The sequence below is a fragment of the Microchirus variegatus genome (genome assembly GCF_963457635.1).
Source record: "Microchirus variegatus genome assembly, chromosome: 10".
NCBI lineage: Eukaryota > Metazoa > Chordata > Actinopteri > Pleuronectiformes > Soleidae > Microchirus > Microchirus variegatus.
In genome coordinates, this window is record NC_139811.1 from 13,408,117 (window position 1) to 13,552,295 (window position 144,179).

At 39.9% G+C, this 144,179-nt stretch overlaps 9 protein-coding genes across 10 annotated transcripts; 3 read left to right on the forward strand and 6 right to left on the reverse strand.

Annotated features, from left to right (window-relative positions):
* Positions 1-29,956: 29,956 nt before the first annotated feature.
* On the reverse strand, positions 29,957-37,962 carry LOC310933222 (jupiter microtubule associated homolog 1-like). The gene is made up of 5 exons (XM_083896656.1): positions 37,792-37,962; positions 35,270-35,412; positions 32,628-32,776; positions 31,850-31,880; positions 29,957-30,501 (listed from the first exon to the last, which is right to left on the reverse strand). The coding sequence occupies exons 1-5, from the start codon at positions 37,845-37,847 to the stop codon at positions 30,353-30,355; spliced, it is 528 nt and encodes a 175-aa protein (XP_083752782.1). The 5' UTR covers positions 37,848-37,962; the 3' UTR covers positions 29,957-30,352.
* Positions 37,963-39,104: 1,142 nt separating this feature from the next.
* Positions 39,105-44,844, reverse strand: LOC310932691 (small ubiquitin-related modifier 2-like). The gene is made up of 4 exons (XM_083896027.1): positions 44,761-44,844; positions 43,218-43,349; positions 41,150-41,221; positions 39,105-39,781 (listed from the first exon to the last, which is right to left on the reverse strand). The coding sequence occupies exons 1-4, from the start codon at positions 44,779-44,781 to the stop codon at positions 39,719-39,721; spliced, it is 288 nt and encodes a 95-aa protein (XP_083752153.1). The 5' UTR covers positions 44,782-44,844; the 3' UTR covers positions 39,105-39,718.
* Positions 44,845-45,653: 809 nt separating this feature from the next.
* nup85 (nucleoporin 85) lies at positions 45,654-50,812 on the forward strand (the record flags this gene model as incomplete). Its single annotated transcript, XM_083897036.1, has 19 exons — positions 45,654-45,746; positions 46,085-46,175; positions 46,303-46,459; positions 46,562-46,632; positions 46,724-46,767; positions 46,924-46,993; positions 47,103-47,224; positions 47,325-47,459; positions 47,557-47,679; positions 47,928-48,059; positions 48,160-48,266; positions 48,411-48,494; positions 48,588-48,653; positions 48,744-48,895; positions 48,987-49,104; positions 49,571-49,671; positions 50,108-50,259; positions 50,473-50,574; positions 50,714-50,812. Exons 1-19 carry the CDS (start codon positions 45,714-45,716, stop codon positions 50,810-50,812), a joined length of 1,959 nt encoding a protein of 652 aa, XP_083753162.1. The 5' UTR covers positions 45,654-45,713.
* A 1,374-nt stretch (positions 50,813-52,186) lies between these two features.
* gga3b (golgi associated, gamma adaptin ear containing, ARF binding protein 3b) lies at positions 52,187-58,730 on the reverse strand (the record flags this gene model as incomplete). Its single annotated transcript, XM_083897082.1, has 17 exons — positions 58,676-58,730; positions 57,512-57,596; positions 57,351-57,426; positions 57,123-57,221; positions 56,911-57,034; positions 56,719-56,822; positions 56,414-56,494; positions 56,145-56,282; positions 55,562-55,643; positions 55,343-55,468; positions 54,978-55,226; positions 54,241-54,323; positions 53,998-54,137; positions 53,629-53,900; positions 53,357-53,526; positions 52,822-52,932; positions 52,187-52,297 (listed from the first exon to the last, which is right to left on the reverse strand). Exons 1-17 carry the CDS (start codon positions 58,713-58,715, stop codon positions 52,187-52,189), a joined length of 2,091 nt encoding a protein of 696 aa, XP_083753208.1. The 5' UTR covers positions 58,716-58,730.
* Positions 58,731-58,933: 203 nt separating this feature from the next.
* mrps7 (mitochondrial ribosomal protein S7) lies at positions 58,934-61,036 on the forward strand. Its single transcript, XM_083895938.1, has 5 exons — positions 58,934-58,999; positions 59,663-59,854; positions 59,955-60,018; positions 60,102-60,269; positions 60,367-61,036. Exons 1-5 carry the CDS (start codon positions 58,959-58,961, stop codon positions 60,586-60,588), a joined length of 687 nt encoding a protein of 228 aa, XP_083752064.1. The 5' UTR covers positions 58,934-58,958; the 3' UTR covers positions 60,589-61,036.
* Positions 61,037-62,276: 1,240 nt separating this feature from the next.
* Positions 62,277-64,011, reverse strand: mif4gdb (MIF4G domain containing b; the record flags this gene model as incomplete). 2 transcript variants are annotated; one of them, XM_083896273.1, is made up of 5 exons in its annotated part: positions 62,277-62,504; positions 62,990-63,082; positions 63,242-63,397; positions 63,617-63,726; positions 63,933-64,011. In XM_083896273.1, 5 exons carry the CDS (start codon positions 64,009-64,011, stop codon positions 62,277-62,279), a joined length of 666 nt encoding a protein of 221 aa, XP_083752399.1. The 2 variants fall into 2 exon arrangements, with proteins under 2 accessions (XP_083752399.1, XP_083752400.1); XM_083896274.1 differs by lacking the exon at positions 63,242-63,397.
* A 1,593-nt stretch (positions 64,012-65,604) lies between these two features.
* On the forward strand, positions 65,605-68,855 carry slc25a19 (solute carrier family 25 member 19; the record flags this gene model as incomplete). The annotated part of the gene is made up of 7 exons (XM_083895801.1): positions 65,605-65,689; positions 66,744-66,904; positions 67,350-67,505; positions 67,597-67,767; positions 68,163-68,343; positions 68,420-68,550; positions 68,640-68,855. The coding sequence occupies exons 2-7, from the start codon at positions 66,773-66,775 to the stop codon at positions 68,853-68,855; spliced, it is 987 nt and encodes a 328-aa protein (XP_083751927.1). The 5' UTR covers positions 65,605-65,689; positions 66,744-66,772.
* A 1,959-nt stretch (positions 68,856-70,814) lies between these two features.
* On the reverse strand, positions 70,815-113,074 carry LOC310932643 (cytoplasmic phosphatidylinositol transfer protein 1-like; the record flags this gene model as incomplete). Its single annotated transcript, XM_083895973.1, has 8 exons — positions 70,815-71,125; positions 71,686-71,749; positions 72,311-72,466; positions 74,352-74,447; positions 76,063-76,134; positions 81,463-81,565; positions 85,564-85,712; positions 113,027-113,074. 8 exons carry the CDS (start codon positions 113,072-113,074, stop codon positions 70,815-70,817), a joined length of 999 nt encoding a protein of 332 aa, XP_083752099.1.
* Positions 113,075-132,449: 19,375 nt separating this feature from the next.
* On the reverse strand, positions 132,450-143,961 carry cacng1b (calcium channel, voltage-dependent, gamma subunit 1b; the record flags this gene model as incomplete). The annotated part of the gene is made up of 4 exons (XM_083896887.1): positions 132,450-132,682; positions 134,055-134,192; positions 136,219-136,293; positions 143,721-143,961. 4 exons carry the CDS (start codon positions 143,959-143,961, stop codon positions 132,450-132,452), a joined length of 687 nt encoding a protein of 228 aa, XP_083753013.1.
* Positions 143,962-144,179: the final 218 nt, after the last annotated feature.

Genomic DNA, 144,179 nt, shown 5'->3' on the forward strand with positions numbered 1-144,179 from the left:
AGATTGAGCCATGGTAGGTCAGTGGTAGGGTGAGTTGTCTTTTAACTGGAAGGTTGCGGGTTCCATTCCTGGCTCTGCTAGTCTCTGTGTGTCTTTGAGCAAGACACTTAACACCACTTCTGTTTTTTGTCCGATACCAATATCACAAACTCGAGTATCTCCCAATATCAATATTAGTCAATTTATGAACTATGAAGCTGAAAAAAGTGTGTGCATAGTGCAACATGCAACATTTATGATGTTTGTATAGTATCAGATTTTACATTTTTATCTGTCTGATATCTGATCCAGTGATTTTGACCAGTATTGATTCCCATCCCTAATTTAAGACACAATTTCAAAACCTGTTTCATATTCTGTTACCTCTAACTTAACTTATCTCATATAATCTGCTATAACTATGTGGTTGCCATCCACCAGCAGGCTTAATTTAACGACCACTGAGGATGGATGATAATCAAACAATAATCATGATGTGAAACACAACAGAACCTGACTAATTCCTTAATCCCCTTCTTCCTCTGTGTCTCTGCTCACCTGTCTATTATTGTGTGTTTTTATAACCCCCATTACAAACACAGGCTTTTCTTTTTTTTCCTCTCTCTTTTTTTTTTTTAACAGCTCTGCCTGTGAAAGAGTCAGGAATGCATGGACTGGTGCAAAGAGGAGTGAAAGAAAGACAGAACGCCTTAATGGCCGAGCAGACATTTATCAAGATTGTTTATACAGCCTGCATGAGGCCATTACCTGTTGCATTGTAGATTTGTAAGGACCACACTCAACACACACGTACAATGACAGACACATGTGAACACACACACACACACACACACACACACACACACACACACACACACACACACACACACACACGGGGGTCATTTCTCAAACCTCGCACCCGCTCACCCTCTCTATCCCATTCACCTCCACTGTGTCTGTGTGTTCACAAGGTCTGCCACATAGCACGCAATCTGATTAACGGGGAGTGGACGCAGGTTTTAAAACCACCCAACATTATCACAGTTCACTAACTGACCACGTAGCACAAATAGAAAAATAATTCACAGATATATATAGATATATATATATATATTCTACTGGTCATTTATTCATAAACTGCTGATTGTCAGTTGCATTTAGATCAGAGCTTTATTGTCCCTCATTTGGTTTTTCAGATGGCCATACAAAATACATTTACAACACAATTTCGAGTACTGTCACTGAAGTGCAGTAAGAAGAACAGTGCAAATGGATGGCATTGACTGCAAAGGACACTCCAAAATCACACAGATGTTAACCACTGAAAGGTTATTTAAGGCGGTCACGCTCTAAAAGAACTAGAATCCAATCAGGACGCAGGTTGGTTTCCATCCTCTTCATTAATTTGAAATAACATTTTCTTACATTTTTGCTGTAAATCATTGTTGTTTTTTAATGTAGTAAAAAAAAAAAAGATTTGGCATGGCCCAATAAAAACCCTGATGGTCTCGTTTGTTTACTGTGCCATTACCTTTTACGATCATAATGACATGTTAAAGCACAAAGGTTGCCTATATCAGATTAAATATCTGACTCCCTTATTTCGAAAATGACTAACTATGTACATGTGTTGTTTGTGAAGTGTATATTTACACAGTAAAGATTTTAAACATCAGCCATTAAACGTAATAGATGTTTACAAAAGCAGAAACGTTACCAAAGACGCGTGGGAGTCGGTGTTCAATCCTGCTGCTGGATTTAAACCATGCACCTTCAGGTAGGTGCTTCCTTTTAGCTGCGGGTGTGACTACACACTTACACTCCGTGACCTGCGCTGGGAGTGGGGAGGGTCCTGTTTGAGAAAGGCCCATATAATTGAGGAAAGACATTGACCGTGACCCTGAACTGCACTCCTCCCCAATGAATAGCCCTTGTTCTGCTGCCAAAGGGCACCTTTCCCTCGAAAAAACTCTTGACTTTCAACATGCAGCAATTCCTGATTCCATCATGACACCAGATTGCCAAACACTCAGTCACCTCTCTGTGCTCTTCACTGTGCAAACATCCTCTCACATTTAAGTGGTTCAACAAGACACAAATAATAGAACAATACTCAAGAGCCAGCCTTCCTCTACAGAGTAAAGCGTCTTCAATCATTCATTCATTCATCTTCTACCGCTTTATCCTCCACATGAGGGTCCCCCCCCCATAGTCCAAAAACATGCAGATTTTGGGGATTAGGCAAATTGGACATTGACCGGAGGTGTAAGAGTGAGTGTGGATGGTTGTTTGTCTCTATGTGGCCCTGTGATGGACTGGTGACGAGGAATGTGCGTTAATTTAGTGTTCATTTTCAACACTAAAATTAACCAGGGTGAAAGAAAAATGGTGAATAATATTTGTGGGGGGGGGGGGGGACGTGGGCATATATCAACAGTGTTGTAATGTACAAATACTTTGTTACTGTACTTAAGTAAAAAATAAAAAATCACATACTTTAGTTACTTGTACTTAAATAAAAAAAAAAAAAAAAACGTACATAAATAATGAAAATCCCTGGAATTCCATCAGGTCTTGTGAATAAAAGAAACAACATTGTGCGTGTACATGGCATTAGTAGGCTGTGTGCAGTGTAATGTAACGAAGTACAAATACTTTGTTACTGTACTTAAGTACAAATAAACATGCAGCTGTACTTTAATTTATTTGTATTTCGAGCAACTTGTACTTTTACTCCACTACATTGCCTCTATCTTTGTTACTCGCTACTACCAAATCAAATCAGAGGAAAAAGAGCTGATCATTGTCTGAGAGCTTTTCTAGACACATATAAACTAGCAGAGCCAGGAATTGAACCCACAACCTTCCAGCTGAAAGACAATTCACACTGTGCTACCATGGATAAATCCTTACTCCTTACTGTTTTATTACAAGTACAGTACATGTCATATACTTTAAGACTTTTACTTAAGTAATATTATATATATAAAAAAAGTGACTTTAACTTCTACCAAAGTCATTTTCTGCTAAGATAATTGTACGTTTACTCAAGTATCCCTTACATACAAGACTTACATATCAATAACACATGGCAACAATATGCATAAGTTGTGGCCATGCATTTATAATTTATATAATATAGTTCAAATGTATGGGATCAATGACTCTTAATCAAAGTGACATAAGATCTTATTTCCTAAACGAGCATTTGGCTGTGAGGGACCGTCTACAAATTGTAGTAAAGGCAGATTATACACAAACAACCTTGGATTATACAGGTTTTTTCACCAGTGGGAATGTATAGGTCTAATTTACATAGCCCATAGCACTTTATGGGTTGAAAGTACCTTGAGGAAATGTATACTTGCTATAAATGTACAAGTGAACTACAGAGTGACTCTATGATGAGCTTTATGAACGTGCATCCTCAGAATGTGAGAAAAATAGGGGGGAGAGATTAACTGAGGGTTTTAGTTTCTGCATGTTTGCATGTGAACAACTAAACAAACTCTGTCGGTACATCTCAACGCTGAGATAACGTACCATAAACAATGCATGTGCTTTCTTGTACGTACCTGCTTGAATGATAATGTGCGTGAACATTCATAAATGCTCCCATGTATCAAAAGTGAAAGTGAAGTTAGAGTTCAGTCTTCACATAACGCTGATTCAACTCCAAGGTAATTTACAGTGCTATAAAGACTGGTCGCCTTAAATAATTTTTTTGTTGATTCAGAGGCTCCATGCATTTTCTCTCCGAGCAGATATGAATCACTGGCACTTTAACTGATTGGAACTTGCAATAAAAATATTCATTCGTGTCACGACAGGACACGGCCGTTCCTGCCAAATAGTGGTTGCCGTCTCTCGCGTTGGCTCGGCCTAGAAGAGGCAAACAATCCTCCTTAAAGGTTAGTGGTAAAATCCTTATAATCAAGTTATAAATTAATTACATGGTGTTGAAATGAACTCGAATTTAAGCTCCGAGTACTGTAATCAGGACACAATTTGAAATGGTGATATATAAACGTGATGGTCCCTGTTAATATATCTCGCACATCGAGATGCAAGGGCGCATGTTCTACCACACGTTAGAACATCCCTGAGCCTGCTATTATCTTTTTACAGGCTCTCTCCTGGCCTCAGGCCTGCAGTACAGTACAGTCAGACTGTTGTAGCAGCAGCAGCAGCAGCAGCAGCAGCACAGAGCTGCATTCTTTGCTGCAGATGATAAACACAGAGCAGAGCGGACACTTCAGAAGAGGCTCCAAGGGGAGGATCATGTACAGTAGAAGAAAAGAAAAGACACAGACTGTTGAAGATAGATCTCACAATCAGGGGAACTCCATTGATAAGCTGATAATCAGTTGCTGGGTTTACGTTAAAAAAAAAAATACTGCACTTTTTCCCCTTTATAATAATAAACAAAAAACTAATAAGTTTGCATTATTAATGAGGGGAAAAAAGTAAAATACTTTTTAAAAAAAACTTTATTTATAAAGGCACATAATGTATGTCCTAGTCCCATATTGCTTAAAAACTTGGTAGTTTTGAATTTTGAGTTTGTTTTTTTTATAATAAAAAGATAATAACAAACTTTTATGTCAACAAATGCAAAACTTGCAAGAAATGAACAAAAAAAAAAAACAGTTATGAAATGTAACTTTTAAAAAGATAATACTTCTTCTTGGAGTTTGACACAATGTGAGCTTGAATTGGATTGGACATTTTTAAATACCAACAAGAATGGGTACAATATAGAATAAAATCCAAGTTTTAAATCTAGATTGTCGTCTTTTTTTAATGTAATTTATTCATCTCTAAACAAGCCTGTTCTGTTTAATTTCTTAATAAATGTAGCTCATGGACGATAGTATCATTTAGACTGGGGCTAACTGGTCTATCTGTCACTACCTGACCTGCCTGCCTGTTTATTATGATAACACTTAGTATTTTCTTTCAGGTGATTCAGACGTGATGTCGACAGTAATACGAAGCCTCCGCCGCCGCAGCACTGTTATTTGTTTTATTTTTTTTTGCAGTGTATGTTTTTGAGAATGCAGACAGGATGAGGTTGGAAGCATCGATTGCACAAGTTGTAAAATCTCTGCAACTGCAACTCTAACACCAATGGATTCATTTATTATAAAAAATATATATTTCTGGACATACCATTCCAGTTTGAAAGGTGATGCTGAGGAAATGGTAGCATTGGCTACATTGGTTGCAAACATTTGAATGGAAGTCTATGGGAAAATGAACCTTCTTCTCACTTGATTTATGATCTCAGTACATTTCCCAGAGGCGTCAATTGGTCTTCTTCAATAGAGCATGATGTCAATTTTGATAAATTACTTTTCCCATTTGACAGCTGGTCATGGAGAAGGTCAAATCACAAACCTCGAGACTTCACAACTTCTCACCTCAACCATGAAGATTACATCCATTTGTATGGAATTAGAATTTGTGTCAAGATTTTCAACATTTTTAAGAAGCAAACAACACTTTATGAATTCAGCAAAGCTCAAATTCAGTGTTTGCGCTCCCTGATTTGTTCTTTGCGCCATGGTTTTGTTTGCGGTTCTGACCATGGGGGGGCCTTAAGAAGCTGCCTGCTGATTGGCTACTGAGTTTTGGAGCGACAGCTCACTGGATCGGAAGCGGTCACAGGCTTGTGGGGAGTCGCTGTCCGTCTGGAACTCCACCGAAACAATTGTAAGCATTGATATCAATTATTTTGTCGGATGACGACGGGGAAAGCTTGCGGAACGAGTTCACTCAGGAGCCAATCAGCAGGCAGCTTCCTAAGGCCCGCCCATGGTCAGATCAGGAACGTAAGAGAGTCGGAGCAAACAAAATTCCGATCATTGCAAACAGAAAGTGCATTTTCAAAAAGTGTTGCTTGAAAAAATACATTTGTTATGTACACTCTATACAAATAACACAAAAAAGTGTTTTTTTGAAAACAAATTACAGTCTCAAGCTTTGACGTTGTAAAACCTGTAGCTCTGTGACACCCCTCTTCAAGATCATACCAAGCAGAGTGCAGGACAGTTATTAGTATTATTATTCACAGGCTTAGGAAGCCAAATTGAGGGTTAGACCATCCTCGGCATGCTCTTCTAGATGACAGGGCAAAATATGTCTGAACCGTTTATAGCTCGGCTTTCAAGTTGCCATGTAACAATAGCTTTAGGCTCCAAATCAAGGACTCACTGACTCTCCAATATAAACAGACTAAAAGCTGAAGCATAGAGTCAGGCATTTGTCACTCAGCCACAAGTAGTGGAGTTAAAGGTGTGTGTGTGTGTGTGCGTGTGGAGAATCGGACATAAAAGCACATACCAGTAGGAGTGCACTCAGGGAAATAATGACTCTGTCTGTGTGTGTGTTGAAGTAGGCTGTTATTCATGCACGTTACTCATTGATCCAGACAACTGGAGGGAGTGGTGTGCAAGGCAGGGATCGGCTCCGCGAGAGGCGAGGGGTTGTTTCATCAGTGAACACATGCAGGCTCACGCACAACTCCTTCCACAAGACCTTCCACATGCCTCAAATATCAAACTTCAGAGGAAATAATTAGTCAATGTGTGTGGAAAAAAAAGGACATTTGCGTACAAAACGTGTGCGCGCGCACACACACACACACACAATAACACGAAGGCTGCCCTTCCTCTCTCAAAGTCACCCCTCCACATCACTGATGCCTGTCTAAACACCCCTACGCATTACAGAGACACACACACACACACACCGTCCTCTACACACACGCATGCTTTGTTATTAGACTATTCCCTGAGTGTAGCCCTGACAAAGAATGTGACAGCTCCACACACGTCGCATGGCACAGGCAGAACGTGCACACACACACACACACACACACACACACTCAGGAGGAGGAGGTGGAGAAGCAGCATGACCCAACATGCACTTGGCTCTGACAGAAAACCGTCCTATGCGCCGTCGCACAAAGGCTCACAAAGAGGAAAAGGAGTCGGGAAGGCCCGGCATTCCGGAGGATAGGGTTGTGTACACTGGACTGAGCCTTAGCTTAGAGGTAGAGAGAGAGAAGAGAAGAGAAAGGGAGGAGGAGGAGGAGGCACAGGAGAAGATGGAAGTGGTGGGAGGTGTATTGGCACAAATCCCATCAATAAGACAAGCTCTCATTGTAAAAATAACAACGTCGTATGCATTAATGATGATTTGCCAAGTGAGAATGAGGGGAGCGAGTCAAATGGCTTTCCATTACCATAGTACATGTACATAGTACATAGTCTTCAATGTGGGCGGAGTCGACATAGCACGGCTGCATGAAACTGCCGCAACGTCGTTTTATACGCGACACAAACTAGCGACTAGCAAAGCTAGTTGTTTTCGGTGTATTGAATCATTAGAGTCAGATAATTAAACAGATTAGTTCAGTACTTCCTGCATGTCTGGGTCACAGAATCCAGAAACCACTGACTTAAATAAGCAGGAGAGGTTATGTATCAGCTAATGATCACCGGCTTTCGGCAGTGCTGTCACTAAATGTACCACACTGTGTTAAATATTTACATTTTAGAAATGTCCCTGCAAAAATGTTGCAGATTAACGCATGTTTTCAGGATTTTTAGGTCTTTTTATCCGATTTACAGTTTGGCATTATTCGCTTTTATTCCTTTATCGGACGTCGAGTGACGACACTATCTGGCCAATCGGTGGCCGGCAGTCTGTCATGGCAACGTCACATTTTAGTATCGGCTCAGCTCGCTTGGAACCTCGTCAGAGCAGGTGCTAAAAAAGTACCAAGTAGTGTTGTGTCGGTCATGAATGATTCGTTCGAAAGAACTGACTGGGATCACTTCATGAACTGATTCGTTCTTTTCTTAGTTCAGTTGAGCTCAGCAGCGATCGTGGCGGCCGGAAGTGGAACTGCCGCGTTCTGTGAATCACACTAGCAAGAAGAACTGTGTCTGCCGTGCTGCTGTGATTCGTTCGCGCTGTCAGTCACTGACTCAGTCATGATTCGCGAACGAACTGACACAAAGAGAATTGGAGAACTGTCGCTGAGGACATACATCTCGTTCACGCTGTCACTCACTCTATGACCCGCGGCGCTAACGTACTGCACTCAGGGAGGAGGTGAGTCACGTACCAGGGTACTGGGCTCCTGCTAAGCACTGAACGATTCGGTGAACGAATCTTTTGAGCGAATCATTTTAATGAACTGATTCTAGTGATTCAGTACACTCAAATGAACTACCGATCCCATCACTAGTACCAAGTACCAGGTACTATCACTAATGGAAAAGCAAAAAAAAAAAAAAAACAGTAGAGTCGAGCCATGCTGTGCTACAACAGTGTAGTGGAAAAGTACAATTATTTTGTCCATATTTTCTTACACTCCTAAGTGCTAGTAAGCAACATGGGGGAAAAAGGGGTGAAAGGTCAAGTGACACATGTATCTGTAAGGATGTGCGCAGTAGTGATGTCGTGTTAGTGTCACTTCTAACAAACAGGTTTTGTTTAAACATCAAGGCAGCAAACGTTTCTCAGCTCAAGTGTCGCTGAAGAGCACTGAATCCGTAACATCACAATTTTACTATCCAGAGAGTGTCTCACACTCTGGATATTACCATTACATCCACATCCCAGTATACAGTTTGACATTTGATCGGTGGATCCAACCAGCAGACACTGTCTACACTTGAGTGAGTTTTCTTGTTGTTGTTGTCATTATTCTGCCTCTGTTTGGCCTTTGTCAACAGAAATGATGAAACATAATTTGCATGCTGTGTCCTTCATCTATCAGACATGACTGTGGGTGCACTCGTGTATATACAGCAGCAGAGCAGGAGCGGGTGGGGGCAAGGTGCTGAATGACAGGGTATTGTTGAGCGGTGGGATTTACTCCTGAAATGTTTTTGTGGGCTCATTCTCCAACCAGTTTGCAGTTTCCGAGCAGTTTAGTCCAGCTAAGGCTGTAGTCCGACTAAGACAGGCAATTGGACAATTGCAGAGTCTGAGTATAGATGCAGAGGAGAAAATCAATTTATTATTATATGTAAGTCTGACTTTGCCTCCTCCCTCTATAAGCTAATAGCCTATAGAAAAAGTTTCCTTTTGACCTTTACGTCACAGAAAAACAAAAACCGAACGATGAGATGGAGGGAGAGATGGATCGGGCTTTGGTTCTGTATGTTTCGGATCGGCTGGGAAATGACCAGGTAGGAAATGTTGGTGCATGTGCAGAACGACTATGCACATGGACTATGAATCGCATTAACCAGGTACGATAGTCCGACTAAGACTAGCTCGATTTTAGTCTGACTAATGTGTTCACATGACAATAAGAAAACTGAATTATTGTCTTAGTCTGACTAAAATCGGACTTTTAACATGCAGGTAAACGCTGTCACTGGGCGACACAAGGTCTAAACACAGATTAATCAGCATCGTGTGAACTTATTTGACAATAGTTTGAATATAACTGACATTTGTTTATATCTAAAAGTTACACACTACAGTTTTAGCTAGCAGGCTTGTGTAGACCATATCCATGATTCAAGTCATTTTTCAGCGTATGTGGGGAGGGGTGAAGGAAGCGGACCATGAAGCGATCAGTCGAAACCGATTCACAAGGAAAATGTCTTGTGACGGGAACAAACAGAGGGTTAGTATATTGTCACAATTGCATTCTACGCTCTTTCAATGATCTCGAATCTGTGCGCACTGTGTCATGTGTTTACTTGTCAATCCAGCAGTGAACTCTTTTAACTTTCTTGCACACAAGACCATGCACTTTCTGCCTGAAGAGAGAAACATGAGCACAGCTCTCTCTCTGTCATGATGTCACTCACATGTGTGGCTAACAGTCAGAGATCATCCTCTGACTGATCTTTGTGGAGATCAAACCTGCAAGAAATGTTTAATAACCACACCCACAGATCCATGTGTGGGGCTGGTTGTAAAGGGGGGAATTCAAGAAGAAGAAGAAGAAACTTTCCTCAACTGTGGGAGTGTAGAAAAACCCATGAGCTATTCAGTGATAATGTTATTAAACATTGACTTCAGGTTATGCCTCACTGTTTTTAGCACTTTGTCACATGGGACACACTCATGCACCCACGCACCAATATTTAACTTGTTCTTATCATTCCACTGTTTTTTTGTTATTTGATAAACTCACACAACATTAAACACTTACCTGTATATGAAGATTTCTTCATGGTTTCCTTTCTTTGTGCTTCAATAATAATCACTTATATGTACTTTGAACTAAATTAAAAAAAACAACAACACTTCGCATCCGTATCTTTTCCAGGTGTTTTCTGTGAGTGCAGCTCCTCTCTGTGTTCCCTTCTTTGCCACTCCTCGACGACCCGCTTTACAAACACACCTGAGGGTTGAGATAAACTCGCTCCTTGTTTAACTTGTTAAACTTAACTCCTCGTTTCTTATTTCCCACCGCGGAGCACTTGGAGGAGCAGTGAGTCTCTGCTGGGAACGAGGACTACGATCACACCTGCGCTCCTGACGCACGCCCATGGAGTCCAGGAGGCAGGAGCGGGAGTGGTTTACTGCGGGGGGGGGTTCTACGCATTAAAGCTCGGAAGTGGGATAAAGGTGGTTTATCCGTAGATGATATCAGGGCTTGTAGTTTGAGGTGGGCTGTGTGAAGCAGATACATGACTTGGATGAGCTCAGTGACGCTGGAATTCAACAGGTCCGGGATATTGCGCAACACAGGAGGCGGGAATCTGAATGATAAGTGTCATTCATTGGTTATCAGACATTATAAGTGCATTCGTGTAGCACTATACATACACAGCAGGGCAACTCAAAGTGCTTTACAAGAGCAAAGAAATACATTAAATTGGGAAAAATCACAGAATAAAAGCAACATTTTTAATTATAAGAGATTATTATTATTAAGAAGTTATTCATTAATGCATTAAAATGAGTATTTGAAAATCAGAGGTGGAAATTGGAGAGGAATTTACTCAAGTTACTGTATTGAATACTTTTTTGTGTATTTTGTATTAAGAACAATTTAAAATCAGGATTTTGTATTTTACTTGAGTACGTATTGACTCAAGTATTTACTTAGTTACTTTATAAATCCTATCCGTTACTGAGTAAAAATAAAAATTCAGCACAATGAAGACCTACAGGGGGAAAATATACACCAGAACCAGACGAATGATGATGTGATAAGCACCAGCTAATAGTTTTGATTTCTGACCCCTTGTCATATTTATACTCCCCTCACACCCCACACAATGTAACTAAGTTACTTAAAGTACATTTTCAAATGAACTACTTCTACTTGAGTAAATTTTAAGATGTCTACTTTTACTTCTACTTGAGTAATATTTCATCGAAGTATTGGTACTTTAACTTGAGTACAATATTTTAGTACTTTTTCCACCTCTGTTGAAAATGTAAGAGAAAGCTTCAGTAAACAATAATGGTTTCAGGCCGGATTTAAATGAGCTGAGCAGAGTCAGACCTCAGGTGTTCTGGAGGTTTGTTCCACAGGTGAGGAGCAGAAGAACTGAAGGCTGCTTCACTTTGTTTGGTTCATTCTGGGGAAACACACAGTAAACCTGATCCTGATGGTCTTAGGGCTCTGGATGCTTCTAATAAGTCAAGGATGTATTTTGGTCCAATATTTTGAAATCTACCGAATGACTCACGGGAAGCCAGTGTAGTGATGTGAGGACAGGTGTGATGTGGTCCAGTTTCTTGGTATTAGTCTCGTATCATTTTAAAGAAATATCATCACCTATACTTACTGTATATTAACAGTCACCTTGTCAGGACCAGTAGTCCTCATGGAGACCAAAACGTGGTGGAACTGGTTAAATTTAGGCCTAGGATTTGAGTTGTGGTTATAGTTTAAGGTTTGGGTTAGGCATTAACTGGTAATGGGTTAGGGGTCTGCAACCTTTAGTATTAAAGGAGCCTTTTTTATTCTTTCTCCACCCAAATAAATTGAATCTTTCAATTGAAAAAACGAAGATTAAAATCATTTATAAAGTTTTATATATAGATATACTCTATATAAAAGAACTATACATTTAAGCATGTTGGCATTACAAACTCTTATTAAGGGGCTACACTGGCATGTGTCGGCCTACTTTTAAATAAAACACAGAACTATGAGAATTAGGTAAAATAAAAAAGAACCCCCTTTGAAATAAATGGATTTTATGTTATTCATGCTTGAGAAAACGTGCAGGCTAAAATTACGTGGATTCGAACTCTTACTGTGTACCTGTGTAACCTTCCTTTAAGTCCACATTTCAAACACAAGTTTGTCAGGTTTTAGTTGGTTTTCAATATCAACATTTGACATAGACATAGTCTGTGATGCATATTTTAGTGAAGAAAATATTTAACCACTTTCTTTCATTGCCTTGATCCCTAAAGAAAGAAGTGTTCACTTTGAGGGAAATAATGCAAGTAAAATAGAAATAAACCCTAGTGGAGGATTTTCAAAGCTACAGCGAGCCACTGTAGAGACGCTGAAGAGCCACAAGAGGCCCTGGAGAAGTTACAGACCCCTGATTTAAGCTGTCTGAATGAGTCACTGCAGTGGCCTAACAAGAATAGCTGAGTGGGTTGGGCCAAATGTTAAGTTAAGCCCACACATCATTTCAAAAATTCAGCTGTGACCACAGCCTTTTTCCCTTTTTTATTCACACATGTCAAAGTGTGGCAGCTTGTATACAGTACTTAAAATCACATCCTAGCACAAAAGTGCTACAGCTCTGAGCTGCAGAGACCTCTTGTGGCCACAGGCTGATCTCACCCTTTCCCTGAGTCTGTGCTCAACAGCTGAAGAACATGCAGATTTCTAATGTGCCTGGCATGTTTGAGTTGGGTAATTTCTGCCTCTGCTATAGAATGACGATCCTGTGATGATAGAAAACATTTCATGAATGTGATTTATCAGAGTTGTGTGTGTCTTTGAGTGTGTGTTTTAACTGAAAAAAAAGTGGTTCTGACATTTGTTTTCCAGCAAATGAGCTTGTCGATGTTTCAGGAAGTGCATCAGCTGTGTCTGCTGTGGGAGGATCTGCAAGATGTTTGACCCAGAAAAAAACAATCAGATAACACAAATATCAGTCAAAGGTACTATGAGCATGCACTGTCAACAGATGGGACCCAACCAGCATGGACTTTGAAGTCAGTGATTCTCTATATTATTTAGTCCCGTAAAGCAAAATGCTGTCATGCTTTCTGAACAGCTGCAACCCACAAGAGATGATTACAAGAAGAAAATCCTCAATGTCAGCGTGTAGCATAATAATAATAAGCTCATGTCAGGGGCTCGTTGTGCTGGGTGAGGAAGAATGTTGCTCTAATAAGCGATAATCTGGTGAATACATGGACTAGAGATGGGTAACTGCTGCTATCGTGAGAATATGAACAAAATAAAACATAAACTGCCACTCACAGGCCATGAGTAGATACTCAAAAGGATCAAAATAGAACCCTAATATGACAATTTCACTCATCAGATCATTTGAAAAAGGCATTTAAAGGCGCAGTATGTAACATTTAGGTGACAGAAATTGCATTAAAATAAGCCTTTTGTGTAAAGAAGGCCCTTGCTTTAAGGAGGCCGCCATCTTGCACTGCCATGTTCCTAGAAAATCAACCAGAGCTTGTATATATCGCATCTTGCAGCTTAGAAGCTTACGATGCAAAAGAATGGGAATGGCATCCTCTCCGGTATGTGAATGCTGGTATGCAACCCCAGTTTCAAGAGGAGTGAACACAGACGTCCTCAGTTTGCTGTCTCACCATAAGATGTCACCAATTCATAGAATTCAAAGACTATTAGTCAATTTAATGTGTGTGTTTGTAATGTTTCAGCTGTGTGATGCTTTAAATCACAACTTCAGTAGAAGTAACCCCCTAAAGGACCTGGATGGGCCTACTGTATATCTCAGCAGAGCTGGAGGCAGCATGCAGGGATGAAAGAGTATGTTATACAATCTTAAAGATGTCTTCTGTAATTGATTTTTTGTTTTTTAAACACTTTTTACTGAAACTCTTTGGAACTCTTTTTGCATGCAGGAATCCATGCCTGGGAAAAAACAAAAATCGGTTGTCAGTAGCCGTGTAAGGCACCTTTCAAACCACCAAACAATTTCCAATTTTAATCCATTTTTGTCCAAATCATTTCTTGGTTGCAAGCCACAAACACTCATACGTGTTAAAAGTCCAATTTTAGTCGGACTATGACAATAATTCTGTTCCCGAGCTAGTCTTAGTCGGACTAAACAAACCTGGATAATGTGATTCATAGTCTGATTACTCCTGCATGTGTGCGCTTAGTCAGACTGGAGTTAGACTTGCCGGAAATCATACGGCAGCGGCGTCTTTCTTCAGACAACACAGAAACCACAAGAGCCATGCTCCATCTAATTTGCCTCCATCTCACCATCTGTTTGTATTATATAGAACAACAGGAAACTGACTCACTATGCAGTAGCTTATATAGAGCGATACGGAGGCAGAGTCAAGTACACTGCAGATAAATGGATTTTCTCCTCCACATGTATCCTCACAATCTGCAAGTTGTCCGATTACTTGTCTTAGTCGGACTAAGGCCTTAGCTCGATACCATAGTACCAACATTCTGCGATACCATCTCCTACTGGTGTTAGTCAGATATGAGTTATTCACTGTCCCACACTTTTACACAACCACATCCTGTTACTGTAAAGAAGCTGTGTCTCCAGACCACTCGGCCTAAAGTTTGGTTTTGACCAGAAAGCATTTGTTTGAGTACAGGAGAGTACATGCGGCAAAGGTAACTCTTAAACCTCATGACTGAGACTGAGAAACCACTAATCAGATGTTTTCAGAGTCTGAAACCAGTCACCGTGACTCCAAACCTCCTTTTCACCCCAACACCTACTCTTCTAAAAGCACCATGAGATCGTCACGATTTCCACTGTTTACAGAAAACAGCGTCTGGTAAATTCTGCGAAAACTTTGAGAAGTGACTAATTTGTCCGTGTTTTGAGTTCATCGCCAGATACGATGTGATGTGAGTGGACTTTTGTTTTGTAAAAAGTGCTACTTTTGCTACTTTTTTCCTTTTACTAATAGTTTATCACATACGCTGTTTTACCTTTCAAGTCAATAAAGTACCTAACTATCTGGATCAGCCGCAGCTTTAACACATTATCAGTAAAAGTACAAATGTCAAAAACACATCCTCTGTCTAGTTTCAGTAAACATTCATTCCACTGCTCTTTGGTTGTGTACATTGGTTGCAGATTGTTATCTCACTGTGACATGCAGCGTTTCTGTGTTCTTGCGTACCTTATCATTTGCCATTTCCTGTCATAACTTGTATGGAAACACCTGATGTTTCCATACATGTGGAGTTTTTTTGTCATTACTGGGGGATGATATGGAGAATTTGCGAAGTAAAAAAAAAAAAAGAGCAGGTGTGTAATTGTGGTTTAGATTTGTAAGAGTGTTTTTTGTTTTTGGCTGTAAATGTGCTGAATGTCGTATTTTTCTTGCAATAGGGGGCTCTGTTTCCAATCTCACCTCAAAGCCCCGGTTTCATACCTTGTTTGACTGTTTTACCAGTTGTTAAGTGGTCTACACACACACAGCAACTAACACTCTCGTACCCACAAACACGTATAAGCGTAAAATACACGCTTCAACGTTTCGACGGATCTCTGCTGCTTTGACAAGGGAAAAAAAAAAAGAAGCTTGTGACCACAAAGAGACACAGCTCAAGTAAACATTTGTCATTACTGCACACTTTGCATTTGCTCTTTTTTTTCTCTCCCTCTCTGTTTGACATTTCAATGTTGACTCTCGGCTCTCTGCATTTGGAGGAAACTCGTTTGAACTGCAGACCTTGATTTACAGTGTTTGAAGGTGCAGTGTTTGCAGGAGAAACACAGGCACTGGGCTCAATGCTGGAAGTGGACGTGAATTATTGTCCTGTTTTTCAAAAGTGTCCGTCATCTTGTGTGGTTAATAGTGACTGTAACATGTTGGGGAGGGGGAAAGGGTTAAATTCAAATCCATTCACAACATTCATTTGTTAATATTTACATCAGTGTATCCACGTTACTTGCTCAGAACAACACATCTTATTGTTTTTAGGAATGTGCATAATTCTAATGCAGGTGTGCCGAAGTCTGGAGCTTCATTTGACTTGTAAGAGATTATCAGAATTATATAAAACTCTGGCTCTTACTGATTTTAAACATCATTTAAATAATAACTTTCTCCGTTTAGTAAACTGCTAGTGTGACTCTATTATCATCAGGACTTCTTTTGCTAAACTCCCTTTCATTAATTTCGATTTTACAGTGGAATCACATGCAGTTTATCTCAGAACTGATTTTCAACTCTTGGTTTGTTTGTTGTGTAATCAGTGAGGTTAGAACATTTTCACCGTTTGACATATTTAAGGTATTTTACTGGTGAAGTTGCATGTTGCAGCTTCCCTTTCTAAGCGTGTTGGAGAATCTATGTCGCCTTCAGTTTGCAGCGAAACTCACAGATGTTTATTTTTGTCCATGTTTTTGTGGGCCATTGTAAAAAGATGGTGGTGCAAAATAGCGACCTCTGTCGAGCCTTCAGATAAATATAAAAGGCTCATTCTGGGGCAACAACACCTATACAAATGTTTACTCACTGGATCTTTAAAACGAAAGTAAAATAGAGTCAAACATGGCAACACTTTCAAAAATATGTATTGTTTCATATTATGTACATGGAAAATTGGTTAATATCATCATTATAGTACTTTTCTAACATGGCATTCAAGTGAACGACACAATAAACCATGTGTAATGACTGCATAAACACTAAAAAAAACAAAGATTTATTTACTTTACAAATACATATTGTATTAAACTGTGGAGTCCAACTTTTTCTTTCAATACAATGAGCCAAACCAGTTATATACATATATAATATATAAATCGCGTCAAGCTCAACAGAGCAGATCATAGCGAGTCCGACACAGAATCAAAGTAAAACACTTCCGCCCCCCCTTTCAAAATAAAACACAATACGCAGGTCATATAGCCTATCACAACTTATTATACTAGGTATACCTCCTAAATCTGTGTATTTGCCCATTTAAAGGTGCATTATGTAATAAATCTAAAGCAACTGGTCGTAAAATCCTCCATATATGTCACAGAGACTCAGGAATAATGTTCATATAACAAACTGAACTCACCAACAACAACAGTAAAGCCAAAATATTTGCTTTAAAAAAAATAATTTGCAGACTGCAAATCATGTTTATGTTTTGAAATCATGTTTTGGCATGTGGCGCCACCAACCGCCGTCTACCAATCATTGCAGTCAGTAGAGTCTCAGCTGCCGAGAAAAAACGTCAGAAAACGAACCCTAAAAGACCTCGGTATTTTGAATTTGAATGTAGTAACCGTTTTTGGCCACATTCTTACATATGGCACCTTTAAGTTGCACCGCAATCAAATATATGTTTATAGTCTAAAATAATAGACAGCCATTGTCTACTGTTTTGTTATGATAGAAACAATCACAGGAGTATGTCATTTAATCAATTTACTTGACAACCACATGGTTTCTCCATCTCTTCACCCATGTCTGTCTCTGATGTGTGAATGGTAGGTGCCAGTGAGTTACCTTGTGCATCAGCCTGTATGCTACATGATGACTGCCCCCCTGAAGACCTCCCTTGGGCCACATGCAAGTGAACAAGTTGCATGTTGTAATGACTGCATAAACACTAAAAAAAAAGGAGATTTATTTTTTATTTATATATTATATACATATTGTATTAAACTGTGGAGTCCAACTTTTCCATTCACTACAAAGAGCCAAACCACTTATATACAGTTTCTAACCCCACACTTTTGCAGATGAAGCACTTTACTGACCTTTCACTGACTAACAGTCTGATTTCAACACATTCGACACAAAGGCGAGACACGGCAGCACCTCAGAGAACACGCTGATGTTGCAGCATTGCTTCACATGCATCACCTGTTCGTGAGTTCGTGGGTTTTCAGGGTTTCAGGCTTGGTTGTTTTGCAAAGCGTGTGACATCTTCAGCGCCTGAGTGTGCCTCGCATGTCCTCGTAAACATCGTTGGTGGTGACACGTCTCGGTTTCACCTTTCTGCGTATAGTCTTGGTCTGACAAAAAAGAAAAAAAAACATTGGTGTCAACAACATGTTAGATGTTTTTATATAATAGGTAATGTTGTTGTTTTTCAGTGGAGTTTTGTACCACTTCTTCTTGCTGAGGTTTTAATCTGATGTTTTTCTTTGGTCATAATTCATCTTTGCAGGATTTTCAACATTTTTAAAGTGACTTTTTTAATTTGATTTAATTTGTTTCAGGCATATTTGACAGCATCAACTAGGTCACCAGCCTTCCATGAATACTTCAATGTAGATGGGCTCCAGGTCCCATGACCTTCAAAGAATAAGCAATCTACAGGAAAAAGCCCAAATAAAATGACTTACAGACAGAAAAAACAAAGTTACTACATTAAAAAGCAGTCTTATACTTGCTTCACACACACTCAATCTGCAGGGTTGTCTATGTTCATGGACGGAAAAATGAAGCATCGAAATTAAGAATGAAAAGAACACCAAAGCTAATATGGAACATAGAGTGCACTTAGTTATGTTTAAGGGCCTTGAATCTGCACAGTGCACAATCAAATCTCAAGACTATCCAGGCATCCTGGAGCAAAACATACTGCTCAGTGTCCGAGGGCTCAGGCTCAGTCTCAGGCCTGGTTCAGCGCCCATGTCAACAGATTAGTCTGAGACGTGTCCAGCAGAAACAGCCTCTGCTGATAATGATGTTGATATTCTCGCAGCAATATCTGACATAAAACTGACACTTTCAGAGCGGTTTTAGTGTTTAGGCTGAATCTGGATAGATATTATATTTGTAAAATGATTTTAATAGCTGTAATAATTACTTCAAGGGAGGAAAAAAAAATGGATGATGCATCCGACATACAGCAGGTCTCAGAACATAATTCATGGTCTCCATCAATAGGACACTGACCCAAATCACACTGCAACTATACAAGATATACCCGAGAAAGTCTCAGAAAATAATTCTGAATGTGATGCTGATGTGCTAATCTGATTGAATATGTATAAAAAGCTCAGTGTGGAGGAGGCTCCATTCAAACCTGAGTCAGTCAAAGTACTTGGCAGATGCAGAGGATGCTGCTGCAATAAAACATTAAATAAAGGGTTTTTGTCTGGGTCGTTTACCAACAGTCTTATTGTTTATAATATTAAGTCGAATCAAAAGTCAGAAGCAAATCCTAATTATGGCATTAACATTGAATAAACAACGATAGATGGCTGGTTACGTTTCAAGATATTTCAGAGAACATTGTGGGTTCCACATCTGTACATCTGGCGTCAAAACAGCTTTAATCCACAGTGGCATTGAATAAACACTGAACTCAAAAACATAAAGTAAAGCAGGAGTCTCAAAGCCCCCAAATCAATTGCATGGGGCCCACCAATTAATATCAACTTATAATGAGTTTAGAGCTGAAACAATTAATCGATTAAGTGATTATTAATCAATTACTAAATTAATCGTCAACTATTTTGATCATCGATTTAATTGGTTTGAAGCTTTTTTCATGATTAAAACAAGATTTCTGATTGTTTTAGCTTCTTAAATGTGACATTTTTCTTAGTTTCTTTGCTCCACATAACAAATAAATAATTAAAACTCAATCATTTTGGTTTGTGGACAAAAAAAAACATTAGAGAACATCATCAATTATGGACCAAAGAGAAAATAATCGACGAAAATGATCATTAGTTGCAAGTTCGAGTTATTTCTGTATGTTTTTTATGGTTTTTTTTATATTACTATGTTACTGCAGTCAGTAGAATCTCAGCTGCCGAGCAACCATAGGCTGTCAGTTACGTCAGAAAACGAAACCTAAAAGACCTCGGTGTTTTGAATGTGAATGTAGTAACCGTTTTTGGCCACATTCTTACATATGGCACCTTTAACTATGTCATAAACACGTTTATACTGTCAACTTTTTTTCATTCCATGTCAAAACAATCATGTTTAATGTGAAATTATGTGAAATATCATCATAAATATTATTATATCCATGTCTTTTTCTCAAAAAGCTGGCCTTTTTTTTTACTTCACCGGCCCCTTACTGACCAAACTAGACACTCAGTGGCCCCCAGGTCATTTGAGTTTGAGACCCCTGTAGTAAAGATATTACCCCTAATGAGAGAAAAGCACTTCAGTCATTTTAAGATGAACAAGTGAACATTATTGCACTGTGGGGGTCCAGTGTTCAGTGTTACTGTTCTCTCAGTGTGCATCATGCACTAACCCTATTGGTAAAGGATGACTCATCTGACTCCTTTTTTTTACACATCTCTGTAGACTGGTGTTTGTTGCCCCACTGAACTCGTAAACATCCGTTCATCTCTGGCGATGAGAGGTTTATGTTCTGCATCTCTGCTCTAATATTCGTCTCTGTGTCAGTGTTGATGGGCTAATAAACATGTGGCGACATCCTGCATCGATTCTCTCGGTCGCCCAAGGAAAAAGCTAATGGACAATCATCGTGGTCATCAAATTGTGTCGAGTCTTTCCTTTTGTTCCAGTCTTGTGTGTATTATTTTATGTTGATTGAAAGTTTAAAAAATGCCTTGGATGGGGGAAAAAAGAGAGGCATATCATGTGTTGCACGACACTGTGTTCAACACGCCAAGGCTCCGTATTTGAATAAAATGATGTCTTCTGATCTCCTTTTATTATGTTTCAAAGATATCTTTGTTTTCTCGTCTCGATGTGTCATGTCACGTCGCCTTGCGTGTCGTTGACGCGCTTTGATGAACTCTCATGCAAGGCAAATTCTCCGAAGGGGGAAATAACAGAGCTTTCTTTCATTCATACCTTAGCGTTCACCTGCAGTAAACCTGCCTCTGCATTCTTCATATTCATTCATCATTTATTCAGGGTTTTCCCTTAATGTGTCTGCAGCTAATGGGCTGAGGTGTGTGTGTGTGTGTGTGTGTGTGTGAGAGGGAGTTATCCGATCTGTTTTGAGAACATTTTAGCAAAGCAGGAACAACATGTAGGCCTACTATCAAAAACAACAGGAAGGAACATCAGACATTCCATGAGGTCTTGTGAATCAAAGAAAAATCATGTAGCTGTACTTTGTTATTTATATTTCGAGCAACTTGTACTTTTACTCCACCACACTTCCTCTAACTATCTTTGTCACTCGTTACTAAAATCAGAAGAAGAAGCTTTTCTAATCTTGATGAACTGCTTTACAACACTTTTGACATTCACCCATTTAACACACTGCAACATGTCAAGTGTCTTGCTCAAGGACACATGGTAGAGCCAGGATTGAACCCACAACTGTCCAGTTGAAAGACAACTTGCCCTACCACTGAACCGCCAACTCCTCGCTTTTATTTATGCTTTTACTTCAAAAACTTAAGTACTTTTTATATTAGAAAATGACTTTTGATACTTAAGTACAGTAAATGTCATATACTTTAAGACTTTTATATAAGTAATATTATATATACATATATATATATATATATATATATATATATATATATATATATATATTATATAGTATATAAAATTGACTTTAACTTCTACCAAAGTTATTTTCTGGCAAGATATTTTATACAAAACTTTTTGAGGACAAGTACCTGGTTTTAGAGCTAGAGTTAGGCATTTAGTTGTGAATGTTAAGGTTAGGGTAAAGGGGTTTAGGGAATGTATTATGTCTACGAGTGTCCTCACAAAGAATGCAAAACCAGCATGTGCGTGTGTGTGTACAAGGGTACAAGCACTGTACCTTTCTCAGTGTGTACAGGTACATTTTTGTCACTATGGGGTGCAGAAATGTTTCTTTAGAGGTACAAACAAGCAGGTACACACTTTAAAGGTACAGTGCTGGAGCGACAAAGCATTTGTACCTTTTTAGGCACAGTCTTGTACTTTGATTTCTTAGTGTGTAGGGTAGAATTGGGTTAGGGTAATTATTTTTGTCCACACTGCGCGTGTGTGTGTGTGTGTGTGTGTGTGTGTGTGTGTGTGTGTGTGTGTGTGCGTGCGTGCGTGCGTGCGTGCGTGCGTGCGTGCGTGCGTGCGTGTGTACCTTGACGAACATCCATATGAGCGCGACCATGATGAAGCTGAGCAGCACAGCGACACAGATCCCAACAGACAACAGGATCAGGTTGTCATATTTTGTTTCACACTCCTGGTTTGCATTTTCTGCGACAAAGTTGTTGTTGAATACATTATTACTGATATACATTATTACTGATATACAGTATGTCACACGTTCTGGCATGAAGAACACATCAGTGTTTTTTACAAGTCATTATACTGAAACAGTTTCTTTGACAGGCTTTTTGTTTGATATGGTGCAGAATTCTGGTCAGTGGCATGAAAACAATGTAAATGTTGACATTATTTTATATTTCTTAGGTTGCAATGAACACCTTGAACTGCTTGAGGCCTTTTGAACAAGTCTGTTAAAATTTGTGGAACAATGACAAGTTGAAGGCTCACCTGTGACCACCAGGAGGACGGATCCTTTGCCTTTCGTCGTTATGCGTTTCCCAGTGTCTGAGTTAAACTTTTTGTAGACACACCAATAGGGCCCCGTGTCCTCGGATGTCAAGTTTTTGATAATAATGTCCACGTTGCACATTATTGATTTGAGCTGGAGTCTGCCACTGAATGCTGCAGCGATTACATTCCCTTCTGCTTTAAATTCTGTGTAAATAACTTGAACCTCCTCATTTAGACCCTTAGTCAGGGCCAGGTACTGTTCTGTTTCAGAGGTCGTGCACTGAATCGTGATGGAATCTCCAGCTTGTTTCCACACCACTCTGCTCCTGCCTGCACAAACAGCATAGAAATGAATCAAAAAAGCATAGCACTTACATCACTGTGAGTATTGTATTTTATTGTATTTTGTCTTACTTGGGTCTTGGGTCTTACTTGGGTCACCCAGAACTGTGCAGGAGAGGCAAAGGACGATTGTGAGCTGTAGCCTGACAGCAGACATGATGACAGTGATGGCTGCGAAGCAAAGTTTACATGAGTTCTGACTCCTCTGACGGAAATGTGTGTTTGTTTTCTCCACACATGACGCTCAGCAGCAAAACATGACCAATAAAGAGTTAGATGTGGTCGAGTAGATGACAGCCTAGGAAGGAAGACGAACTAGGTGTCTGTGACCAAAAAAAACCCAACAACTGTTCTGCGATTGAACCGCCCACAGGTTCAGACGCCCGCTTCAGAAAGCAGGTTTAGTGAAAACTCCAAGTTAGTTAACCCTGAGATGAGGGAAACTCTGGTTTTTCAATAAGCCAGTTCAGCCAGGAGTCAGTTACACTGGCAACATACTCTGTTAACCTAACCTGCTCGCATGGGTGGTTTTATTTAACTAACCCTGAGTTTCTCCTGCTCTTAAGTTAAAGCCAGCAGATTGAAGGCAGTGGCAGACATTATGGTCTGTCCTTTTCTTGAAGAGCCAGTTGATGTCGAGGTGCAGATACTCTACCTTAGCAAAAAGTAGTTTATTCAAGTGTACTACGAGAATACTTATGTTATACTAAAACTGAGTCGGTATACTTGAAGTTTACTTTTATATACTATATTTGACATACACTTAAGAATAGTATAGTTAAGTATACTTGGTTTAAACAAAAGTCTAAGACTAAGTACGTTAATACTAAGACTTACACTTATACTTTTATACTAAAGCTTACACTTGTACTTTAGTATACTTTTTTTTACTTCTTTCTGCCACAAAGTACCCATACTTAGTATATCTTGATCCAAGTAAAGAATAAGGTCAATTGCTTACATTTAATTCAGCAGAATACACATTTGCTTTGAGGTATTACCCCGTTATAAACTTTAGTGCTGCAGTTTTACAAAAAACAAGTAAAAAGCAGTGTTTTTGTTTCTATCGAGTTATTTATTTTTGGAACCAAAAATATTGCACTTTTCTTTGACCTTTTTTTCACACTTTAGTTCTCAACTTGGAGACACTATTTTGTTTACATTTTTTTACAAAGCAAGGGAACACTATTCCTTTACCATTTTGACAAAGGAGGATTCGATCTTGGAGAGACTATGGTTTCTCTTATGTTTAAATTTTGTTTTAGTAGTTCTCTTTGTACTATATATTATTGGGTGGTGAGAGCTTACACCACCATTTAAAAATATATATATATATATAATAATAAAAATAAAGGTCAGTGTTATCAGAGAGTTACTGTTTCACAGTGCTCCCTAGTGGTTAGAAGAACAATATGTACACAAGATGATGGGTTAAATACTTTTTTTTTCTTTTTTTTTTTATATAATACATTACAATTCTCCATAAGTGGAGAATTGTGTGTAAACTGATTTTACATTTTGTAAAACAGCATCTGATTGTTAATATTGTTAATAAATAATGTATACTGATAAACATTTACCAACATAATTGCTGTTGTATTATAGTGTGGTATAAACTGCTTTACAGTCAGAGGAGTCACATTATGGAACAATATTAATAATGATGAGAAAGACATGATGAGCTCACACTTATTTCCTACTCCATTCAGACACAGCGTAAAGTAGCTCTAATATTATTTTTTTTATACTTTTCTACGTTTAACATAAAATATATACTCTTCTAATGCTATGATGATTCTTTTACTTTGTCTGAATCATTCATTCATTCGCGTGTAGTGTTTAGATACAGGAAGTTATACTACATTACTGTTCAACAGGACACAAAGCAATCCATCTAACAATCAAATCTGCCATTACATGTAATCATTCATGAAACACCAAATAATATATAATAATATAATATAAAATATAACCTTTTATCCTACAATATTATTATTTCACCTACACACACACACAGCAGTGTAAATTATAGGCTTTAACTGTTTTTTTGTTTTTTTTTTACAAGAAATCACAACATTATCATTGCACATGCTTTATCTCTGATAATGTACAATATAATACAGTGTCTTGTGTTGAATTTTGAAATTAATATGGGCGTGGCTATTACAGGAAGACCAAAATGATTCTCGAAATTTTAAATATTGTGTTCAACGGAACGACTGAAATACATGACATAACCGTGACGTTAATGTGACTTCACGGTTAAGTCACGTATAAATATCAATATACGGCGATTTACTTAAAGCACGGGATCTAGGACACAGTAACTTCACAGTGTAAATTCACACATTCATTTGCTGTGCAACTAATGGCACGTCATTTGAACACTCAAACATTTTACTGGAACAACAGTATCCCATTATATTGGATGATATCAGATGGAGAACTGATGACAGATGTTAATGCATCACGTGTATCTATTAAATACAGAGATGATGATGATGACCGGAGTCATCTGAAGCGGATGTGACCTCAACAAACACCATCACGCTGCCACCGAAGAATTGTAAACTCTAGATCAATACAACGTCATTAAAGGTTTTCACAGTCTTTGGGGACAGGGTTAAAAAAAAAAAAAGAGCACATCCACCTCCTGACCATCTGTCCCAGTCCATCCATCCCACTTTCTTTCCCTTCCTCCAGTCTCATGCAGTTAACCAAGTGAGCCAGGACAGATGCTGCAGGGAGGGCATTTATAATGTGCTCTCTTCTGTTGCTCTGGAAACAGCCCTGTCCATTTGCCAAGCAGAGCTTCCTGTTTAGTGCTGCTAATGGGAGTGGGATGCGTCACATGTTTTAAGACTGCCTGATAATCAGGAGTCTTTGCTTACAGACAGGACAAAAAGAAAACAGAAATAGAATGGAAGATGTTATCATTTCGCCGTAAAACAGAACCACAACCATTTCCCTGCTGTTTTCTGCTCAGTGTTCTGTGTTCTTTATGATTCTCATTTAGGCCGCCTCGACAACTTGCTGAGTCAGTGGCGTATGACTGAATGGGGTTATTGATTGTTTGATTGATTGTTCGCGACGATGCCACTCAGCCACTGATGACTCATCTCCTTTCCCAAACTGGCTTCCGCACCCTCGCGTCCTCCTTCCTTTTTCAGAGCTCTCCCAGGAGGACACACATGGCCTCATCTGGAGAGCACATGCTTTAATCACCAAGTCAATACACTGAAGCCGCAACTGAGCAAGGATGCTTAAACATCCATCACAGACAACAGTTAAATGACTTGGCATATGGCTGTGGGGGTGGAAAATGCTAATCACCGGTCTTTCAACAAAGATTTGTTGAATGATGAAGAGGCGACAGACGACAGGGTTTGTTTCTAATGTGGCTTTAGTGATTAGCTGCCGGGCCGGGATAAAAGAGCAAACTGCAGTGTTGCATATTCCAACTGTCCCAGCAACTCTTTTTAACTCAAAATAAAAACTGGGCATCACTTTTGATTCATATCCCATGTGTTAATATGCTTTCAGAGGGAGAGATGGAAAAAATGATTAGGGACGGGACAATACAACTTTTTGTGCCCGGTTATAACCCGAGACACAAACTCGAGTGTCTATCGATACCAATATTAATCCGACACAGTCATTTTAGACCATTTATGAACGTACGAAGCTGATAACAACACATTTCAATCAATCAATCAATCAATCAATCAATCAATCAATCAATCAAATTGTATTTATATAGCCCACAATTTACAAATTTACAGAGTTTGTCTCACGGGACTTCACAGGGTTGGTAACATCCTCTGTCCTTAGACCCTCGACCAGGGTAAGGGAAAAACTACAAGGGAAAAAATTATATATATTTATAACAGGGAAAAAGAAATAGGTAGTAACCTTAGGGAGAACCACATGTGAGGGATCCACTCCCTGGACGGACAGACGTGAGTCATGAGTCATTCCAAAGACATAATTCTCCAACTGTGTAATAAAAAAAAATAAAAAAAATGAAGAGCCAAACATTACTCGGCTAAAATGCTTTTGCGGATTGTTATTTACAGTCTGTGCGTGATGAAGCATGCGATATATAGGATTTTTGGATAGTATTGGATATCCGATCCAGTCATTTTGACCAATATTGGACCGATACGATTCCCATCCCTAAAAACGATCACATATTTTTCGATAGAAGTTGCATTTGCAGCTGCGGTGCCAACGTTTGTTATGATTCAGCCTCTGTTTGGCCTTGGTGAAGTGACACAGCGTCACATTATGTGTATGCTGCATCCTTCATCTGAAAACCGGCTATTTTAAGCAACCGATATCAGACCTGAATAAGGAAGCATTTGTGTGTCCACAACAGAAACGCAGGGACAAGAGGAAGCGTTTATCTCATCAAACTGCGGAACCACTGCTTCTTTGTGTTTTTCAGTCATATTCCTAACCTGTGTGCAGCTGTTTTACTTAACTATAGCACAGTGTCGCTGCCGCCTCGGTCTGTTTTGACATAAAACGAATCACTTCCTGTGGGCAGTGCAGGAATGTCGGCAGGTGATATAAGATCTGAACTGGAGCAGATGGGGGAAAGCACTGGAGAGCAAGGTACTAATAAAGGCCCAGGACTTTCCCCTGTGGATACACCGGCAGAAAACAACCATTCATTGACTCGCTGCACTCCAGCATCCTGGCATTTCTCCAGGGCAGGAAGTTCTTTTCCTGATCTTGAGTGACCTTTGCATGCCTTTCACAGCAGACGAGGGCTGCAACGCACGACTGTGCCACTCTGCTCTTCACAGGCTGCTCAGGGCTGGCGCACAGGAGGCACAAAGAGGCCCAACTTCTGATTCTGAGACCGAGTGTGATGTGTTTAAGAGAAGCAAGTTACATACAATGAGAGAAAACGCTGTCATTTAGAGCTAAGCCGACAGCGATGACATGTCTTCTAGACACTATTAGATGAGAGGCCTACAAATAGCCTATTCATCCATTTTCTACCACGTTATCCTCCACATGAGGGTTGTGGCGGGGGCTGGACCAAATCCCAGCTGACATAGGTCAAAATGCAGGGTACAACCCGGAGAGGTCGCCCGTTCTTTGCAGGGCCAAATATATAGAGACAAAAAAACCATTCACACTCACCTACAGTCAGTTTAGATCAGTGAGAAAACAATGAGCGACACACTCTGGTCTATACAGTGTGTGTATGTGTGTGTGTGTGTGCGGTCTTGAATGTGGGCTAGCATTGCGATAGAGTCTTGTGCACTAGGTGTTTTCAGCTCTATACGGTGCGGGGTGGGTGGGTTAAATAATGGGTGTGAGGTGGGATAGGTGGGGGGTTATGGAAGGTAAGGTTGTGTGGAGGGGAGGCGGGTTGCTAGGGGTGGGTCTGTATAACCAATTATTAGTATTGAGGGAACCATTGAATATAATAAGACAGATGACATTCTGATAATAACTCCTAATAATAACTTGGATTTTGATGAAATACTATGAAACTTTGATATTGATGAATTCTGAAAAAAAAAATGTTGTTGTTGTTGTTATTGATGTGGTCCTGGTACCTAACTATGACGACCAACAGAAATTAATAAAATAAAATTCTATTTTAAAAAAATCAAAAAATATACAGTACCACCAGAGGAAGCTTGCTTACCACCGTTTAACCCTAGAACACCATTGCCGGGTGGTTTTCACCTGAGCAAATAAATGTATGTGATTTTCATTTTTATTCTTTTTGAAATTTTTTGTTCCCAAGTTCCTAATTTTCCAGTAATTTGGAGCATTTTTATATGGTCCCCTCATGATGGTTTTCTTTCATTTTGTTAGACACTGACAGTTTAAAATAACAGAACACTACTCAAATTTGTCATGTTTTGATATATTTTGATGACAAGTACTTTTTATGGGGTGTATTTATTATCTCCGGTAAAAATCACCCGGCGTTAGTGATGGTGTTTTGAATTTGAGCGATAGTGTTCTAAGAGCCATGGATTTACAGTGTCCAATTAACCTTTTCTCCAGGATTGTGGGAGGAAGCTGGAGGAAAAAACAAACACAAGATGAGAAGATGCCAACTCCACACATAAAAAGGTAAAAGAAAAAGGATCCAACCGGTGACCTTCTTACTGTGAGGCAACAAAGCTAGCCACTGCAAGACCGTTTGACCCCTACAAATGGTCATCAAAACACTGCAATTCATGTAAAATAAAACAACACAGCAGAGACAGCAGAGCTTTAAAATCCAGGAACTCTTAATAGAAATATGAACATTTGTTCTCAGTTGAGTAAGTTAGCCATGTACGTGTATAATAAGTAGTGTTAATGTATTCATTCATTAGGTTACACAGCGACTACTACATTTGAAAACTTACATTTGTTATTGTTCTGTTAAATCAGAAAAAAGGTCAAACCAAAAGGAACTGATAGGGGGTGAAATACTGGTGTTCTGCATCAGCTCTTGTATTTTTACATAACTGTGAACTCAAGAAAGCAGAGAAAGTGTTCAGACTAAGAAAAACATCTCCAAATAAAGCAAACCGTTGGAGAGCTATCAGAGGTAATATTTCATACATAACATCACATCTCGCATGAATCATGTTTTGCTTTGTGCCTCTGTCTTTTTTTTTTCTTTCTTTTTTTAATAAAGAAGGGGTTTAAACAACAAAATGCACTGCCGACACTAAATCAGAAACATGACGTCATGAAGAGATTGGGCAGTTTCTGTGATGACAGAATTGGCAGCGGCTCTTGGCAGATCTCCAGTCAAAGAGTCCGTCTCTGCTCTCAAAAACAACAGCGTTCAGGCTCCAACTCAGTGTAGATAAACAGTGTGTGGAGCCATTTATGCCCGGAGACACGGAGAAGCAGATTTCATTTTGACGCTTTCATATTTGCTGTACTTTGTACGCCGCGTTCTGATAATTTCAGCATGAATAACAGTGTAAATGCATAAAAGAGAGGAATCAGCCACAACAAATTCATATCAATCTTTATTGTATTTAGAAATCCACGCATCAAATCTTTTTTTCTTTTTTTTTTCCTTTACCATTTACAACAGGGGGGGTGGGGGGGAGAATAAGACACAAGCTAAATGTCATGCCTTTCCCAGCAGGCGCGATGCACTACAGGATGGGCTGAAATGGAAGGTGAGCGGGAATACATAAAGTGCTTTGTCAACATTTTCTTCTTTTAATAGAAAAAAGGACCAAAACAGAAGGTTTGAGGGTGGGTGGAGGGCGAGGACACGGAGGTGCAGGGAACGTGACAGCGAGAGAGTGCATGTAAAGAAGGTGACATCATCATGAGGAGGAAGAGAGTCGTGGGGGTGGGGGGGTATTTATTTTTAAAAAATAAAAAAAAATGGTTGAATGAAAAAAACAAAACAAAGAAGAAAACAAAACAAGTGGTCTCAACCCAGGATGAGGCTGGACTTGCCACCAGGTGGGTTTCTTCGGCCACCTGCAGTGACGTTGGCACCTCCCGACGGGGCAGAGGGCTCTGAGGGCTCTGGCGTCTCCTGCTGCTCCTGCTCCTCATGCTCCACATTGTCGGTAATCTCTATAAAGATGAAAACGGGGGGGGGGGGAAAAAACACATTTATCCAGACTCCAGAGCAAGTAACTGTGACTGCTATCTAAACTAAATGCAGATGACACACATTTTGAAATGCATTTTTGACAGTTACGCAGCATAAAACCATGTAATCTGGTAAAAACAAACTTTGACCACTAACATATAAACCACAGATGCAACTAGTCACTTAAATCAGGTTCATTCTCTCACACTTTTATTCATTATATAATCGAAACAACCATGTTTTTTTTAAAGTATAAGTAGCTAGACAAAACTTGAATTCTACTGGAGTACAAAAAAAAACAATAAAAATGGTGCTCTTGCACGATGGTTCATTAAAAATCAAGTATACTTAACTGTAGTCGAGGCTAGCTACCCCTTCAGCTCACTGTAATGTCATCCAGGTTTGTTTTACTTTGATTTAGATTTTAGAAATAAAGCGAAACACGTTTTTGTGATAAACCTAATTTAAAGGATGAAGTTAAGATACTGGCATGTGATATATAGTCACACAACCCAGTTTTCATGGCTAGAATTCACACAGTGAATCAGTGCTAAAACACTGGGCTCTTGCAAAGTGAAGAGGACTTTTTTTAAATTAAATGTCATCAATAAGAGCGGTGCAATGCTTTATTTTAGCACATATTTTAAAAATATTTGACAGGAAGGACACTCAACTAAATATTCCCTCAACACTAGAGGGAATAGAGGAGCTGCTGTGATGAGTGTATTAATTACAGATTTAATACGACTGGTGCCACAGATATTAGAACTACACGGCCTATTTGACAAGGTGGTTAAATAATCCATGTCTGAGCATGACAGCACACTCTCAACATGTATATTTCAAACAGAAACAAATGAATGACAGCAGTGCTTTAACAAAGAGGCTGAAGTGCTCAAATAATAACACAAAATCCAATCCAAAACAAGCGAGCGTTAACGTCTGAACATTGATGACTGGTCAAACCCCTCCATTAGCCGAGGAGCCAGTCTCTTCCTGACAAACATGCACCTGGAGGTTAATAAAAAAAAGCTTTTCATACTAAGTGAGATCCTGCCATCAAAGAACAGCTGCCAGACTACAGACCATCATGACAGGGAAAAATACCACATCAAATAGGTCATATGATTTTTGTTTTTTTACATGGCACGGGATAGAACTAGACTCAGCACAGTATGATCTTTAAGAGTAAGCAGGGAATTACCTGTTCAGTTACAGTGTACCATGAAGTTATTCACTGAGTAATCGAAGTCATGCACTGCTGGTTAGACATGGAGCGAGTGAGACAGAAAGTCTTTTATGAGCAGCTGCAAAACTTGAAGTACTTACCATCATTTACTTGCTCTTGGCCATTCTCAACCTAGAATGAAAACATGATAAAAAAGAATGTCAGATCCATTCGGCGAAGAAAACGGAGTGACACGTTCACCTGTTTATACAAGACATACAATATAGCCCTTTTTGTGCTCTTTATCTGAATCTAACTGCTCCTACTTTGTTACAACACAGTGCTTTGACAGGCAGACTCCGTGCAACGTTTGAAATCTCCCGTTGCTGACAGACATAACAGATCTGCTGAATTTTCTTGGCCTGAGGGGAAGAGAGTTATTCATACCCTCAAAGCCATATCAGAAAACAACGTGCAGAAAGATAATTTCTTTCTTTTTTTTTTTTTGACAAAACACTATCCAGAACTTCACGAATCCCATAAAAGCTTCTTAGGACAGACAGCCAACGCCCGATGAACGTTCCTGATCCTTGAGTTGCGATACAGTTATGACACAGTTCTGGAAGGTGAGCCACGTCTTTGTTTGACTAATATCCCGTTTCACTCTTTGTTAAAAGAAACATTGAATTTCTCGAATACATATTCAGCCCCAAGGACTAGGTCATTCCCAGAACAAAAGGTAAACCTCTACTACGTGAGTGGAGAATATTTAACGAATAACATACAGGAAAGGTTTCACATGCAGAGGTAAAAGTTTCCATTGTACTGTACAGAATTATTCTTCATCTATTAACATGTGCTTTTCAGACTTAAACTAGGTTGTGGCTTTGTTACAACAATGAATGGAAACAATGGCTGTCAGAATAAAAAGGGAGTCACCTCTCTTCTCTGGTTCCACAGCAAGGCTGCCCCAGAGTTGTGGATGGTGGTGAGTTCCGGCTGAGGGTTCTTGGGGAAGAGAAGGGGCTGCTGGCACCGTCTCAACGGGGCTGAAGGCTCCCCGCACAGAGTCCCTGCAGCTGTGCCAGCTGGAAGTTAAGAGACAGAAGCACAGAGCAAGAATCTTAATAAAAGACTAATAAAACATTTTTTTCTTTATTTATGAGCAGTAATACATCAGCTGTCAATGTGTAATGTTTACATTCTGGCCAAAAGTTAAAGTGAAGCTGGGAAGGAAGCTCAAGGGTCAAATGATAAAACATGAGTCAGGTTTTAAAGCAGCAGAGTCATACCACAGGGACACTGATCCAATTAGTCACAGAGGCACCCCAGGCCCTCAGTGCTAAACACAAGATTCATCTCCTCAGATTTGACCAAACATCAGCTTTAAACACAGAATTCTACCGAAATAACATGAGACAAAATCACAGAGAATCAACAGGAAATGTTCACAAATCCGCTCGGGTGTCTGCAACAGACCCAGAAACACAGTGGACTGCTTCCAGGCAGACAACCTCGATGCCAAAACTCACAAAACCCTGCAACGCCTGCAGTCTCCTTAGGCAGAAAGAGCATTAAAACCTTGAGTTTGGCTCATTGTAGCTCATAGAGCAGGCTGTGCTAACCAAAGCCACATAAGGTAACAACCCAGCTTCAGCCCAGAGGGCCAGAGCGGGGACAGACTGTCTTTGTCATGATGGGAACAACTGCTGCTGGAGGAGTGGCCATTGTTGTTAATACAGTGAAGAGAACTCAACGAGAGCGTATTCACTAGTACAGGCTCCATATTTCTGAATCTGATCGGTGAGCAACAAATAGCATTTGGAAGGAGATTAAACTAGATTGATATAGGCTAAAAGCAATGCATTATGTTACCCTCGCTCAAACACATAGCCTCCGACTTAATCTTATAGATCTCCTGGGTCCATTATATAAATGTATGATGTTACTGACCAGGCTGGGAAACAGGAACAACACCCATGTTGCTACTAGTAGTTTTGGATTCCTCTGTGATTATAGTGCTCATCATGTGGTCAGGAGCTAAAGGGAAATTCAACAAACCAACAGCTCTGGTATCAAAACCCTAAAATCCTTACCAACAACCTGCCAGAGACTCTGGCTGAACAACAATAAGCTTCAGTGTCAGCATAAAGAGAATATTGGCAAATTCCCTACCAAAAGTCAGCATTATGTGTTTAGAATTATTAGTTTAATAAATATATTTTTCTCTCTCACGCCTACTTTTTGTGTTTCATTTTACATCTGTTTACTCCGGTTGTTAGATTTAAGCCACCCGTGGAACAAGGAGGTTTTATTTGTTGAAGACAAAACGTGAAAAACAAAAGAGGGCCCTGGTTACTTGGACCATGCAGGTATGTGTCTGCAGGTTGTAAAATGTTTTATAGGAGAAACAGCCCCAATAAAAGTGCAGTTATCCAAACTAAAAAAGGTAAACTTAATGTTTTTTTATGACTGATCAGAAATGAATGAGCTACACAAGAAAGCATGAAAGCATGTCTACCTGCACTAAGAGTTCATACCAAAGCAAACACATAATACTGGTAAAACCTGCTAGTGCAATCAGCAGTGATAATTCAGGCAGAGGCAAACATCCTCATCCCTGGTATTTGTCAAAGTGGGACAAATGAACTTGGCCTAGACCTGGCTCAAACAATGCAAGCAGGAAATGGCTTCACTAACAGCAGCTGTTGGCTGCAGAGGTCAGTGGATGAAGTAATGATTTTGGGGTCAATTCGTCACTGTCCACACATCCAGGAAGTTTGACACAGAATGATAACAGCAAGAGTGTTTTTCTCTACAATGTAATAACTGTGAAAATGCAAGATTCCTCCTTACTCCACAACCATTACACATTACACACTTGATCAACTCTTTGAGTCCAAACCAAACACTAAAAATGCCCATCCTGTGTGAAATGTTTCTGTTGTTTTCTGACCATAAAGAAGTTTAAAACCACAATATTAGTAATTTTAGCCAGTGAGGCTGTGTGTGTGCTTGCTGTGACCTTGACATGTCCAAATAATTTACAGGTCTCTTATCCCCCACTGCTACATCTGCCTGCCTCTCCTCCTGGAACAAAGCCTCCCACAACTCTATAGAAAAGTACACATTTCACCAGATGACAACTTTTTTATCTGACCCATTTCTTCCAGTGAGAGCCGATGCTCATCCCCATTCAACAAAGCCTAGCATCAAATTACACTTATCCCTGTGCTCTAAGGCTTTTTGGCCTTTCCACTTGTGGGATGTGCTTTCTGACAACCTAAATGGAAAAATACTAAATACCAAACACTTCAGTTTGTCTCCTTCCCTAGCTCAAGTTCGAGAAAATTAATTCCATGTTGCTTTTTGCTTACTTAAGGTTTCTGGTAGCCTTGCCTACTTTTGCAAGTCTGAGCTTGCCCTCATACCCTCTCACTAGTGCCAAACTCAAACCACCACTAATGTTTGCCCTGTAAATCAAAACCTTGCTTTTTTTTTCCTTTTTCATTCATTTGGTCCTGATAATATCGCATGGAAAAGTCACTCAGCAAAGTCTGAGTGATGTTGGATTGAATTACTTGGTGGGTTGTTCCTCCGATGAGCATGAGGGTCCTCAGGTTCTCCAAAGATGCTAGAGGCCATCTTGTCTTTGCGCTGTGGGGTCGAGCCTTCGTCTGAGCCGAAGGAGATGCTTGAGTCCCCACCTGGCGGTCGTAGTACCCTATATGGAGCCATAAATGATACATTTCAATGTCAGTTGCCATCCCCCACGCTTTAGGCCAGGTCAAAAATATATGGCCTTCATGTCACAAGCCACATATAAGCTTCATAGTGCAATGAATAAAGAAAATCAATACAAAAAAACCCCAACATATCAGGATGCCTCCCTCCACTTGCAGCCTGACCCCACCCTTACCCTTTCAAACACGTAATTTACACACACAATAACACACAGCCTACTCTCTAAGCCCTGACTGGCCGCCTGTCAGACAAACAGTCACAATCTCTGCCCTGCAGCTGACTCTGGGCTCATAGAATCATAGATAGCTGGCGAGCTGCTGACTCCTCTCAGCACAAATTCCTTTGCAGTGACAAACGCGGGGTCTGTGTGAGTTCTTGGAGGAATAATTTGATGCCACTTTTACGTCAAAGTAACGCAATGGGAGACAAAAAGTCAATAAAAGTAACCCCCCCCCCCAAAAAAAGAGAATATTAGAGTTATGTAAAAGAGTTTGCATGAAGGTCAGTGCATGATAAACAATGCCCACTTGCCATCAGCATTCCTTCCACCATGAGCAGAACAAAGGGGAGACAATAATGAGTAGGGAAAGCCTTTTTAATTCTTGCTGTGCTGAAGGACAGTTGGGGGCAGATAAGAGAAACTGTGCAGAGCCTCTCTTGGACCCCTCCCTCTTTTTCCCCCAAGCAAACTCTCCTCTCTTTAGTGTCCCCGAAGCCACCAGCTGACACGAGAGCAGCTGTCCAGAGGGTCAGGCGGACATATGGAGTCCAAAAAAAACAAGTCTGCTCTGGAAGCAGACGTATAAAGAAAGCGACTACATTAGGAGACTCTGCAGCACGTGGACTGCTCCTAATTTTCTCAATCAATTCTTGCTGTCTCCGTCATACTTGTGATGTGACAGTTAATGCCTAAACCAGACTTAACCTCCCAGCCAGAGGGGATGAGCTCATGCTTTCCACATGGATTGCGACAAGGGGGGAAATGCTTTTAGCTGCCTGGCAGCAGACCCCACCCTAGTCTGAAAATGCAAGTAATATCAATGAAATGGCTGTAATGTTTAGAAGCGGTTAGGCAGCTTCGTGGCAATCGGAGCTAGGGCTGATAATTCTGAGCTCCAAGATGGCATGTCTGATAAGGCAGGGAAGGAAAGCTTTTGATGGCCTACAAAGATTTCAGCCTAATTCTGTTCAATTGCTGCTCTACGGATCCTTTTGGTCAGCCAGCAGCAGAAATGACTAGAAGCTCAAGCGAGGGGGGGGGATTTAAGGAGACGAAGCAAAGAGCTAAGGGAAGATTTATGGGCTTAGCTACCTCAAAGTCCCCACCCAAGCCCCTGCATCATTTGAGAGCAGCATGCCACCTCAAATCGCTTGATGACTGACCGACATTTGACATGCTCACTCAGCAGAGGTGGCGATCACTTGTATTCTCTATTAGTCTGATTCAGAAGCCATTAAATCATGACTCATATGTTTAGGGAGTCGGTTTCAAGGGGAACCTTCTATGCATTATTTTTCTCTGCAAAGGGGAGGAATGCATCCAGATGAGATGCATCACTAACTGGAAGGCTATGACTGCATGCTTGGAGGATGAGTGGTCTTTCTCAGGGTGTTTTTCCCTTCTTTATCGTTACAAATAAGCATTACCTTATGTGTTTAGCCTCAAATAAATCTAGTATAACGACATAAATTCCAAAAAGATGTATTTCCTAAGCTTCACTAAACTCCTATTCTTTCCAACACCAGTGAACTAAGTCAGAGATAATGACATTTGCAGACCCCAGTCTGGTCTGGGATTCTTCCTGTGACCAGGCACATTTTAGGAGTCTGCCTTATTAACCATTTCTTTGGCTGTACAGAAGTCACAGTTAGGAAGTGAGCAGTTATTTGCAACTACCATGTGCAGCACATTTAGAAATCACAGCAGGAGAGGAGCTACGACTCAAAGTAGAGCAAAGTTAGAGAGTAACAGTCAATACAGAGCTAATGTAAGCCAGTTTTAACCATTTTCCTTCCAAAAAAACAAACAAATAGGACAATCTTTTCACCTAATATTGGGATTTTTTTTTTCTTTGACAAACCAGCATGCCTAATTATTCCAGTCATCTCTGGCAGGTTAAACAAACTAACTTAGTGTAAACTAGAGGCTGTGGCGCATCAGTCACCCAATAAGATTAACTTAATTAGAAAGACTATGTGACAGTTTAGCTAAATCCAGAGAAATCCCCGTCCAGCGGGCTAACGTTATGTCGTAGGCTGCCATTAAAACGCAGAAAAGAGGCGTTTTGCTAGCTACAGAGGCTCGTCCACATCCCACTTCTTTTGTTCCTCCATTAAAGGCGTTCAGCTCCTTTTTTACCTTGAACTGCTTTTAGCGCCAGGTTCCATTCCTTTAAATGTGGTGGTCGTCGTCATCTCTAAGAAGTACGTCGATGTCTTGGCTGCGACAAAGAGTCAGTGAAAAAGTAAGAAAGTAAAAAAAGAAAAGAAATTCCTCCTCGGTTCCCGCAGAGCTGCGACGAGATGTCGACTCCACCCGTCACTGAAAAACATAACGACTACCAGATCCACCAGTTTTACTGTGCCAGCCCACGAGACCCAGCCCATCACCGCTTGTCCCACTCTGATTGGACAGGACGTCTCAAAGCTCTTCTCTGATTGGTCGGGACATTTCAGAACTCTCCTCTGATTGGACCGAACCTCGGCGACTGCCTCGACTGTTGGTGGCAGGTCTCGGTTTCACGTCAGGGCTCTCACTTTTTCACCGTATCACCAAGTTATGTTCATACTCTCAAAGTATGTTCTCGTTTCCGTGTTTATCCAACAAACTTCGACTTTAAACACCTGAACTTTATTTTCCATTTATTTGCATTTTCTAAAAATATCTTTTCATTCGAAAATTTCCCCTTGAAAATAACAATTTAATTAACTTTTTAAACTTAATTGACAACATCAACAACAGAAATCCATACAAAAAACAATATTTTCAACACGTTCTGGACCAGATGTATGAAAACAAAAAAAATTCTGACCAGTACTGACTAGTTTGTGTCAAGGACTACTGCAAATCAGACATTTTGATTTTCAAATTAAAAGTCCCATATTTGCGTACTGTCATCCTCATATTCCAATTAATTAATTAATTTATGTCTATTCCTTTTATGTACATCTTCCTTTATATTATGTTGATTTTCTCTATTGATTTTTTTTTTTTGCACAGTACTGTACAAACTGTGCAAAAAAAAAAAGCCTCACCATTAGATTTGTTGTTTTAGCAATGACCATTAAGTATGATTATTTCTCCATCATTGTATCGGGACACATCGAGCAAATATGAGAAACATGCATGCAGATTTGAAAAAACAAACAAAACGGCATCTACAGGTTAAAGTAACGAGTATTTAGTGAGACTTCCACTTGACCCAGGCTTTCTTAAAACTGGTGTGGATCATTAATTAATGTTATTTGTAAAATATGTGTTTGTCCTATGAGTTCATGTTGAGAATTATCTGCTGTGACAAAGGTTCGCGTTGCCACATCACAGGACTTAAAGTTAGAGTGAGAGCATAAGCTGCCGATTGAGCAATGAATTGCTCCGTGTATACTTCTACGAGTGTTTGTATTGGTTATTTCCATCACCAGAGAGCCAGACAAAACCAGTGAAAGGTTGGAAAAAAAAGACAATAGCTTTATTTTAACCGGCATCTTAATAGACAAGACATATGCTTATTTAACTGAAACATCTCTTCAGGCTTTCCAAAACTTGAAGCATGGCCTAGTCAAATGATCACCAAAACATTTCTCTACACACGCTACTATATAAAAATGTATAAAATCAAATATTTTTGTCTGAAGTGGACAGAAACAAATGACAAACCCAGCCCAATTCCCAAATGCAGTTATACTGTTCACTAAGTGATGGCCAGTCCTCAAATAGAGCAAATATGTTAGAAAGTGAGCCTAGCCCACCAACCTGTAAAGTCAGCTTACGTAATCATCCCTCTATTCACAGATCTATCTAGGACGGGGGAGTCATTAATATTAACCACAATAGAGTATGAACAAACAAAAACCTGAACTCAGGGTGATCTGGGTGTGGTTTATGTACAAGAACAAAAGTAACAGGAGCAAGAATGAACATACTATACAGCAGTTACGTGTGGCAGAGAGAGTGGAATTCTGTCAATCTGACAACAGGACAAGTTGCAAAGAAGCAGTCGCTGTTTATCACAGGCCGGGGAAGGGTGGTTGTTTTGAGGAGGAAAATGTGCGTCAGATGTGGTCGATTACATGAGGCCTCCCGTCTGTTGTTGGAATACATCGATTGTATCTTCGTCTTCCATTTCCAACTGGTAAAAGAAATAAAATAATAGGCAGGCAATGATGTTAACATTGTTTAGTGATTGATTGGTGTTTTATATTAAAGTAGAAAGATGACAGAAGGTGTAACAAAATGTTTGTCCAAAAGGGCGTCAGTGTCATGTATAATAGGTCCGAATTTTCAAACTAAATAACATTTAATAACATATTTTATACGGATACAAACTCAAGTTGTATCTTTTAGCAGCAAGTTCATAAGCCTCTTCCTATAGTGTAATATTCGTGACAGGATAGTAGATAGAAATTGAGTTTAATGTGCTCTGACAGTCATTTACATGCTTACATGATGCTCTACGCAAACTCAGCCAGCATTTCCTATTATGGCATTTTTCCACTATACAGTCCTAGCACGCCTCGCCTCGGCGTGGTTCGACTCTACACAGTTTGGTATGGTTTTCCATTACTATAGTACCCCGTCAACGTGGGCGGAGTACTCGTAGCACGGCCGCAAGAAACTGCCGTGACTTTGTTTTATACGCGACACACACAATCTAGTGACTTTGTGAAGCAGTTATTTTGGGTGTACTGAATCATTAGAATCTGGGTCTAAGTCATAAAAGGGACTGCGGCGGGGAGTCGTGACGAAACTATTTTTAAACATTGTTAAAACAATGTTTTGATAATGAGTAGCAGTGCATCCACCGTTCCAGAGGGGGGAGCTGCACTTCTGAGAGCGGGTGTGCTGAATATGTCACTTCCGGGTACTGGCCAATCACAAGACAGTTGGGAAGCCGGGGTGAGAGTTGAGTCTGAAATATCGTGGCTGGGAAACAGCGTCAGAAAAGAGGATTTCTATCGGCCTGTTTACAGCAACTAGGAGGTTTTTGACCATAAAAACAAGTGAATGTATGTAAGTAGACCTCCATAACTAACATATATGTGCGACAGGACCACTCTATGTGAGCTTTAACTGATCTACAGTTTGGCACTATTAGATTTAATTCCAGTGTCGTCTGTCGCGCTCATGACTCTTCTAGTGCCGACACTCACTTGGAAGTCATTGTAAGGAGGATTTCATTTATAGGCGGTGTGATCATATCAGTTAGTGTACAAGTGTCCAACACTTAAATATTTTTACACAAGGTAAAAAGGCACATACAAGTAAAATTAATTAACTCAAGCGTCGTCATTAAAAGAGCAAAGAAAATAAGGCATGACATTTGCATGCCTCAATGGTAAAGGATGGCACATACAAAATACAGTACAAAATAGTAAAATGTATGTTTTAGCAGGACATAGTGCCTTGTGAATAAACTATGGAAACACAGAATGCTAATGACTCACTTATTTACAATAGATTAACTCATTAACTCATTGTTTCAGTACATCCAACTTACCTGTGATGGTGTGTCCGTCTCATTTATCGGCTGGCCATCAAATCTGAACCTGATTTGCCTCATCGACAATCCCTGAAGGAGACAAAGACATTTAACATGTTTGTAGTAAAGCCTCATGTGTCTGCACAAACAAACCATCCCACCTTTTTATTAGGCGCTGGCCGATACTAACCATGTGACCTTAACCAGTGCTTTGACTATTTAAACTCCATGTCACACACAAGACCACAGAACCTTTTGTAGGAATCGCAGCTGTGTTCAGAATTTGAAACATTGTAAGTTCTTCTGTCTCTTGCAGTCAAATAGAAATACAAGGAACAATGAAAAACATCTGTTATTATTGTGCTAAAAAAAACATGAGCTGCATGACAAACATGTATCTTTTACTCTTCTGGCAGTCCAATGAAAACTGGGACTGGATTTTCAGTCTTACAGAGATTTGAAGACCCATTTTCATTCAATTACATACCGTACTTTCTCTTTAACTTTTGCAAATAGACATAGAATGTAGGTTATTACGTTGTTTAAGTAGCCAAGCGATCACAGTTCAAATTGAGGTTACAGTACATTTTCAGAATTCTGGCATGCATCCCAATGTCATCCTCATTAGAACAAGTGATAAAGAGAAAGTCAACATCCATGCATCCCATTAAAGCCAGCACCTTGGCTAAGGACGCCCTCAGAGGTCATTTAGATCATAAATGTTGAAGGATAATCGATTAACATAGGAGAACCCAGATGTTTAAGGAGATGGGAATGAGGTGAGATCTTGAAATGTGTTAGGCTGAGGTTAGATACAGTCTGTGCTGACCTTGGCTCATAGCCACTGAACAATAACTCTCTGAGGAAAATGACTGGAAAATTGTGACCATGATGCCTATGTTTTTTTTAGGGCTGCAACTAACGATTATTTTCACAATCAATTAACCTGTTGATTATGTTCTCAATTAGTCGAGTACTTTTTTGGTCCATAAAAAATGTCAGAAAATGTTGATCCGTGTTCCTCAAACCTTGAAATGACTATGTTCTCGAATGTCTTGTTTTGACCACGAACCAAAATGATCCAATTTTAATAATTTATTTGTTATATGGTGCAAAGAAGCCAGAAAATATTCAGTTTTAATCATTAAAACAACAATAAAACCGATTCATCCATAATCAAAATAATCTGCCTTTCTTTGGTTATGAATAACATTTCATATAGATCTTGACATCAGTGACACAATGTAATGTAAGCTTTAACATTAAATGAATACCTGCTGTTAACCGAAATGTTCATGGCAAGGAGAAACACATTTTGACCACGTGATTTATGTGGGAAGTGGATTGTCCATAATACATATTTGTTTGAACAAGGTTAGTTTTGCATTATTAAATAAGCTGTAAACTTAAAGCTTCAAATACTAGTCATTAATCATTGTACAGTCTGGCTTTGAACAATATCAAACTGCTACTTAAAAAGTACATCATGGATATCAATCATTATTTCCATATGATGGAGGTGCAGCGTAACACAGTTCTTGTATGCTTTACTCCAATTGAAAGACAAATATATGTCTAAATATTCTTTGATGACATTTAAGACTAAAATATCTCTTCTGTGCCAACAAATTACACAGAATTGAATAGAACTTTTACTGATAGACATGTTGACATGTCATGGCAGAAAAAGCTGGAGTTCAAGTAATAAAACTCTCAAACTCTTTTTAAAGAACACTGATTCACTTGCACACTCCCGGGTTGTGACATATATTTGCAGTACTTATATATTTTCTTGTGATATAAATATTGTGCATGTTGATAGCGCCATACTGCCTTAAAGACTATGTTATGTTATGTTAGACCTGTGTTTGACAAGTCGGAATGTTTTTCTGTGACAAAGATCTATGCAGCTTTCGTGCAACCTTTGGAAAAGCTTTCAGAGCCCTCTGCCTGAGAATGGCTGGCTTTAGTGGTTACCACACAGGAAACCACCAGAAATAAACCACCAACCGGAAACAAACATCATCCTGGATGTTCACAGCTGATGGCTGTTAATTGCCGGTTGCTGTGTCTTTCTTTTACCCACCTGTCTCTCGCAGTAGGCCTTCATGAGTTTGATGAGTGGCGTGTGTCTTTTGATCTTAAACTGCACTACAGACCCATCCTGACCTGCTACCTTCAGGTTTATGTGTTCATTGCTTTCTGTCTTGACTCCTTCCTGCGGGACAGAGGAAGAGAGAAAACCACATTAAACACAAATTAATTAGTTGATCTACTAGATAAAACAATTAGAACTGTTACAACTTTAGTGAAACAATGAACTGAAGGAATTTGGGTTACTAAAGTAAATGAAATACTTTGATTTGTCAGGTGCTGCCATTGTAATCAATAAGTTTGGGATCTTGTGTCTCATAATAATTAGATATTATTAACTCCACCAAAGAGGTTCTGTTTCTAGATAAATAACACTTTCACATTGTTGAGGTAGGCAGGACAGTCTGCAAAAGTATTTCACCGCCATTAGATTTGTGTATCGTCATTATAGAAATTCAGGAAACACGTGCAGTTAACAAGTTAATAACAACATTTTCAAAAAAATAAAAAACTGCTTCTAAGTGTCAACTATTAGTGTACAAGACCCTGGGTCCACATTACATACACATGTTTTATGAGTGATTGACTGCTTGCTAAAATATAAGACCAAGATTCAAGAAGTCACATCGCTCCAATCTAAACGCCAATGATGACAGAATTTGACAGACAAAAACATCACAGTATGCACAGCAGCTATTAGGTACATGTATCTCAAAACAATTTCAGTCTAATACAATAATCCTTCAGCAAATCAATCCAAATCAAATAGAACTTTCTGTTTGTCATAATACTGTAGCTCCTTTAACGTGTTGATTCAAACAGGGTGGATAAAATAATGGTAACACCAGTAAACACTCTACCTCAAATATACAGCATCTGGTTTATATGCAAGTCAACGCTGTTTACATGTCACGTGATATAAATGTGAAAAACAAAATCATTCGGCAAAAACCAGGATCACCACGTGGTTGTAGATAAACAGGTATTAAAAATACATGTACAAATACACACAAGATAATTGAGCAGACTTTACTCAAGCACATTTCCCCTTGTTTACACCCAGTTACAGGGTAACTCAGATCGGTACAAGCGACAGTCTGACATCAGCAGACACACAGATGCTCCAGAGAAGAAGAAAACAGACCTGTTGTCGAGGGTTTGTCTCACAGGTTTACCACTGCTGTCTGTCTGTCAGTCTGTCTGTCTGTCTGTCTGTACAAACTTCCTTCAACACGCGACGTTAACCACACACTCGCACACAGGCGTTGGTAAAGTGGGTAGTACGGTGAGGATGACACCAGCTGGCTGCTCTGTGATCTGACCGAGCAAAAAAATAAAAGCCTTCTGCGCGCCCGTAGATGCGCGTTCACAAACCTTCCGGTGTATCAAAGTAGGGATGGCTAGTAGTTGAATTTAAACTTACAACTTTAACAGTGCACAACAACAGACGTGGGAATGCCCGTGCTTAAACGCGCCCTTATGCCACAAAGCCACTCAAATAAAGTCGCATTTTCAAACAATGTAGAAAGACTCACCTTTGGTTTTTCATCAGCCATGGTCACTCTTTTGGCGCTTCTCTACGCTGCCACACAAAGAATACGAGTACGCGCACGTACTCGTGCCCGCTTGAAATTTTCGAACTCGGCGTGCGCGGTCACGCGCCATTGCGCGTCCACTGTACTGGGCGCTGAATGGCTGTCGGGAGTCACGAGTTCTAAAGCGCAGTCCCGCATGGGCGGGAGAGCGTGTATGCGCGTTAAAGAGGCACAGAGAAACACATGCACGCGCACAGCGGTGGTTTACTTTTGTTGTTCGGTTTTCAGGAACATTTATCTCATATTCTGCCTCCGATCACGCAGCTGACATCCCATTAATGCTTCATGGTTTAGTTACTACACTCATACGTTACATTACACGTACTAGAGAAGCAGTAAATCAACAAAATTGTTTGTTTCTTTTTTTTCCTGAAACACTGAACCACAGCGGCCATCTTGTTTTTCTGTCCAGTGATTCAAATGCACTAAACCTCATTTAAACAAATACTTTGGCACAGGAGAGTGGATTGTATTTGCACGGACATGATCCTAATCACAATACAGTTGACATATCTGTATGATATTTGCATTTTCAAAACATAAAACAATCCCTTTATTCTGGTGATGTATTGCTGTGCTTTTGTGTGTTATCCTGCCCAGAACGCTAGAACGATTGATTATCTGTGACAGTATACTTATCAATCACCAATATTTCAGTTCTACGTATGTCGGGGATGACGATACCATGAGGCAATGCCTTCGACGCGTGGACAGGCAGTAGGCAGGGCAGCCCTTTCTCTGACGTCATTACACATGCGCCGTGAGGACTTTCGGTTGTGAAAGACTGAGGCGCGCGAGTACCACCGTACCGCCACCAATTCATGGCATGAAGTGATTTTTACTGTAAAGTCTGACATTTTATATTTTAGTCCGCTAACAACGTTTTGTCCCTAATGGAGGAGGTGGACGTGGAGCCGGCGACCACTGTGAGTAACCGCTGTAGTCTAGTAGTCCTTTTTTTAATACAAGTGAATAGCAGTGCTGCTAATAGCTAACCATACAGCGACAACCTGTCAACTAGTCTTTAAGTTGGAGCAAAAACACGCATGACCTAACATATGTGAGGTTTCACAGCATTATAGGTTCATAACGTGCTACCAAACACGTGTACCACTGCACTGCAATGTAACATGCATACTAAGTTGGGAATGTGTCTATTCTTCAGATAGATGTGCATCAGAAACAATTTAGCCCAAACTAGAATGTATTTTTGTATTATTGTAATAACCTATGAAATAATCCCGTCTCTTTTCTTAAAATGCAGAATATTCCTGCAGCCAGTCATAGCAAGCATTTGGGATTTGCATGGGGTCCTGGTGACATCCTTGTGTATGAGACCCTGTACAAAACAAAAGGTCTGTACATCAGTATTCTCAAAGCTCATTTTATATGTTTTCACTGTCTCACCCTCTGTTTTTGTGCAATGTTATCATGTTACTCACGCTCTTGTTTCCCATGCTACTCTCTTCTCTGTGTCTTTAGGTGGTACAGGTTCTGGTTGCGCATTCATCCATGAGGTCAGGAAAGATGAGGACATATATTCCCCTGTTTTACGCAAACTCTTCAATGAATCACATCACATCTTTGTTGGGCTCCAGACGATTAGGGAGGACCTTCCCAGCAAAAACAAAAAGACTCAGTAAGTCGTCTCAGCTTTTGCATGTCATTTCCAGTGATTCAAACCCTGGTTGATTATTATTTTTTCTTAAAAATCCCTAATTAATCTCTGTCATACTTTTAGGTTCGTCAGCATCAGTAAAAATTACAGATCTGTGATACGCGCTTGTATGGAAGAACTTCAGCAAGTTGCAGGTGAACATTTTTGAAATACAATTTCAACATTGTAACTATCGGCGCAGTTTATCAGGAATAGAAATGATTGACCTTTTTGTCTTCTCTGCAGTTTCGACAAAAGATGCACAAGTGGCCATGCAGTATGGAAATCAGGTATGTTCTCCTGCTTAGCGTACATCTTTGCCGCACATTATTATATTATTATTACTTTTTAAAAGATGTATGAAAGGATAGGGTTCTACTAGAGAGGAATAATCTTTGACTCAAATCAGCTATTCAACTGTTTTTGTTTTTTTGGGGGGGGCACAGGTGTCCATTCTGTTGGCTGTAGAGCTCATCTGGAATCTGTGTGAAGTGCTTTTCATCGATGCTGCTCCTGGTTAGTTTGACTTTGCATCTGTAGTTTATAACTCTTTTGTCTTTTGTAATAATAATTATTATTATTATTAATAAGTAAGTTATTATTATAATGTCTCTTATTTTCACAGCGGGTTCCCTGTTGCTCCACCTTCTGGACTGGGTAAGGTTACATAAGGCTGATGTGGATGAGAAGGCCAGAGATGTGCTGCAAAGCGAGAGCCCTGCTGAGCACCGCGACTACTGGGATGTGGTAGGTCCTAGGACGAAATAGGCAGATGCTTTTCTCAGATTTTCTTTGGCGTAGAGTTCAGTGCGAAAACTCTTTTATAACAAGTTGTTGTGTCTTGCAGGTGGTGAGCTATGTGCTGCAGGGTAGGGTGGAAGAAGCCAGACAGATGCTGGTGAAGCAGGCCACATTGCATCCTGCTGCCAGAAACATGTACAAGCTGATGGACACTCTGCTCAGCAAGATGCCCTTCTACAATGTAAGATACATTTTCAGTGGCTTAGCTCACACTGGCTATAATATTACAACATGTGTAGTGGTGTTGACCTCTGAACTGTCTTTTCATAATTTCTCAGCCTGGTGGCAACCAGACACTAACGGAGTTTGATGTGAAGTGGAGACACTGGCACGAGGAGGTGGACCGCTGCTTACAGGACAGCTCCTTTGCCAGCAACAAACACCTGGAGCTCATCTGCAAGGTTACTGTGTTTCAGTATCAGTAAACCTCTTAATTAGAGGACTCTATTCTATTAGCTGGAGGTCCCATTCTCTAAGGATCTGCAATGCACTGTGCTCTTTAAAGTTATTACAGTTCTGTGAAGCTCTGTTTCCCAAACACTTATCTGTACATTAATTTGCTATTAACTAATTCATTGTTATTTCACACTCTGAAACTTGTATCAATCCATCACCACGCAAACCATTTTTCCATCTGTTTTAATCTTAGATCTTAGTGGGGGATGAAGACACTTTGCTCACACAAAAGGAATTGCTGAGCACTTGGTACCACTTCCTAGTTACTCGAATGCTGTTCTGCCACCCGACGGTCAAACCCACTGAGTTACATTACTATGCACAGGTAAACTGCACTAACTGCTGCTGTACTAGTGGATATTCAGACTCTGATACTGCATTCTGGTTATTTACTCTGTGCATGCGTGTGTGCATTTATGCTACAGTCATGCTTGACCATGTTTCTGGACTCACGGAGTGTTCCAGAGCCACTGGACAGCATTTTACTGGCTGCCTTTGAGTTTGACATTCATCAGGTCATCAAGGACTGCAGGTAAGAACGTTTAGTACATGTTAGTACACGTCAATAAATGTATGTTTACTTCTTCTTAGTTAAGTTAGTAATAGTGCACTATTATTATTATTGTTAAACTGATTTTACACTCCTTTTCCTTATTTCTCCTCTGTGTCCATCCAGCATTGCGCTCAACAACTGGTGGTTTGTAGCCCATTTGACAGATCTCCTGGATCACTGCAAACTCCTGCAGTCTCACAATCTACAGTGAGCCACTCGGGTTAACGCATTTGCACTTGAATTCAATAAATTTTATTTGGCCATTACCATAATAACCACATCTCTGTGGTGTGTTTGCAGTTTTGGCTCCAACTTGAGAGAGTTTCTCCTGTTAGAATATGCATCTGGCCTCTTCACCCATCACAGGTATGATGCCTTTAGTAATGATTATATGGAAGTAATTTGTAATTAACTGTATATCAATTTTATTTATGCGTTTTCCCTGTGTGTGCCAAGTCTTTGGCAGTTGGCTGTGGACTACTTTGACAACTGTCCAGAGTTTGGTCGCGTTTACCTGGAGCTACAGATCGAGCGAGTTCCTTTAGACACAGAGCGGAAAGCCCTCAAGGTGCTCAGGGTCTGTGAGCAGAGGCAAATGTCAGAGCAGGGTAACACTTCCTTCTCTCTCTCCCTGCTTGTGTTACACAGATGCAAACAAAGAAGTAAAAATAATATGTTAAATGTGTTGTCTTTACTCAGTGCGGAGTATCTGTAAGATCATGGCTATGCGGGCTCTGAGGAACAACAGACTGGGTTCTGCTCTGTCCTGGAGCATCAGGGCCAAAGATGCTGCGTTTGCCACTCTCATTTCAGAGAGGTCAGTTCCCTTTAACAACACATGTAGTATAGTGTTAAAGATGGTTTTCAACACCTCGGATAGTTGTGCTGTTCAAAGAACAGCAGCAGCGAAAGAAGTCACAAACGTGTAAAATTAACGATCGTTCCTGAAATCTGAGATTAAAAGGGTTTCAGTGTTAAACAGTCAATGCAATGTTAGTGATACTTAAGGAGATAAGTCAATAGAATTTCCTGCTTTATTGCTTCATACCACTATGTATTTATATCATTCATCATTTATTTATCGTATTTACTCACTCACACACAAACACACACACATTGGAGAGAACATTGGAGTGTGTTTAATAAATAATAATAAACCTATAACGAAGCCATGTTGTCAGCCTGCAGCCCACAAAGCTATCAGAATCATACAAACACAATAGCATCAGCTCACGTTTCAAATGGTTTCTAAGTGTGTACGTGTTCCACCCCCCACCCCACAGGTTCCTACAGGATTACTGTGCCAAAGGAACGTTCTCTGATCTGGACCTGATAGACAACTTGGGTCCGGCAATGCTGCTCAGTGACAGGCTGACTTTCCTTGGTATGGGCATGCATATTCAGTCGTGAACAGACTCACTCAGGCCGTCACATGAGACAGACACATGCATGATTGTGCACACAGATCTAAATAAAGCTTAATGCAACAGCATGTGACTGTTTAAGTGAAAAGTGTTAAAGAAAGTCTATATCCAAGTGCATTGATGAAAAGGATAAAGTCAACTGAACTTATGGGATGTAAATAGTTTCCCATATTTTATTTATTTATTATTATTTATTTTTAAAATGAAGTGATTAAACTACTATATTGCTGAAAATGTAAAAAAGACCTCACTTTGCGGTGATGTATGAAGCAATGTGAGAAGAGGAAGAAACAAAGCACTTAAGCAGAAGTAGATTTTCTGTAAACATCAGTGAGAACCATCCACACTCATGCCCTGATTACTGTTAGAAAAACGCTGCGCTCTTTTAATTCCCAGGAAAGTACAGAGAGTTCCACAAGTTATACGGAGAGAAGAGCTTCAGGGAGGCAGCAAAGCTGCTCCTCTCCCTCATGACGGCTAAGATCGCCCCCCGTAGCTTTTGGATGACTCTGCTGACTGACGCCCTGCCGCTGCTCGAGCAGAAAGAGGTCAGTCATCAAAGTGCTCAGTATCCTATTGATATGAAGTTTTTCTATTTTTGATAATGCAGATGTAAAACCAAGGTACATTCAAACATGAGTCCATATTATTAATATATTATGAGCACAGAATACATATCACGAATAGTCACAAAGTGCTCAGAAAACACAAGTTCTGCTAGTAAAGCTGTTGTGCTTTGTCTGTTTTTTTTTTTCCTCCAGGTGATCTTCTCCGCAGACCAAACCTATGAGCTGATGTTCTGTTTAGAGGAGCTGACCTCCTCACTGAACACCACAGCTTCCACTAGAGACAAGCCCATGCAGGTACACATCACAAACCCACCCCCATTCAAAGGAAAACTGATCGACACTGTACTGATGCTCTTGAACTGATATTGGCGGATTTTTCGCAATAGACATAAAACCCATTCCAGTTCTGATTGGATTGCGTTTGTCTTTTCAGGAGGAAGATCTAGAGCTGACTAAAGTGGAGCTTCTGAGACTCGCTCTGGCCAGAAACCTGGCTATGGCTATAGTCAAAGAGGGAACTGTGGAAACATGAATCAAAACAAAAACTTTTTTTTTGTATTGTGTATATAAAAGTCTAGTAATCAAAATGTGCTCTTTGATAATAAAACTTTTCATGATTTATATCCTTTTGGCCACATTTTTATGACAAGTAAATAACGCGTAGGATATCAGACATCCATTGAAAGAAGGATTTATTTTTCCATGCAGAGAACGAATGGCACATCATACAGTATGTACAGACCCGACACTCAAAATCTACACGTCACATGTTCACTTGTCATACAACAGACAGTAAATTACATCCTATTTACATTAAACACACGTCTGTATGATAAACTGAGGACTGCCAGAGAGGGGACCACAGGCTGATTAATGAAAACTAACTCTCAGGAGAGTTTGACTCCTTCCGACTGTTGCACAAAAATGGTCTGCCTGATGAGAATCCTCCATTTAATTCTACCCAATTTCAATTCACATTTCTAGGTCCTGTGATGCACTGACTAGTACAGACTAGTAGATAAAATTTTTTAATTTAAACAAATACTGCTCAAATAAAGGCTGTAGCCTGCTTTCACGTGGGTGGAAATCACTTTTCATTTTGTTAAATAATATCTATTATTTAAAATGAAACTATATACTGCTGTTGGCTGCCTTATTCTGCCTTTAAACATTGTTGGTCCACTTAGCACAGGGCTTCATTATTGTATATTTTTTTCACAGTTGATTTCACCAAAATGATCACATAACTACATTAACCAGTCCACTATCTTCCTGCAGAGATAATGTCTACTGACTACTTTATTTTCCAGTGTAACTCTGTAGATTGCACAAATCTACCATTTCAAGTATGTTACGTACAGGCTGGTTAATTGTGCAGACAGAGGAATAAATAAATAAAAGCACAAGTAATATCTCCTAAGCTCTGTAAACGTACTGTAGAGGCTCAGTTCTTTTAAAGTTCATGTTCGGCTGCAGTGCAACATTTCAGTCTGAGTCAGAGCTCCGATACGCGCAATATTTTCAGTACATTCGGTAAGATCCGTTAAAATAAGGATCTCATTTCTTCTTTGGTGTTCGACAGCTGGCACCTGTAATGTTGCATTACTGCCTTCTTCTCCATTAAGCTACAATACAAAAATCAACATGAATCTTAAAAACCTGTTAACACCACAGCTATCTCACTTTTTTTTTACTTTCTCAAATAATATCTGCCGAAAGCTCTTTAGCGATACAGATGCAAGTTGTAGTTGTTAACATCTCACTATTGGGATGGACAATGGCCTGAAGATGAAAAATTACTCAAAGGAATGTGAAGCTGAAAGCACTGTCCCCCCCCCTCCTCTCTCTGGGATGTGTGAGAATTCACCCCTTCATGGAGTGTGACCTGGACTGTCCCTGCACAATGCTATAGATGACCCCATGTGTCTGGTGGGGGGAACTGGTCCACCTCTCCTACCTCATTGCACGGGTGGTCTCCGAGCATGAAAGCCAGCTTGTAGCGCAGACGTACTTTCTCCTACGAAACACAAACACACAGTTCTGTAAATATTTATACCAACGTTTCAGACACAAACTAATGAACGCAGTGAGACAGTGTTTGGGTGAGGAGCTGCATGAGAATCTCTTGAGGTGGTGTCCAGCCTTATCATGCAGAAGGAACTACACATGACCAGTTTCTCCTACAATGCATGATTAAAAATAATGATTTTTCAGCTGTGCTAACATAATTGCACAAGGGTTTTCTAATCATCCAATAGCCTTCTACAAGATTAGCAAACACAGTGTACCATTAGAACACTGGAGAGATAGTTGCTGGAAATGGGCCTCTATTCACCTATGTACATATTCCTTTAAAAAGCATACATTTGCAGCTAGAATAGTCGTTTACCACATTAACAATGTATAGAGTGTATTTCTGATTCATTTAATGTTATATTCATTGAAAAAAATAGCTTTTCCTTCAAAAATAAGGACATTTCTAAGTGACCCCAAACTTTTGAACGGTAGTATGTTTAGTAGTAGTATTGTTTGGTTACCTACCTTTGCTGGATTAACCAGCAACATGATCTGGGTGATGGAGGCAGGAGGTAGGATGGGGTTGAAAGGTGCCAGTTCTGTTCCCGATGGAGGCTGCAGCTTCACCTTCATTGACTGACGCAGAACAAAAACAGAAAGAGAAGGCATTTTTTAATGCCTTTATTTGAGGAAAGGTTCACATCTCATCTTTGTATGCCCACAAACTGGTAGCCAAAAGAAGCACCACTGTCCTAAGGAGGCAACATGATGAATACCAAGTGCCTTCAAACACCACAGAGGATCAAGTCCGAATAGAAAAGTACCTCCACAGAAGCCTCTCAGTTTCCCAGTGTCAGAACACTCCCCTGTCTCATAAGGGCAAGTATTTTAAAACATCCTGAACTGCCCATATCACCACCAAAATCTGAAAAGGTCTTCCTTGAGCCAAAACCTATATTCACAGAAGATTTCATCCAAATCAGCCCTTTGCCTTTTGAGTAATGCTTCTCACAACACACGTTCATATTTGTTGCAAAGAATTGCGTGTACTTGACTGTACCTTGGGTACGGCAACTTGCAGTACCACATTGTGAACAGGGAGCGGCGCTGTGTTGAGCGTAGAGACCACCATGACAAGTACATCAGGCCTGCCAGGGGGACAGTCGGACGCAAAGTTAATCAGCACACGAACGCCACCCTTATCGTAGGCCGTCACAGGCAGCACTTTACCTGAAGACAGACGGGGAGCAGCCAATCAACAACAGGAATATCAAAGAATGAACACCCTCATACTGTTTAGTAGCAGTTATGTTCCCTTCCCTCTCTCCTTACTCGGTCTGATGGCTTCCAGGGGGACATGCACATTGCTCAGGGAGACGTCTATGGCTCTGGATGGACTGCCTTGGAGAGGGGGATGAGACGGAGACAGAGAGTGGAAGAGAGGGCTCCCCGGGGCTGAGCCCAGGCTCTGGACCTTTGTGTGGGACAGAGCAGGAGAGCCAGGTATTGTACAGTGGAAAGGGGAGCCCTGTCCAGGCATGTGGGGAGGAGCTGCTGCAGGAGTCACCCCAAAGCTGCTTCCTCTGGTTGTCATCTGATTTAAACTGAAAATGAATTTAATAGAGATTGTGATGAAACATCTTATGGTGACATGGTTTGCTTTCGTTTCAAATCAGAAATCCGTGGTTTGGACAGCTGTACCTCTTCGGATCAGAAAAGCCCATCATGGCCAGGTCTTGCAGGTTCTGGAGACTGTGTACGTTGGTGGCTGGTTCAGCGTGAGGTACCGCTGCACCTGAACAAGCTACACTGCCAAACAAATCCACACTTGATGCTGGAGCCTGCAGAGGACATGAGGGAAACATCAGCTCATCTCTGTTATCTACACATCGACAAGAAGTACAAATGGTTCGATTAGCTTTAAAGCTTTAAAAAATTTTTTACCTGCAAGGAAGTCCACTGATTGGACAGTTCATTCAATGTAGGTTTCGATTGGCTGCTCAGAGAGGAAGGGGGGTCATTTAATCCTGAAAGTAGCATAATATTGCGACAAGAGAATAATTTCTTTCAATAATGTGTACAGTTTTGCAGTGGCTCCGCGGTAGAGTGAATCATCTTTGCTGTGATTCCCGGCTCTGCTAGTCTACATGCCGATGTGTTGTTGGCGTGACGTGTGATCGATAAAATGTGCTGCACCAAGAAAGCTGTACTATATGGATGTGTGAGTAAATGGCAAAAACTGTAGTGTAAAGTTGCCGTGTGGTCATCAAGATTGATGAGCAGCATTCAGACATTTCAAGCCACAAACCACATCACAGAAACTGCAGCATCCGAACAACCATTCTACATTGTAGGAAATAAGATTGTTTTTGTTTACTGTTAGAAGAATAGAATGGCTGGATCGACATTTTACAAATCACCTAATAAGAACTTAATTGAACAGACAATCTTGACAATTAAATCTTTACAAAACTGGTAACAACAAATGCTTATTTTACAAAGTTATACTGTATACTGCTCTATTTCTTGGCCAATAAATGCTTGGAAGCTCCAACTCCAGATGAAACAAATCCATTTTTAGTGATGATAAAATGATCTTGAGAGAGATTGAGACAGAGCCGGGAACCAATTATAATTCCCAAAATGTCGAAACATTTCACGTCACAATGCGGATATACTACCTAGGGAGAGCAGCTCATCGTCAAGAAGCGAGAAAGCAGCGGAGGCCTTGTCGAGGGGGGGATGACTCGGGCTACTGCTCTGACTGCCGTGAAAGCCGGCCAGGCGTTTGGGAGGAGGAGGAAGGACGGGTATGGGAGAAATGGTGGTGTTGGTTGGGAAAGGATTTGAGGGTTGAGAGGGAGGGATGGTCGGTTGAGGAGGGCTCGGAGTGTCAAGGCCAGCGAGGTCTATCAAAGTATCTGTGGTCTCTGTGAAGGGATTAAGAAGATCACAGCAGTTGAAATAATCACACCAACAGCGCATCTGGAGGTTTTTTTTGTGGTCACTGCATAAACATGCGTCAGATTAACAAAATATTGCTCACCGCTTTCGCTGTGACAAGCTGTGGATCGAGGCTCTTCACTTTCACCGTTGATCGGCAGCCCCTCCACGATCTTCTTATAGGAGTTGATGACTCTGGAGAGTTCGTCGCTGGCCTGCAGGATGTCACCTGAGCAGTCAGACGCAGGGAGTTAGAGATCTCGCACGGTGACAAGATCAGTAAGGTCTTCATATGAACAAAAGATCACATGGGAAAACAAACCTAAACTGGTGTCATTGTCTTCTGTCTCAGTGGCCATCTTGAAAGCTGCGCGCCTCAGCTTGTCACACCGCTCGTACAGTTCCTAAGGAGAACAATAAGACTTTGTTCAGACACAATTATTGAACAACACAGACATGCAGTAACATATTCTCTTGTCTGATCCTATAGAAATAAGATCATTTGAGTTATATTTGAACTTCACTTTAGATAAAGTATAACAATGTGTGCAGAAGACAAAGAATGGTGACAAATGTAGTGTCTTTGCACTTTGTTTGCATTTGTCGACAAAAAAAAAAAAAAAGCAGGAACAGATGTCTTTACATATCAACCGAACATCATTATCATTATTATTATTATTATTATTATCATATGTTTTTGCAAACAACACTGAGAAGAAAAGAGATTAAAGATGACAACAAAGTGGGAAAAACACATACAACCACATGATTGTATGGGGTTTTTCCCCAACACATTTTACACACTGCACTTTAAACTGGAATCAAACTGTCCATGACCTGGGTGGATAATCTAACTGATTTGAGTTCACATTTTCATTTGTGTGTGCGAGTGCGCAGGCACACACCTTAATGATGTCTTTGTCTGAGTCAGTGGAGCTGTCTTTATTGTAGTGGGACAGCATTTCAGTCAACAGCTTGACATTGATGTTCACCTCCTCCAGTGTGAGCAGTCGTTTTGTAAGCTTCTGCACTCGGGCCTCATCCTGACACAGGTGACAGGACGCAATAGATGAAAACTGGTAAAGCCACGTGTGAAAATACACACAGTATATATTTCCTTACCAAAGTTCAACAGGACAAACAAAATCCAGTGAGCCACAACTTCCTGTCTTACCTCCTTCACCATGTTTTTGATTAGCCTGTTAGCTTCCTGCAGGTCCTCTGGATTTTTACTACGGAGGAGCTCAGCAAGCAGCTACATACACACAAACACACACATCTGTTTGCTTTACTTATTGCAGAAATGCATCCTTAGCTAATACATATAGAGTCCATGTCTCCTCTTGGGACTTAATTCTGCTTTAATCATGAAAGTACGACAAATAACCTTTACTTTTCATTAGCATATGTTGTTGATGACGGCCACAGCATCAGTGGTGATTCAGAAAAACAGATACAGTATGTTCTTTGATTCCTTACCTTTCCCATGTCCTCGTTGTCGAATACTGGATGCTTAGGTCGTGTTGGAGGGGAGGGAATCAGAGTCCTGTCCAACGGTAACTCTGGATCTTGTGTCACAAGGCCTGTGGAGAGGAGTGCAAGCTGGAATAATGAGATTCCTTTGAGGCTAATTTGTGCATTATGACTGATTGTTGAGTGTTTCATCTGCACCTTGTCTTTTGAGCGTCTGGTAGGCCTCGCCGATCTTGGTTTCACTTGGAAAAGCAATTGTCCAGCTGTACAGCATCTCTACAATCTTCATCTTCACCTTCTCAGGTGTACTGTCACCCATGTACTAGAAACAAGAGGTGGTGGGAAAACAGACTGGGCACTAAGTGATCATTCAGCATACATTTCATTAAACACATGTAAAGAGAGCTCACCTTTGGAGACACAACTTTAATCAGCTCATTCAAAAATCTGTATTTTCCCACTTCATTGTGAAACCTTCTCCCACAGTTCTTCATACACGCTTCCAATACCTGAACACAAAATAATATTTGTGAATAGTTCAGTAGCTGAGGAAAAACACCTTGTTGACAGATGTGCAGAAGAGCTTTACAATTGGTAAATATCAAATGAGGAGATGCCTCTGTGCAATAATTTCTTACCGTCAGAGCCTGAAGTGCTTCCCATTCTTGTGGTGAGTGGATTTTGTGGACGAGCAGCGTTACTGCTATCTGAGGGCTGCAAGACGAAATTCCCGGTTGAAAAGAATACACCTTTTCTCGGGCTGACTGACATTTTCACAAAAAGTTATATACAGACATACCCCTCCAGCTCCTTGTTGATCTGATCACAGAAGCCAATGATGTACTCCCAGTCTTCCTGTCTGTTGGCTGGATGGGTGGCTTTATCTGCAGCAGAACGGCATCGACATTAAATAAAATGTTGTGCTAAAGATTACAATGTAAAGACATTTGAATCTGGATTAGTCATCAAAGCGCATGTTACAAGAATACACAAAGGTTTCTGTACTCCAGGCCAAATTGCAGATCACTTGAAATGTTGTTAAGCATGGGGTTACAAGGATAAACTGATTAAATGAAGGACTAATTGACAGAAAATTCATCTAACTCAATTTCAAAATTGAATACATGTAAACGTTAGGCTCATTTCTATCAATAATAACTAGGCAGGTTGTAAAACATGAACGTGTGAGAATCTGATGCTTCAATCACAGAATAATTTGAATATCTTGACCGACTGTTGTTCAAACACATGTAGACACCACATTTCTCAGTGAGAAATCATTGTGGAAAATAGATAGACATACTTTGATTGCGAACACTGGGACATTTTTATTTTCAGTTTCAGCAGCACATAATTTGGTATCTCACAAACTAAAAAATATCACAATAAAGCAAAAGAAAGATATGTTCTTTCTTATAGTTAAATATACGTATGAAGACAAATAGCAAGGAAATGCATTAACAAAACATAACAAATACAAAACTAATTCAAAATGTGTACAGTAGGCTACCCGAGTAACTGCTCTCCATATGTTTCAATGAATATGTATCACAGTTAGTCTTGTGAGCACCATGACAATGCACGAATTGTTATCATCCTCCCTCTAAATACTGCTGTAATGGTGATTATTTTGTTGTCAATGCAGCTCGTTCATCATCACACAGATTAACCTATTATTTCCGGCATAAAATGTATCTTAACCTTTAGTGAGGGACAGCTGTTTGAGTTTCTGTTACTGCACAAAAATCACTGCTCCCTCACTGAATGTGAGTGAATGTGCCCCATACTGTGTTTATGTTCGAGCTCTCCACCCATTCTGCTCGCTACCACTGACAACCCACCACCACCCACCACCGGACAGCCTGTCCAAAGAGCCACACACCGCACCACCCTCCGCAGCAACATTATCTAGCCAATTCTACATATCATTTAATTCATGAAATGAATGAAATTAAACACTTACTGAGCCAAGATTCAAGCGACTCCCCTTCCTGGTACGCCATAGCACTGAAAACACATCGCGTGACGTCATCAACGTGAGCGCCAGAGACCAAAATTAAATATCAGAATTTTTCAACACAATAATACAGATTGTTTAAAATTAAAAATAATAATAATAATAATAAAAAAACATACTCTGATATGACATTGACAAATTGTAGACACCGTTACCCCCCACCTTTTTTAACCAGGCATCTGTAAAAGATACTAAGCCGGGGTCCTACTTGACACTCACATTGGTAAAGATGGCTGCCATGTCAGGACTACTTAAACCGTGGTTACCAAGGTTGGTAAATATATCTGTTACAACAATATAACTGTTTGAAATTACACTTTTAATGACGCGTTATGTCAATACAATTCCCCCAACTTTAAAAATTCTATGGATTTTCTATCTTTCTTCTGGATTATTCAGTTACACTTACATGTCTTCTGCCGCTGCAGTCCACCAGTTTGAAGGTTTAACGTGTTGTGCGTTCAGTGATGGTCTTCTGCAGACCTCGGTTGAAGCTTGTGGTTGTTTGAGTTATTATTGATGCCTTTCCAATCATCTCTGATCAATCTGGTCATTCTCCTCTGACCTCTGGCATCAACAAGGTATTTCCACTGAGTGAAATGCTGCTCAACGCTGGATTTTCCTCTGATAACTATCTGTTGTACAGAGATACGGTTGTGCATGAAAACGCCAGCCTGTCTGAACCAAGCCACAAAATCCCTTAAATCACATTTCTTCCCCATGATGTTGTTCGGTCAGAACTTCAGCATGTCTTCTTGACCATGCCTAAATGCATCGAGTCACTGCCATATCATTGGCTGATTGCATTGAACAGGTGTACCGAATAAAGAGTGTAAGCAACGGTATGAAACTCAAATAAATCAGTGAAGATAAACACTTTGTGACAACAAAGTCACTTGTTAATTGTCTGTATGGTGCGTACTTTGCCTGCAGGGTGTTCCTGGTAAGATGGAGCAGGTATAACCCTTACTATCTGGAGCCAGAGGTCAGGAAGGAGGCATACAGCAGACCAGAGGCGGAGCTGACTGCTGAGGAGAGAGAGAAGCAGCAGCTCAAAGTACTCAGACCCATCAAGGCAGCAACTAATAGTGTAACAAGCTCTGTTTTCAGTGACCCCATCATCAGGTAACACAACCATCTCAGTTCATTGCAGCAGGGGGGTCATTTGTTGCACGTGTTCAATCAAAATCTACTTATATTTTTTGGGGGGTCTTTTGCTTTTCAGTAAATTCATCAATATGATGATGAAACACGGGGACAAGATTCTGGCCAGAGAGATCATGACACAAGTAAAACAAATAAGAAAAATACAATGATACAAATTCTCCTCACTTTCTAACATTAGAGTCTAATATTTTTTTTCTTTTCTCAGACCCTGGAAAGCATAAAGAGGAAACAAGTGGAGAAATACCATAAAGCTCCTGAGGGGAAAAAAGAGGAGATTGAGTGTAACCCCTACACAATCTTTCATCAGGCTCTGGAGAATTGTAAGCCTGTGGTTGGGCTGGCAAGCATACAGAAAGGTGCCAAGTACTACCAGGTCAGTGATAGGTCTTAGAGGTTTGGTTTGAAATTAAAAAATAATCATGTTGAAACAAAGAATAAACATACAAAATCCAAATGTGTTCTCTTCCCAGGTGCCTGTCCCTCTCACGGAGAACAGACGTCGCTTCCTTGCTATGAAATGGATGATGACAGAGTGCAGAGAGAACAAACACAGACGCACGTTCATGTATGAAAAACTTACCCAAGAACTGTTGGCAGCGTACGTCAAGGAGGGTAATGTCATCAAGAAGAAACATGAGCTGCACAAGATGGCAGAATCCAACAGGGCTTACGCCCACTACCGCTGGTGGTAGAAAGACATTTCTTTGGACTAAAAACACTGTCAATTTCAAATTTCTCCTCCGATTGACAAACATTGGACAGACATTGTGCCGGTCATGGATGATTCACTGACCCACTGTCACACAGAGTTTGACTGTAAATAGTAAGAACCGAATAAATATTTCAGTGGAAGGACTGCAATGTACAAAGTTCTGTTGAAGTGAAATACACAGGCTGATTAGACATGGACCAATGTGTCAGCATTTGAAGAGTTGTGCTGTTGAAACACATGAAACAGAATTAGGAAAAACTTCTCGAGATTTATTACAACAAATGAATTTGGTTTAAATTTACAACCCAACAACAACAAATGGAAATGACGAATGTAAAAACATTGCAACACTGTAATAAAATATAGAAACCTGCTGTATATTGCGGTCAGTGCCCCGTCTTTAAGGGACTTTAATTGTCTTCAGCATTCAAACTTGGCATTTCCCGACACTCGGTCTAAATATAATGACGAATGCCAAAGTTTATATTAAACTTCAAACTGATGTTATGCTAGATTTGAGCATAATTTCTTTTAGGATTGTCTGGTTGGTTTGGGTGACCACTCTGAAAGTAAATTTTGTATTATACTTAAATATTCATTTTCAGAATTGGAACATTCGTCCTATGCCTGTGTCCAAGTTGCTATCAGATCTTAATTCTCATGAGGAGGTGGCGGCAGATTCAAAGTAAAACTTGTGTTTAGTTCGATCATGTCATAGTTGCTGGTGGAACCTGAATTCAAATGCATTTTTTTCTTCAAGCTGTATATTTATAGCCTGTGTATATGAGGGGATATGGGACACTTGCTGCTTCTTTAGCACCTTAGCTACAAATAGCTTTATGTTTCGACACAGGTGAACATCTGAACCAACTATAATGTAATTTCAAACCTATAGATTCTGTCACAGGCTTTAATGACTAATGAAACCTGCGATTTAAGAACTTACAACTATTTAAATTTAAGAACCCAAACTATTTACTTGTGTAAATACAAAATATAACAATTCTCTTGGTCTTTTATTGTTAAGTTAATTCGTAAGAAAGGCAATCCGATCCCTGAATTGAGACATGTTTCGTCTGAGGTTCACATACCTCGTGTCAAAGAAACAGTAACAGAAATCTTACAGGGAATCTTGGGCTGAAAACTCCTAAACTAGAATTCAAACCAATTCACTTATGTTCTACACTTAAAAAGGTATTAACTCAAATAAAATATTTCCTTTTCAATTAATTAAAACATTGTTCACAACTATAAAAAAGTTAACGCAAAGACCATATCAGCTTGCATCTGACTGGAATGTAATTTCCAGCTCCTTCAGATTTGGTAAAAAGAAGTTGAAGTTGAAATGTCAAAAGGAATGTCAGAAAAATAACAATACTTTCAGCTTTACGAGTGGCAATAAAAACTTAAGAACAAACCAAAGTGTACCTGAATGTGGCTAAACCTCGTTAACTGAACTATTGCACGTTCCACATTCACGGCACATCTCAGTAACATTATCAAATGCAGGGAAAAATCCAGCAAAATAAAGTCATCTTACAAGCACTCCAACTAATTACATGTTAGATGTCCCCGTCTGTCGGGAACTTGCTGGTTTTTCCACCTGGGAGTGGTTTCATAATGCAGCTGCAAAAAAAGCTGCTCTATGCCCTCGCCTTTACAACCGTTCTAGTCTGCGATTTCACTGTAGTAGTACTTGTGTGCAGTGCCGCTGAGCAGCCACCCCCCGGCCCTGAACTCCAGGATCTCCAGCAGCAGCAGACGAGTCATGGAGGTGAGGCCTTCCTGGAGCAGAAAGCCGTCCCGCAGCAGGAAGAAGAGCTCGTCCATCGGCTGGCTGTTCATCGTCTCCAGCTGTTCGCCGATGCGATGTAGCTGCAGCACTAGGCAGTCCACCTGCACAGAGGAAAATGGAGGGGTCACCTCAGCTAATTGTAATTTATTTATTTTTTTACAATTAGCTGAGCTACACACCGACTCTGCACAATGTTGCTTCTTTTAAATGTATTCTCTCGAGTGTTGGCCATATCCTCAAATAAGAGAAAGCACTCAGTTTATATATGCAGATCTCCACCAAAATGGAATTATTCGTTTCTTGGGCCATGACCTACACTCTCAGATAATTTCAGCAAAATCTATTGTTTACTTTTTGGGTTATGCTGCTCAAGAAATGTGGGAAGAAACAAAATGGGTAACAAAACCAAGTCAAAACAGTGCCATGGAATATAATTAAATTCAGGTGAACGAGAATTAGGCCACAAACATCATTAAATTAACATTTGTAACATCAGCTTTTCAGGGGAGAAGTAAACACATGCTATGTTTGTTACATCTCAAAGATACACACAAGGTAGTTCCATGTGTCTGAGGCAGTTCCTTACCTCTTCCTCATTCACTAAAGCATCAGGTTGGGCCAGCCTGATCAGACAGTCATACACAGGATTGACCAAGGCCATTATCGGCACGTTGTTCACCTAAATGTCAACACACACACACACAGAGCCTTTTCAGCAGCTGACTGTTAATAAATGTTAGAGAAGAGGACAAGCTTCATCAAGACAATTGCATAAGGTCCTTGCCTATAATGTTCCTTTATATTCAAGTGACAAATTAGTGTTGGCTCTAGCGCTTACTTTGAGGTAGTCGAAGATGTTACAGATGAACGTGACGAAGCACACCCACTCCTGCAGCGAGCGCTCCCTGGTCTCCTTACGGTCCTTAAACTCTTGCTGCAGTCGATTCAGCAAGTTTCTCCTGAACACGTTTCCATTGTTTTGCTTGGCCTCGGTCTGTGAGACGTGACCACGGTGGAGAGAAAGAGAGAGGCGGGTCAGATAACAGAAGATGAAGCATGGACGAAAAGACACCAACCGCTATAGAGAAGGTAAGAGGGAGGATTCAGAATTTAGTCTCAATCAGATGTTTAAGTCTTGTACTAGTTTCTTAAATCACTCCCCTTCATCACATCAGCTATGAACAACCATCCCACACGTGCCACCAGTACAGACCTGCACAATAGTGAAGCAGATGCGTCCGGCCTCTTTGCTGAACACCTGGTCCTTCAGAGATTGATCCACAATGATGGTGGAAACTTTCTCCAGGTTCACTGCACTTGGATCTAAAAGACACAGGAAATGTGAGGCAATCAAGAAAATCAAACAAACAGATAAGGAAAACATAATAGGTAGGCCATTTACATATGGCTCAGGGCAGGGGCATGCTAGACAGGAACATAAGAGGAACATAATTTATCTATAGCAATGTTTATGAATGACAGCTTTCTTGGATTATTAATTGCGGTGTACAGTGCGGTAAAATGCTGACCTTTCAAGGCTGTTTTCAGCAAAAACTGTGTGTCCAGGTCAAATGACTGGATCTTGTAGTCTTCAGTGGAGTTTTCCATTGTAGACGGTCGCACCTCAAAATACACCTGAAAGAAGTCCAGAGATCAGACAACAGTTTTTTAGTTTTGTTTTTAAGAAAAGACAAATATCTGACATGTTAATTTGCAGGTGAATTTTTCCAAACACAAATGGGTCTGCTTCAAGCCTGGGCAAAAAAACACAACCGCAACCACAACCACACACAAAAAATCCTGTGCTGTCATCAAACTAGCTGCTTCCTACGGCTCATTCACTGGGGGATAGGAGAGATTACACAGACAACACCAACAGATTCAACTCAGTGCACAAGAACAAAGCATGATTTTGTTCAGTGTGCAGAATCTTACAGAAAATCAAAATCAATATATTTTAGGACACAACCATATAATGAACACTTTAAGACAGAGACAAACTACTGCACAACTTAGTCATTATAAGACTATATGGGTTAATGTGTGCTGATTTGTTCTTTTGTTGTTGTAATTTTGTTTTTGTGTCTTTATTTGATTTGGTATATGCTACTGGTGGTGAACATGTGATTACTGAGCTAAGTAAATTACTAGCTTTGACACATTAAATTAAAAAGGATTTGAGCGTGTTATTTAACTGGGTTTGACAGACGTGTGTTGAATTGCACATAAAAATTGAAATATAATCTTTAAAAATTAAAACGCTATTTTATTTACTCTTTATTTAGTATTCACACATTTACTGTGGCTAACTATATGGAGCTATAAGGTTAGCTTAACCTCAGTTTGAATGAGTTTATACTATATTATTTTCACGAGATTAACGCAGCGGTGATATCAATTACAAACATTTACGCAACGTCGCTAACTTAGTCAACAAACAAATTGATGATTTCGCTAGCGTGCGTGGTTCACAGACAGCATACTGCAAGTTAGCATCAAGTTGTATTTCAAATCTCATAATTACGTGACAGAAGCAAGTTTTAACAAAAACAACAACAACATGTCGGACAAGTACGACACCTGAACAATTTCATTGCGTGGACAAAGTGCAGGAATTTTACCTGTTTATAGTCAATTTTTCACATTTACGCTGCTCTTTCTCTCCGGTGGACGTAGACGTCAACCGACACAACCCTCCAGAGATGAGTTGGCACAATTGAGATGGATCACTCCAAGAAGAAGACGGTGGCATGGACTCTGTCCCCGAAATAACGCCTAACAAGAAAGCTATATAAAACCGTGGCATTTATCTAAATGAATTAGCCTTTTGTATTTTTCATCCCCGAATGTATGTATTTAACTGTGTCTCTAGCTCGCAATATTATTTCATGTGTGCAGCAACCTCCGTCGGCAGTACTTCAAAGAGAACGTAATCGGCCAAAATAAATACACAAATGCCAGACAATACAAGTAAAACCATTGAGTATACATTGAGAGTAATATTAAGTAAATGTTCTGACGTCTTTTATCTTTCTCTAGATTCCAAATGTCGTTTTTGGTGAAATCAGGGGAGAACGAACTTTTGTCATGCTATGGTAGTGAAATATCTTGTCAAGAAACTTTTTCTTTGACAGGAGGAGACTAACCCGGAAGTGGTTATTACTCTGCATGGTGTGCTAATGTATACGAGTATAAAATAATGTCCTAATGAGAAATTAAGCATTTTGTGAGTACGGCTTTAGCTCCGCTGCTGTAATTCTTATTTATGACGGACTTTTATTTCAAGGTAACTGTTTGATCACATTAGACACGAAGTACATTTAGCTGCTCTGTTTGTTTTTAGCTTATGTCTCAAGGTCCTACTTCATGTCCTTTGCAATACACACAGTAGCTGCTTTGTATTTTACTCTTATTTCTCTTCATATTACACAATATCACACGGTGTCATGGCTATATGTAGTACAGATATGGGTGTTTTCAACTACAACATTAAGCCCATCGCAAAGATTCGTGTAGAATTTAACATTAACTCTGCTCTGAGTAGTTATACTTACATATGTCATTTGACAAACGAGTGTGCTTAAATCAGGTATTTGCATTTTCTCCTCCATCACATTTCTGTATTGTACTTCTCACTTGACAACTCTCCAATCTGCAGTACAATGCACTGTCAGTGATTATTTTGTCTTGAATGTAATACTATAACCCTCCAGTTTGGACCATTCTTTCTCGTGAGTACATTTTGACATTTTTGATGCCAATTCACCACCAACAATTATTTTCACAATCCATTAATCTGTCAGTAGGTTCCTCGATCAATCCATTAGTAGTTTGTTTTGTAGATCCTCAAAATAATAGAAAGAACTTGGTAATATTTGAAAAAAAAAAAAAAAACTCACTCAAACTGATCCTTTATCAAAATAGTTGTTGATTATACGATGAATTATCGCTGCACTGTATTGCCCATTTTTGTAATCATGTATCATGTGCACGTGTGATTTTTCATGTAATTTAATTTTGCCTTTAAAGAGCTATCCAGGTACAACAGATACAAATTAACTTACGCAGCTAATTGTGACTGATTTTTAAAGTATGTCTGCAGTTAATTCGTGAGCACTTACAATCAAATAAAATGGAATAAGAAAGGGTTTATTAATAATAAAATCCAAGGCTTTTGCTTGTATAAAAGTGCCATTGTGTTGCCTCTACAGCTGATCAATAATACTGGATAATAATCAAATAATATGTTGTGCAAGTAAACTTGAACATAATATGTTCAATTTTTTTGCATGCTGCACACTTTGTTGTTTCATAAATGGTGTATTTGTTTCTGCCTGCAGTGTTAGCAGAACGGTGAGCGTGTGGAGACATGGTGGGCTATGACCCCGGCCCTCAGTCTGCAGTTCACTCTGCAGAAGCTGCAGCTCTGTCTGGGTCAGCTGCTGGACTGGTAACCCGAGCCCTCATCAGCCCGTTTGACGTCCTGAAAATCAGATTTCAGGTAATGAGTCTGGCCGTGCGTGTTCTTTGTCAGGATTAACGTTCACTTATTTCATTTAAAGTAAAACACAGTGCGTCATCTCCTGTTACAAAACACTTATTATGATATCAGGTTATTGTTTTTCCTCTTAATAGATTATATACGATTATGAAACAGGTCTTTGACTTGTATTTAATTTCCTGATCATTGTGCTTCATCTTTCTAAAACAATACTAACAATAATGTTCAGACATGGAAATCAGTGGTTGATTGGTGGTGATGATGTTTGCTTTGTGTCAGTGTTTACGTTTATGCTGATTTAAAAGCATGGTTTTAAAACCCTGAAGTACTTTGAAGATGGAGACACACGCAGAGTAGTCCACTGTTTCTATAAGCTGTCTTTATAGAAGGAATCGTTTGTTCCACAAATGCAGAAAGGAATGTTTTTTTTTCTTGCCTTCACCAGCTGCAGATTGAGCGAGTGTCTTCACAAAGGCCGGAGGGGAAGTACTGGGGATTATTTCAAGCGTCTCGCTGCATTTATTCTGAGGAGGGGCTCTCTGCTTTCTGGAAGGGCCACATCCCGGCTCAAATGCTCTCCGTATGCTTCGGCGCTGTCCAGGTATAAAGGCCCATCGGCCCCAAGTTCATACAATCAATTCTTGTAATATAATTACCTTTATTTGCAAGATGTATGTATTTGTGCTTTGCAGTTTGCCAGTTTTGAATTTCTGACCGAGACGGTCCACAAGTCGACGCCGTATGACAGCCGAACGGCAGGAGTTCATTTCGTATGTGGCGGCTTGGCGGCGTGCTCCGCCACAGTGGTCTGCCAGCCTCTGGACACACTGCGCACTCGATTCGCAGCACAGGGAGAACCCAAGGTAGGACATACCACAGTTCATGTCCTGCAGCTGTCAGGATGTAATCCTTTATAGCAGTCAAGACCTTACAAATGCAAGTCATATTTGGAGTTGTTTTTGACTGTTATTGTTGAGTTGATATTCGTGGAAAAAAAAAACAGTTGAATGTCTTTAGTGTGAATGTTGTAGGGAAGGGAAGGAAAGGTGAGAATCAGTGACATCTAATGGTGAGATTGAAGATTGTAACAAACAAAGGACTCCACTCCTTTCCCCTCTGTTTAAGAAACATGCCAGAGAACAATGTTTTCAAAAGCAAGCAATTATGAGTCACAATCACAGTATGATTATGACTAACGTGCAGCTGTACTGCTGGGATGTATTCATGTTAAAGCCTGCGTAATGACCTGCCATCTCAGGTCTACAAGAACCTGCGACATGCCGTGTCTACAATGTGCCGCTCAGGGGGAGCACTGACTTTCTACCGCGGCCTGTTGCCAACGCTCATGGCCGTGTTTCCTTATGCGGGGCTGCAGTTCTTCTTCTACAACGTCTTTAAAGAGCTGTTGGCTCCACCACCCAATTCTGGAAAGTCTGGAGGTGAGTGAAATTCAAAACATCTTCTATCTGCACTCTAAAATATTGTGATTTATTTGTTTAATGTCCTGTCTTTCAGGGAGCATGAGAAGCCTGGTGTGTGGCAGTGGAGCTGGAGTAATCAGCAAAACACTCACTTATCCCTTTGACCTCTTAAAGAAGAGGCTGCAGGTGAGAGGCTTTGAAGCAGCCAGAGTTCACTTTGGACAGGTACGCTCCTTTTATATGTCACACACTTGTAAAGTACATATTTTGGGTCTTGTGTCTATTTTCTAATCATGATATTTTGCCGTGTGCAGGTGCGGAATTACCGAGGTTTGGTGGATTGCGCGGTTCAAATAGCCCAAGAGGAGGGCGTCCGAGGCTTCTTTAAAGGCCTCTCACCCAGCCTTGTGAAGGCTGCACTGTCAACGGGCTTCACCTTCTTTTGGTACGAGTTTTTCCTCAATGCCATACAAAACCATAGCGAGAGACCAAAAACAAACAATATTGTTAAAAATCCAGAGGAAAGATAATGGGGAAAAAAACACTTTAACTTGTTCTTTGCACTGAAAAACTAGCTGATTGGTCGCGGGTTTATTGTGTTTACATACAGTATAAACACAACCACATCATTCTTGTTCTTGTGTCGTCACTACATTTTGTGTGCACAACAATGCTTTTTTAAAATAAAAAAAATAAATGTATTTTATATTTTGTCTTGGGTTTTTGGGATTATGGTTTTTAACTAACTTTATCAACAGTCACTCATTAAATAAAGAGTATTCTATTTATGAGAGGCCAAATGCACTGTTGAGGAAGATCATTGTGTTTTTTAAATAAACAAATAAAAGTTCTTATGACTGAGTTCCATGTTTTCCACTGACGAGTGGTTACATAAATGTTTGTATTGATGGTGGAAATGGACCGAGCAAAGTGGTGTGTGCATCCTTGATTTTCATGGAGGAATTTAAATTTTCGCTGATTTATCACGCTACACCAGACAGGCAGCGGCTCATCAGCAGCAGCTGTGCTGTCTGGAGCGGGGAGGGTGGAGTGAAGAGGCTGTCCTCACGGTGGGTGAGACATTTTCACACGGTTAACCGCAGAACATGGTGTTTTACTGAAACGACAAAGTCCGTGTCCATTCACCAATACGCGAGCACATATTTATTTTAGCATGCTATTAGTAGCATGCTACTACTTAGCAGCTAACTAAGCTTGCGAGGGTATGATTAGCATTAGCGTAGGGCTAGCATAATACAAACACTGCGCAACCTCATTAGGCACAACGCAATTTTTACAATTTTTGATTAGCATTACCGTAGCTAGCTGTTTTGTCAGCCACGCACAGTGTTTGTATTATGTTAGCCTTTACATTCCTTATCATGCATTACCATACCATTGAGCACCGTGTGGTTAGAAAATGACACCCTCAACCAACTCAATGATTCCATTCCAAAGACAGCATACACAATAATGGATATGACAATATTTAATTAAATTCAATTTACTGAATACAAAAATGATTAAGAGTGTGACTAAAAGTAATACAGCTATAACGGTAAAAGCAGCAAAACAACCCACAATAACCAACCCGTCAAACCTCGTTTCAAACACAACATCAATCATGAGGCCGAGATTACAAAGAAAACATCCAGATATTTTTTTAAAGTAGCTTCTGCAGTCAAAATCATGCAATTTCACAAGCAGGTCACAGACACTTCGATTGACAGAACTCACCATCATAAATAAACACTTGAAGATAAAGACCTGAAGCTTAGTCCCATCCCATAAAATACACAAGCCATTTCATAGCAGCAGCATCACTGGATTTGGAGAACTGACATTTTTACGATTTCATAATGTATTCTAGATTTATATATACTATATGTACACACAATCACCTCACACTTGACTGTGAAATTCAGCAAAACTCAACTGATACAGTGGCCAAAGAGTCCCCACCACGTCAACAGAGAAACCACATATTCCAGTAAACAGAGTCAACAACTCCAATGCTTAAATATAAAGTGGAAAAACATGTACAGTGACTGAATATCAACACATTGTTAAGCTTGGATGGAAATAAAACGACGTTCTGTGGGATAAAACATTTTCAGGAATGTACACTACACTCAGTCTGACTGATTGGAATCCATGCCGTCTGATTCTGGTTGTTTTCTGAGGAGAGGAGATGAATGAGTGACCTCCAGCTGCTTCTGTTAGACTCTCAATGACACACTATACCATAAGACTTCACAGAACATTTTTTGTTTGTTTGCCTGTGTCTATCTGTAAAGTTAGCCTAAGAGCTTCTGGCTTTGCTGTAACACCGACGAGTCTGCTGAGGGGGCTGGAATCACCAGGGCACTGAGAAGTCTCCTTCACTTCAGCTGGCTGAGGGGGAATTGTGGGACGTGCTCAGCAGGCATCCTCCACTGATCCACAGTTTGAGAGCGTTAAGTTCACCAGGCGTCTGGGGCCTGCTGGTCTCATTCTGGCTGCGGGCTGGAGTTCCACGAGAAAAAGCTGGGCAGCTTGAAGAGTGAATCCCTGCGACCTGGATCAGGCAGGGTCAAGGTCTCTGGAGCGGACTTCTTTCTGGGACGCTCCTTTGGCACCGACAGGAACTCGGGGGGTTCGGTGGAGAGGGGCGTGGACGGGGCGCTGTTGGGGCCGCTGCGGGCGCTGGATGGAAGCGGGGTCTCGGAGATGGCGATGGCAGGAGGGAACGAGCCGATCTTCAGGTTTGTAGCTTCCTGTGTGGCACGTTCATACTCTCTTACTTCCTCCATTGTCATATCTGTTGGAATTGAGGCGTTACAGACAAAGCAATCAGAGATGGCCGACTTCACCCCATTCATGCAACAAGCCTCTAGCACCCTCTGTTGGTCAAAGTGGCAAGTGCAAGTGTGGAAGCACAGACAGACGGAGCCACCAAAAACAATACTTCACTCAAAGTGGGTCACCAAGTTCACTTGGCTCGTTTATGTGAACAAAAACAAAAGAAAAACATTTTATTGCTTCTGCACAATTATTGCTACTTTAAATCACTAGTAAAAATGTTCCACATGTTTTTAAAGACTGAATATGTGACCTATAAACACACACCCCCAGGATGTCCATATAAGGAGTTGTGTATTATTCCCACTGCAATTTATCTGTGCCGCAGGAGCACTAAGGGTTAAAAATATGGTCATTTGATCTTATCAATTAATCTAAATCTTCAGTACATTTACCTTAAAGATGCCATATGTAAGAATGTGGCCAAAAACGGTTACTACATTTAAATTCAAAATACCGAGGTCATTTGCATATCAAATGGTGAATGTAATCATGAGCACTGCCACCGCAGACACTTACCGATCCACTCGTCCACCCAGGCAAACGCCTGTCTGTGTCCCAACAGCAGGACATCTCGAATCACCTGACCAGGATTAGACAAGGACAAGACGTGTGAGAGATCTCTATCACAAAGACAGGAGAACGTTTCAAAGGGAAGAGAATGTGAATCAGATGCTGAGTCAACTCTGAAGGTTATAAAAATTGGAATCAAAGTTTTAAATGTTTCTGTTTATCCCTGGAGGAGCGTGAATAATGACTCACTTATGGTGTCACTGTATGAGTAATGGCCCCGCGTGTGTGTGTATGTACTTAGGATAAGAAGGGGACAGGGACAGTTAAGCATCAGGCAGAGACGCTGTCGGGGACTTGGGGAAAGGGATGTGGGGAAGCAGGAGCGATGATGTAAACACAAGCATAGGAGCAATCTGTGCAATGTGAACAGGGCAGATTGTGCAAGGTTGTGTTCGTTCATCGTCTCCAGAGCTTATATCTCATGCGTTTGATTATGATGCGAAAATTTCTATGGGCTAAAAAAAACCGTTTGCACCAACAAGGACAGGCTATTCAAAGCTTTAACAACAAAATACAAAAACGAGAAACGTCACATTTACGAGATTTTTTTTTTTTTTTTTAACTTCCTGACCTTGTGCACAAACTGCTCCACACGCGTTTGCAGGCCCCAGACCTCAAACTTGACTGTGACCAGTTTGTAGGAGCACATGATGGGGTCTTGTGTGTTGATCCATCCTTCCTGCAGGAGGCCACGGTTAGTCTTCTTCGATTTAAAATAGCGCAGGTCCTGAAGGGACATGAGATACCAGGTTAAGATGAGGGGCGATAAAAAGTCTCGACAAGGAAAAAATATTTTATTAGTTCTTTTAGGGTTTGCTCAAGCACCAATAGTCCACGTAAAGACCAATTCAATCATAAATGATTCAACCAATACCCAGTTGAAAGTTACCCTAACCATTACTAACAAATAAATGCCTAACCCTAACCCAGTTCTAACCCTACAACCAGGTCTTAACCACCAAAAAGGCCTGAAATGTCCTCAATCTATGGTTAATACATTTTTTTAAACACACACTTGCCTAAAAAATGGTGTCACCTGCTTTAACTATTCTGCAAATACTTTCTTTGACTCACACACGTATTTGTCCATTTACAATGATTATTTAATTGTAAAAACACAGTTGCAAAGAGTCTTGTGTGAATCTGGTGAGTTAACAGCTCACTGCTCCATGTTCTCCGATAACCGTTTAATGATCTCAGATCTGCCAGACAAAAACACATTTTTTACTTACGCTATATTTTTGTGTTTGTGTTCACAACGCATTATAAGTCAAGTCATCATTCTCATATTAAGTAAATCACAGGTGCCCCCTCCCTGCCAGGATCCTCATTTTATATACTGTTTGGTCCACAGATTGTGCTTATTTTCACAGTTAAAAGTATATTTCACAAGAGAAAGTAAAAACTAGCAACAGGAACTCCTCATGTATATTTATGATCCTTTTCAATGTAACAGTTTTCTGTATAGTTCTTTATTTTTGTTTTATCCAACAAATATTAAATGATGAGAATGTGCGTAGATAAAGGAGCTGGTTGTGGTCGCAGACATTCTTAGGTGTGTGGGTTAAAGCTTTATGTTAATACTTTTATATGGGATTTTTTTTTTTATGGTGCTCAAAATAAAATTACTTAAAATTGGATTCAAAGGTCTATTGGAATAAAAGGACTGGACTTGGATTACTGAATAGAAGTTCACATAAATACACAATTTTGACCGTACAGTTAATAGGTTAAAATACACATAAAAACCATATATTATGATTTCATATTTTAGAGATGTAAGCTACGACTTGACCAACTGGGAGACAGTAACTAGTTCTGTAATGAAGCAATGTGTGTTCTATTTTTATGATATGTAATGCAGTGCCTTTTCTCGTCGACACATATTGTCTACCTGTGTGTGTTTTATTGTAGTTTTGTGTTTCACGGCTGTCAAATCCTCCCAAATCTCATTCTTATTCATCCGCTTTCTTGTATTTCATTTATGAGGGAGGTGTGATTTCCACAGCAGCAGCAGCAGCGGTGGCTCATTCCTTTATGACACTGATCCCCTGTTGTGCAGTGAGCTGTAACTCAAAAGCCATTGGGTCTTTAAATCAAATGATATTTACATCGGCCACGTGACGCCCACTTTTAGCTGTGGACGGCTTCTCTGTGCTATTGTTAGCACAGAGTCGATAAAAACAGAAGACCATAAAGCTCACTGGGAGGCGCATGCATATGTGTGTGTGTGTGTGTGTGTGAGGGTGTCAATAATAAAACACCACTGCAGTGCTGTCATGACCTCTCTTGATTATTAATAGCTTGCTTTTTATGACCATCACATCCTGATAGACAGGCATGTGCACGCGCGCACACAAATGTCAACTCAAATCACCACCACTATTATCCTCCCCCACATATCAACACACATTTGCATCCCTTCCATCACTCAGAGGAGACACATGACCACCTGGTGGTCAGAAATGAGCTGGCACACATGTGGATAGATAAGGAAAAGAAAGATAACACACTATTCTACACATCTCCCTGTTTCCAGCCTCTTCTTCCTCTCCTTTCTATTTGTTTGTATTCACTTGTTCACTAATTCTCAAAGACTTGACCTGCCCCACCTCTGATTCCTTGTAGTGGCGCTCTGGGATCTCATCATAGCCGATGTCAACAAAACACACCTCCGTCTCCTCTTCTCTGGGCTCGCTGCTAAAGATCTGAGAGGAAGAAGAAAAAGGTTCATTATGTGAGGACTACAAACGAATCAATAACGCACTCTATATGGGTTGATGAACGCTGTCGGACGATGTGCAGTGATTTTCTTGGGAAGGAAGTGGTGAAGGTGTGGAAATGTTTAATGTTGAAAATCACAAATTGCTGCACACGAGAGCAAAAGGGTCAAAGAGTATACAGCAGTGTTCGATGATGTGATCGTTTCCGCCTGGTCTGAAAAGAAGAGCACTTCACCCTCAGACAATGCACTAAACTTCGAGGAGGACTGTGACTCACACAGTCAGTGACACACACACCATGTGGACAGTGATTCTTTCCTGTGTGACTCACACAGGAACAGCAGCAAAAACAATGGCGCCGAGATATCCGCTGCTTTTCAGATTCGACTGCTCCTGCGTCACACAAAGTTCATAAAGTCGTACTTCCAATGAACTTTTTTTGACACAGAGATGGCAGAAGGGAGACAGGGAGCAGTGAGAGGGACGGAAATGTTATTAAAAAGAGATTGAACACAGGAAGAGAGGAAGAAAGAATGGCTGCTCAAATGGTGACGATGAGGGAAAGTGGAAATTTGAGAGAGGGAGAAAACACAGCAAGCAAGTTCATCTAATTGTTACGATCATTTTTTTTGTTTGTTTTTTTTTTAATGTGAAAACATGACCATCTGTGAGTTGTTTGCAGCTCCCCTGTGCCACCACTGAGAGGAGCTGCGTACGCTTGTTTTCAGCCACAGAATGTGATGGAGGCAGTGTTGCATAACCTTCAGAGACCCTCGCTGCCTCCATGTGTTAAGTAGCAATGAAGGAGAGGTGGGGAGCAAGCAGTGTTCTTCTGACAATGATGGAACAAAGTCATTGTCAAACTGCCAAACTACCCTTTTTTTTTTAAAGTCTGGAAATTGTTTGTGGCCACATCCAAAACGTTAAATCACACCTCAATGCCTTCTGTCTCCATCTGAAAGCCACCACTACATCATGGCTGAACACATAATTAAGTGCTCCATTCAATGATGATCCCACACCAATTTCAACACATAGGTTAGGTCCAAAAATATTTTAAACCCTACCACTTTATTCTGTGCATTTTGAATGACATTTCACCTGGATTAACCTTACAGCCCACCCCAGCACACGGTCTTAAAAAACCTAACAGTAATGTCTGACGCTGCTGAAGGAGAAAGTCTGCAGTCATAACAACTACTTCCTTGCTTTTATTATTGATATTTTATAGTGTATGCATCTGTGCTGTGCCCTTTTCCTTTGGCAACAACGTTCAAACACTAACAATAACATCGAGTAACTGATCTGATTGAACTGATAAACGTTGGTGTGATGTCTGTGATTTTTTATCTGTTAATTGGGGTGTCGTCACAGTAATCGGGGTGAAGTGCTTGTGATTCCTGCTAACAATCGCTAATTGTCTTCCTATCCTTCAAGTCCTGATTTGGAGGCTTTGAAACAACACTGGTGTGAATTGAAAAGAAGGGGGGAGAAAAAAAAGGCGAGTTAAAGAAACAGACACACGTGTGTGCAACAAGGGACTGTGATAGGTGCCATCTTATGTGAAACACGCTGCAGAAAAGCAAACCACTTTACTCACATTATCATTGCTCCCTTTGTTGTCCTCGTATTTGGTTTCTATGTGGATGGAAAACTTGGGCAGGAAGGAGCACTGAGGGGGAATAAAAGACGAGACAGTAAGGAATCGATATCCATCCATTAGCTATACAGTTTATCCTGTGAGGGGTTTGAAGCCAATCACAGCCGACGCTGGGCAATATGCGGGGTACATCCTGGATAGGTTGTCAATCTATGCACAGTGTTAGACATAAAACAACCATTCACATTCTCATTCTCACATACGGGTGATTTAGAGTCGCCCATAAACCTAAGCAGTGTGTCTGCAGAGTGTGGGAGAAAACGGTGTCCTCAGGTTCAGGAGGTAGAAACTGATGAAGCCTCCTCTGCATGTGCTGTATGAATGTGTGTCAGTGCCAGTGCAAAATCATTCGAGAACATCGCCATTTCCAGGTTTGACAAACTCTGATTTTTTCCCATTTTTTAACATTTTATGGACCAAATGATTAATTTATTGACAGATTAATTGATTACGAAAATAATCGTTAATTGCAGCTCTACTCCTTTTAACAATATATTTAACGATATCTTTTGCCTTACTTATCCAAACAATGTCAAACTTGGCACTGCACATACTCGTACCCATAGCAAGACACTTGAAGTTTGAAATCACTCAGCTGGAAAACGTTCCTAGAATTTATAGATAGATTAGAACCTAAGGCCGGGTAATGTGGACCCAAAATCATATATCAGTATATTTTATCTAAATGGGCAGTCATCAAACAAAAAGCCTTTGATTCTTTTCTTTTTAGAAAGTAAATATTTGGCTAACGCTTTCTTTTACAGTCTCCTAATTAACAGGTATTTACCTGGTAAATTCATGGTAACACAAACATGTTACTGGGTAGTTACCAATGGTAAGAAAGTAAATACAATGAAACTATGGCCAACATACTGGACATTAACCTGGTAACTCGATCTTGATTTGCCATACATATAACAGGGAAATACTTACCTGCTTATTACCAGTGGTAATTTTCCAATAACACAATTTACCAGATGAATACCTAGTATTTCCGCTGTATTGACCCACTTATCACTAGTAGTTATTACCAATAATGCTTTATAATTTACTGGGAAATTGCCCATTATTTTGGCCATGATTTCATTTTTCTTAACTTTTTATTACAGGCTAATACCTAGTAAGACATTTTTGTTACCATATATTTACTGGTTAAATAGCTAGTTATTAGGGGACTGTAGCTACCTGCTTATAACCCAATAACCCACGATAATTCACTGTATAGTTACCAGGTAAATACCCAACATTTTGGCCATAGTTTAATTGTACTTTCCTCCTTATTATCCACATATTTACCCAATAACTTATTACCATTGGTAATAACCTAGTAACACTTTTGTGTTACCATGAATTTACCAGGTAAATACCTGGACTGTAAAATAAAGTGTTACCAATATTTGAACTCTATGCACACGCGACTCACAGAGCTGTAGAGCTCTAATCATCCATCCACCACCGATGGCATAAATGGTATCGTGCGATCCCGTATTGTGCATTTGAAAATATATTGATATCATTCAAAAACTGGCGAACGCAGCCTATTTACCACGTCTACATCATCTATACTCCTGAGGATACAATGACCTGCATGACTGAGAACCTTAACAGACATCATTTACCAGTTCAATAGGTTTGGCAGCGGCCGAATCATGCGGCCCGCAACATTTCTTTCAAACCATCCATGAGATGTGAGAGTAATTGAGTCTCCGTGTCTGTGCTTTATCAGCCAAACCAGATGAGCAATAATGATTTTTCTCTCACCCAGATTTACAACTGCATTGCACGTGCTTGCTTTCTTTACACATGTATCCAGGCACGCACTGTGGTCTGTACATCACCACTTAATGTAAGCAATAATGTTTTCTTTAGCTGTATAATAATAATAAAACCGCTGTGTTTAAAGGCTGATTAATGGCCACAGTAAAGAAGTGTGTGTGCTCGAGGAGGGGTAGAGCAGGACAAAGACAACACAGTGGGTCAATTGTGTCCTGCAGCACAGGAAAGACTGAGCGATGCTGGGAGCTCAAGGGTAATGCATATAGTGTTGCTGTAATTAGCGTGCACAATGCAGCAGTCACTGCTGGCCTTGGTCTTCGAGGAAGAAAATAACTGGGCGCGTTCGTGTGACACAGCAGAGATGAACCTTTACCTTAGAGGAGTTTATGTCGTTCACATAATCCTGATGGAGCGAGTGTAAGACATTATCAATGACTCTTTGTTCTCCATTGTTTTCTTCACCTCTGACCCTAGATCTACCACTATACTTTTATATTTCAGGTCATTGTCATGTGGTTCGTGCACCAACTTCTCAGTGTCTTGTAAAAACATTTTTAGACCTCTGATTTGCAGCAACAGCAGCCAATACATAATCAATCTGTACTACTACTTAAAGGTGCCATACGTAAGAATGTGGCCAAAAACGGTTACTACATTCAAATTCTAAATACCAAGGTTTAGGTTTCTTTTTCTGACGTAACTGGCAACCCATGGTTGCTCGGCAGCTGTGACTCTACTGACTGCAATGATTGGTAGACGGCGGTAGGTGGCGCCACATGCCAAAACATGATTTCAAAACATAAACATGATTTGCAGTCTGCAAAATGTTTTTATTTTGCAATGATTACCAGGGACATTCACGCAAGGGTAGTTTCTAGGGGTGGGGGTGAGGGGGGGGGGAAATAGATTCACATAAGAATTGCGATTCTAATCATCCACAATTCTGAATCGATTCATAAACTTCACTTTTTATGTTTCTATTTTGAAAAACCACAAAAACACCAGTTTGTGTTATTTGTGTACAGTTTATTCGTGTAACTTCTGGGAGAAAAAGGCAGCTAAGCTTTTATTTATGCAAGTGAGTTTTTATTTGCTTTGAATGAATAAATGTTCACTTTTGTCTTAAGTTTGCCTTTGTGTGATTATATCATTGGAATCAGTTTTTTTTTTAAATCACATTATCTTATACAAACTGTATTGTTTTTATGCCATAATTTGCCTTCACAAAATATGCATTGTATCAATTTTTTAACCGAGAATCGATTTTGAATCCAATCGTGAGAAAGATTCACATCCCCATTGGTTTCCATCATACTTTTTAATCCACATTTTTGTTTGTTTGTATATATATGAAAAAAATATGACAACATTTCTTATGTCTGAGGAAACTAGGGAAGTTGGTGTGATAATGAGTGCACTGGAAACAGATTCAACAAATAAAGGAAAGTGTGACATTTGGAAATCACATGACTTAAATGTCACAGTTTCTGCATTTTGCTGCACCAGCGGGGGAAATTGTGGGATCAGTGGACAGAAGGGTGTACGGGTGAACTGAAACCACAACATTCATCAACTTACTACAAGAAACATATGACTGCTATAATCCATGGGAAGCAGCAGCAAACGTTTTTTTATCCAGCTTCTTATCAGTCTGTGGTGACCTGGATCTTTGTGGCACCCGCTGGTTATATCAGTGAACTAACTTCATAAATGTGCATTTTTCCTTGACTGACGTTATGAATACCTGTAAAACATTTTATACAAACCTATAGGTACAGCCTCTGCTAACTGAAAGAAACAAGAGACAACAGCCGCGCTTGGCCGCTCTGCTGGGCTGTTCTTAGTTACAATGTTGCTATGGTTATGGTTACCATGTTCAGCCATTGAGGTTGAGCATCTTAATAGTTTACATGTAGTAATTTCATGAATTTTCAGAGAGAATTACTCACCAACATAAGTACAGTACATTATGAAAGGAGCAAAAATGTGTGCACAAAATCTTCATCAATTTTAACAATTCTAAAAATATTTCACTGAAACATAATTTCTCATAATCTCAAACTTTCATTCAATTCATTCAGACTATGACAACATGGTTTTCATGACTTCAGGGGACATTGCATTGACTTGCATTCATTTCCAACCCTTAACCATAATTACTACTGGCCTAATCCTGACCCTAACCTTAAAACATGTCTTCATCTTAAAATACAGTCATTTACCATAATGGGGACTTGAGACAAGAGGCGGATCATGGCGAACATGAAAGGAGGGAGTTTACGGAGTCGTGTGGTTCAAAAAGGAACCGGAGCGAATCAGTGAGAAACCACATTTCTCGAGTTTTCACAGTTTTTTGGTCAAAAACTGTGTTTTTAGTGAAATCAGCCTATATTCTAATGCCGATTACTAAAGAACGGAAAAAAACTTTTTTTTCCAGGTCAAAGAAGAAGGTATATTCTTTCTTGTGGTAGTTGTTTACAGTTTACAAAGTCATAGAAGACAATATTCTGTGGGTCTTGAAAGATGGGTCAAAATGCTCGGAAGTGGCTGGCAGCAAATGAGTTAATAGAAAATTCCCCATGCACATATTTGGCATTTAGAAAGTGTTGTCCCATCAACGATCAACTTCACCATGCTCATTTCCAGTTGTTGTATCAATGCGTGTGTGTGTGTGTGTACTCGTATTTGTTACCTATTTTTGACCTTTTCTAAAGATTTGAAATTGTGGTTAGGTAACGGTTAGGATCGGGCATTAACTGGTTATGGTCGAGGTGAGGGACGACACCTTGTTTTGGTTATCAAAATGAATGGAAGTCAATGATGATGCGTCCTAAGAAGAACATCTGTGGGTTTGTGTGCAACTACTCACCGTGTACTCTGATCATATTCCCGTATGAGGCCATCAGCGTGACAGACAAACGGGAGAAAAGAATAATAACAATCAGTTAGTTATGAAATGGAAGAATAACTTTAAGTCTTAGCAAAAGCACGTCAACATAAGCTCAACAAAACAGAGGCAATGTGAAACCAACACCTAACACTACCTCGATCAGCTGCAGACATCAGCAGCTGCCATATGTTAGTAATGAATTAGCGTTACAAAATAAGAGCAGTAAATATGTTGAAACTGCTATTATGAGGCAGTGATGCACAATGTAGAATAAAACAAAGGATCTTTCATTGTCAGATAAAAAAAAGAAAAAGAAATCTCATCCAGGACAGTGTTGTAAACACGTGTTCACATCATTCTTCATGTGTTAGTTAAACCTGCTCGTCCTGTCCTCATTACTTCCACTATCCCTCCTGATGTCTGTCTCCAAACCCTTCGATCCCCTTTCCCTCTTCTCACAGAGGAATGCGTTGGACAGAATATTGCTTCCAAATCCCTTTGCCCTCACAATGATCTCATATAATGGCTGCCAGCAGGTGAACACGGCCGTGTTTGTAAAGCAGAGAATGAATGTTCACGTGTGTGTGTATGTGTATGTGTATGAGGTGTGTGTTTGTGTGGACAAATCAGCACAAAACCATATCATTAACTTCTTTAATGCTACTATATTTTACATAAAAAATATTACCCGTTATGGTGTAAGGGTAATAGTTCCACGCCTTCTCTGTGACGTAGAAGATTTTAGGGACGACGGCTCTGGCCCAGCTGGGCAGCTTACTGAAACACAAAGAAAGAGCAGTAGATGGTTTAGTGAACCGACTAAAGATTAAAAATGGGGGGGGGGGCACACAGAAGAATGAGAAAGAAGTAACACGTTCTGACTTCTTGGCCTCGTCAAGCGGAATAAAAACAAAAAGATTCAGTTATGTGAGGCCTTAATGGAAGCAACATGAGGCAGCCATGATGGCTTCTGATGAAGTTCATTACACTGATTATACCCTGCAGTGAAATCTCACCAGAGCTTGCACCCTACGGCACAGAGAACAAGGTGAAAACGCAGAAAACGCAGAGAAGTTGCTATTTCTCAACAAAAGTGGTGCAGCTGCAGCCGTCGAGTCCAGCACCTTGTTGGGTGTCCAATTAAAAAAAAGGGGGGAAATAATTGCTTGGAGACGGCAAGTGGGGCAAAAAACCTGGTTCAGCTGAAGGACAATCTCCAAGCCACATGTGGAAGAAACCACAGGGTAACAATAGAACTGTAAGTGCTGATTGATAGTAGCTGCTGAGAGAAAAATTATGTGCAGACCATGTCATTATTTTCTCCTCAGGTCACTGTGGTCCAAAACACTGTGCAAAAAAAGCCACAAGAAAAAACACGATTTACTATTAAAGCAATCACTTCTTATTTTAACACCCACATAATTTCACCCCTCAAATCGTATCGTTTGCTGAAAAGTGGTAATGGATATTATATTATATTATATTATTTTATACCAGTAGGTAAAAGACTCCAAGCCACTGGGACATGAAACAGCTCCCCTTGGTCTGCCTCTAATGGAGTTTCCAGACACAGCAGACTGGTGACATGTCTTCACACTACCTTAACTACAAGCCGCACACACACACACACACACACACACACGACTGCAGCTTTAACACTGCAACAGGTGGTTTGTGGGTGGAGAGGAGCAGGCGTCCGACAGTGACTGCTCAAATTATCCATCACTTACACTGACCTCCTCTACCTCGGCCCACACACACAGCAGCACACAGACATGCAGGCTAATGTATACATACACACACACACACACACACACACACACACACACACACACACACACACACACACACACACACACACACACACACACACACACACACACACACACACACACACACACACACACACACACACACACACACACACACACACACACACACACACACACACACACACACACACACACACACACACACACACACACACACACACACACACACACACACACACACACACACACACACACACACACACTGCTGCAAGCTGCACTAAATCTTTGCCCATCACACTTCTCATTTCCCAAAGGTCCATACTTACTCGTCACTTCTGTCCACAAACCCTCACCCTCCTTGCCTCTCACTCCAGTCTCTGTGTGACTCCCTTTTCATTTCTGTCTCATTGCCTTACTTTTGCCTTGTGATGGACCGCCGACCTGTCCAGGGTGTTCCTCACCTTTCGCCCCCCCCCCCCCCATGTCAAGCTGGGATTGGCAGTAGCGACCCCGTGCGACCCTCATGTGGAGGATAAATGTTTTACTTTTGGGAACACGTTTTCTGAGGATAAAACGTGTAACTGAAATGGTAACGAAAATAATATGAGACGAGTGTTCAAGACAAAACCAGATTATGATGAAAGAGAAGGGTACTGTTCCTTGTTCAGCGACCTTGGGTTTTCATCATCATCATCATCATCATCATCATTATTATTATTTTTAATAATATTAGTAGAATTGTATTATATATTAGACATTGTCCTGGAGGAAGAAAATCAGCTAATTCAGCAAAGTTATTTTAAACTGGATGCTTCAGGTGCTAATCTATTTGGAACCTGCATAAATGCCCATATGGTCTAGTGCTTGAAAAGGACCCTGATGATGAGTTGGGAGAACACGTCTCTGCTTCTGCAGCTGACCCGGTGCTCTGATCTCTCCATGGAAATCAATAGTTTCAAATGACATTACTTTGACTGGAGTTGGCTGTATTGATAGAGGTTTATGCTCCTGCCAAGTGTTGGGTGTGGATTTATTAAAAATACTGGAGCGGATGATGACAGGCATACAGCTGGCCAAAAGCTAAATTAATTAGTGCAGTAGACGTAATGCACCAAGAAAAGCAAAGGATAAGTAGGAAAAAGAGAGGGTTTGTGCACTCAGTTTAGATTCTTTTTTATTGTCTTTTAGCACTGACTCCTTTGCCATGTTTAAACATTTAATGACTGAAAATCAATGAAGTGCTGAGCCAGGCTGTCACCTGGATCCACTAAATCAGACAAGTCCAAAATTGTTTTGGCCTCAATGCTGCACAGAAGAAAACGTTTGTTTGTGTGTAATGAGATAATGAGAAGCTCATAACATCGAACCAACAATGAACGTGAGGAAACCACACTTCAGACGGATTTAACTGCGATCTGCAATCACAGATTATCACATAGTCAATTTCACACTTTATCAAGTTTACCGACGCACAGGGCCAACAATGTATGAACTGGCTGCTACAGCAAGTGCTGGAAAACAGGCTTGAGACAGAGATGAAAAGGGACGCACAGCAACATTTACCCTTTGCTTATTCCTGAAAGAGAACAGGATTCATTACTGCAGCTTTTTATTATCGTTATAAAAATGCGAGCACAAAAGATGGTGATATGTACGCATCTTAAGACATCTAGTCAATGGGTAATCCCTAGTTGAAGGTCCCATATTATAGCCTATTCCTCCAAGTTAACCTAGTTCCCTTGTGTCCTAATGAACATGTCTGTGGCATACTTTGGTCAAGTAAAACGAAACTACAGGAAATTACATCTACTGTGAGCTAACAGCAGTTAGCATTTGGAAAAGTGATCATTTGCAGGCTCTAGCAGGCACATTGACGTCATATATAACATGTATCCACTGGACAGATAAATCCTCTGAGGCTGGAAGTTTGTGTAGAACTCTGTGCTGCACTGTGGAGCCAAGAATAGAACTTTTCACGGACTTCCGGTTTTTGGATACTGTTGCCCTCGCCAGCACTCTCGCGTGGACAAAGCGGACAACAATTCCAGGAATTAACGTTTTGTGACGTCGCAATGAGCGTGGAAGTCAACATCGCGTGTTTTATCTCCTGTACTTAGACTGAGGAGGACCATAAAAACATGAGCGAGTCATCTTTTTTCACACTTTGCTGACTGATAAGACCTCCAGAGTCCCAAATATAAGTATTTAAATGATTAAAAAGTTGATTTTGCATAATATGGGACCTTTGACATAATATACATATCAGTTTTTATCACTTAATTAACATATATATATATCATATCAAAATATGTTAAAAAAAACAACACAACAAATGTTTATTTATTCGACCAAAATGTTTACAACAATCATCAAATGCATAGATATTAAAATGTCATGATTTCATTCATCATCACCTTATTACTAAGCAAACCCCTATGAAATGTCAAGAGTGTCGAGGGAAATAACAGGTATTTCGAGTTAGCCTGTGTGATGTCTTTTGTTTTTCTTCATCTTATTGCATTTATTCATCTTCACAGTCAAGAGGACAAGAGGAAAGGACCTGGGCTTGTAACTGGAAAGTCGCTGATTCAATGCCTGTGAGCAAGGTCCCCAATCCCCCATTGTGTGTGTTCACTACTGGTGTGTACGGTAATAAGGATGGGTTGAAAGCAGAGGTCAAAGTCACTATCACTGGTGTGTACAAAAATAACTCAGTCTAATTCTCATCACCCATGAATCACGGCTACTCATTTGCCGTTTGCTGCCAAAGCTCAGAGGAACCAAACAAGACAAGGAAATAACAATTACCGCTTCCCAACTTCATCAAATCAAGAATTTTGTTATTTTTTGATTGAGAAACTCTTTCAGCATTATCGGCTGCAGCGTAATAAACAACAAACTCTGAGATTAAATGAAATAGAATGACAGATACAGTAGAATTTAGGTTACGGAATTGAATTGAATTGATGTTGGTATGGTACACGGCAAAAGAAAGACACTCACTTGTTGAGGTAGATTCGTTTCTCGGTGAGCTGGCCGGATCCGTGCTCGGGGTCATCATACGGCTCATTCAGCACCACCTCCACCCCCTCCCCACGTTCACTCTGCTCATGACTGTGTTTGCTGATCATGTACAGCTGGCCGATCTGGTACTGAAAGACAGACGGGAGACAGACATTGACGTTAAATAGATAGAGTTTTTATAAATCTACATTGCAATGGTGACAGTAGCTGTCGTAATTGTTTCGTATGATGGGTACAGCGCTGATGGAAAGAACATATTCATGCTTGAAGTCCAACGGTGGACTCGATGGTATAATTTTTATAGCTTGCTGTAAAAATAAACGCAAGAGGAATACCGGGATTACTGCTGTCCGCATACAGTATGGTTGTGACACCTAGGAACAGTCGCCATAGCGAAAGAAAGCAGGAGGATTAGAAGCTGTCTGCGGCAGAGCGTCATAGATCCATCAGTTTAGAATCAAACAGAACAACACTCACGACGGCAGCATCAGTAGACATCGAGGTGGACCGATCCCACAACCCCTTGTGACACATCAGTCAATACCCACAGTCTTTTACTCACCACCGACTGACCCACTGTGGCGTCAGATGGCAACTATTTTCCATACATTTGGAAAACGACAAGCGTTGTAGTGAGACTGCTCCAGGACGGAGATTTCCGACTGCTTGGAGGCCTATTTCCGGCCCCAGGGAAATCGATATCCCCACTAACCCCGCGCCATATGCGCACACACACACACGTGGATAGCTATGTTAAGCTAATGGAAAAAAGACAGGGGCTGTCTGGGATGTTGACTTGAGTCTCTACATTCGTCCACAAAAAGAAAGCAATGGAGAGAAGAGAAATGTGATATTGGGAGTGGAAAAAAAAACCCCAGTGTGTACCAGTAAACAAGCTCATGTTGTAACTTGTACATGACAATGCCAGATCTTTCCATCATGTGAGAGACCAACAAAAGGTCAGCATCAGAGCATCCAAGTCAGATTTATGGATCATAAAAACACATCGTTTTCACCATAACACTTTGAATTACAACACATATTCATACAAAAATGACCAATGAGGATTTGTGCATAAAAGTAAAGGAACAAGACTGAAAATGTACAAAAATCACCTCATTGAAATCTATATATATATATAGATATATATATATCTATATATATATATCTATATATATATAGATATATATATATATACACACACACATATACTGTATATGTATATATGTGTGTTTATATGTATACATATATATATTTCAATGAGGTGAATATATGTATACATATACACACATACATACAGGTATATACATGTGTATATATATATATATATATATATATATATATATATATATATATATACACACATACATACATATACATATACACACATATACATATATATATACATATATTATGCTTCCATTGAGAATAAAATGATTAGTGAACCAGTACATGTATGTAGAGGTGGAAAGAGTACTGAAATATTCTACTCAAGTGAAAGTACCACTATTTTACTCAGTAACTGATGTGATTTAAAACATAGTGAAGTACACTCCTTCCAAAAAAAACATACATACTTACCAAGTAAAACTACAAATTTCAAGTGTGAGTAAATGTAATTCATTACTTTGCACCAAAAAGTGCATGAGGTCAATTGTATATGGACGTGCATTAGACAAAAACCTACATTTTGAGGCTTCAAAACAGCATTTGACATTTTGAGTGACATCATGCATGAGCATCTTTCACGCCAAAGTGAGTGGGTGGATCTGGGAGTTCTAAACCTGAGTGAACCCAATGAAGATTAGCAGTAACTGGGTAATTTGACCCAGAGGTGAAAGTCTATTTTAGACACTACCACTGATCAAGAGTGGAGGATATTGTCACATGAAGGCAAGTAATTGGTCGTTCAAATCACAATCATCATGTTTTCACCACGTGTTTGAGCGGAAGGTCCAAAACAGAAAATGACTGCATAGACCGTTGAAAAGCTCACATCTATTTCCCAGCTGCAAGAAAAAGCATCGAGGAGCTCTTAGGGCCACTCTGATCATGTGGTGTATTAACATAAAGCAGCATCTTTCCTGCGTCTCTCTCGGCTCATTCTGGGATAACACATATTGTGTGAACATGTCAGATGACCCGCTCCTGTCTGTCTGAGAGCCGTGGTCGATGAAAGCGCGATGGGTTCCATTGTTGTCTTTACAAACCTCGCTCTAATGACCAGGAGGTAGAAGTGGCCCTCACTGAGGCTGGAGTGGCCGTGAATAATCTCATAGTGTTCTTTCTCTGTGAAAAGAGAGCAGAGCCACTGGGCAACAACCATGGTGGAAAAGACAGAACCACTGGGCTGATTTATGTATTTTTTTCCCCTCTTAATCCTTTTTTTTCCCTTTTGTCTTTGAACTCCTCCTCAGTCTCGTTGCATTTAAATGTTGCCATCAGCTCATGATGAGAGTATTATACAGTACATGGACTGTTTTTAAATAATACATTCTACAGCATCATAGAGCGAGTGCATTTACAGAAAGGAATAATTCAGCAAAGAATACTGTACATGGGAAATTAAACTCAACATATGGACATTTTGGAAAATATTTTGTGGGAGGTAGTTAGTTGACATGATTCACTGTTAAATGTAAATATATATATATACATATAATTGATATATGAAACGGAGTAACCTTTGCTTAATGCAGAAATATTAAATAGCATTTGAAGATGAAAACATGGAGCTGATTCAGTGACTAAACTCTCCTCTGTGTCTCTGTCCTAACACAACAGCAGGAGGTAGAGAGTTGTGGCCATTGTGTTACAGCCAAAGAGTGTGTGACACACACACACACACTCACAGACACATTCACACATGAGACAATACCAGACACATTGTAAGACGCAATTAAAATTCAACCACTGACGGAGTAATTAGTGCTTTTGGTGCTCGGTAATCTAGGACATCTGACCATGCTTTGTTGAGATAAATGGAAAGAACGTTATCCCCATCCACACATAATGGAAAACACGACAATTATTGGCCCAGTTAAATCATTTTCTAATCAATTCTTTGGCTCATGTCTATGTGTATTACATTTAAACCAATCATTATTTGTATTTGTGTAAAACACAAAGACTAAAACACTGTAGAGTTGCTATATTCCTTGCAGAATACAAAAAATAATTAGGCTGTATATATTTATTATGCTATACTTCAAAATTATAAGCACCATTTTTAAAATCCACGAAGGACAAATACATAATGCCTATGGGCATACAGCATAGACGTGCAGCACCCCTGTAACCACTAAATTTAGCTGCAAAGCGCTGCTGAAAAATATGCCATTAATTGAAGCACAAACACACACTGCATTGGCACTGTGCCTTCAGGCCGTCTGACAGCACGATCACAATTTCAATTCTCTGATTTGATGAAACCAACCCGCACAGAGGTAAACAGAGAATAATATTATGCATCAGAGCAAAGAACAGTATTTCTAAGTCACATAGTCTGGTGCAGACGGAGCGGCACAGTGACATTTTTACTCCAAGGCAGAGCAGTGTCACAGAAATATACTGGTATAGTGATGCTGTGGTGCTTTCATGTGGATCAGACCTTCACACAGGAACCTGCTGCATAAGTAACAAGCACAGTTCGTATTACTGCATCTTCTCCACAACAGGACTTGCTCACCTTAAACCAATCAATTGATTGTATGACGCACAGAGCATCACTTTCAACTTCTGCTAAAATATACTTTTATTACGGTCAGTTAGTGTCAAGGGAAAACTTATTGTTAAAGGTGCATTATGTAATAAATCTAAAGCAACTGGCCATAAAATCCTCCTAATATGTCACAGAGACTCAGGAATAATGTTCATGTAACAAACTGAACTCACCAACAACAACAGTACAGCCAAAATATTTGCATTAAAAATTATATTTTGCAGACTGCAAATCATGTTTATGTTTTGAAATCATGTTTCGGCATGTGGCGCCACCTACCGCCGTCTACCAATCATTGCAGTCGGTAGAATCTCAGCTGCCGAGCAACCACGGGTTGCCAGTTACGTCAGAAAACGAACGCTAAAAGACCTCCGTATTTTGAATTTGAATGTAGTAACCGTTTTTGGACACATTCTTACATACGGCACCTTTAAGGTAACGTTTACGAAAAACAACAACACCAGCTCACCGCTGCATCCCTCTGTGAACACAGCTTCTGTAAATTCTATATTTCACATCAACAGTAGCAAGAGCAGGTCCCATGATGACATTTTAGACCATCTCGTGGTCTGCTCTCTGGGATGAACTTGCTTGGACAGCCAGGCCTGGGCATGTTAGCAGTTGTAGACTATTTTCCGGACGGTGGAATGGCTGATTTCAAATTCTTTTGAGACTTCTTTAAATCCCTTACCAGACTCATAAGCCTCTACAATCTTCTTTCTGAAGGCCACGGACAGAACTTTGGATCTCCCCATAGTGTTCACTCTCACTTCAACAGTCAGGAGCACACCAAAGTAAATGTCGGAGGTTTAAATAGAATAGGGCAAGTTTCCTTCAAAATGCTGAGTTCTAATCATGTACACATGATGTGATTAGAATTACATTTTACAGAGAAAGTTTTAATTGTTTATTTACATTAAATTAGTTATAGTTAAAGCATCTCTGCATTGTTGGCTGACAGCTTAGTGGAAATAGTCCAGCTGGCTTATAGGACACCATGAGGAGACATTAGTGCATATAGTGAATTGTTCAGACAGCTGTCATTTCAACACCATTTCCCCCTGCCTGACCCAACTCCACCCCTGCACCACCTCAAAACACAACCCCCTCCTGTGATGTTCCACGACTTGTGACGAGCACCACACTAGGTTTTTTTTTTGTTTTTTTTACACGGTACACAAACCGACTTGTGTTAATACCAATGTATGACCTATTTACTTTAAATTTAATGGTGCCAAATTCTGATACGCAAATCAGCATCGGAGTGAACAGAGTCCTGTGTACAAAGACCAAGGGGACAATGGTAAAACGGTGCCGGTTGTATTTACACTTTACAAAAACAAACCCCGACTAATCTTTTTGCAAAGTGCAAAGCTGGACAAGGAAACACCTGCACCTCTGAGGAAACACTTGGTGAAACATATGAAAACTGAAGAGTGCTGCATATTTCAGAGCCTGAGAGAAAAGTGCAGCCGTAGCTAATGTTGGCAAGCTAAAATTAGCCTGCCTATAGCCAACACTGTAGAACAGAGGTCTCAAACTTGCGGTCCGGTTGAGTAATTTCTGTACGTTTAAAAAAAAGAGATTGATTTTGCATCATAAATACATTTATACTGTGAACTATTTATCATTCCATATCAAAACACAGACTTTTATTTTGAAATTCTTTGAATTAACATCATAAAGTTAATTATTTGGATATGATAGCACATCATGATATCATTTTAGAGTCATATTGCCCACCCCTACATACCTACAGTTTCGTGTTTTAGTGCGTAATTTGAAAACCCAAGTGTTATAACGTAACTAGTTTAACATAAACTTGCTTTTACGTTGCTTTTCGTTGTCAGGGCTAACCGTCAACTTGTCCTTGTGTCACACAACCTTCACTCTGCCTTGCACAGAAGACATCACCACCTTGTCAAAGATGAGACATGACAGTGACTACTCTATTATGGACTGGTGACGAAATATGACGGGCTGGAGGTCGAAAGAGCAGGAAAGTAAGGCTGCAATTATTAAGCAGCACATTGAAAATGATTGATTACTAAAGTGTGTAGACAACCTGGAGAAAATAATAATTTCAAGGTTTTGGGAGAAACATTTTCCACATGAAAACAACTGCTGGATGCAGCCCCACAGGAGCAGTACTAATATTTTCCGTCTGGCATTTAAATATAATTGTAAATAAATATTATAAATGTTTAAATTGAGACTTACTTTTCACAAAATTGTCTGCATCTGTTATTACCGAGACAATAAGTCACATAAAAACTGTCCCGGTTCAAAGTCCCGGGGGAAAGTCTGCTTTACATTAGAAGTGCCTAATGCAAAGAGCCGTTGCCATGGTGTTTGACGATAAATGTGATTCAGTCACACTCTGTTCCCGTCTCTGTAGGTCTCTACGAACTGAAACACAGATCTGCAAATATGTGAATTAGGACGTCAATTACAAAAGGGTTTACTTAAAAAGACTTAATTTATATTAATTATATTAGTCAGATCTCCTCAAATTTATAAAGAGATTGTGTGTCAGTATCTTCCATCGACCACATTTGATGGCTCAGAACAGCCGATCGAACCTACAATAGAAGACTCAGAGGTTTGTTTTTCACCTAGGAAGAAAACAATCCTAAAATAAATGATTTAGAATTGCCTGGCCTCAGGGAAAAAAAAAAATATACGAGCACAACATGCATCTTTCACTCTTGGCTGTTGTTAGCGGCGTAGCAGATCTTTCAGACACAGGTAGCATAAATAAGAGCCAGAGCAAGTGAAGAATATCCTGTCAGTGAGGTTGATTACTAGGTGAACATAAGACAGAGGGGGAAGGAACAAACACAAAAATACACCTATTTTTGTACTTTTAAGGACAAATACGTCCTTCTAATGAAGCCAAATTTATTTAAAGCTCACATAGAGTGGTCCTGTTGCACATATATGTGAGTTATGGAGGTCTGGTTACATACATTAACTTGTTTTTATGGTCAAAAACCTCCTAGTTGCTGTAAACGAGCCAATAGAAATCGGTCTTTTCTGACGCTGTCCTCATCCGCAATATTTCAGACTGAAATCTCACCCCCAGAAGACAGACTGTGTTGTGATTGACCAGCCAGCGAAGAGCCTTCCCAACTGTCTTGTGATTGGCCAGTACCCGGAAGTGACATAATCAGTACACCCGTTCTCAGAAGCGGTGCATCCACCCTCTGGAACGGTGGATGCACTGCTACTTATTATCAAAACATTGTTTTAACCACGACGCAGTCCCGTCAGTCCCTGACGGAGTCAGAAGACACTGTCGCTCGTGAAAACACCTCCCCAATGGACGTTCTTCTTCTTCTGCAGTTCAATGTACGCAACCGGATGTGCCTGGAGCAGGAGGATCTGCTGCTCAGGAGAACCGGTTTTTACATAACCAGAAGGGTTTTTTTCAGAGATCTCGCTGAGCCCGAGATTACAATAAAACACAGTTTTCTCAGCAGCGGCAGAACTGTTTGTTTTGAACCTTCAGGGCTTCTTAAACAAGGTAATGTCGCAGATGCACACTAAAAAACTGCGTTAATTGGAACTTCCGGTCTAGGTCCGCTTTAGTTCCTTCACAATGATACCTCAAATTCTAAAAGTGCAAAACACACAAAAACAAACTTGTCTTAATCCTCAAAAATCCTGTTAAAGTTGTGTAGATCAGCCAAAATGTCCTCACAAGGTCAACATGTCCTCACAAAGAGAGGTTTGTTTGACAATTGGTCCACACAGCCTATTTAACACACACACACGCACACTGAATTCTGCTGACTCAGCAGAGATGTGGGCATTGGGAGGGAGAGCACATGGTATGACTGGCTGCACTTGCTCCATTTTTTGCAGACTCGTCAAAACGTGAAGGTGAGTGATAACTCTGAATACTTTGGGAGATTTCGTACAGCGTGGGGAAAGTATAAGGGGACGCCAACATTGGACAAGTGCCTCTCCTCATACATCAAATCTAATTAAACTGAATCCATTTTGTTTTCAGAGCCAAAATTCGCTCGTCACAGTTTGCCTTTCTATACATGTCGTGACCTCCTCTGTCCTTAGACCCTGCCTCCATGATTTTAGGTATTCAGTCAGTCTTTCTGTGTCTGTCTAGCAGCCAAGACGAAATGAAAAGAGAATGACATGTCTCCGAGAAAGGAGATGCATTTTTCCCCAAAAAGAACAGCAGGTACAGACCTTACTTGGTGAGATGGTGTTTTTTTTTTTTTGCTACCTCGCATCAACCTCAAGAAAAAGTATTTTCTAAACTAGAAAGAAAGTCAAGAGTTTCATCATTCAGCATCAGCTTTGTATCATATAACAAGAATAATACTAATGCAACATGAACAGATGGAGTCTAATGTGACATCTCTATACTAAATACTATGCAACTGAAATCACAGAGGTAGGTGTGGCCAATGGAGCGTTTGTTTTGATCCAAGATGCAGTGTGACACTGCGTCACTCTCTCTAGGCACTGCATATCTTAAGGTTACTGTAAAACCTTTATGGATTAACTTACTGATTGCTGAAGCTAAGAGAGTGTGCACTCCCCACTCTACCCCCCTGTTCCTCTCATCTTCCTCTCTCTCTCTCTCACCCGGTGTCTCTGCAGTGTCTGAGGTCACCGACAAAAACATTACATAACTCCCGAGATCACTAACCACCGATCGCTCTGCTGTGCATCGTCTTCACCCCCTGCGTGTTCGCACAGCGGCCGGTCTGTTAAAGTGATGCGCTTATACGCAAACATCTGACTGAGGCAGAGCAATCATAACTCGAGGTTGAGAAGATGATGATAAAAAAAGAAGAAGAAGGCAGAGCTGCTGTAGAGCCATTACACAAGAGGACATGATTGAAGACAGTCTTCCTCCTCTTCTCATTTACTACACTCTCCCTGTGTGACCTACTCCTTTAGCCTTCTCTATACTGAGAATGCTCAGGGGAATGTGATTGTAATTTGATCAACTGTTTTCATACTCTGATTTTTCAGCGGCCAATATTTTCTGGTTTCTTGGCTCCATATAACAAAAAAAACAAACAAGCCTGACCCAGGGCTTTACCATTCCAAACCACACCATACTGTGCCAAACTGAACAGTTTACCATGATGGAAATACAGCATTAGTGTGAGTCATTAGGGCTTTCATTTTTTCTAAATATTAAATTCAAGCATGACATGCAATGTATGCAATACTTGTTACATTATCAACAGTTCTTGGAGTATTACTGCCATACTTCTGCAAAATACAATCAAAATACTATCAAACCTTTAATGTTAAGGTGTAGATTTGTGTGAACTTTAAAAAAGGACAACAAACAACGTAAAACATACTACTTTTACCGTCATTGTTATACATTCAGACACATGTAAACCTAAAATGTGTCTATAGTTTTAGTTTTCTTACATCGTCATCTATTGAAATTCCTTCAAAAGTATGACATTGATTTTCCTTAAATTTCTGCAGATATCAATCGTGTCTAAGGGCTTGGCATCATAACACTAATTCTTCATAAATGCTAAATGTTACTAAAAGCATTTCAATATTCTGATTTGATGACAAATCATGTCTCAATACATTCTCAAAGAGCTGACAGAAGTTTTTCTGCAGAAAATCACGTGCCTTCTGGAGGTTGACAAACGGCGATTATCTGCCGACACCGAGATCATGAAGTGCAGGGAACGTCGAGTGGTGCTGGAAAGGAGGACGAAGATGGAAGACGGGATCGATTTTGGGGCGTGATGTGAGAAGAGGGTGAAATTCTAATGTCTCCGGGAACTTTGAAGCCTGTGAGGCTGCTCAAGGTGAACTAGTAAGAGTCAAAGTGAGAAACGCACAGTTTCAGAGAGGAAAAACCTTTCATCCGATGATAACTGGTGATTCGGAGTTAAAACTATTTTCTGTACATCTCGTGTGTGCACATGCAAAACATAAATGGAGAATACACAGATTTTTTTGGGATGTACTGAGGTCAAATTGTCATTGAATGACAGCAATGGGAAATATCTACTGTACATTACTACCAGTCATTTTTCTACAACCTCCAGTCGGTTGTTTGATATTCCCACTGCAGGTTACATAAGCCTTTTGTCCCCAATGTGTTTCGGTACAACTAGGATTTCATGCTGCTCAGGGAAAACCGCCTCATTCATTATGCATAGAGCATGTAGCATGTACCTCATGTAGCCCCGCTGAGATACAGAGGGAGAGGGAAAAAAAGATATGAACAGAAGAGTAAAAGAAGAGGAACGGCCACAAATATCATGATCTGGTCTTGCACTGGACAAGACAGTATCGTCTTTACGCCCTCTGCCTTGAGAACACACTGTCAATAGAAAGGCAGAAAATGAAAAGTCTGACGACACAAGTTACAGAGTGGGGCTTTTTATGCACTGCATATCAGCTATAAGGAGGATGTCCAACATCAAAAAAGAACATTCTTTTGTATGAATAGAAATGGATAAATAAAATGACCAAGCCTCCATATAATACTGTACCGTGTCCACATTTTAAATGGACCTTGAGTGTGGCAGTAAACTCGAACGATTTCACTCCGCTTACGCAAAGACTCTGCTAAGTGCCGACATGTACGTCTTCCTCCCTCACCATTATGTCGGTGGACACTCAATATTTCAGAAAAGCTACATTACCTTTGTATTGAAAAGCACATTATGTGGAGCACAATTGACCTGACCTATGGAGAGTAGATTTTTTTTTGTGTTACATGCAATACATACATGAAGCATGTGTAGTAGTGAACACAGTAAAATCAGACTAACACAATAAACAGCTGAAGCGGAAACATGACAACAACAATGTACAGAGCTGCACATGTCTTTTTTCTGACAGGGGAAAATGTCAATGCACTTTAGTTACACCATAACATACAACATGAAGAATCTGAATATTCACGTCATAGATACAGTCAAACCATACATACAGCGTCTCATTTCTTTGGAATCATGCAATATGCATCAATCCATCCTTAAAGTATGTGATAATGAAGCTGCTACGGCAAAAAGACGCGACAAAATTTTCCCAACAATAAAAGTATGCACCGCTCCATCTCTCTCTCTCTTTTGCAAAGACACACACTTTAATCCCAGCGTGCTCAATCCTGTGCCGACATCAGCTTTGAGTTTGTGAGCTGTAACATTTTTTTTTTTTTTAATTCCTCTCCAAAGTGAGGCTTGCCACTGAGCCTCTGTTGAAAATTTGCTCCACGATCACGGCTCCTGCTATCGCATTTAACACCCGCTGCGCAGCCAGATTGAGCGAGTAAGCGAGACCCTTCACATGCAGGTTTCCTGCGAAGTAAAACGGCAACGTTCACGTTGAGGTTTTCAGCAGTCCTCAATTTGTGCGCCATATTAAGCAGGAGGTTTGCAACATTTGCACGAGTGTGAGTGTTTTGTGGACTTAACCGAGTTCTGACTTCATTCAGCAAGTGAATGCAAGCTAATGACACATTTTACTTAACATTAACCTTCATTTCAAAAGCCCAAATGCAATTATGTTTATTATACAGTACGACCATTACCATAAAGTTCAATTACCATCTGCATCTTAGATGCTATATGAAAAGGTTCATACTTGGTGTATTTATCTTTCAAACTCAAAATACAAAAAAAAAACATGAGTTGACTGTGTGAAGAAATGTGATGTCTTTGATTGCTAAATGACAAATTCCCAAAAGGAGAAGTCAAACACCACAATCACTGCCACAATAAACCTTTCCTAATTTAATAGCATAGGTGTGTGTTTTTGACATTGTGTACCTTGCTCAGGAGTACACAAACTCGCTTGCAAGCCAAGTTCCCTTTTTTTCTGCTTGGCTAAGGGCGACCCATTAAGCCAGTTTTACTATAGAGAAAGATATGAATATTTACAGCAAGTTACATACATATTCACAACAACGCATTTGTTTCCGTACACTTAAAATGATGAAAGAAAATAATAAAAATATATAATAAACAATTCTGATCATTTCAGGTCTAATCAGGCAGCCCTTTTTTCATTGAAGTGCACAGAGCACACCACGGTTGCACGGTTGCTCGCTAATTGGGCCTCAGACACTGCATCCTGATCAATGGTAATGACACTTCACTGCTGGAGGCTGGATCAGGAGGAGAGGAGAGGAGTGGAGAACTTAAAACATACCATTCATCTGTGGTGGGAAATATTGCTCTATTTGAGAAAAAATGGATTTGCGTGTCCTATCCTGCTCAAAATGCACACAGGATGTTTACACGGAAACAATTTAAAGTGAGCAATCAGTATACAGTAGAATCAGATAATAAAAACAAGCACTTCATCAATTAAAGATGTGATTAGAACGAAGAGCGGAGACGCTGTGAGACACAGTCGGTCGCCACTGTTTAAATCTGTGCATCAGTATAAGACAACCAGTCAGGACTGATGAATCTTTAATATGATGTTTACAAAACACCGACAGCTCATGAGCACCAACATCCACTAAAGCTGTTGTCAGCAATGTGTTGTTGTGTTGGTTGCTGCCATTAGCATTCTCCGCTCGCTCCCCTACGTGACCTCGTGAAACTCTATCTTTGTGGAGTTCCGGCTCCTGATTGGATAAGGTGCTGTAACTGGAAAACTTTCCCTGAGACTCACTGTCCGAGCCCTGAGACTGTGACAAATAAATGGACCCAGAGAGAGACAAGAAACATAATTTATGCACAATGAAAAGTTTTTGAATTATAGCTCATATTAGGGGACAATTTAATGAATCAGTTTTATGTAAATGCAAAACATGGCATTTCCAATGGGAAAAGAACAAAGAACCTGAATCCATGCGGTGCAAAAAAGCCAATTAAGTATTCAGCGTCTCTGATGCCCTGCCTGATAATGAAAAGTGATGTTTATATTCATGACATTAAAGAAATCTAGTAAAGTACAGAGAGTTGACGATAAAGCAAATAAGAACTAAAACTTACACAGCAGATACATAAAGGATTTATATCAATCCGTTCAAACACAACAAACTAGCAGGAATTGTCTTCGTGCTCATGTGTCTTTGGGCAAGACCACGTAGCCCCTTGTGCCATTAGTGTATGAAACATGCGAAAAAATAACCTGCAACAATGAGTCTTAACGCTGCACAAAGACTCATTGTGTGAATCTGAGTGCTCATCCAGACTAGAAAAGGGCTACATAAATACAGACCATTTAATGGGATAATTTCACGATAAGCTCCGTTTTTTAACACACGAATAAAAAAAGAGAATAATTGCAAATCAGTGGAGACCGTTGACAAAAAGACAATTACACCACAGAGGAGAGCGAAGAGGAGCCATGCTGTTGGCCACCTGCACTAATGGCACTGAATCACTGCTCATTGAGTCAGTGAAAACAGACTGGTACAAATAAACTAGATTTTTTTGTGGGGGGATATAAAGAAAGTGTACACGGGGTGAAAAATGCCACACTGACCCCCTTTTGTTCAGTGGGTGATTTATATATTTACACATAAAAGCTTGTTCCAATTACTTTTCTATGGAGTGCACATATGTTAATATTATTATTATTCACCCGCCAGTCGAATCAAAAAGGACTTCTCACGAGAGGATCTTTCTTCTCTCTGTTTGTGTGTTGCTCGCTTTTCCCAGAGTCTCCTTCATGGAGACAAACGCAAAGGGGTTTGCTTCCTCTTCCACATCTTCAGCAACAGTCTGTTCTCATTTGCAGATGCTCGAGTCATAACCAAAACAACGGATATTCAAAAACAGCACAGGTTTGCTCATGGTAGTCGAGTTCATGCCACAAGATGGATCTATCGATCATTCCTTTCAAATATGACATAATCCATTTGCTGCCATGACAATGTCTCAGAGTTGTAGAATCCTGTCTTTATAAACCACTGCACGCTCAGTGTGTTAAATACACGTTAAAAGCCCAATTTGTTGGACTAAGACAATAATTAGTTCCGTTTTTTTTTTTTATGTCAAGTAAACATGTTAGTCCAGCTAATATAATAGTCTGACTAAGAGCTAGGCTTAGTCAGACTAAGATACCTGGATAATGCGATTCATAGTCTGATTACTACTGCATGTATACGCTTAATAAGACTGGAGTCAGATTTGGTATTTTCATATTCTATTAATCTGTCGAGCATTTTCTCGATTTCTCAGTCTTCATAAAATGTTGTCGTTTTTGTCCACAAACCAAAAATGGTTCAGTTTTAATGATTTCTTTGTTAAATGGAGCAAAGAAACCAGACCATATTCACATTTAAAGAAGCAGAAAAATCACAGAAACTGGTTTAGAACTCTTTAGAAAACACTCAAACCCGAATAAACGATTATCCAAATACTTGACGATTAATTTAGTCATCGATTTGCTGTTTCAGAGCAAACAAAACAGAGCTAAATAAGGTTGATTCTCTCTGACAGCCTGTCAATACTCTGTATATTTGACACCAGTTTTAAGTCACCCATGAAGCGAGAGCAGAACTTTCCATCAAACATGAACTGAAGACATTCTTCAGTGTTGAAAGGCAGCGACGCTCTCGCCACATACTGTGACATTTACTGACCCCGCTCTCGTGCATTTCATGTCTCACTGGAAGCAGATGTATGTGAAATTGCAGAAACCATAAAATCAACACAAAAGCAACACAGAGAAACTAATATTGTCTTTCAATGAAACACTTTCTTCACGTTGGAAGATGTACATTTAACAACCTCGCTGTGACAACAATATGACACGTTGCTTTTTATTACAACATAATCCCATATACAAGTTGTCACCAGTTAGAGCGCACAGTGTCTCCTTATACATCGTGATCACATTATGGTGCGACATGCCCAGCTGCTCCCCCTCTCATGCTGCATCTTTCCTCACACCTGTCCCATAACTCTTGTGACACATTCACAGCGTGTCAGTGCGGCTTCTATTCTCAGTCGCCATTGTCTCGCCTTGTTTAGACGGGATGTTGTCACTAAGTGCGGTTTAGCGGCGCAGGAAGAGAAGAGGTGGATTTACAGAGGCAGAGAAGGCGAGACGGACGAGCTTCCTGTTCCGATAAGGTGAACGATGGTAATAGCTGGCAGTTCAGCTGGTAGGTGTGCAGCCTGATATGACACAAGCAGTTTTCACAGCACAGCAGTTGCTGAAGCAAGGTAATTAATGCACACCACAAACTAAATTATCAAACATTACGAACAATTCTGAGGACAAACAGAAAATTCCAATGATGATGCAACTATTAAACCAACCAGGTAACCTTTACCATGTAAAGATGTGGTTTAAATGCTTGAGTGCCAAGCCCTTACTGTCTAAGGCCCGTCCCAATACCTCCCCTAACCCTAAATATTTGCCCCAACCCTTAATTATGGGCGTTCTCGTGTAGGGGGGAGCTACGAAGTGGAAGATGAAATTACCCATGATGCTTTGCGAATTCAGCAAGTCGGCTTTTTTCCCCGCCATTTTTTCGCAAATAAGCATGTTACAATGTCGAAATGTGTTGCTTTGGGAATATGTTGGTTTGTTATACATCCAAAGGACCGTTGAGCTTTGAACACTAATGTCAGAAAATGTATGACCATTTATGAAAGCAGCTAGCTAACTAACTAGCTTGCAGCTAATTGCCGAGTTATTGCCAAGGCTATTTTCCTGAATGAAAATAGTAGCACGCTACACCGGTAGAATTGTCAACATGTGATGTAGGTTAGCACGTTCTTTACGTTCGTTGCATTCACTACGCTAATTTGCATATAGTGGTGTCCCAATTCCATAGGGAAGCCACTTCCCTCAACGAGGGGAATTTACGGTCGAGGGCACTCCAAACCAAGTGGAAATTTTAAGGGGGAGAAAAGGGACGGGGCCTAAATCTACTCTAATCAAATGTTTGATTCAATACAAGGTGTCTCTTTCAGGAGATGCAAAGTCAGTCTACCATGTCAAAGCTAATATTCTTTAAATTTAGTATGCAACAATATTATTAGTCATACCCTATAGGACTTTGGCATTTCCAACATATCTGATTCAAACATCTAAAAGCAATTAGCTTTTAAATTAATTATGTCTGAACCTCTGTGGACTCTTGCAGTACAAAAAAAAATGTTAGATGATTTATGGACATCCATCAATAGTAGATAAATGTAGTTCTAAAAGCCAAGCTGGAATTGTATAGTGTTTTTTAAAAGGTCATTCAAATGAAATACATTGAAGTTTAACTCAAGAGAAATTAAAAAAAAAGCAATTTAGATGACAACAATACAAGCAAATTGGGGTCAATTGAATTATCCCCACCTGTTATTTTCTCTGTTTGGTGACCAATTCCACCAGGTACTACAACATAAATAATAAAGGCTGTTGTTCCCCTGAAACAAAAAAGCTATGTTCAAGAGACTTAGTAGACTAGTAGAACTGGTTGCTACAATGCGTGTCCAAAGTGTTGATATGTGCAAGCGACTATTTAAAAATGTGTCAGTGCTTTCTCTAACCTGTCACAACCCCGCTGTTTGAAGCACAGTGCTGAGTCGCTGGAAACAAACCAACAGTAGCAGCGAGAGAGGGGACAACAGATGTCAAGCTTTGGCGCAACATGGACAGAAAACAGATGGTTACAGAAAGATTCAATTTTGTTTTCAGACAGAAGTATTAAAGCGTCACGGACATCGGACAAGGAGGGTTATTGATGTATGGCAAAGAACTGGCGTGTGCAATACAGAACATTTCAAAAGTTCCACGTCATGTCTCTCTTTGCGTCTGCCATTTGTCGACATTGTGCCTTAAAATATATAGAAGTTCCAGTCAACATTGAAGAACAGTAATGGCGTGCTTCCACCGGCTCAGTTCGCCTCGGCACGGCACGGTTAAGTTGCGATTCCACTAGCATAGTACCTGGTACCAAGTACTTGTTTTAGTATCTGCTCTGGCAAAGTTCCAAGCGAGCCGAAGTACCATGTGTGACGTCGTCAGACTGCCGGCCACTGATTGGTCAAAGTGCCGTCACAGGAAGAGACGTCCGACCAAAGAATCAAGCTGAAAAATACTTAAAGCTCACATAGAGTGGTCCTGTTGCACATATATGCGAGTTATGGAGGTCTACTTGCATACATTAATTTGTTTTTATAGTCAAAAACCTCCTAATTGCTGTAAATGAGCCGAACGAAATCTCTTTTCACTGAAGCTCTCCTCAGTCGAGCTGTTTCAGACTGAAATCTCACCCCCAGAAGATGTCGAAGAACCGCGCCGCTGACGTGCCGCGGCTGTAACGCGTCCAGTGGAAATCCGGGATGAGACACCTCCACAACGGACATTCTTTTTCTACTGCGGTACAATGTACGCAACCGGATGTGCCCGGACTAGTGCCCAGACCAGGAGGATCCGCTGTTTAGGATAAATGCTGGTTATGTAAGGAGAACGTGTTTTCAGCAGTGGTTGAACCGTTTGTTTTGAAACTTCAGCGCGAGGTAATGAGATAATGGTGCAGATACACACCAAAAAACTGGGTTAATTGGAACTTCCGCTCTATGGCCGCTTTAACAATCCTAAAAACGCGGGTTCATCACCAACAATTACCAGGGAAATGTCTAAAATCTCAGAATTTAACATAGGAGTCTGGTGTATTTAGCGACAGCACTGCTGAACGCGAGCAGCATCACGAACCCTGCCGCTGTGTTTCAGTCCACTGACTCCGGTCATGGAGAAAGTATTGAACAAATAGTTTCAATTAACTGATTCTAATGAATCAGTTAAGCTAAAAACAACTGCTTCACAAGTCACTAGTCACTCTTTTTGAGTAGGTAGTGGAAAACCAACCAAAACTGTGTCGTGGGGGCCATTACTCTGTAACTTCACAAGTCACAAATCACATGTCGAAATGCTTTGTGTGTCATGAACTCTCTCCCTCTCCTCCTTCAGGATGTTTTCATTGCTCAAGTGTCCACTTGTCACCCTTTTTCACAACCTTCCGTCACCTGACCAACAGTTCCCGCACTGCTCTCAATGCAGTTCTCGTCTCTCAGAAATAGAAAAACGACGGTTGACCCTTCATTTTGACCAGACTATTTCTACATGTGAAAATGATGCAACATGCATACTGAATGGGAAAGGACAAACCTCAGCCCATTACTTTTCTGGTTCATGTATTTTTCAAAGCTTTCGTTGACTGAACAAGATTTATTTCACCAAATGCCATTTGCCATTATTAAAACGCTGAAAATGGTACATTTTTCTTTTACATTTTTTGGTCCACAATTCAAACATATTCAATAAGAAACCAGAAAATATTGACATTTAAGACACCAGATAACTTGTTTTTTTTATTTCACAAAAAAACCCTCAAACCAGATGATCTATACACAACAAAAATATAAATGCACGAACTTGAAATGTTGAACAAAAATAGAATGACATGACATTTGCTCAGATTCTTGATGCATTTGTTTATGGAATGATTTGTTTTGCTCAAACCCAGTAGTCCAGTGTCACTTGGCCACTCCTATTGACTACAATCTCAGATTGAGTATTTCAACTCATGAGAGTCATGGAGCATGGCAGAGTGGTGGTCAATATGCGTGACCAGTACACAGACACTCCTTATGGTCTGGTCAATAAAAGGGCACACCAAAATGTGGACTTTTGTCAATGTCAATATGCCACAGATGTCACAATTCATGAGGGAGAGTGCCATTGGCATGCCGAGTGCTGGGTTGAGCGTTACAGCTGTGGCAACACAACTGAATGTGCATCATTCCACAATCATTCCAGGCCAGGATCGACAACCTGGTGATGTCCATGCGTCGCCGGTGTACTGCTCTGCGTGAGGCTAATGGTGGACACACACGTTATTGAAGTTTGTGAACTTGGATCATCAACCCCCATTGTGTTCTTCCTGCCATTACCCCAGGACTATTGTTTTGAAATGGATCCCAATGCTCGCATATTAAAGTTGTACTGTTATTTTTTGGATAGTTACTCTGTTTTGTCTCATAATAACTACAAGTTTTTCTTTGTGTGTTTACATTTTTTGTTGAGTGTACTAAATAGTTGGGAGATTCATTTAGTAATTGATTAATAATCAATGAATCATTGCATCCATAGAGACAATGTGGGCAAAATCTTTCTCCTCTTGTGTTCTCGTATGAGCTAACTTTGAACATTACGCGGTCATTTTACCAGAGAGCTGGCCGGAGAATCTCAGGAGAATCTCTGAAGTAGCGACTGCACACATCAGCATTCACACATGCAAGCCCCTCTGCACAATCTCTGGAGAATCTCTGGAGAGAGTTCACTCTAGTTCATGTCTGAAAGCAGCTTGAGATAAAGTGTGAGAGGGCAACCTTGAGAATGTCACCAGGCAGGGTTTCAATTATTCTCACAGCAGGGACTCACTCCCGGTGATGCCCTATGAGCCGTCGGGCTCGTGGATAAAAGCAATACAAGTAATGACATGCGGAAAAATAACCAGGCAGACATCGACAACTTCACTATGACGCCAAAGTCCAACACAGAATCGTCTGTTGTTGAACGTTCACGCCGAGTTTAGACGATTAAACAGTGAAACTGAAACAGTTAATTCAACTTGTGTGAGTGTAAAATATACAACACAGTTCCACAGCAGTTCATCAGAGATGTATCGTACACTTGGGTCTGCTACGTTACTTAACTGTCACTGATATCAGTCCGATAGAGTTCTTAGGTTCTCATTCACATCTTTGTCACATGACAGTGGTGCACGAAATCTCACCTTTCACATGTTGTCTGTGTTTTTTTAACACTTTTACGCCATATTTAGGATTTTTGTTTCTTTCTGATTACCGATCCAGTGATGCTGGCCAGTGTCGAATCAGTACCCATATGAACTCGCACCTAAAAATATCTGTTAGCACTGCAGCTAACGATTATTTTCATAATCGATTCATCGGTCAATTATTTTCTCGATTAAAATGTCAGAACATTTTGTTTTTTATTCAGTTTTAATGATTTATTTGTTATGTGGAGCAAAGAAATCAGAAAATATTCACATTTTAGGAGCTCAAACAATCATAAATCTTGTTTTAATAATGAAAAAAAGCTTCAAACCGATTAATTAATTATCAAAATAGTTAATTCATTTAGCGATTGGTTAATAATCAAGTAATTGTTTCAACTCTGATATCTGTGAGATCTGTTAGTTTGTTTCTTTGAACCAAAGCCAGTGTGTAAGGACGAGGTACATTTGCTTTCATTATGGTAGTAAAGTTGCATTTTTAATGATTTTGCTTTGCCATATCAGTTCAAATTGTTAGAGAATGACTAAACTTACATAAAGTACTTCTGATAAATGGTGTGAAATAGCATAAGAAATGAAAATAACTCACAGATTAAAGACTAACACTGGCTCAATAAGCTCAAAACATGTATGACACATTGGGTCAGATTGGTCCATTACGGCGACTCACTCAGCTGCAGCAGCTCTGGTCAAAACCACCCATCCTCCATCTGATCTCGCAATTTCGTTGTGCGATTTCGGTCGCATAATGGCGATAAAGACCCTTTCCTTTCCTCTGACTCCTGCCATCAATAAGGTGTGTGCTACCTTTCAGCTTTGAAAACTGCAGAGGTCATTTAGCTCCGTGTTTGAAAAGCTTGGCATACATCCATGTGAATGCGTAAACAGAAGGGAAGGATAGGATGAAGTGATGAGGGCTGCTTGTGAGGTTGTCATGGGCACAGAACAGGAGCTACCTACAGTACACAGTATGTTGCCTTGAGCTTAAACGCTGCTGTCTGTCAAAGTGATGTCTTAATGCCGGTCAGTATGAGGAGCTTCTTAGCTGAAACACCTTCACTGACAGTTCGTACAGTATGTGTCTGACTTTTATCACTTTTGCACTTCTAATCTTCCAGTCCTCTTTATACCATGGCAATCTGTAGATGTAACATTAGATGTGACTGAAAGTTAAAGGTCCCATATTATACCCTATTTCTCCAAGGTAAACTAGTTCCCTGGTGTCCTAATGAACAGGTCTGTACCTTAAGGATGAAGCACCACAGCAGTTCAATCACCCTGCCAAAACAGCCCTGTTCAGAATGCTCGGTTTAGTAGTATCTCTTTAAAGGTCCACCTTAAAAAAAAATCAAAACAAAACTTAAAGGTGCATTATGTAATACATCTAAATCAACTGGCCATAAAATCCTCCTAATATGTCACAGAGACTCAGGAACTTACTGAACTCGCTGAACACTACAGCCAAGCCAAGCTGCAGAGAAAACACGGGTTGCCAGTTATGTCAGAAAAAACCTAAAAGTTTTCATTTTGAATTTGAATGTAGTAACCGTTTTTGGCCACATTCTTATATATGGCACCTTTAAGCTACAGGAAATTAGCCACAGAGGCTACTAGGAGCTAACAGCAGTTAGCATTAGAAAAAGTGATAATTTGCAGGCTCTAGCAGGCACATTGCCATCATATATAACATGTAACTGGACAGATAAATCTTTTGAGGCTGGAAGTTTGTGTAGAACTATGTGCTGCACTGTGGAGCCAAGAATAGAACTTTTCGTGGACTTTGCAGACTTCCAGTTTTCACATACCATTGCCCTCGACAGCACTCTTGCGAGTTTTATGGACAAAGCGGAGCTCCGCAACACAACAATTCCAGGACTTTAGTGCATTGTGATGTCCCAATGAACGCGGAAGTCAACATCGCGTGTTTTATCTCCTGTACTTAGACTGAGGAGGACCACAAAAACATGAGTGAGTCATCTTTTCTCACACAGAGTCCCAAATATAAGGATTTAAATTATTAAGTTATTTTTCTGTGTTTTTTAAATAATGGGAAACAGTTTTCTCATCCTCCAAGGCTCTTATTCCATGAGCCCACACTCTAAAACATATTAGCAGCTGCTACTCAGGTGCAGAAGAGAAACTCTGTTCTTTATTCAGTGAATGGGTGATTAATTGCAGAAAAAGCTGCCTGGCACTTGCTGAGCCACTGAAAGCTCTGCTCGATGTAATCTAAAAAACAGTCAGGGTGAAATTTTATCTACTGAGGTGTGTCTACACATACTGAAGATATCATTTTTCTTGCCGTCTGCTAGATTTGAGACATTTTAGTAAAAGCGTGAAATAAAATATATGTCTTTGCCAATGAGCAAGTGCTAAAATGTGTTCTGCTAGATTGTCGTGATCCAGACATTCAGAGGATTTGATGCCAGGTCTGATGACTAAAATCCACAAGTGGCTGTTGTATAGGCAACAATTACTGTTTATATATGTATTGTATATATATATGTATATATATATATATATATATATATATGTATATATATATATATATATGTATATGTATATATATATATATATATATTCAGCTTCTTAAATTTGAATATTTTCTGCTTTTTCTTTGCTCTTTTTGACAAAAAAACATCTCGGAACATCAACATTTCGAGGTGTGGAAAACAGCAATCGACCTTTTTAACATTTTTCTTTTAATTATGAAAATAGGCGTTAGTTTCAGCTCGAGTACTGTATATATAAAGTTGAGATTTTTCAGGCTATTACTGTGTTTTCATTTGGAGACCGTATTGCCAGATAGAAATGATCTTAGTGTAATGAGTTAGTGTAATGAGGTCACACTGTCCAAAAGAACTACTGACGAGAAACAAAAGTGGGGAAAGTTAAATGGAGCTTGTTGTACAAATACATAGGTTACTGAATTGTTAATATTCACCATAATCTCCGTGTCTGCCCTTCCAGACAGTGTAAGTGTTCTCATTCCCTTAACAAAAATAACATCCTCTGTATTTTAAAATTTGACCCATATGTCTGTATCAGCCATACTGCATTCAGATATATGTGGAAAACAATTCTAGTTGCTATCGTCGCATTGTGCTGACTTTGTAAGAGTCACCTGAAAAGACATGCTCTCTCTCGTTCTTTAACTCCCTGGCAGATAATCTGAGTGAACATGTTTGTCTCTATCTGCCCTGTGTGTGTGTGTGTGTGTGTGTGTGTGTGTGTGTGTGTGTGTGTGTGTGTGTGTGTGTGTGTGTGTGTGTGTGTGTGTGTGTGTGTGTGTGTGTGTGTGTGTGTGTGTGTGTGTGTGTGAGTGCAGCTCGGTCACCGTCTGGCTGCACGACGAGCTCCTTGGGGAACAGCGAAGGAACAGGCTTCTCTGTAGTCAGAGCACAGAGCTTCAACTATGTGGACGTAAACAGGATTCTTGGGTCTGGGCCTGGATGTACCGTGGGGCGTCTCAGTATGCAGGAACACAGAAAAAAAAAACCAGACACTGACCTTACACTGACTGACCGGTGTCTCATTAATCCAAACAGGTGTCCACATTTCAGTCCAGTGCAGAACATGAAGAGTTCTTAAAAGCTTAATGATATCTGCCCAAATACTATTAACATTAACGTGAATGTCTGGATAACAGAATGTAATTGTAAATTAGGGTTTGGACACAATCATATTGCATTTAATTCTCATCTTGATTTATGAAATACAATTAACAACAGTATGGCACTCTAAACAGATTTCCCTGCCATTTTGACTCCCTGGCATCACAAATGAATGGTTCCTTGCAGAGGAACTTATTACAAGAACGAGAAGAACATGAACTGAGATTAAAGCTTTAGTTCAAAATTTGGTTCAGGGCTGCTGCAATTAGTCAACATTTGTCAACAGGTTGCATTACCATCGAACAAATAAAAATTACATAATTGTTCCTTCGCAACTGCAGTGTACGACAGGAAATGGTTGTTGGCAGAATCACGTCCAATGACTGCCACGACTCCATTTGCAAATAAGAACAGCTTTGAAAATCGAGCAGATCAGAGGGGGAGGGATGTATCAGTTGCATTGGAGCGTAGCGAGCGAATGGAAGCTACTGTGATGGATTGTTATAGTGCATCATCGTCTTGCTACATATTGATTAGCGTTGAATCACTCAGTCTGTTTATGGTTTTTTATATATATGTGTATATATATATAGATATATATATATATATATATATCTATATATATATATCTATATATATATAGATATATATATACACACACACACACATATATATATACACACACACATATATATATATATACACACACATATATATATATATACACACACATATATATATATATATACACACACATATATATATATATATACACACACATATATATATATATACACACACATATATATATATACACACACATATATATATATATACACACACATATATATATATATATATATATATATATATATATATATATATATATATATATATATATATATATATATATATATATATATATATATATATATATATATATATATATATATATATATACACACACACATGTATATATAAACATGCATATATATGCATATATAAACACATATTTACATGTGTGCGTATGTATATATACACATATACACAGATATATATACATATACACACACATATATACATATATATATACACACACACACACACACACACACATATATTTTTTTCAAAAGGGGTTGGAGTCAGATGTATACAACCAATAATTCGATTTTCTCCTCCACATGTACAGTCGGACTTGGCAAGTAGTCCAATTGTTGGTCTTAGTCAGACTACGGCCTTAGCTCGATTAAACTGTGAATGTAAACGTTAGTGACTTCCCTGCGATTTCCATGCCTAATGTGCACGTGCATTCAATATTTACTGCCTTTTCTAAAGAAAGAAGAAGAATTGAAGAGATATTTTACATTAAAATGCCGAGTACATAAAATGTACTTAACCTATACTGCCCTCAGTCCATAACATGAAAGAAGCCACTTGAAGACATAAAAAAAAATTGTGCACTTCATTAATTCACTCACACGTATATGAAGAAGCTTATTGCACTCATGCTGCAATGCAAGCACATTCTCATTGATGGCTCCAGTTGTGTAAGTAGTGTATATGTATATAATATAATATGAACTGAACACTAAAGGAATTACTCCCCATGATGAATCCAACGTCCATGATTAATCCATATCAATGGATAGAGCAGGTCATCCACTCCCCTCCAGTCACTCTGAGCAAAACACTGAACCCCAGTTGCCCCTGGTGATGCATCCTCGGTGTGCGAGTGTGTGAAGTACTATGTATAGAACAAGCATTGTGTGAATGCCTGTGTGTGAATGTTTGAATGTGACATTGCCGCGTGTTTATGTAATCTGCAGCCAAAACGCTGAATAAAACTAAGTGTTTATTTAACTGGTTTGGTGAATTGATACAAGAAATTCCGTAGAAAAATTATTTTCTACCCGACGCCATAAGCGTTTTTTGAAAGAAGTGAATCCATTAAAGTCGAGTGGGAATAAATCTGAACACGTATGAGATCATCTGTCACACGCACACAAACATAGATGCACAGACCTTGGATTATGTATGTGTCTTTGTGTGGAGTAAGTAGTTGCAGCAGAATTTAATTGATTACAAATGTTCATTTGTCAAATCAGTAACACATCAATGGGTTATTATTATTACAGCGGCAGATGTAATAGCCTGTAGCCGGCCAGCTGTGGAATAACAGAGACTTCCATCACCACTAGAGCGAAGCAAAGCAGAGGAGCCAATCAGTCTCAGGACAGGAGGTGATAAAGCTGCATCCTGGTAATAACAAACACCAAACTCACAGAGAGACCACTTCAGGGTCCAGAGCAGCACTGTCACACAGCGTGAGGACCATTAGGAGAGGCTGCTCAGATCCTGTCCAAATAAGAACAACATCATAGTTTTTGACCACAGTTAAGTGCTTTATGTTCAGACGGCACGACTGACAAGTGATAATCATGGTAACCATGCACTACTATGGTGACAGAAGTGCACCGTTTAAGTCGCATAACAACCTGGGTTAAATGATGTGTAAAAACCTTTCTGAGAGTGGAACTCCGTAAAACACTTTAAATGGAGCATGTTGTCGTTAGGTTCTGGTAACACGGAAATGAACACCATCAACACTGACAGCAGGAGGGCAAGTAAATAACAGCCCCAGCTTCAATTCCTTTGATAACCCAGTTATACTACTATTGAATATAGAGATCTAAGCACGGAACAATATGGAAATGTCATAATCATCCTGACCCAAATGAATGTAAATCACAACGTTCTTGCTGAAATGTACATGGGCGTCCTCTGTCCATAATAATATACATTAACATTATGTATGTTGTTGGATCTTCTGGTTTGAAAAGTGAAGCCCTGGAAGTAGGATTGAAACAGAAGTTAGCCACCAGGGGGCGACTATGCTGGTTGTGAAAAAGAACACTGTTCAAATGGAAGTCTGTGGGAAAATGAGCCAACTTCTCACTTGATTCAGAATATCAGTTAACATCAGTTATATATCAATTGCCGATATCCTATATGGCACAGGTCAGGTAGTGTAGTGAAATTAACATATAATATTTTGCCTGCTCATATTGCAGCAGATGTAGATATATCAATTTTCTTCATTGAGCAAAATAAATAAAAGTAAAATAAACAATAGTTGTAGAGGGTGCAAGCAGAGAAGTGAAGGATGCAGCAGACTCTAGACTATTATTGTTGATTCTGTTGTGTTTGCTGATATCAGAGAATACATTTTAAAACCGATATTTGCCAATACCGACATTGTGCCGATAATATTGTGCATGTGTATGTGCATGTGTCTCAATAGCTACTTTCAGATCTTCTTCAATAAGACATTGTGTAAATGATGTTATCATTCAGAGGAAATTACACAATAAAAGCGCTGCACGTGAGCGTGGACACCTGTGGATCTCCGAACAGGTAGCAGGTGACGAATATATAGTTGCAAAAACTTCCATGTTCCACATCCCCTCTGACTTCCATTCAAGTTCCACAACACATACAAAATCCTACTCCTCAAATTCAAATCCCCTCCATCTCCTGGCAACACACACCCACTTTTCTTGTCTGACCTCCTCCATCCCTGCATCCTGGAACCTGCGGTGCACAGAACCACATAATATGCTCTCCATCTACAGAGTGGTGACAGTCAGTTCTTTAGTATGGCAGTTCTCATGGTCTGGAACTCTCTCCCGAAAGATGTCCTTAATAAAAATCCACCTTTTGATTAATTATCCCAAGCACTAACATCATTTTTCTGTCCTATAGTTTGTTCTGTTCTTTGTTTGATTTGTGTTTTTAAAACTCTAAACGCAGCCTTGGGTGTATTGGAAGAAACTACACAGAACTAAAATTGTTGTTATTATTATTATTATTATTATTATTATTATTATTATTATAATAATAATTATTATACCAGAACAATGCATTGTCGATGACGGTGATGAAGTGATGGAGCGTGCGTGCATTTTCACACGTCCTCCAAACCACTCGCACGATTTGTCCTTCACCACCTCCAGTACAAATAATAATCGCACGTTTCGTTTCGATGCTTCTGTACAATCTGTCCAACGTTGGGCACGTACCACAGCAGAGCACGAGGAGGCTGCAGCAGCAGCAGCTCCACCGCGCGGTTGTTCCCTGAACGCACCACGACTGAAGGAGTTCACCTTGTCCTCTTTTTTTGGTGCAGAAACGAACGAGCGCATCACTGTCAACTTTCAAGCAGCATAGAAGCAAACCTGTCCGTGCGCGTTAAGTCGCGGATTTACGGCAGCAGCAGCAGCAGCAACAACAACAAAAACAAAAACAACAACAAACAGGAGACGGAGCAGATTTTTTTTTTAAAAGTTCACCTACCTCATCCACAGTGAGGGGCATGCATATGCGGTACTCCTTCAGCAACATAGTCCTCTCTCTCTCTCTCTCTCTGCACAGCGGAAGGTGGTGATGATGGTGGTGTTCTTACGGTGTTGTTGGTGCGATCCTACAAAGCCAAGTCATTGAAGTGCAAAGATTTCCCCGGTGAAACCACACACACACACAGTCACGTATTCGCCTGCTCACTCATGTGTGCATCAGCAGCCTGGTCCACTAACGACACCTACCCCGTAGTCCAAATCACCAGAGGGGTTTTACGCACCTGGTGGAGACTCGATAAACTACTGCCAACAGTCCAGCTTTGGCCTCACATACACCTGTGTAGCGCGGGAAGTGTCAAGAAATCATACAAAACTCCAAAAAACTAAGTCGCTTTCAACAACAAGGACGAGAGCAGCTTCATGTGGCATGTGTTTTTTGGAGCCTCGCTCGCGTAAAAAAGAAAAAAAAAAAACCGCTGCGTAAATTCTCCAGAGACACAAAGACAAGTGTTTGGTTTAGACGCGTTTCCTCGGAAGCAGCTTCTCAAATGTATCCCCGGCGCTGCTGCGAGTGAGTTTCCCAGTGACGGCTCCCTCCTCCTCCTCCTCCTCCTCCTCCCCACAGTGATGCGCAGCCGTGTTTTAAATGAAGCAGCTGCTTCCAATCAGCGACAGCCGGAAACACGGAGAAGAAAAGCAGCCTCAACCCTTTAAAAACACAAAAACACACGTCTATCTATCCTGAACAAAAGACACGCACCCACTCATACACTGACTCACACATGTGAATAGCGTCAGTGTATCTCGGCTGTTTTAGTCTGCATTCCACTGTTTTGTGACAAACATTAAAAAACAGGATCTTATTTTGTCAATAGACGACCGGAAGTCGTGTTGTTTTTTTTTTTTCTGCAGGTGTAGCAAACGCTTGATCTACGCACAAGCAGGAGCAGGAGTTCACATCTGAATGATTTTCAAACAACTATTTTAGATATTGACAGAGGTGGAAAAAGTAAACTAAACTAACTAAAGTAAAGTGCCAATACTTTGATGAAATATTACTCAAATAGAAGTAAAAAGTAGTTCATTTGAAATGTACTTTAAAGGTGCGTTATGTAATAAATCTAAAGCAACTGGCCATAAAATCCTCCTAATATGTCACAGAGACTCAGGAATAATGTTCATATAACAAACTGAACTCACCATCAACAACAGTACAGCCAAAATATTTGCATTTAAAAATATATTTTGGAGACTGCAAATCATGTTTTGGCATGTGGCGCCACCTACCGCCGTCTACCAATCATTGCAGTCAGTAGAGTCTCTGCTGCCGAGCAACCACGGGTTCGTTTTCTGACGAAAACGAACCCTAAAAGACCGCAGTATTTTGAATTTGAATGTAGTAACCGTTTTTGGCCACATTCTTACGTATGGCACCTTTAAGTAAAAGTTACTTAGTTACTCTGCGTGGGGTGTGAGGGGAGTATAAATATGACAAGGGGTCAGTAATCCAAAACTATATGGCCCGTTGCGACACAGGATATTACGTCACTTTTGGCGCGCGCCCTCTATGTTCACGCGCCAGTTCTGGTGCTAATCACATCATCATTCTTCTGGTTCTAGTCTATATTTTCCCCCTGTAGGTCTTCATTGTGCTGAATTTTTATTTTTACTCAGTAACGGATAGGATTTATAAACTAAGTACAATACTTGAGTCAATACGTACTCAAGTAAAATACAAAATCCTGATTTTAAATTGTACTTAAAAAATACAAAATACACAAAAAAAAGTATTCAATACAGTAACTTGAGTAAATGTATTTTCATTCCTTTTCCACCTCTGGATATAAACGCAATAAATGTGCGTTTTTGTACCAACGGACCTGAATATTTATCACAGTTATTTGACATATTCTATTAGTTTCTGGGCTGGATTAGACAATTATCTGGCAAGAATGCATTAAAATGGCAGCAACAACCCACAGTATTGTTTGTGTGTTAGTGTTTCATAACTGTCCATCTGAATCATTGTGAATATTTTTTATAACAACAAAAATAATTTGATTTATTGAATGCTGGTAAAGCAAATAAGCACAAGTTAACATTAAATACGCAACACTGGGGTTAGAAAAGATGCAAGTAAGACATAAAAACAGATGTACACACATACATAAACAAACCCACAGGTAGACCCACAAACTAAAGGTATGGTAACGTTTATTGTACCCGAGGGTAGATTTGCTTGCAGGTAAAAAGAGAGTCGGCTGCTTACACACACATAGAAAACATTAATGACATTGACAGAAAACAGTGACATAAACAGTGGCAACAGTGCTCAGACATAAAGACATGGTTAAAAAACAAAGTATTAAAATTCAGGGGATAAGATGCAGAATAAAAGTCATCATAACAGATACACACAACTAAGCCAGAATAAATAATTATAGAAATATATTAAGAAGTCTATGCAGTCAATAAGTTAAATCAGTTAGTGTGTAGTCTAATATCCTAAGTGTTATTTAATGTTCTGACAGCTGAGGAACACTTAAGCTATACTTAGGATATACTTAGTCTATACTTCACACATGCAGTAGTAAAAGATGCAAGAATAGACACACATATAGTAAAAAGAGCAATTCAGCTAATGAGTCTGTGGAAGGATGTTCCAGAACTGAGGAGCCAGTAATGCAAAGAGTCTTTAAATGTGCTCTCTTTTTGCTTTTCTGTTTTGCACAGTCGTTTTGAACCATTTCTCAAATTGTCACAACATTTTGTGTGTTTATCTTAACAAAGCACACAGAGATTGAACAGGTAGTTACATGTATTTTACATCTGATCTGATAAATGTACAAAATGGACTGAGAAATAACAAATATAATTCACATTTACGGTATAAATAACATTTAGTTTTATAGAGTATAATCTATTAGGTTCATAAACAGCATCAGTAGCTCTTGTGTCCCGTCATGCTTCATGGTTCTGACCTTGGACTGACCCTTTTCGGCTGAACTGACTTTGGTGCTGAACTGGAACTGACCATGGTGCTGAAGTTTATAGCTACAATCAAAACTTACCGAATTGAATTCTCGTTTGATCCACAGCTAGAAAAACCTCTTTCAAATAAAAACACACCTCATATTTGTTCACTATGTACTTGTATATTAGTGAAAAGTCATTAATTTTCCCAGGGAAGGCGTTTTGTAACTGCTGGGTCATTGTTATTCTTGAGGTCTTGTTTTTTTGGTGACGATTATTAAGTTTTGTCTGAAAGGGGCATTTTCTTTGAAATACAGTGCACTATACATCCCAATACAGACACTTAAACATTTATGGTTCCAAATGGTTGAAACATTTGTACTGCACTCAGATTTTAGATTCATATTGAATAAACTATAATTTTATTATCTTTTAAAGTATCATACCTGTGTTTTTTGGTCGTAGGACATCAATAAGAGCGTCATATCAATATGTAGTACTAGTTCCAGGCACTAGATGTCACCAAAGATCTTCAGTTTAGTGAGCAGAGGTGAAGCGCAGACATGTACCTGGAGATGTCACATTCATTTACACAGAAAATACGTCATCAATCAAGCAATGAATATGGATCAAATTCATTACCGTTTTAATAATCCATCCCAGCAGTACTTTGAAAAGGTTACTTATTCCTCTTTTCAGCTCTTGCAAAGCAAATTAAGAATATTAATTGCTGATTATGTCTTTTTTATGAATACAAATTTGGCAGTGAGTATGACTGAGGATTCAGACTTAGTGAAATAAACCTTTCCCTTTGTTTTGTGACATGAGGAATCACAAGTGATATCTAGTAATACCTCTCAACTGAAGAGGGCGCAGTGAACCTGCCTATGTTGTGTTGGAAGAAACATTCATTCATTCAGATGCATGTGCATGAACATAGAGCATGCACCCAGACATCTGACATCTCTATGTTCCATAATTTAAACCATAAAATTTTTCAGTAATGCGCACAGATGCAAAGGCTCATGTATACCTGCTCTGCCAGATTCATGTACCTGAGAAAAATTAATTCAACAGTAGCTGTAGCACATAACAGAACAAACACACTAAACACCCTTGACTCATTAACGCCACCTTCGGCAGATCTGGCAAGTTCTGGTGTGTTTATTCAGCATATGAGAGACTAAACAGTGACGTCTTCTTTTCAGCAAATGCTTCTTTTTTTAATCCAAGTTCATTTTCTGTTGTGTTGTGACACTCTGTCTGGTTTGTCTCTTCAGGCTACTGTGGAGACATAGGCCACGTCATACTATATAAAATATTTATTCTAAAGCTATTGTGAAAACGTCAGAAAGCAAAAGTCCTGTATCCAAAATTCTGAATTGTGACATAAACACAATACAAAAGTATGGAACCTTTCTATAGAAAACTAAATGAATACAGGGTTTTGCTGGTGCTTACTCTTTTATCTTAATCTTGTAGCCAATCAAAATCAATTATTATTATTATTTTTTATCAGTCTCTGCCAATATTCCTTTTTCTACATCATATTTGCACCACAGAATATAATGTAGAAAATAGCTCTCACATAACTAAATGATAAATTATGTTCATAGAAAATGGCTACAACAGCAATAAAAACCAAATGTTTTGACACATTTTTTTAGGAATGGGTGGGGGGAATTCTGTATTCCATTTGATCTACATACATAAAATAATAACAATTATTATTACCATTGTTATTATTATTTACCTTTTCAAACAAACATATGTGTAGTACAGTCAATTCCTGCTTATAAACCCATTTTAATGTTACACAGTGATCCTTAAAACTTGTGTGACGTGTTTCCAGATCACATACTGCTTTAAGATGTAAGCGGTTTAAGTAACGAAAGAGATAGAACTTGTCTTAAAACAATTTTAAATTCATAGTTTAAAGCCTTCCATGTTGAGCGAAAGATGTACAAACTTGTGTTCTATGTCTATCGTGTTTGTGTTGTCAGCCTGTGTGTGCATGTTGGACGTGTTGTGAGAATTGTGGTCTTGCGACACAGTGTACCTGCAAAAATGCGACTCAATAACGATCTGTAATTGATTTAAAAAGGAAATAACACTCTAAGATTTGCGCCGCGTCAACCTTCAAACACATAACAGTATCTGTTTACAAAACATTCACACAAACAAACAAACACACACTCGCCAAAAATCTGTTTATTCCAGCTGGTGCCATTGTCGACACAGATGAGAAACGGTTGCTAAGAAACCTGGCTTCCTTGCCTCTTGCAGCTCAACATCATTAGTTGGCCTTTACTGTCAATTTTCTAACCTTTTTTTTCTAACATTCAGTCCAGTGTTACTGTGAAAAAGGGAGTTTCTTTTCTCAGATTGTTAAGTGGTGGGAGTTTTTACTGAGGCCAAAATTAATTAGGGGTTCATTTGAGTCATTGGTGTGAGACAGGAAACACTAGTGTCGGGTGGCGGGGTCAGATCTGAGTGAGACTATTTATATATGAGGTAGGGGGACACAGGTGAAACCAATGAAATCTCAATGGAGGGAAAAATCACACAAAGGGAGGAAGTCAGGATCTGAAAACAGTGGGAAAAGATGAGAACAAAATAAAACAGGAAGTGCATGACAAGACTGGACATGAGTGACTTTAACTAAACATAAAGAGACAACATGAACTAATCGAGACATGACTTCATTAAAACTTTAACATCATTTGATGAGACATAGCACAAATCTTTAATACTGAATGGGTAAAAATAGATTTTTTTTTAATATAATATATATTTACAGTTATATACAGCAATCTAATATACATAAGTGTGATCATAGTGAGACTTGATCGCTCTTGTGTTGACTGCACACAGTCCACAGACTTAGCTACCGTGTCGTTCGTTAACCAAGCGCTCAGCGCCGTGGACGGCTGAATGGAGAATCTGCAGTGAGAGGAGACGGGTGAAGAGGTGTGAGGTGATTATGTCAGTATAATTTGGAATTCATGGAGGGTGCTGTTCTCAGCTGTGTGTGTGTGTCTGCGTGTGTTTTCAAAACAGGGATTCACACAGAGAAGACAACGGCTCATCAGCATATGATACTGTATACATACACTTTTCACACAACCATAGACTAAAACACACACACAGGCACGTTGGTTTTTCATTCTTTAACCTAACCCTAACAGAAACCCAATTCTAACCTCAACCCTAAAACCACGTCTTAACCCTTTAACACCTAAGCCTCAAAATGGTCGTCTGGACATTGGCTTATTTTAACCATAAAAGGGCCAGAAAAGGTGTAACTAAGTGCTTTTGCCCATTAATCCAGCATAACTTCTAATATCTGGCCGTTATTTACACTTTACTGAATGTTAAAATGGTGCATTAACAATTTCAAATGAAGAAAAACAACAACCACAGTGTATTTATAAAGAAAACAACACTGTCGTTGTATATGAACACCAGATTTGGACTGTTTGAAATATGAACAGTGTAAAACATATTTTAAATAATATTTGCTTGTCAAAAACAGGCCAAAAATTGGAAACTATGTACAGGTGTTTTCTGGAAGAGCGCAAGTGAAATTACCGTAATACCCACATCATGTCTGATGTGACGTGAAACTCCTCAGCTTTCAGAAACTGGTGGCATTTTTCTGATGACACAAACCGCCACGTAATTACGGGAATATGCAAATTGCAAAACGTGTTGTCTGCGATACACTCTGTGTTAAAGTTTTCTGATCCTCACAAAGATACCCATTCAAGAACACACGCACACACACACTTAAACTTCCTCAAAAATGACGTTCTGCCTCATCAGAACCAGGTTTTTGGTCTCCATGGGGACGACTGGTCCTGACAAGGTCAGTGTTTTTTGCCAGCACAAACGCACACATCAGAACCACACGAAGCTTCAGCACACTTTCTTCCAACACTCTCCAGGTGGCAATCGACGGAAAACATTAATGGTGTCACTGACAGCAATTTGATGACAGAACACCTTTGAGGGATTTTATGAGGTGAGGTGACAAAGTCTGTGTGCAGATAAATTGCTCTCCGTCTCTGTTGCTGCTCTGGTTCTGTTTAAACTGTGCCTTGTGTCTTGTTCCCTGGGAGCCCGGTATTGTCAGAAATCTAAAACTACTGTGATGTTCTTCGACACTGTATGCCGGGAAATGAATGTAACTGATTTGGGGATACGTTCCTATGTTGAATGCAGTGAGATAAATGAGACGAGTTGATTATAAACGGGATTCATAATTGATTTATATCAACTGCACTTGGGGAAATTGTTTTCCGGCGACCTGGCTGCGTTGATCATAATTAGAGGTCAATTGCTGTGGCGAGGGACAGAAAACACTCCCTTACAATCTGTGAGGAGGGACACAGAAAAAATAACAAGACATCACCATACATCACTTACAAATGTGAATCATTTACTAAACACGAAGGGGGGATTTTTGCTAACGTGTTGCTGACTTATCAATCATGCAGATGCAACCTTTCAGAGCGGTGATTGACGCATCGATGTCAAGGCGGTTTCCATGGATACAGTGGCATCCGATGCACGTCTCAGCTTTCCCTATCACTGGTTTAGAACCCAAACACGAGGCGGTAGTGGCACTTCAGGAACGACATCACCACAAGGAGAAAACGTACCAATTCTATAAAGGAGGCGCCGCGATATGTCTTTTTATCCAGGCAATATCAGGCCTCCCATTCCCCCAATCTGGAGGGTCAGACAGCCATGGAGGTGTCATGCACATTTCATTATAGCAGAAGATTGTCTCTTGCATAATGTATAATGAAATCTGAACTTATTGCAAGTGGAGAGATATTGCAGTGAAAAGATGTGGCGTCTTTTTTTTTTCATCCTGGGGCTCAGCTTGCATTTTTTTTCTCGCAGATTAAACGACAACCGCTCAATATCACAGCTATTATGGGTGTAATGTTTGAAGGGAGGAGGATGTTTTGAAATGTGGAAGTGCGTGTGCATGTGTGTGTTTCCTGTGCATGTGTGATTCTACCTGTTTCCACAGACGTGATGTTTTTGCCTCGTCGCAGTGGCCACAGCACATTTTAGGCCTGCTGATTATCCCCCAGCTCACAGCCAAGCTGCTGCCTCCATGTCACTATGGAGACACTGGTTGCTATACATCAGCCAATCACAGCAGAGCAAGGGATGTTAAAAAGTTGCCAGTTTAAAGAGTCTCTGTGTTGTGTGGTGTGCTCTCAGTGTGGGTCTGTCACTTTGTGTCTCTACCTGTACCCCCTTCACTCGACCGAGTCTTCGCACACATACACACATGTATAGAAATAGACATGGCACATGGAAATGACACAATTCAATACAATGTCCTCATTATCATGCAACTGCTCTCACTTTCACTCCATGTGGAAAAGCCGTATTGTATTTTATATTTTTCTTTATGATGGAATATTTAAAAAAAAAAAAAAAAAAACATTGAAATGTGCCACAGTCTGATGAATAAATAGTGTCTGACTTTGTTCCAGTCATTTCAGTGAAAAGGTAGAGTTCAACCAAAAGTTCAGTGAAACTACCATGTAGAAAAGCAATCACATTTGTCTTTGACTTAAAAGTTTCTCTTACATTTGTCCTTTTAAATGATTAGGATTAGGTAAATTGGACACTTTAAATTGACTGTAGGTGTGAGTGTGAGAATGATTGGTCGGTCCTGTGATGGACTGGAGATCTGTCCAAGGTGGACCTCACCTTTTACCCTATGTCATATGGCGCCAGCGCACCACCACCACCTCCACCCTCATGTGCAGGATAAAGCAGTAGAAGATGGATGGACATTCTTGAGACTGAGGTGAAGTTTCCATCTATGGCACCTTTAAAAAGCAAGTTGGTTTCTGCTTTTTCCAGTTAAGAAGCTGTCCAGGAATAGTACAGATTCAGTTTTAGACATCATAATCTGAGTCACTTCTGATCACAGTCCCAATCCCAGAGAATCACAAAATATCGCAGTGCATCTAAAACACAATCAATTCAATTAATGCGGCCATAGAGTGGTCCTATCACACAAATGTGTGAGTTATGGAGGTCTACTTACATACATTAACTTGTTTTTATGGTCAAAAACCTCCTAGTTTCTGGAAACGAGCCGATAGAAATCTCTCCTCACTGAAGTTTCAGACTGAAATCTCACCCCCAACAGACAGACCAACAAGAGCTTTCCCACTGTCTTGTGATTGGCCAGGTACCTGGAAGTGACGTAATCAGCACACCAGAAGTGCAGCTCCCCCTCTGGAATAGTGGATGCACTGCTACTCATTATCAAAACATTGTTTTAACAATGTTTAAAAATAGCTTCGTCACGACTCCCAGCCGCAGTTTTTTTTTTTTTTACGCCTTTGACCCGGAGTCTGACCCAGAGTCAGAAGACACTGTCGCTCGTGAAACACCTCCACAACGGACATTCTTCTTATTCTGCGGTTCAATGTACACTGTAAGAAAAGATACACCATATCTACTCAATAAAAATGAGGCAACAGATTACAAGCAATATTATTAATTAAATTTCACAATGTTTGGAATTGAGTAAATTTTAATTAAATTAGACCCTTAATAGTTACCCATTTAATATGAGTAGATCTGAATAGAAAACAGTACAGAATTAATTAAAATCTAAACAAACATATTGAGTTGATTTGAAAAAGATAATGTGTAAATTGTACTAATAAAAATTTATTTAATTCTACATATCAATGATATATAATTGATTAATAATCAACTACATTTATCTGTGCATTAATTTGAATGTATTCAATCCAATTAATTAAATATAAAAAAAATATTTCTTAGGAATAACTAGTCTATGGCCCAGAAAATACAAAACTAAACAAATACTCAAATAACATGTTTATTTACAATTAACAGCTGTCCTATTCTGTCCTATTTAAAACCAGAAATTTGAATAGGACAGAATACTGACTCCAAACTTTTTTGTAAAAACAAAAATAAATTACATTTTACACAGTGATGATGTATTTCCATGCTTTAGCACCTCACAAAGCTACTAAATTGGATTAATAATGATCTTAAAGAAAAATTCTCCAGAAGTGCATGTACCAAAACTATTTGTATGGAGTTAAACACATTTAGAACTAACCACAATAGAAATGGCATTGACATTAGTGGGATAAGTGTCCAAATCAGTGCTAACTTACAAACATAGCAGCACTTTCAAATGTGCAAATCTCTAGCTCTGTAGAAGCTGAACATAGCACAACATGTAAACTGCAACAACAGTCTCATTTTCAAGCCAGAAGTTGCTGTGCTGTAGTCTGTAATGCTGCAGAAGATCACCCCTTGTTGTCGCTCTGAATCCAAAGACATTACACTGCCATCTCATTTGGCTGCACCTAAGGAAAACACAAAGTTTTAGATATGAGAAGTGCTTTTCAGCTTCAAATTTCTGCAGATGATAATCATACCCATGTGAAAACTGAAAGCATTTGATTGAAATGAAATTTCCCCAACACAAATATAAACACCAATGTCAACATAACGTGATTTTAATCTATAATTAATATAATATATTTTCCAGTCTAAAACGTTCATGGACTGAAATTGAAAAATTGAAAATTGAAAAAATCTGTGTCGTGTTAGGCCTCCCCTCCTCCCCCCTGCTAACGTTTAGTGCTGTGGACCGGACATTACCACACTAAAATTAACAGATTTAAGCATGAAAATAAATATAATTGCGGCTCTAAAACGTAACACTGTTGATAAACTTACTTCACGCGTGTTTAGGTAAGTTGCCTTCACATTTGCAAGTTGCAACACAACAGCGAAACAACAGAGAGTACTTACGTTAGCTGCCCGGGAAAACGAGCCCCACACAGGAAGTAAAGCTAACGGAAGTGCGTCAAGTGCCGTCCGAAATATAAGATGCTCTTTCAGCGATAACTCCCAATATATCTCTTTATGTTAATGTGTCTAACCTTAACATTAAACCCAATGTACTTATTTACGTCATTTTATAAAAACATACTGAGGATATATCAACACGCAAGTGACGTAGGAAGCAAGATAGCAACCATGATAGCGGAATGCTAATCCGCATCCTTCAAAATAAGTTTGACTTCAATACATGAATTCTTCCTAAATGTATAATGCAGTGTTCATATTATAGCGCAACAAAATCACACTAGGCCTACTGATGTACATTAACATAAAGCCTTGGCAACAGAAGCCAACTTTATGTTGCTGCTGAGTCTCTTTTTCTGTGATAGCTCATTTTATATTGTAATATAGCCTTCATGCGTTCTTCTTACAAGCCAGGTGATAATAAAATAAGTTCTTACCTTTGAGCAATGTCGAAGTAGATGAACATTCACTGTCTATGCTCCTCAAATGTCTTGTGGCTAAATGATAGCCTGCTGCATTCAAAAAATGCACACTTTGACAGGAAGTGCTTCTCAATTAAAATTTGCCTGAATACATTAATTTGAATTCACTCAATATTCAGTTTTTTTGGGATTAAGCAAACACAATGCTTATATTTTATTTAACTACAATGGGTGGATTTTATTCCAAATATTTTTATTTGAAATGTAATTAAATATTTGCTTCAAAACCAAAAACACAATTATATTGAATATATTTTACCTGATACATTAATTCAAATCTACATCACCACAGAATCGTTTCTTACAGTGTACACAACCGGATGTGCCCGGAGCAGCAGGATCTGCTGTTCAGGAGAACTGCTGTTTACGTAACCAGAACGGGTTTTTTCAGAGATCTCGCTGAGTCCAAGATTACAATAAAACCCAGTGTTCTCAGCAGTGGCTGAACTGTTGGTTTCAAAACTTCAGGGCTTCATAAACGAGGTAATGGCGCAGATACACACTCAAAAAACAGCGTTAATTTTAACTTCTGTCCTATGGCCGCTTTTGTGCTTTTGTATTTTCAAGGTTACAGAGTGGATTTCTTATAAAAAAGTAAAAAGTAGAAAACAGTATTGTACGTACAGCCATACAGCAGAGAGGCAGAAACAAGTCACACCTCACAGACACATGCAGTCAGATGGAATTATAAAATAAGCAGCTGCATGGCCAAACACATACACGAGTCGGAGCTGTGACGCACAAACTTGGTGCAAATTAAAATCAAAATTAAAATAGAACCGCTGCCAAAACACTGTTGATCGTAGGTGGGTGGACAACGCAGCAGCAGCAGGATGAAGCAACATGACTGAATGAGTGAGAACACATTCACTCCATTCACATTTGTTTTCTTTGTTAGTCATCAGGCAGCTAATAACCTTTGTCAGGCCTGAAACAGTTACGCATGTTATGGAGGAAATGTTGCTTTAGCCTATGTGTCCATGTCCCACGGTGGCACTGAGGGAGGCTGGACATGAGGAGAGCATGTCAGATTGGATTAGTATGTAGCAGAGAGAGCCTGGTACTGTTACTGTGTAAGAGCAAAGGTAAACAGGATCTCTCCTCACCTCCATCTGTCTGTCGGAACAAATGCAAATATGTAATCAGTTCAGCAGTGTTTAATTCATCTGTATGCAAACCTACCAAGTTGGGTCTGGAGTGAAACAGGAGTTATCCAGTTGTTATTAAAGACCACTGTGTCGTTTCTCTGTTCGACGAAGCTTGTGATCTTTCCCTCTCCTCCAGTCTCCATGGCGACTCAGAAGTTCATAGCGTCGAGTAAGCTTACATACTGAGTAACGAGAAAAATTAAAACCAAAGTTGAGGAAACTTTGGCTGTATTTATGCGTTCTCCCTCCCACGTTTTCCCATGAGTGAGTCACAGGCCTGCATGATGGAGACGGACAGTTTTACCAAACAGGAGAAGAAAATGGAAACGCAGCCTGCGCCATTCATAGTAGCAATTAGCCCAGGAGCTTCGTTTCTATATTTAAACCATGCTGATGTGGTGGTAATGTTGCTTGTATGTTTTAACCCTAAACCTTCTTTTTTTTTTAGTGAGGAAAAGGCTTGACGGTCAACCTGCTATAAAAAGAAAAGTAAAGTGATAAAGGTTATTTATAAATAACATACCCATTGCAAATGAATGAATCGCTCACTGGGACGTCACAATGCGCTAAATTCCTGGAATTGTTGTCTCACGGAGCTCCATAAAATACGCGAGAGTGCTGGCGAAGGCAACGGTATCCGAAAACCGGAAGTCTGCGATTCTATTCTTGGCTCCACAGTGCAGCAAAGAGTTCTACACAAACTTACAGCCTCAGAGGATTTATCTGTCCTGTAGATACATGTTATATATGATGACAATGTGCCTGCTAGAGCCAGCAAATGATCACTTTTCCAATGCTAACTGCTGTTAGCTCCCAGTAGCCTCTGTGGCTGATGTAATTTCCTGTCCCTTAAGTTTCATTTTACTTTTTTTTAAGGTGGACTTTTAAGGTGGACCTAAAGAGATACTACTAAAGCGAGCGTGCTGAACAGGGCTGTTTTGGCAGGGTGATTGAACTGCTGTGGTGCTTCATCCTTATGGTATTTTGACCAAAGCATGTCACAGACATGTTCATTAGGACACAAGGGAACTAGGTTAACTTGGAGAAATCGGGTATAATATGTCCCCTTTAAAGGAGTTCTCATTGCTTTTATTTTTGGTCCCTCATTCATTTGATCCAGTTGATGGAATAAAAAATAATGTGGACCATACCAAGTTGTAAAAAAAATAAGGCACACAAACACCACACCACAAACATTCATGGCTAACGGCTATGCTACAGGCCTGAAAACCATTGCAGATCGTAACCTTTCTGCAGGAAATTACATAGCAACTTGCATTGCTGGCAGAAATGAAGCAGAAGAAGAAAAGAATGGTGTCTTCTCCTTGTTCTTGTGCTTCCACTGACGCCAATCACAGCTGAGACTGTAAAAAAAAAACAGTGAGCATAGCAGTCAGTTAACTTGAGAGTGAGTGATTATGTGAAAAATGCCACAAAAATGCTAATAGAAATGAACGTTTATGAACGCTGCTGAAGAACGCTGCTGAAGAACCTTATATGGTTATACTTAGCACTTTTATTTCTAAGAGTGTAGTGTTTGCTTCAGATTTTTGTCTTCAAGCAAATTTCTTCTTATTTCTCTGAAAGTTTGTCATGCAAATGTTATTCTCATACTGTTTTATGTCAGAATTTGTCATGTTTTTTTGAACATGTGAAGATGTAATATACAAAGGAAAAATAAAGAACAACGGGATGATGCAATCATTGTCAGTGACAGCACAATTTAACAAACACTGAAATACGTTGTCTTACTGTTAATTTCTTCTCTTCCTGACTCTTACATAACAGAAAGAAAAACAGACACATAATGCTAATGCTCACAATCTATTTTTCCACAAGAGCTGGACTGAAGAACGCCTCCATGCTGCTCATCATTTTTAACAATTATTTCAGCTCCAAAATAGCTCAATACAGCAGTTTTTTTTTGTTTTTTTTTAAGATCTTGTGTCTTCAGGTGACACTGCCTCGCTGCACAACGGGAAATGATTCATTTAATGTCAAGACGTGGCTGCAAACACGTCGTGGCATGATGAAAAACACAGAGAGGAAAAGTTTCAGAAGTGACGGCTGCTGCTCAAACAAAACCCAGTATAATGCGATGATGGGATAAACGCCTCTTACCCCCACCTGCCCCTGCACTGTCTGAGTACAAAAGTGCTCACTCAGTCAGCTCTGATGTCTTTCTCGTGTGAAAGCAGTAAATGTTTGTCATTTACTGAAACCCAAAGGCGACTTCTTCTCCAGACCCATCTCCTCTTTCTTGCCCCTGTTGTGCCTCCAGGTGCAGTGTACAGAGTGTACAGATGAAACACTGGTTGCATGTTGCACTCTTGCGCTGCGTTGGATTGGCTTTTTACAGGTCTATCTCCTCTCAACAGTAACCACTGATCCAAGTCATTAGACAGCAGAGTGGCTGCTTCAGAGAGCAGTGGAGCGGAACGACAGAGGGAGGGAGGACGTGGAGAGGAGAGAAAAAGCAGATAAAATGAAGGTGGAGATGAACAAATGGCTCACTGTCTCTGCCTGACAGGGGGAAGAGAGGGAAAGACGATGAGGAGTGAAGAGGATGAGCTTTTTTTTTACACCACAACAATTTAAAAAAATAGGAATATAATAATAAAAATAATTTAAAGAAAGAGAACATGTAGACACTACAGTGGGCCTTTCTCCAAACCTCCATGGTTTTTTCTTTTATATTCTGTATTTTCCCCTGTTTACAGAATGTTGATGATCGAACACCGAACACTATTATGATAGTTATGATTTGACATTATCAACCTGTTTTTAATAAATACAGTGATTGTACAAATGGTATTGTCACAGTAAATACAAACACATTTTTTTTATAATTCTGAGACTATAATAATGTGTTTTTTGCAGGGTTAATCCATACAGATTACACTTTATTTTTATGTTACTCTGACTGGTAACAACTTGTGATAAAGCTGATTTTAGTTTACGAGGTAACTGAGCATTGTGGCCATTACTGCAAGTATATATATATATATATATACAACAAACAAGTTCTATCTTCTCAAATCCCAGAAGAGTGAACAAAATGCATGTTGTGTCTCTTTTATTTTGAAACACGATTCTTCTCCTGTTCCTGTTTCAGGTCAATTTACTTCCTGTCTTTGTCCCACACCCACCAGCTTCATTAGCCACACCTGCAGTACTCTAATCTAATCTATTCATTCACACATGTGCTTCAGCAAATAAAGACATAAATACAGAGTGCTAATATCTCAATATTTGGTGGGGGGGTTTTATTACAATACAGATTTTGTCATTTACCCATTCACTACAGTGCATCTTTGTGCAGCACATTTTTCTGTCATATGAGTCATCTTTCATGGGGTTAAGTCTCTTGCCCAAGGACACATCGGCATGTAGACTAGCAGAGTTAAACCAACAACCTTCAAGTTAAGAAAGGAATGTCTAAAATAGGATTGTTCTCCACATCAGTCCTCACATTCATCCTCTTACCTGCTTTATCAATGTGGAAGTCCTCTTCTATTCATTAAAACCAAGCCTTTAGCCTTGTGATCTTTGTACTCACAACGGCAGACTGCTTGCCTTTGTGGCAAAAATGAGTCAGTGACAATTGCATCTTCCAACCTGTATATCTGAACGTCCATACTTTTGAGTCAACCTGACATCTTTGACTTCTGTGGTTGCTTTAAATCACATGGGGGTTTATATATCTTATTCTAGTAATTTAGTCTCCATGACCACCTCGACTCTCCGTCATGTTCCACATCATGCTCAACATACACTCTGTGAGTGACAAGGCTGAATGAAACATACTGGTGACTGTATGTTGCTGTGTGTGGAAAATAGAAACAGCTTTGACAGCACTCAGACAGGGGTCAGGAAAGGGACCGACACTGACTCAGTGACTCAAACCAAGCTTGAGTCGTCTGCTTTCCCATCAACAAAGTGACAGTGTGGAATAAACTAGAATCCTGGCTGTGGTCATGTGTTCAGAAACATTTGTAAAAGGTTTTTAATTAAATATCCTTTTTTTTTTTCAGTGTTATTTTCACATTCTACAATAATTAACCATGGTAAGAATTTCTACAGATCTACATATGTGAACACTGCATTCAGAGAGTTTCAAAAGGTTGTAATGTAGGGGTTAAAAAGCACACAACAGCTGCACAAATATTTGTCTTTTACTCTAAAGTCTTTTACTCTAAAGTCTCCTCGCGGTGGCGCTGTTCAAATTAATGAGGGAAACTTGAGCGGAAGTTACCTGCGAGGAGGGAGTTTACAGTCAATACATAGACTTTATGCAATTTGTTCTCTAATTTGTGAATAAACAGAGGAATCCTGCACTTTTCAACTTTTCACAGACGTTTCCTTTTCTTCAGTTAGACAGACATCGTGATATGATTGTCTTGCAATATATTGATTATCACAGAATCGCTGTATCGTGGACCATGTATCGCGCATTGTATGTGATTCTCCACCCCTAGTCGAAAAGCCATATTGAGATTATTTTTGACCAATATTGCTATCAGGACATTAACAGTTAGTAGAAAAGATAATTTTTGCGTCTTAATTCACATTTTAATGGAAAACTATATAAAACAGAATGATTATTTGTTTCATTATGACACTGTTTTGCCTAAACATTTTCTTTATTAAGCAATCTGATTTGGACATTGGACTGGATTTTGATAATTTTGCAATTACTCGTGGCGCCCTATACTCTACACTTTCAATTAATAATGGAATATTGCAATCTGGGTCTTCCTCCCAGCCTTCGTGAAGAAATTAGATGAGTGTGAGGAGGGGAAAGCCTTTCCATTGGTTCTTACATATGAAAGCAATCTAACAATATTTTCCTTGACCTTTGCAACAACCAAAACAATTAGAAATCTAGCAGCACAGAGAATCATTTCTGTTGCCTTATTTATTTATTTATTATTCTGCGTTGAGCACGTTTCACATTATCTAGGGAGCCAGATTCTCCTGTGTAATTTGTCTGAAACCGAGGTGCCTGAGGTCAGTGTGCATGGTCAACCTGCAGCACTGACAATGAATTCATGGTCATGTGTCTGTGTAGTTATATCAGCCTTCTTCTATACAGCGGAAGAAAATACAATGTGTGATCAATAAGCATAAAATATCTGTAGGTCAACATGATAATAAGCACGTCTATATAGAGTCAATACAAAACAAAAAGAATCAACAGGATTTCCTGGGATCAAATACAGAGACAGGTGTTCCAGCAGTGACTCTGTGGTCCGTGCTGCTGTCGCCGCTCTAAGGTGAAGGTCTGATGAATGATTTAAGGAGCTTTGTGCATCTATTACATCCACTCCTGAAAAGGTCTCCGGAGCATTTCCGATAGATTTGTCTCTCAATTCAAGCAGATTTTCTGGCTGAGTGAGCGGCGGGTCTAGGACTCTGAATGTGTCACAATGACGCTGCAGGAAGGCTAAATGCAGGGTGAAGAGAAGCCACTTTTTTTTCACATTTTGTGAATTAAATATCCACTGACTCACCGCCGAAAAAGGCTGTACCTTATTTGTATGATTCATGCGAACAGATTAGAACTCCTACTGTAAAAGTAAGTAAGCAAACCAACATGATATGAGCAGGTACAAACTGGTTTGTTCATGCCTCAAATGACAAGTGGCCAAGCAATACTGAGTTTTTTTTATTTATTTCATTTTACTTTTGGAAAACCAGAACACCATAATGGACCTATATGTAAAGAAAAAAAATCAGGACTGAGATGCTACAAGTCCACATGGATAATCCTTATTTATCCTAAATAATCTTAAATATAAACATTATGAACACCAAAATGCTGAACACAGCTGGTTCCTGTCAAACCGAACATGGTGGCAGGATTATACTGCGATATCTGTATAAAACAGTCAATATCAATTTAAAAAATAAATAAATAAATAAAAAACAGGCAGGTAATGGTTCAATTTCCTAAAACACAAACCTTTATCATTTCTGATTTGCTGTAATAAAACAGTCATGTTTTAGTCAGAGCTAAATGTAATAATTTCTTTGCATTCAGAAACTTTCATTTCACTGCACCTGCACCAGCTCACAGAAAAATAACACTTTAGACCAAGACTGTTGTTTTGTTAACGATATTGTGGCAGCTTTAGACACAGGAAATAAAAAATGATGGCTGTCAAGTGATTTATTGATTGTACTGAAACTGTAAAGGTCATCCATGAGTGGAATATGACTATAATTAAAAAGCCGCTCTTGACCTGAACGAGGTTTTCAGGTGACAGCAACAATATAATATAATATTAATATAATATATTATATATAATAATAATAATAATAATAATAGTACTTGCCTATATACAGGAAAGAAAAAAAAGGTTAAAATTAAGCTTAATTCATTGGTAACATTCTTAATCTTAATATTTCAGCTTTAGGAATATTATGGTGCCACAAATTTTTTTTATTGGGCTGCAGCAATAAAAAAAAAGTGCGAGAAACATCTACATTTTACTAAATTTGAACAACAACAACAAATGATAATAATAATAAAAACATTTTTTAACCTTTTGTCAAATTGCAGGCTTTTGGTGCCTTGGTTTTCTTTAAGTTGAAATGAAAAACTATAAATAATAATTAAAAAGAGATTAAGTTGAAAACAAAATGTAACATTCAGCCAATCACTCAGATATGATCTAATGGAAAATGGAAGAGTTTTTTTTAGAAAAGTTGAGTTACATGTACAAAAACAACATTATCTATTGTTCTCTATCAATAAGCTGATTATTACTAGTATGTGGAATATGGGAAATTAAATGCTAAAACATGTTAATGTCAAATATTTTGCAGAACTGATAAACACGTGGGATGTTTTTGTTTTTTTATCACTTCTACCGTTCCTTCAGGAGGTGTCTGTGTGCTGCGTCACCTGTGGCTAATCCAAGGTGTCAGGCTCAGCGTCCATGCAGGTCTCCCAGGGATTACGCGGCATGTGGGGCATAGAGATGAGAAGCAGGGCAGCGCCGCTGAGGATGAGGATGGTGAAGGAGGCGCAGGCACAGGTGAAGGACCACGAGTAGTAGTACTCGATCCAGATGGTCTCGTCGCTGTCGATCATGCGTTTGACAGACTGACGCATGACCTCGACAGAAATGATGATGCAGAGGCCTGTGAGCCAAAAACAGAGGGGCGTGTATTGATGTCACATTTACAGAATATATTTACAGATGAATAAAAACAAACAAACCAACAGAAGCAACGGCGACTAATCTCAATCATAAAGGCACAAAAACCATGATAATCTAACTAATTAAAGGTGCATTATGTAACAAATCTAAAGCAACTGGTCATAAAATCCTCCTAATATGTCACAGAGACTCAGGAATAATGTTCATATAACAAACTGAACTCACTGACAACAACAGTACAGACAAAATATTTGCATTAAAAATAAATTTTGCAGACTGCAAATCATGTTTATGTTTTGAAATCATGTTTTGGCATGTGGCGCCACCTACTGCGGTCTAACAATCATTGCAGTCAGTAGAGTCTCACCTGCCAAGCAACCACAGGTTGCCAGTTACACCAGAAATCAAAGACCTCAGTATTTTGAATTTGAATGTAGTAACTGTTTTTGGCCACATTCTTACATATGGCACCCTTACACTTTAAAGATGGGAAAAAATGGCTGCTTTTAAATGCCAACAACCATAAACAACCATATTTCTCATGACTTTTAATCGTGTTTTCACAAGAGAAGACATTTCTGAGCACATTATGATATGATAATAGACAATACATAATGAATAAGGTATATACTTTCATAAATAAAGACACATTCATCTGTAATACTGATTGAGTGAAGACCAGGGACCAAAACTTTATGCATAAATGTTCTGTTTTACATTTTGCATTAACCCAGATATCTTCACTTAACTCCATCCCCTGATCATCTGAAGCAGTGAAGACGACTCTCAGTGGCAGATCTCAGATCTCTTTACGTGTCTGTGTCATTAACATTCATTACACTTGTGTAATAATAATAATGATTATGATGATGACGATCTCTCTCTCTGCCCTCATCTTGCAGGTGACCCCTGGGCCGCGCGGAGGCTATTATTATTATTATCATTAGCAGTCGTCATTATTATGCTATGATGGAAATTGATATTGTAATAACAGTCTGTGCCACGGCTTTAATACAAGACATTGTCGTTCTATCTGATTCAAACCTAAACCTAAAACTTGCAGCTGTTCTATATCTGCTCCTGGACTCTACCTCTTTCTGTCGCCCCATTTTTCCTTTCACCCCGACCGGTCGAGGCAAGATGGCCGCACATCTTTGAGTCTGGTTCTGTCAGAGATTTTCTCCCCACTAATGCGTGTTCATTGTGGGAACTGTTTCCTTTTCTCTCTATAATATTACAATGTTGTTCTGATTTTTTAGCAACACAAATAAAATGTCATTGAAAAACGATGAGCTGCAACAAAGAGACGTGAGCACAAGACAAAGAACCGGACCGTGACTGTCATATCTGACCTGCGAAGGCAAAGAACATCCCAGCGGGCCGGAGCAAGTAGTCACGCCCCTTCCCGAAAGAGAAGATGACACAGAGGGTGCCCAGGATCATGAAGAACAGGCTGAATATGGCAATGGCTGCTGCTGAGATATTGTACTCTGAGGACAAAGAAGAGAAACAATAACAGGGAGGAGGTAGGAACAATGGCAGGGATGGAAAAAACTGTGAGATGAAAAGAGATGGAAGGAGTATAGTCGGGATTATAAATGGTGAGAGGTTGCAGTATTGTTTTCATAATTCTTGTTTCAATATCGCGCTCAGGCAAGTTATGACACGGATAATTAGCCTTTAAATTAGTTTCACTTAAAAAAAAACACAACAGTCATTTATCTAAACTGGCAATAATGCCATTTGCATGACAGATACGATGCCGCAGACTTATAACAAGATGATTAGAAGCATCTCTTTCTTTCTCCTTCCTCCCACCTCTCGTCCTCCTGTCTCATTGTCTGATAAAGACAATTTAGCCTTCCCTTCTCTGGTGACACTCCCACTGTGGAGAAACACAGGTGTAAAATAACTTTGAACTGAGCAGCCTCGCCAGTGTTGGACTGTCTAGTTCTGCAGACCGACTGTGTGAGAATGCACTTAGAACAAAAACAGGACACATGAGTCTCAGGGTGAATTCCAATTCCTTGCTTAACCCTCAATCTCAAAAATAAGCGCTCCCTCTAGTGCAAGTGCCTAAATCTCAGAAAAAATAAAGTTGAGGGGCAAGTTTAAGCGCTGTGTCGCCCTCAATATTGAGATTTTCGGAGACCACCCTTGGGAGCAAGGGCTACCCAGAATGCATTGCATGTTTTGACAGAATAAAGATGGCGCCGAAAGCAGCGAAACGAGTGTGCTACAAATGAAGTATTTTCTTTGTTAATAGAGATATAAAAATTATGAAAACCATTGTATTATCTTAGTTTAGGCCCATATTATGGATTACTTACGTCATTGTTGCGTAACATTTAGTTCTATTTTACGATCTTTTGTCAATAGCCGGCCGGTGCGGATAAGCGATCGTTTGCTATCGTTTACTTTTCAATTAGTGGTGTGTGGTAACTGTCAGCTGAATATGTCCGTGGTTGTGGTATTTGTATGAGTATCATCTTATAACTAACTGATTATTACGGTATTATTTTTTTCCAAACTAATAACTTGACTGACAAACAGATCGTAATAAGTAATCGTGACATAAATGCGTTCTTCTTCTTCTTTTTTGGAGTTGACAGACTGGACGCAGATTTCGCGTTATTCTACCCCCTACAGTCTGAAGACGTATCTGCATTTAAGGGGTGTCCCATTTCTAAGTGACAAAATAACCCTCAACACTTGGTTTTGAGGGCCAGTTAAGATTAAGGGTTGTACTTGAGGGTTAAGATTGAGGGTTAAGATAGGAATTGGAATTGGCCCTTACACTTCTTCCTTACATAGCAAAATACATCTATTTTGTGGCATCCTTAATTCTGACAGACAATGTCTGTTATTGCATTGAATGACAAATTTACATATTTTATTTTATTAGCACATTAATTTGTAAAGGTTTGCCTTTAATTAAAAACGATTCATGTGAGATTTGTGTCCTCTTGTCCTGTTTGCAAGACACAAGAACAACCCCATTTCACTCAAATTTTTTTGCTTAAACTTGAGTACATTTTTAGCCTTGTACTTAAGCAGAATATTGCATTGCTCTTTTCCACCTCTGCATGTTTGGTTTTCCATCTAGACATTGTAATGTCGAGCAGCACTCTAGAATGTCTAATGTCTCAAAGGAGGATAAAAAAAAGTGCCTGGTCTTAAATGCAAGGTTTTGGAGGACAGGGATGATGTGAACAATATGAGAACACTTTACAACTGCATGACTTCATCTTTCCTTAGGTGTGTGTGTGTGTGTGTGTGTGTGTGTGTGTCAGAAGCTGAAAGAGGCAGCACCAACTATACTTTCTATCATGTGGTAAAAGCTTATATCCATGTAGAATTATGTCTGCCCACACTTAATTTGAACCTTGCCTAGAAATGGTTTTCTCCTCCTCAGACAGACAGACAGACAGACAGACAGACAGTTGTTTCTGCAAATAAACAAGATATTTTCCCCTCCGTCATATGTAACCTGCGCGGCAATGAAAAGACACCCACCTTTCTGGGTCTTGACTTCAAAAACTTCAGCTTCCTCTCCTGATGTGAAGTGTTTGAAATAGGAACAGTTTTTCACTGCAGAATAAGACGGTGGTGAAAGATGAGGAGAATAAGACAGAAGGCAATGAGAGGGAGAGAGAGAGAGAGAGAGATGGAGAAAAGATTTAGTTTGCATCTGTAATATCAATTATGATTTTCACCAGTGTACGTCTTTATGATTTATTGTACCAAGAAATTCAGGGTTGTTGTGTTGCCTCTAGCCAGAATGGTTAGGGTTAGCAGTTTTACATGCATATAAACCTATACATATATATACTGTATAGCATGGAGCATTAGTTTTAGTCTGCTTGGTCTTAGCACCCACTGTAAGAAAAGGACATAAAAACATGTGTTTTGTACATGAATCCATGCATAAAACCACGAGAATCAGCATTGAGCTATGGCCCACTTTATCCAGCATTCACTGACTTGCCATCAAGCAAACTCAAATCCTTTTTTGTGTGCTCGATGTTGACGTTTATTCCTCCGAAACCAAGGTTTCTATGCAGGAATAACATATTCACTGCACCCTGCCGGCCCCAGACTTTAGTCCTTTGACCGCAATCTTCAATATAGCTTCATACAGACCAAGCGATTCCTGGATGCAGCCAGTTCCCTCTCACTCATCCATCCATTTGTTGTCTCTAAGGGCAGCCGAGCTGAGGGTGGAGAGGACATAAAGCCCAAGTGAGTGGCCCCTTGTTCCTCCACTCACCACCCATTCTCACTGAGATTAAACCCATAAAGAAGACGGGTGCTCTCTCTGTGTGTTCTCTCTCCCCCTCTGCATGTGTGTTCTTGTATTTGTTACCTATTTAGGACATGTTATGGAATACACAATTACTTTTCCTGTGGACCAAAACCTGGTCCTAATGAGGCAAAACCTCAGTTCGGAGGAGCTCGTTAGGTTTAGAGCTTAGATTTTTTATTGTGGTTAGGTTATAGGGTTGGTGGATGAACCGGTTGTGGTTAAGGGTCGGGATAATGCTTCATTTAGGCTGTCCAAACATGTGTGTGTGTGTGTGTACCAGGCAACAGAGGAGCTGTTTGTTACCCAGGATGAGAAAGAATCACTAAAGAGGTAACCTAGCAACAGGCTGCTGCAGGTCTCGACTAGTCCTGTCTATTTACTCCTGTAAAAGCGTATCAAGGGGAGTGTGTGTGTATGTGTTCTTATGTGTGTATATATGAGTTATTATAATGTGGGGTTTTGGGGGGCATGTGTGTATGTGTGTGTGTGTGTGTGTGTGTGTGTGTGTGTGTGTGTGTGTGTGTGTGTGTGTGTGTGTGTGTGTGTGTGTGTGTGTGTGTGTGTGTGTGTGTGTGTGTGTGTGTGTGTGTGTGTGTGTGTGTGTGTGTGTGTGTGTGTGTGTTTGACAGGATGAATTGGAGGCTTAGTCAGAGTGAGGTTTGAGTCTGCACTGTTATTTTCATTAACCTTCTTCAGCTGTTTTCAATCTGAGCGAACACACACAGTCACACAGTCTAACCGTCTACAGACAAAATGAAAAACATGCTTTTTTCCCCCCCACAAAACTATATTAAGAAAATAAAAAAGAAAAAATTATATTACATATTGAATCAAAGGTAATTCGACTTTGACTTTAAGCCAAATACCTATTATATCTATTATGTTTATAATATGTAAGGTTTTAATTACACAATGCACCTGACAATTTTTTTTAACCAAATTTAGCTTATGTTATTACACATTTACACTCTAATTTTCAATTATTGTGCAATACAAAAACATATTTCTGACACTTTTTTTAACTAATATCTAATTAAATTATCCTTTAATGGTCTAAGACTTAGCATTAAAACATAACACAACACTGGGCACTATAGTGGCTACAGCATTGTGTTTTAAAACATTGAAATCATGCCTTAAAAGTAGTTCAAGACTAGTGTAGCATGTTCTCAAAAGTCTACATAGTCGAGGAGAACATCTGTGTGTGTGTGTGTGTGTGTGTGTGTGTGTGTGTGTGTGTGTGTGTGTGTGTGTGTGTGTGTGTGTGTGTGTGTGTGTGTGTGCGTGTGCGTGTGTGTGTGTGTCATTGACCTTGCAGTCTGGTTAATGGGCACATTTAGTTCTGGGGGAGTGTGATTAGACTGAGGCATCGCCTGTCATTTTAGTTTTGCCTCTTTCTATTAAACTCTGCTGCCACCCACTCTCTTCATATACATTTCCTTCTCTTCATTCCGCCTCTCCATCTGTCATCAGATCTCAACTTTCCTGTCATTCTTCCTCTGTCACTTTTCCTTCATTCTTTCTTTTCCAGTTGTTGTTTTTTTGTGTAGTGGTTACTGCTCTTGCCTTTGCCGAAAGAAGACTCGGCATTGCGACTCAGTCAGAACAAGTTTGCGTCATCCCTGTGTGTGTGACAGGGGTTTTCTCCGGGTTCTCCAGTTTCCTCCCACAGTCCAAAAACTGCAATATGGGGATTAGGTCAATTGGACACTCTAAATTGACCGTAGGTGTGAGAGTGCATGGTTGTTTGTCTCTATGTGACCCTGTGATGGACCGGCGATGGAACCCACATCGACCCCTCATGTGGAGGATAAACGATATATAGAGGATGTTTATCCTGAACAAAACATTGCTTTCATGCAGCCACAAGATGTTTTTCTGATGATGAAAAGGGCCGGGGGTGGTTCTTTTTCTAGCCAGGCAGAATGACCGACTAATTCTGGGTCAATGTGAGCAGGACGAGTGTCTGTATTTGAATGGCTACTCCACCAAGAGAGCTAATAAGTGGGACACAATAGCACAGAGTTCTTGTGGCTCTGCGACTCTTTGTGTATGTTTGTGTGTGTCTGTGTGTCGTCCTCACGGTCACCCCAAGTGACATTCTATCATCACATTAATGTTGAAACCAGCACTTATTCTGGATTATTTCAGGTGTTTAACTTGTTTTCTGAATCTCAACCCAATGTTAGTTTTTACTGAGCGTCTAGAAAGTACAATGTTGGCTGAAGGGGACATTGGTACTTATGAGGGTATGAATTTGAAGCACTTGCAAAGTATTATGTCTGCCCAAACCCTTTCATCATCAGCAAAACATCTTGTGGCCATGAAAGCGAGGGCTCTTTTTCAGGATAATTATTTAAATTGTTTGCATACAAAGGAGGAAGATGTTGTTTTTGTAAAAGGTACAAGTGCTCTTGAACTCATCTCTTTCCACCACGGAACCGTGCTAGTGCTTCCCACAACAAGACCATTGAGTGACTCAAATCACAATGTAAAATATGACCAGAGGGCCAACATGCAGAGACAAACAACCATTCACTCTTACACTCACACCTTTGCACAGTGTCCAATAAACCTCTGCATGTTTTTGGACACTCACAAGGGGAGAACATGCTAACTCCACACAGTAAGGTCCTTGGTCAAACAGGGATTTGAACTGGCGACCTTCTTGCAGTGAGGCAACACAGTGCTAGCCACTAAACTACCGTGTGTATTGGCAAATTCAATTTCTTTGTCTCAGAGCTACAGCTGCCCATCACCCTTTCCCTTACACAGAATACCAGGTGATTTTGTGTATTCAAATTAGGATGTCTAGATTGAACTTGCAACTTCCTACAACATCCGCAGGGAGTCGGCTCCCCGGTACCTGCAGTACACAAAGAGGTGTGAAAACACGGCCTGGAAAGGCAGGCTCCTTTGTCTATTGGAGGAATGCGAAAGGGGAGTTGCTTAGGTATAAATGTTTCGGGCTAACTATGTTCTGGGTCTTTTCTCCAGCTAGGATTACTCGTGTGCAGATTGACCTTTTCTTTGCCTTACCTTAAGTCTTTATTTCATTCTTCACCAGCAGCAGAAAATTTCCACAACACGTGTGACCCTCTTCAAAGAGATATTTGATATATGAATTACACCTTTGCTTTATGCAGGTTATTTAAATCTAAAAGGGTAAAAGGCAAAAGGGAAATTCTCCTGTGACCCACACCCACACACACACACACGCCCACATACACACACGCACACAGAGGCGGAGCTCATGCTCCTTATTTCCCAGCCGAGCAGCGTGATTTGATCCACAAAGCATTTGTTTGATTTTTACAGCACTCAAGCTGTCGTGCGTCATTTGTGGGAAGCAATTTCAAAAGTCATTTAGTTTCAGCTCTTCGCTGCCTGTTGTTATTCCCCTTCACAAAAGCAGCATAACTGTGCTTAAATTAAACACAAGTGTACACACAACCTTTGTCGACTAATTCTACCCCTTTGTAGCGCTATGCAAATACATGCATGCTTGCTTAAGTTTACCGTTCACTGAGTATGCGATCCGAGTCTTTTGTGCGCACAAATACGTTAATTCCTGCTTTTTCTGGGCGTGACTGGGCACTTTCAGCGTCTTTTGATATTCAGGCAACAGGAAAGACGTCACGCTGAAGTCTGAAATAAACTCTGGACCGTCATCAACCAAATGAAGCTCCTTAAACAGACACTGTGAGTTGTTGTTTTTTAAACACAAATACATCAGCAAAATCACTGAGAGGAATACATGGTGCTGATGAGTCATTGTCTTTGTTTTAATTACTTTTTCTTACTTTATTGTGTTAATTAATTCAATGAGGCTGGCCATCTCAGCAGCTCCCAGGTTGTGTTGCTTATAAAACAACAGACACAACAAGAGTGCGACCCACAGGCGTCTAAGTTAAAAACACTTCAATATTGTTATTATGTGGGTGAATATGCACACTGGGTAGAAACATTTGGAACAAAAGTGACAACGAAAAAGAGGGGCTTCTTTGTTTGTTGATAAAGATGGCAAAGAATGCCAATTAGGACCATTGTTGTCAACAGAAAAGTGTTGAACAACAAAATCAGTGCATGCGGTCTGCAAATATTGAACTGTTCACATATTTCACAACACATGGCCCAATCAACAATCAAGTCCTTTACCAATCAAGCTGTAAACTGCTGTTGTCAGATATAGTGGCTGCTTTTCCGCCATCGTCCTCTCACTGAATTGGAAGATTGACCAGTAGTTTATCAACAGAAGCAACACCTGTCATTAGGAGATATTACCTCTCCCTGGTCGCTGAAGGACAATCACCACACAGATTAGTTTTCTCAACACCGGCCTTGTCTTTAACTGGCAATGATGGTTACACCTCACCAAAGAAGTCAACTCAAAACGATATGGTTGAGAGCCAGGAACACATTACCATGTTTTAGATCTAGAAGGACCCCTAATGGGGAATGATGGGTTTGTATAACTAAAACTCTTTGACCTGGTGTCCAACACCATTTTTTCTAATATTTTCTCTAATATTCAAAAGAGGCACCACTGTGGTCGTCCTGGGAATGTAGCCATTTTGGTCACATTTTCAAAAGCATCACAAGTCTAAAGGTAGCTGGAGCTCTGTACACTGAACCGTGAGTTCAATTTTATTTTTTGCACCAAGAACGTGGTCTGAAGAGCCCCAAAATCATTGTAATTGTCACATTTATATGACAGAAAGCTCTCTCTATATATTCCTTAGTCTGTGTTTTTCTGGTCTCTCAACGTGCAATACATAAAACTGTTACACCCGTCTTCAGGGTGTCTTCAATCACCTGGTGCATTGTGAAAATGCTCCCCCCCGTCGATGGAGATATCACTGCCTCTCTCTCCACTCACTGCCCATTTCAGCTTTCCTCCATCAATTCCCTTCACCCCTCCTGAGTCTCCCTGGTGTACTCTAACTCATGAGCTGGGGTGTGCAAAGCCACACTTCATAAAGGCAGTAGTAGTGATCCTGAGATGCTGGAGCCTGAGGCCAATTCATTGACTCAGAGGGAAATCTCTCGTTCAGGCTACCAGGCATGCACACACAGTCGGTGGCTGACTCTCTTCAAGGAGAACGTGTAATTAAAGCCACAAGACTGTTCTGTAGACTTTAGACACCCAACTTTTATCTTGAAGATCAGATTTGAGACCAACTCGTATATTATGGTTTGTTATTATCTGTGAGTTACTGTAACACTGTGCAAGCTCCAGCTGATCAGTGATATCACAACATCGCAGCTCTCTGTCCTGAGCTCCCTCTCGTCAGACGAGCAGTCATGTCACACAGATGACTCGAGGCAGTCTCTGAAAGACTCTCTTTTAGACTATTACATTTTCTTTGGAGCACGATCAGATGTCGCTGATGCTGCAATATCAGAAAACTGTATGTACAACATCACAGAAGAACAGAAGAGAGGAGTGCCCTCTTTCCCCCTGCTCTCTTCTGTGCCTAAAGACCATCTTTCTCCAAGGTAGTAGGACTCTCACTCTCTGACCACTTCATTAACAATATGCTGGTAAATTGTTATGGAATTATTGATTAGTAATGACTGCTGTCTGTATGTTCTCTTTAAATAAGCAGCGTTTCCTGTTTATAGTTCTGTGTCTACGCTGCATTCACACTAAACAGGCGATGCGGAGGTTGTTTTAATTGAAGAAAGAGATGTATGACAAAAATGAGAGAAATCGGGACTTTGCTACGAATGTCACCTCACACACATAGGAGAGTTCATCAGCCCAGATATGTTGTTGTCATATTAAATATGAAGTGTAGCTGCGAGACTCTTCCATTACGCACTTGACTTTGGCTGTTTGAGTGCGCTTAATTGGCAGTCTGTTTGGAGACCTCCGTTCTTGAAACTAATGACGGTTCGGAGAGGAACTGGAGACGGAGTGCGCATGTGTGTGTGTTATGTGTGTGTGTGTGTGTGTGTGTGTGTGTGTGTGCACTGGAATGTGCCTTAGAGAGTTTGAGTGTAAGGAAGGGTTGATCAAAACTGCCTTTACACTCAGACAGTGACCTGATTTTCCTGTCTATAAAATGGATCTGGTCTTCTGATTTGAAAAGTAAAGCCGAAAAATTAGGACGGACATCGCAGAATAGGCCACTAGGGGGAGACTCTGCTGATGGCAAAAAAATTATGTTTTGGTATTAGCCAATTTTTCACTTGATTTCTAATATTTTAGAGGAAAATAAAAATAAGTAAAGAAAAACACATACACTACCGTTCAAAAGTTTGGGGTCACTAAGAAATGTCCTTATTTTTTAAGGAAAACACTTTTTTTTCAATGAATATAACATTAAATTAAACATAAATACACTCTATACATTGTTAAAGTGGTAAACAACTATTCTAGCTGCTTTTTAAATGGAATATGTACATAGATGTATAGAAACCTTTCTGAAACTTACATTATGTCAAAGTCGATGCTTAATTGCAAGTGTGGCATGAGTGATATTCACCTCTGAAGTCTGTATCTGCTTTGACCTTCATCTTTACACGAAGCACAACTGTAGCATAAATAGCTCCTGAGCAGTCCCCCCCCCCCCAACACATAAAAAAAAAGAAGAAAAACCTCACTGTGATTCATCTCGGGGGTTATTTCAAGTCACTTCAGTGGCTCCACAACACACTTCACATTTGATGGCTAATTTTAGCTCAAACACATCACCCAGGTTCATACCTCCTGGTAAGCTGATGGGGCCGCAACCTTTGCCCTGAGGATCCTCCTCCACCATGAAGATGGTCTTTTTGCACAGCCTCCACAGGCCAAAGTGAGCCGCCTCGCAGGTGGCGTTGAGCTTCTCCACGCGTGGACTGAGCACGGCCCAGTGGTCCGTCACCACAGCCACCAGCATCGAGGACATGCCCACCACAATCACCACTGACATGATCTTGACCTTGGTCGCCTGCTCCTCAAACATGTTGATGCTCCGGTGTGCTTGAGTGTGATGGTAAAGATGCTCCTTCGTCCTGTTTTTTTTCCAGGTCCTTGTTGCCAGATGTTGAATCCAGAGGTTCCCTTATCTTGTCTGAAGCTTCACGACACCGATCTCTCGTCTGTCTTGTTCTGTCCGCGGCTCTTTTCTTCTATTTCTCTGCCTTGTCTGTGGTGGTTGGTAAAAAGGGGGCCAGATAACAG

Coding starts and splice junctions, on each gene's coding strand:
- LOC310933222 (XM_083896656.1), bottom strand. CDS start 37,847: ATGACGACGACCACCACATTTAAAGGAATGGAACCTGGCGCTAAAAGC. Junction 35,413..37,791: donor GGCGCTAAAAGCAGTTCAAG/GTAAAAAAGGAG, acceptor GGCTCCATATAG/GGTACTACGACCGCCAGGTG. Junction 31,881..32,627: donor TGTGGAACCAGAGAAGAGAG/GTGACTCCCTTT, acceptor TTTTCATTCTAG/GTTGAGAATGGCCAAGAGCA.
- LOC310932691 (XM_083896027.1), bottom strand. CDS start 44,781: ATGGCTGATGAAAAACCAAAG. Junction 43,350..44,760: donor TGGCTGATGAAAAACCAAAG/GTGAGTCTTTCT, acceptor TCTGTCCCGCAG/GAAGGAGTCAAGACAGAAAG. Junction 41,222..43,217: donor AGGCCTACTGCGAGAGACAG/GTGGGTAAAAGA, acceptor TGTCTCCTTCAG/GGATTGTCGATGAGGCAAAT.
- mrps7 (XM_083895938.1), top strand. CDS start 58,959: ATGGCTGCCATGTCAGGACTACTTAAACCGTGGTTACCAAG. Junction 59,855..59,954: donor TTCAGTGACCCCATCATCAG/GTAACACAACCA, acceptor TTTGCTTTTCAG/TAAATTCATCAATATGATGA. Junction 60,270..60,366: donor AAGGTGCCAAGTACTACCAG/GTCAGTGATAGG, acceptor TTCTCTTCCCAG/GTGCCTGTCCCTCTCACGGA.